This window comes from Trichoplusia ni, chromosome 17 (genome assembly GCF_003590095.1).
Source record: "Trichoplusia ni isolate ovarian cell line Hi5 chromosome 17, tn1, whole genome shotgun sequence".
NCBI classification, from domain to species: Eukaryota; Metazoa; Arthropoda; class Insecta; order Lepidoptera; family Noctuidae; genus Trichoplusia; species Trichoplusia ni.
The window spans coordinates 9152619-9296797 of record NC_039494.1 but is presented as its reverse complement, the minus strand read 5'-3'; the positions used below and the strand labels follow the sequence as shown (position 1 = coordinate 9296797).

Genomic DNA, 144179 nt, shown 5'->3' with positions numbered 1-144179 from the left:
CACATTCGTTTGACACCCATTCAAATGTCACGACGAACTTTGATAATAGAGTAGACTTTCTGGTTTGCACGTTATGAAAGTATGACGGGAAATTATGATGACATTGTGGGAGAAAAATGAGTTTTTATTAAAAAATCATTAATAACCCAGACTCAGGACAAGCGTTTGGTTGATCCCCGGGTACTTGACCTGAGTCTGGGTTGTATTGTGCTTAAATGTAGGGTATGTATGTAACGCGACTTAAGGATTATTTTTTTCGTGGGGTAGTTGTATAAAAATATCGTCAAAATTTACATTTTTTGGAAGAAGAACCATTAAATAATATTAATTGAGCATAAACAACCATATTAGTTAAATTGTGTCGCAACAATTTAGCCCACCTTTGCAGTGCATAGTGTTTCAGTATTGGATGGTTTTATTTTGTCGAATACTGTACTGAAAGCTAGAAGAATATATTTTTGTAAAATCGTAAATGTGTCACTGCTGGTCAAATATATTTTGAAACAAATAATATGTTTGCAAGCACAAAAAGTGTCAGCTTTTAAATCTATTAGTTTTAAACGTGTTTGTTTCTTTTCAATTACATACTCGGAAGTAGGATAAATCTAGTTTGCCAAATTAGACCGACATGATGTACAAGTGAATCTAACTTATTACCATCTCTGTCTAGCTGTTTGCCTTAATAAGATACTTAACGCATTAAGTCGAGACACAATCATTAGAGAGTGTTGCTAATGTGGCTACTGTTTATCTTTACTCTGGCTGGGCTTCAGCTAGGACAAAGATAAGATCAAAGTGAGGTTCTAGGAGCCTTTCTGAAAGCTTGCCAAAAATCCGGTGAGACATTCAAAGCCTGCAGATCTTGGGACTTACCAATCTTGAATGAAATGAACCATTCTGAATTGAAGTAAGAAAAGCAATGGTGGAAAAGAAACGCCGGTCTTCGCACAGCACGAGTCACGGAACCACGCCGCCGCTTCAGCTCATGCTCAAAGACTCCGTCTGGGTACGCAACTGTTAGCACAGTCCCGAATAAAACGCGTGAGGGTTCGGCCATTGTCTGGACTTTAAAAGAGGTGATGACCCCTGAGTTTGTTTCGACGTTTCTTCTCAGGGTAGCCAGCTAGGAAATGTTAACTCCAGCAAGTTTAAAAAATTATATGTAAAAGTGATGACATCTATCCTATTTGCAGAATAAACTATTTCAGATCATTATAGTGCCTGTCCTACTTTATGGGGACGACCCATTGATCAAAATCTGGAAGAATCTTGCTTCATGAAGATTTCTATCTTTACGTCTAAAAACAATTGTAGGTAATTATAACGAAACATATTATGCAGCAATACCACTACCAATAGAAACACCACGTTAATTTCTGTCTTCACAAGAAAAATACGGATGGATAGGCAATTTCTGGCTTAAGTAACCAAATACCTCGGTAAATACTATGTTGACTCGAAAATATGAGGCTCTCGCGTCGGAGCGAATATTAAATTGCCCTACTTATATTTTGTTTGCGCCGTAAATATATATTTAATGTAGCCAAGTAATATGCGCCAGAGAATAAGTTGAAAGGGAAATTAATTGACCGTTAAGTGTTAGTTGGTGTTGCTGCAATCTCAATATTCTAAGGATATACAACGATTATCAGAATAAACGCAAGACTTTTCAAAAGGGTCCTTAGATTAACTCACTATTTCAAACAATTTTTATCATTGGAATAATACTATAATATAAAATCTAAAATTCAACCGTTTTTTGAATGTAGTTCGCAACGATTCTCCCGAGAATTGGATGTGATTTTCAAAGTAGTTAATTTTTTTCCGTATCCAATGGGTAAAAAACGGTACCCTATTACTAAGGCTTCGCTGTCCGTCCGTCGGGCTGTTTGTCACCAGACAGTTGAGATTTTTACAGATGATTGTCTCTTTTGGCGCTCAAATAACTAACAAAAATAAAAATGTCGTTGTAGAAGCGATTGCTATCATACCATCATTATATTCGTGAGGGACATATGTTTGTGAGGGGACTATTTTTTGGAAATTGTAATTTCAATATCCCTACTTGTAGATACAGAATCGTCAGCGTCGTTAGACCGTCTCGCACTTGACCAGTTTTTTTAGGCGTAGAAAAATTTCCATATAATAAAAACTAAAGTAAAAGAATCAAGCTATTTTTCAAAAAAATATATTTTAATATATCGTAAGGTAACCCTATTCTTTATGAAAACATTGCTAAATGTCTGGAATGCTTGCGAACCTGTGTTTGGCGGGACTAAGGAAGGAAATATTTGCCTCAAAGAATGATTAAAATGTAGATGTTAGAAGCCTCGGGAGGTAGCTACCTCTTTTACCTAACAAATAATCTTGTATTCATTCTAAGACGATGCTTGTTGTAAATTGTAAGTGATAGTATTTTTTTTAAGAATAAAATCGTACAAAAATCTTTTGAGCTAAGCTTGTTGAAATTTTGATGGGACCAAATGACAGCTATTCCACATTAGATTGAAAAAGAAATCAAAATCGATTCACCGAGTCCGAAGTTCTGAGGTAACACACTTAAAAACAAAATCCAGACGAATGGAGCACCTCTTCCTTTATGAAATCGGTTGAAAATGACTATGATCGACGATGTGACTCCGTTTTGTGCCCCATACTTTTCTTTTTTACTAAAAAAGGTATACAATATCACCGAGAATCTAATTCTTGGTGTGCCTCTCAAACACATATTTGTATTTGTCGCGTTTTATTTTAAATTGAGATTCTAGTTTTCTACCAATTAAAATCCGAAAACGCTAACCTAAAACCCGCTAACTAACCAAATGCTGCGAATCTGAACTAACGTAAGCACTGGGACGTATGTTAGCTGGTATAATTCATACGAAGAAGGACGGTTTAAGAAATTCGGCATTGTACTGTTACGGGGTGGGATGATGGAGACTTTTTAAAAAAGAACAATTAATTTTGTTTGAACTAGAAGAAAATAGCAATTTATTCCGATTTCGAAAATACACGTTTTTTGGAATATGTGTCCACATCGAAGTTAAAACCCGATCTGTCGTCTCATACCAACGGAAATGCTGACGATACTTTGTATTTGCGTCATTATTTGGAAATGAAGTAAACAATACCTTACCATTTTTCGTCCTTATATCAAAGCAAATACCAAAATCTGCATTCATTGCAAAAAACCAAGTTCATATTGCCTCACAATTTCACCATCACCACGTGCATAAAACGTCTGCACCTAAAAATATATTCAGTTATCGATCTAAAACCAATTTTAGTTTCTAAGTTAACGGTGAATATTCCAGTCTGGTATAGAATATATTATCTAGCATGCAAGGAATATTGATCAGGTTGGAGCTATTTGGGCAGTAAATCTGTGAGTTGGCGAGATTTAGGAATACATTCTGTTTGAATATTAAAGTAGGATCTGACAGATGTAGTTAGTGTGCTTTTTGGGGTTATACGTGCTCAAAAATGAAAGCCTATTTTTGAGGTAGGTACCGCTGTTTGTTCCGCTGTCTGTCGCAAGGCTGTATCTCATGATAGATTTACTGTTGTAAGTTTTAAAAATGATGTATTTCTGTTGCCGTGAAAATAACAAGATAACGTGCTATAACAATTCAATTTTGAGGGTAGGAAACCCACAAATTAATTTGTCACTCGGTTGCTTTTCTTTCGCCTATTTGTTGAATCCTTGGTGTCCCGAGTCTGATTTGCACTTTACTGTTTTTACTTTCTAGTATTATTTTAAAAATATTTTGAAACACTATGAGGTATTTAAATACGTTATACTTTGTTATTTGGTGATGGACGGACAGAAGGACAGATAGTAGAGCTTCAGTCATAGGTTGCTGTTATTGTACGAAGTTGAAGTCTAAAAAGCATTTAAAGAAGTAAAATAACTCTCTTTCAATAAAACGCTACAGTTTATAATACTCTGAATCATAACTTGCTTATGGAAGCAAATAGTTTCAATATTGCAGAGTGAATTACATAGCAATAGTGTTTTCTCGCCGCGCTGTTCCGCCAAGTATCGCAAAGAGCTAGATTTGCATAATACAGTTTTATAGTCCGACTCTTTAGTGCTATGTCAGCGTAAAATATTGTAGGTTATGAAATTTAAAAAGCGTTTATTTTGTTTTCGTTTGCGGCTTTTAGTTGTGAAAGTTTATTTCGGGTTGGTATGAGTTATGTATGTTTTTGATGCTTGAGAATTGGGTATAAACTTTTGCGTCTTGAGCCTAATGTAGACATTTTATTTAGGAAACCTTAACCATCATTATTGATGAAATAAAAAAAGCTTCGAAACCTATAACCTCTTTAAGTACTACTTGCGTAATCATTGTTTGAAACTGCTTGAATTTGGCGCCCAACATGGGGCAGCTTTAAGGTATCAAAACTTGATGAGTTGAATTTTATTTCAGTAAAACATTGTAATAGCCGAACTAGTTTCGAACACAACTAGAGTTTCCTGATCAAGAGCTAATCCGGCGGCGGGGTTTAGGTTTGGACGATTCACACGATAATAAATGACAATCTGTTTAAACCACAGTGAAGCCGATTCACAACAGTTATTATAATCACTATTATTGGTATAATTCAGAACTTTTAATTAGTCACAAAACGTAGAAACTAACCGTTAGATTAGAACCTTAGTGACTGCAAGTTTTGCCTCTTGAGAATACGTCAACGGTCAAACTTGCAACGACTTACCCACCCTGATCCCGTCCTTATTTTTGCTCTAGATTCACTACCGTCGCTTAATATGAGAGTATTATAAGTGGGCAAGCAAGACAGCGATCTTCATAATGTAGTAACAGCTTGTGTACTCTTTATTTAGCTAAGTATTAATAAAAATAATAAATAATTACACCCAGACACAGGTCAAAGGATTGTGCTTATCAAACAAACATTTGCCCTGGGTGGCAATCGAAACCACGACCTCCGGTATAGCAGTAAGGGTCGCTAACCTAGCAGACCTGTCAATTAAGTAACTCAAGTATTATGTTATGTTTTCTTTTTTCAGGTATACCGCGACCATGGGTGTAAATAAAGATCTCGCGATGAGTCCCAAATCCAATATGCAACTCCGTCTATCATAAGTCAGGTATGTTCAATTATATCGTCTTCTTTTCTATGCCTATATTCCTTAAGGTATAAATATCTCGTGATTATGACTGATGAACAAGGAAGTTTATATTTAACGTGATTTTCTTTATTTTTTTAAATTAAGTATTTCTCTAATAAAAAATTAATCGCATAAAGGCACCCAGACTCAGGACAAGAGTTTGTGAATCACACAAATGCTTATTCTACGCGAGAGTTGAAACCGCGAAACATTGCGCGCAGTGACTGTGGTGCTACCCATACGTGTCGGCTACCCGTGCAGTAAAAGCCAATCCTGGGTGTTTGCTTTTCTTGCTTCAACTCTTTTTACGTTCAAGCATAACTCAACCTCATGCATTGTATTTCCATACATATTCTAATCTTACAGTTTCTTGACACTTTACCGATAAAAAGCTTCATACAAATGGGATAGTTCCAAGTCTGCAATAGTCTACATTAGCTGGCTCGTCAGTCGACATATATTTCTAGAGGAAACAACAGACGTATATATCTATCTCTGTCTGTTTCAGCGGGCGAGAGCGCTGAGCGAGCAAGATAGCGCGATGCACCCAACCAGTAGGTGACGCTGTCGTCTACACCCGCGGAACATGTCATGGGACTCCATCGAGTCGCGTGACTTCCTAGGGTAAGTACAATATAATACCAGCCTTACGTCCCACTGCTGGGCACAGGCCTCTTCCCAATTAGGGCATTGATCACCACGCAAGGTCACTGTGGGTTGGTGATTTAAAATTCTAAGACCTCCTATAGCAGGGCCACTAACCACTAGATCAACAGGCCAGTCGATAGCAATATTTAACATTCGATGTTATTCAAATTTCAATAAAAAGGACTTTTCTAATTTATTAGATAATTTGTAACATACATACACTAAAGATTTTTTTACCGGCTCTTCTCCATAAGAAACCGCAAAAGGAGTCATTTATATATAAAACTAATCAAAAACGCCTTCCTGAAACAAATAACCTTTTGAAGACCTCTACTGGATATCCGCCTCGTCTCATGGCAGAGAGATTTAAATTCCTGGTGAGCTTGTTCTTGAATCCATTCGGCCCTTAACTGCCTTAAATATAGTGTTGTATTGTTTTCCAGCGGGGTGCCGGCGCACCAGTTGTCGGCGACACGTCTTCTCAGCTCTCCTGATCCTTCCAGACACCATCTCGATGAGCAGCAAGGTAACTCAAACAGTGTACTGTTTAACAATTTAGCAGTATATTGTAAACAATTGATTGGCTGATGAAAATAGTCATTCTTCTGCTGAAAAGTTATTAGCAAGTCAGGTAATTCCGCATTTGTTAGAGCTAATTTGCTAAAGTTATTATGGCCACATTTTAGAGTGCCTGAATAAGATTTTCATCATCATCATCATCATCCACAGCCTTTATCGTCCCACTGCTGGGCACAGGCCTCCCCTTTTTCGTGCCAATTTCTACCTAAATAAGATTTTACTAAGTTGAAATTAAAACTTTTGGTTTTAGAGTGTGTGACACTTTAACACCTGAGCAGCTAAGTGCAGGAATGCATTACTTAATTAAGACGTCACAAGTAATTAATTTACGGTAGTAAATAATCTGGTAAAATTCTGAGAAAACCAAATTTAATTTAAATTCTATTAAAATGACAGTCCTCATTGATGAGCGACGTGGCATCCTTTGACTTGTAATTTCTATAAATTTGAGCAAATCGATCAACTTTAGCGCTTGTACTTGCGCACCACTTGTGGTCTCCTAAAAGCATGACCTTCGTCACCAACAAATGACACAATGTCCAACATCACCGGGAACACAATTTGTTTGCATCACTCCCGTATAGATATTGTTAGCCATCAGCGCAAGCAACACGGCTGCTGTTTCAATCATCTGTCATAGATCTTAGAGGCAATTGTAGGATTAACGTGTAGAATTAACTCTTGGGTCTTTGCCCTATAGAGGTATACCCGTTCTCGGAGGAGTTCCGAGGCGGGGAGCCCCGGAACGGCGCGCTGCGCTGGGGCTCCCGCTTCGGGCCCGCGCACCGCCCGCCCGCCGCCGGCCTGCTCGACTGCTTCCGCGCCTGCCGCTCCCGGCTCGACCAGTACCTCGCCAGGAGGAAGGCAAGTATCCCGCACCAGGGCCAGCTGATTGCCTCATGGCATACAACGACACCGTCAATGCTGCTGGCGTACTTGAATAATAGTGCGTTAAATTATAGGCCCCAGCTGTTATTTAAACACCTCTGAAGCTAGAAAATCAGACAAACAATCTTACTATGAGGTATCATGTTGTCCAGGTAACTGAATTGAAGAGTTCAGATAGACAGTCGCTCCTTTTAAGACACTGGTACTTAGCCTATCTTGTTAAACTGGAAGACGACCCCAACTTAGTCAGGACTATTCTGATCATAATCCTACAATAAAATTTAAATAAGCACCCTTCAGTGACTTTCACCGCGCACAACTATTAAATCGATTTTAATTAAACATGTCCAAAAATTCTTGTACATAATAGAACTATATTACCAAAACACAAACTTAATTAAAATCGGTCAATTCGTTCGGGAGGTACGATGCCATCAACAAAACAAGCCTTCTTTTTGGGTTGAGGTTTAAAAACAGTGTACTTTGAACAAACGTTCCGTTCAGATCGAGCGCGGCGTCCGCCTATACGGGCAGAATGAACAGCGGCTAGCGGTGAAGGTGTGGCTCTCGGCTCTCCGCGGGGTCCGACACCGAAGCGACAAGTTTGCGTTGCTCGGACATCTCTACCAGGCGTATATGGACTTCGGGAAATACAGGTAAAGAAAAACAATTTTATTATTCCTCCGAACGTATAAAAACAGTTCTCAAGAAACTCACTTCGGTCACTTCATTGACCTCATTTACCGGTATGTGTTATAAAATAAACAAAAACTAATCACAGGGTCTACTGTCATGTCTTAAAGATATATTAGAGTAGATGAGGAAGCGAGACAGCGCTATATACTGTGTAGAGCAGTATCTCTCGTCCACACCCGCAAAAATATTACTTTAAGACGTGGCAGAAGTACCCGAGCCGAGGTCTCATAAAAATTTGTCATAAGCTGGTAAATTCGTATGCAAGCAAAATCGTTTTTCGTTTTCGGTTTCCAAATTTGTATTCCCGGCTGTGAAAAAAAACGACACTATTCTTATTTTACCATGTGACCAAAATCAAATTTAAAAGGAAGGTTAGAAGTTAGAAGATTTTTTACGCTAATATCACAACAATATTATAAATTTATGCGGAAGTATGTAAGTGTGTTTGTCTACGCGTGTGTATGTCTGTCTCCTCTTCCCGCCTAATACTGCTTAAATTTGATACCTTGGATTATCCATCCGAGGTGTCAAATTTCACATAGGCTAGTTTATTCCAACTGCCTTAAAGGAGGTAATAATTTTATAGCTATTACCAATCCAAGCGGGCAAAACCGCAAGCAACATCTAGTATGTTCATATTTTCTTTCTGCTCTTCAGATCTCTAACGACAATATTAATATGGATTTTCTAACTTCCTCATATCCATCCATTATTTAAGAATAACGTTACAATAAATTCGAATAAATGGTGTTTGGCACGGTATCAAAAGAAATACTCGTAATTTGGTTTGGCGCCAAAAATGTTCAGTTTCTTTGGTTTTAATTGATTAGTAGTGATTTTGATGGCGATTTTAAATGATATTGGTATCAGAAAAACAAGTTTTTTGTATTTTATTTATTTAAGTTTCGTTTTTTTTTTTGTATTTATAACGTCGGCGTCGAACATCACAACTCTAGCTCACTGCGGGTTGTCGATTTCAGATGACCACTATTTAAAATCCGGGTTTTCTTAAGGAACCCCGGAAGGAAGGAAGAAAGCTCACATTGTGGAATGCAATAAACGTATTGAGTATTGAACCCGACTACTGAAATTACTGAAATTTTACAATAATACAGCTTAAACATCATACATAATTAATCTATACATCTACCACAAAGGCTACAATTTCTAGAAATTTTATGTAAAATATCCAAAACATCAAATAATTGTACGAAATAATCTACCACCAAGTAATACCACGATGCCTTTTTCGTCATCGACACCCACGAAGGAAGAAATGGGTAGTGTCAGACTCTTACTGACTAAAACTGAACCGCCGTGCTACGTCATCCGCGTTTTTGTATCATTATATCTTCATTCACCATGATCTACCTGTTTAATTAACACCTATAATTTTAATTATTTTCAAAATGAAGACGCACTAACTAGCTCTAATAATAGTATTGATATCAACAGAGAATCCTTAGAATTCGCCAACCGACAGCTGGGCATATCCGAGGAGTTGGACTCCGCGCCAATGAGGGCTGAAGCCTATCTCAACTTGGCGCGAGCACATCAGACCCTGGGCGGATTGGACAGGTCAGTAGATGAGTAAATGGAGTTAGAAATCAGGATTTTAAGCTTCTGGAAACGTAGCAAAGACGGGTAAATATAATGGCAACAAAGTGATTGGTAGCATATCAAAGTTCTCCTTTTAGGCAGTTAATTGTTCCCCCTGGAACACACCGAACTTAAGTGTTTTGGTGGTTTTCGTTGGTTTCATTGTAGATCCTGGCTTACATGTGTGGCGAGCTAGAGCCATTTGCAAAAAAAAATGCGTATCCTAGATAGAGTAACTTCAACATCCTGTATATTCAACGCAGACCTATGGTAGCATATATATTATCACTAGCCTAGGATGTGCACTGCAAGGCCGTCCCCACTTTTCTTCCACTTATTATTTTATTTTTAACTTTCATGTACAATTGTGGTACATAAGCCGCGAGGTATCTTATATCTCACGCAATCCGCGAGTGACCCGTTCGGTAAGAACTCGCGTTCAACCCGCTATCCCGTACCCGGGGAGACAGGTCCAATACGCTGTCCAATGAGTTGAGAACTTTGATCTAAAGTGAGATGGGGTATTAACCTAAAATGTAATGGAGAAATTATTATTATTTGTTAAACTGTTACTATTCCACTGCCAGACATAAGCCTCCCTTATTTTTTCGCTTATTACACTGTCTGTATGCTTGTCTTCCAGAGCCCTGTCGTACGCTCGCCAAGCCCTGTACAACGACTGCGGCGGTGGCTCAACAGCGGGTTGTGTTCACCTGACGGTAGCCGCTGTCAGCTTAGAGCTCGGCGCCTTCTCCAAAGCCATGGACGCCTTCCAGAAAGCTCTAGCCGTGGCACAGGCGCAGAATGATAACACGCTGTTACTGCAGGTGGGAGTAAGGATATGATGAAATAATTTAATGGATTTTAGTATTTAAGTATTTGGGGGATAGTAAAATTAATTAACAGTTCTTCTTAGACACTAAGGCCGCTGTGTATAGTGCTATTGTTGTTCAAAATGATTAAGACGACTCTTTTTGGAAGCAGAAAAATCCCTTCAAAGAAACTACCTTAGAAATGCTCATTTATTTTAATGTGGTTTGCTCTGACAATAAGATCGAGAATCTTAATAGATGTTGGCGCGCAACTTGGGGAGAATATATCCAGCAGTGTACCACTATAGGTTGAATTTATAAATCAATTGATTGAATCACAGTAGCCTACATTCATAGGCATAGCTGAATAAAGACCTCTCATAAAGGGGAAGTTTAAAGAAAAATATGGACTTTTATAGAAAAAAATCTAACTTAATAATTATAGTCTTCCGTCATTCCCATTAGGATAAATCTTTCTAAGGCACTACAATATTATGGTATATGGTCTAGCATTCCTATAAGTACTTACCTTCCCCCGGTGCAGGTATACGTAGGTCTATCAGAGCTGTGGCGGCGGCTGCGCGACGCGGAGCGCGCGGTGGCGTGCGCGGCGCGCGCCTGCGACCTCGGGCGCGGGCCGCGCGCCGCCGACCTCAACACCCGCCACCACAGGACCGCGCTGCTGCAGATGGCCGCGGCCTTACGGGCGCGGGGGGAGTTGGGGGATGCGCATGATTATTGTAATGTGAGTGCTATATTATGTACTTTAAATAGGTTTAAATAGACCCTAGTTAAGTATGACCTGAGTGTCACGAATAAATACTTTTATACTAGCTCTTCGATGTCGATGTCGGTTATATCGCGTTTCCAAGAGAACTCTTCAAAAGTCCGGGATAAAAACTATCCTATGTTCTTTTTGAAGTTCAACTCTATCTCTGTACCAAATTTCATTAAAATCAGTTCAGTGGTTTAGACTTGAAAACGTAACAGACAGACAGAGTTACTTTTGCATTTATAATATTAGTAGGGATTAAATGATGCAACGGTTTATCGCTCGACTATTTTCAGCCAAAATTACCTGTTTTACAAGTTTCTTTAGCTTACTGTACCTATTGGTTACGCGTACGCGCCGTATTATAAAACCAATACAATTCTGGCGACCAGTCGTCCTATAGGAATACTAAAAGGAACTAAACGTCGCAGCTGGTTATATTTCTTGAGGAGTTTTCATACAAGTTGTATGTTCCTAATATGTTTAACCGCTTATAGACGACGATTGACGACCTCCGTGGTCGAGTGGCGTACGCACCGGTTTCAAGGTGTCGCTAGCTCTGAGGTCCCGGTTTCGATCCCCGGTCGAGTCAATGTAAAAATTCACATTTCTACATTGTCTCGGGTCTGGGTGTTTGTGGTACCTTCGTTGTATCTGAATTCCATAACACAAGTGCTTTAGCAACTTACTTTGGGTTCAGAACAATGTATGTGATGTTGTCCGCATTTATTTATTTATTTATAGAAAGATCAAATATTTGAGTATCCTTGTAAGTGTGATAGTGATGTAATGATTGCGTTTAAGAGGCCAATAATTTTACGTCTAACGAATAAGATTATAATATGGCTGAGGCTTTAAAAACGGTCTTTGTTTTTCTAGTGCTAGTGATGCGTACTGGTAACCTTCTATGATTACGGAGATCGGAAAGTGGCGAAGGATAAAACTGTTGTCCACTAAAAGAAAGGCAACAGGTACTTGACAGAGTAAGGCTAGAACTGAGTACGTTTTATCATCTTCCACGTGTTATAGGAGGCGCTTCGACTAGCATCAGTGGCTGGCGACCAGGGTTGTTACGCACGTGCAGTTCGCATCGCCGGCGATGTCTATCGAAGGAAATGTGATATTGGGAAGGCTCTCAGGTAACTTTTATTAAACTTTGTTTCAGCTTAAAGTTCATAGCTAGTAATTTATAAATTATTAGAAAAGAGAAATTGTTTGTTTGAATGCGCCAATCTCAAAAGTACTTTTAATGTAAGATAGCCCAATCATTGAGGAATATAATGGCTATATTATACATCACAATATGAATAATAGAATCAAATTCAGACAGCACTTAAATCTTGAACTATACAGAAAGGAAGTATTAAAAATACTTCATTTCATTATTTAAACTGTCTTGTAATAAATTAAGTTAAACTGCAAAAAAGACTAAAATCATTTTTCCCAGGCATTACGAAGTAGCGATGGGTGCAGGACAAGCGCTAGGGGATCGACTAGCTCAGATGGAAGCTATGGACGGAGCAGCAAGGTGCTTAGAGGCGCTGCGGCTGCAAGGCCGGATCTGCAACTGTAGGCCTTTGGAGTTCAACACCCGGTTGCTGGAAGTGGCTACGTCGGTTGGATCTAAGGTATGGGTAAATGTAGATTTAGTGGTTTATAAACCTGTAGGTATGTTAAAAAATATTTCAATGCTGAATAAAAGTAATGTTGCATGAAATACGTAAAGCTTTTATAATGTCGCGATTATTATTTAGAAAAGAAAATGCTTCCATACTTAAGTATTTCATAACTTGCTTCAAAAATGTGTGATACCGTAAAGGCTAAATTTTTTGGGACCTCTCTGTTGAATTTAATTCACATGCATATTTTTCAATCCATCTCTCTATACTTTAGATTCAAGACAAGCTTTTGATATGTTGGACATCCATCAAAGAGTTAAATTGTATATTGAATCGATTTAATACCTGTTTCAATGTAGTAAAATATTGAGGCACAAACAATATATGCAAAAACGTTTATTCTATACCCATGTAACCCTTATTAAATTAAGTAACGTTCTAGGGGTATCCCAGGGCATAATATTTGGTCCAATTATATTAATTTTTAATTGGGGGTTATGATTTTCTAAAAAGATTGCTATTAAACATTTAATCAACAACATTATATCTACATTGATTTACTTCGAGTTTTCAAAGCTATGCTGGAGGCCATAAATGTGTGTATGATGAGTACGATCACTCATTCTGTATCTGGGTGTAATTTATCGATAATTTGTATGTATTTATAAATATATAAGTATGTTTATCAGTTGTCTAGTACACATACTACACGCCAAGCTTAGTTCGAGACTAGATCGTGTGAGAGTTGTGGAATATTATTTTTATTATTCCGGGTTGCGAACTGTTACGTAGATGTTGGTCCGGCGCGTCCGCCTGCGCCTGGCGGAGATCTACACGGGGCTGGGCGACGCGGCGGCGGCGGAGCGGCAGCGGCGCGCGGCGGCGGCGTGGGCGGCGCCCGCCTGCGCGCGCTGCCGCCAGCCGCTGGCCGACACGCCCGAGCCGCTCGCCTCGCTGCCCTGCGCGCACATCGTACACCACGCGTATGTGCTACCCAATTATAAGCTTAAAATATCAATTTAATTTTTATTGTAACTATCGTGAGACTGATTCATTATTAAATGATGCAACGGTTTACTCAAACGCATTTATTGGGGTTGCCCGACTATTTTCTAACACAACCGGAGTCCTTCATGAGCTGACGCGGCGGGGCTCATGATTAATGACTTGTGTCTGGTTGCGTCATTTAATAAGCAAATGACTTCTTATTATTTTTATAATAACTATCGTGAGACTGATTCATTATTAAATGATGCACTGGTTTACTCACGCGCATTTATTGGGATCGCCCGACTAGTTTCGGACTCAACCGGAGTTGGTTGGAGGACCCAAGGACTTTAGTTGCATCATTTAATAATCAAATGACTTCTTATTATTTTAGTTTTGGTAAGGCAGGGGAATCCTCATGGACACCCACTCCCTCGGGGGAGGAAGTGGGTAGTGTCAGACTCTTACTGACTAAACCTGAACCACCAGGTGACGTCATCCGCGTTTTTATTAGAATTCGTATGGCAATGCGCTGTAATCCTTCATAATAAAAAAATGACTCCTGCTTTTGATCGAGAGGATGAGAGTGACTTAATCAAGAGAGTTCTTAGCTTCGTTTATTGAGAAAATTGGTGGTTGGAAAAGAGGATTCAAGTCTTTGCAATTCTACTAAAGAAGATTTATCATGCGGGCTGTTGTCAGGGGTTTTACATTTTTAATGTATCCTGTATTAACCTAGATCTGTATGTATGTTTGCTGTTGGTACACTGCAGCTGCATGCCGGAGTCATGGTCGCGGCGCTCCACGCGCAGCCAGAGCGGCGCGGCGGAGTGCGCGGAGTGCGCCTCGCCGCGCGCCCCCCGCGCGCCCCCGCCCGCGCCCCCCGCGCCCCCGCCGCCGCGCACGCTGCCCTCACAGGTACTGTACACAGTAGAATAAAGCTGAAAAGGTTTCAAAACTTACTTGTATGAAAATCAAGTATTTTTACTCCCTTGTTACATATCATTAAACATACGAAGTAGGGTAGTACTTTAAAACTTATTTGTGGGTATTTTAACCCCTTTGGTGGCACTCTCTGCTATCCCAATGGCTGAACTGGTTTTCACATATTGAAGTAAAATTCTTCAAAATTTTGAGAGTGACATAAGCTAGCACTTAGATTATGATTATTTTGTCCCTTATAACAAGCAATACATATAGCAAAGTGCCAAGAAAACAGGGGGCTCAAAAAATATTTTCAATTTTCCAGGATTTCCCATTCGGGACACCACCAACGCTGCGGGATTCAGATCTGAACTCCATAATATCAGACCACAGCAGTCAACAGGCAACATCCAGCGTATAAATAATTAATTCAAAAAATGTTACTTATATTATTTACACAGGCAACACCAAACACAGTTTTGACAGGTAAAGTTGTTAGCAAGGCAAAGTACTTAAGCCAATATAAAAAAATATATGTTTAATTTACCTGCCATCTTAATTTAAGATTACACACGAATTCACCATTACTTATATAATTTAAAATTAACGAAATTACTATTAATAATAAATTTGTTTTACATCACTCGCAATGCGAGGTCGAAGTAAAAAATCGTCGTTTTTGGTGCAATAATTAAAATTGATGTCTAAAATTATTGGTAATGTTAATTTAAATATAACAGTCTTATTATGTGGTAACATTGTCGGTCACTCATCTATTAGTCAACCGAGGCGAACGTTGCTTAACATGAAAGATTAATAAATACGGCTTATTAGCCAGCCACCAGTGAAGACACTCAGTGTCAGGGGATTCCCCAATGCCAGTCAGATGAAAATGATTGCCAGTGAAAAAATAAAAATACCACCACATTTTAAGACTAAAAAAAGAGCGTGTGTATTTTGATTGAAAAATAAAGAATGGTGAGAAAGAAAATATAATGAACGAATGTCCATATCCTTATTATAATTCTATAAAAATAATTGTAATATTTGGAAGTATGTACATTGTCCCACGCCTAAGTGTAAGGATACTCATACAATGTTTAATGGCGATTTTGTTTAAATCATTTTTGATGCGACTAGTAAAAATAATTTTGCAGTCTGTGAGAAAAATACGCTTAAAATAGATTTATTATAAATATGAGAATAGCTATCAAAAAGAAATATATTTATGTTTAAATAAACTATAGCGAAAAAGATAGATTCTATATACTAAAGTTTTTTTTTCGGTGTAACTACGAAACCGCTGGTCCGATTTAGATGAAAATTGTTGTGAAGATAGCTCAAAAAGGAGAAAAGTATATTAAGTGTGAAAAACGGGAGCGGTAGGTAGTTTTATTGGGAATGATATGAGTCACATATAAATATAGCAATATTAATTTTATTTATTTTACAATATCTGTCACTTTAACAAATATAAAATGTATTATGTAAATAGTTAATTTTATTGTGTATTTAGGATATCGAATCCTTTGAAAAATACGCTTTATTAAAATCGATTAATTTATTACGAATCGAATAAACGGGTATTGGTGTTGTAGTTGAACTTACAAATGTGAAAACTGAGTCTAGATCGAGGTCGTTAAGTCATAGGGATGTGACATGACATTTTTCTCGATATGTTCTGCAATATATTTTTATCGATTGTAAAATACACAACACTACCACAATCGCAACCTATCGGTGTGAGGAAGAAGTCTGAATCATCACCCTCGCCTTTTCCCAACTATGTTGGGGTCGGCTTCCAGTCTAGCCGGATTCATCTAAATACCAGTGTTTTACAAGAGCGACTGCTTATCTGACCTCCTCAACCCAGTTTATTTTTGCTTACGACGAAAATCGGAACTAAAATTACGCTGAACAAATGTTGACAGATTTTGAAGTAATGACAACTAGTAGCGCCATTTTTATCGAGATAAATAAGTTTGTATGTACGACTTAGTTTTCGCATTTGTAATGTTTCGACTATAGTAAATAATTGTCTGTCAAGCGCTAATGGTGAATTTATTATATAGAAATTATTTACAATTCAAAGAGAATATTAGTGTAGGATAGACAGAGAATTAAAACTATTTAATTATTTTAAAACAAAGTATTTATAGTATGTAAAAAACTTCAGTAAAGCTATTTAGGGCAAATATTGATCGAACATTACAATATTGTAATGTTGGGGCCAATGTTTGTGGCAAAGTATACCTGATAATTAATTGGGTATTTAACTGAAAAAATATAATTAGTCTGTCAGATAGATTTCCAAAAATATATTGGATACGTATTTTGTCTTGTTCAATTTAAATTTTAAAATTATGCCGTAAGTTGAAATCTCTTGTGACGTCACTTACTAGTACACTTTCTACCGACAAGTGACGTTATTAGCCCCCACTATCTTTGTTCCTTTTAACCCTTCAAAAATATGTATCTTACATTTTTAAGAAGTCTACCAAACAGACTAATAAGATTTTTATTCAAATACCCACCCATGGATCAAATATTGGCCAAGCACTTTACATCCAATGTTGGGTGTATTCGCCAGTATTAAGTGCGACTCTTTCAATAGTAAGCAATAAATATACAGATCTTAATAGCTAAGTCCGCAATACTTTTTTATATATTTTATTGTCCTCCAAAGTCATTTTGGAAATTTATCTTTTGAATACTGAAACTGAACCTTATTGCAATGTTTTGAAATGTCACTCTACTCTGTCCATTCTAAAGACCCTTGGCAGTTCTCGAAAAGTGGCAAAATAAATGCGAGTTTCAATCGTGACACTAACGGTACCGTACACGAGGCTACAGAAAAACAACAAAAATTGGTATCTGTGTACATTTTATCTATCCAACTATCATGGTTTATGAGATACAGCCTGGTGACAGACGGAAAGACAAGCACTTGACTCGCAGTAATAGCGTTCCATTTTTACCCTTTGAAATCAATGGAAAATTTCAGTTTAAAATCATAATTATGCATATTGCTGTTTAAAAGCTCATCATTTTGACAGACAAATGACAGGAGGAGCTGTTAGTTTTTTTTTTAATAAATATTTGTATGAGATAAGAAATGTTGCATACAGGCTGACACTATTGTATTGTGATTATACTTTTTATGGGATATATAAGCTTGAATAGCAAGGATATATGTTGCCGTTTATATAATACGTTATAGCGTCTAGTCATAAGTCTTACGGATTAATATTTAATTAATTAAATTATAAAAATCATTAAAATGAACCCCGATGGTTTCGAATTCAAAATGGCTGCCAATTTCCGCGTTCTTTCTGTCATTATTCAAGCAATACTTTTTTTAAAGCATTTTTATAGCTAGTTATTTCTTTCTTTTAATAATTGACAATATAATTTGATTTATCCATTTTTTGTTATACCATACCATCGGGGTTTAAAATCATAAGCATAGATAATAAATCAGCATTTAACAATTAAAACTGGAATTTAACAATTATTCTAAATCCATAATTAACTGCCAACTTTCTAATTGTCAATTAAGCATAACAAGTATTAAAAATCATATAAAAACAGCAGTGGCGAAGGGTGAATTTTCTTAGAAGGGAAGCCGGACCAAAAAAAAACCTTACCTTGCTTGTGATGCGTGAATTCTAGTTATTATGGCTTGTATCTTATATCTTGTACGATGAATTTTCTTTAGCATTCTTATTATGAACTACATGCGTATTAGCAAAAAATGTTTTTATCCTATGATTTCCGAAATCATGCAATGATAAACAACTACGGATATGTTTTTCGGTCTGAACATGTTTTTAGATGAATTTGTAAGATTATTAATATCATTAAATCCCGTGTAGCTCCATAAGCTGTTAGAATCTGAGCATAACAAGCAAGGAAAACAAAACATTTTATTTTATTTACAATTTCCCGTGAGCCAAGGATACTTGTTGTAAAAAGAACTATTAAAATGTTTGAAAAACCCATCGCGTCGTTTATAATAAAATAATCATGTCAGGGCGAGCACGGCCTAAATGAATTACGTGCTTTTTATTTTCAAAACTCAACTTTGAAAAGGATGTTTCCTCAGTCAACAAATAATCTGTCAGGCAGCATTCTACGTTCACTAATGCCGCCATGCTATCGAAGTTACTCTATTATAACATATTACTACTTAAATAACAACTGCTTCTATTAAAACTACAAACTAAAACAACTTACCTAAATACCTGCGTGAAATAGACGACTACCAAACAATATAACTAAACTGCACCACACTGCAATAACACGACACAAAACTATCACTAATTCACTCTAGTTTACACTAATTTACTCAAATAAATAAATTTCAACAATAGTACATGACCAATTCTAAATTATTATACTAATATCGAATGAAATGCAAATGGTCTGGTGAAAAAAATATAAAGTTTGACAGATAAATGACCGCGAACCAAAAGTGAAAAGAAACTATCATTCTATCCCGTTCCGGCGGACAACGAAGTTCGGTATCATTCTATCTCGTTCTGGCGTATCTCTCCGTCCCTATAACTCGAAAAATTGCGGCTTCCCTAGCTCCTAAGATTGGCACGCTTTGTGACGTCAAGGTCACGATCGGTGCAATAGAAACTTTGTACTGGATTCCTGTTTCGCCTTACGAGTTACCTTAGTCCTTACTAACGACGACCAAATGTGCGTGAGCGGGATTTATTGCGCGGTGTATAATGGTAGGCGATTTTTTTTTATAGTTATTTTTAAAAGCAATTTTATTGTTATATCAGTACTATAACTTCGTAAATTATTAATTTGTTTCAATGATAATGAAAAATAATAGACACTAGTATTTTCTATATTTCGAAAGGGAAGCCGGTAGGAATCGAGTTGTATGGAGCCTTCGCCACTGAAAAACAGTATTTTAGATGCACTGGTTTGTCGGGCACACGAAAATTGAGAAGAGTGGAAGAAATATTATTGTAATGTATTTAACTTGCGAATTAACAAGAAAAAGCAATTTTTACAGTTTCAAAATAGTACGGTAAATTACTTCTTCAATATTTGGCTTTTATTTATTTTATTATTTTAACAACTTCCTATTTCTGAAAGCTAAAAGCAAATTATTATTTTGAACAGTGGCGAATAAATCTTGTGAAACTTTTTTTTAAATATAATATGTGCCTAATGCATTTTACTGCTTAGCGAATTCATATTTGCTTTTTTTTATATCTTTATTATATATCTATATAATTTATTAAAGAGCCAAAAAAAATGCCTTCACCGTTCGTCAGTGGGTATAAGTAGGTAAAACGTCTTCATTACTTCTAACTTATTCTTAATTTTTAAAATGGTTTTCTATAACATAAAATTTTAACATTTCTGATATACACCGTGATTTTTTAGTCGTCTTACAAAAGCAGCCCAGTTCATGTATCCAATGACTAGAACACGTTCATGATAAAAAAAATAGGTATTTATGAGATTTGAATAAATTTAAAATGCATTTTTTTTTTCAATATTATGATGCAATTCGTAGTTTTTTAGAAACACAGCTCTGTTGCGAGCGCGGTCCAAGCCTTGTAACAATAGTGAGGGGCGCGGGCGGCGGCGTTTTTATCATTTTTAAGAGTATATTTCAGATTTCTCTTGTTAAATTTTTCTTCGCAGTTATTATCTTAGTTGATTTAAAAAAAAACTCGCATAGGGATATTTTACGTCGTATACATGAACTGGGCAGCTTTTGTAAGACGACTAAAAATAACCGTGTATTAAGTACATAGCCAAGTTCAACAGTATTTTTTCTACTCTTCCCAATCAACCACTGTTGTATAGATAAGCATGCGTATAGAGAAATATAAACTATATCCAAATAGTCCAAATTCTATCATCGTTACTTATTATAAGATTATAATAATGTTAAGTTTCCAATATCTATTGTAAAGTCTAATTCTTTTGTGGAAGTATTTAAACAAAAAAGTGTAAAAAAATGAAGTAAAGAATCCCTTAAACGAATCTGTTATTAATTAAATTTTATAACAAACTTGCCAGTGGTATTGCTGTTCCAAATTATATTTGAACAAAGATAAAAACTTTTTTGCCTGCTCTGAGTTGTTAATTTTTCAAGTTAAATAATTCCCTTACGGTTCAAATCAATTGAACTACTACAGAAATAAGAAAAAACGTACCTTCCACGTTTTTTTCTTATTTCTGTCATAAACGATTCACTTTAATAATACACGGGTTAGAAGAAGCATTTGTGAATCATACACAAAAATATCGATTTAAATACTTCTACAAAAACGTCTCTATTTAATAATATAAAATAAACTGATATAAAACCTCACTTCGTCCTTCACAGCAATTTCTTATTATAGCTAGACAAACTAATTTAGACTAATTTAATTTCTTATACAATACAAGCACAATGTATGTGAGGCATTTTATAAATAAATCGATATAAATCGATCAATCCGTTAAAGTTATCGAAACATGTGAAATGTCCCATCACTACAAAGCATTTAGATAGATAGTAATTAAATTTTAGTTAGGCATATTATAAAAAGTGTCTAAATAAGTCAGTCTAGCTAGCATGTAATTTTCGTAACAGACTTAATACAAGGCTGCCACACTTTTTTTCGGAAATCATCTAATTACTCGCACGAACGCGCCGTCTATGGCTACCCCAAAAAGACTCCTCTTTTTAAAGTCTTTAAACTCCTCTTTTCTTAGATATAGCTGCGCCCGACAGGGTCCATAATGATAAATAAATAAATAAATGCGGACAACATCACATACATTGTTCTGAACCCAAAGTAAGTTGCTAAAGCACTTGTGTTATGGAATTCAGATACAACGAAGGCACCACAAACACCCAGACCCGAGACAATGTAGAAATGTGATATTTTACATTGACCCGACCGGGGATCGAACCCGGGACCCCAGAGCTAGCGACACCTTGAAACCGGTGCTTACGCCACTCGACCACGGTGGTCATCAAGGTAGTAGATAATGGCTATGTATCATTATATTAATAAGACCTTCATGACCTTCATCAAAAAATGTAAAGATAACACTAAAAGTCTGTTACGAAACATTACATAAAATAATTTAGCGTTGGGTATAATACTATGACAAAAAGCAATGGTTTTATTAAATTATTCCAGTGAAAAAATCTCGATCACAGTTCCACCAAGGTTCTGGAACTCAAATGGGAAGAAAAAACCATTGCACACTAAAATAATGACGTCAATTGTCATGTATCCAACTAAAAAAAAAATCTTAGAATTAAACTGAATATAAAATAAAGATTATAATATAGTATTAATATCTATTTATTATATGTACCTGCACAAGATGTCTGTGCTCAAATTCCAACTTATGAAATGTCCATTGAATTATATAATTCACTATTTTATCTAGTTTTCTTTTTAAATACAGCAATGGACTGAAAACAACGTGGAAATTGTGCACAGAATGAAGTACCTACTTGTTATGCCTGCCTCTGAAGAAACTATTTTAATTAAACTATGAAATTATATTTGTTGTATTTAAAATCTTAACTTTTTAAAAAGGTATATAAAATATTTATTAAATCTTATTAAAAAGTTAACGATTTTGTATTTTATACATGTTGCAAGTGGAAATGTATTGTATTTAAAAACTTGAGTTACTGAACTTGGCTGTGGTACTACCATGCTCCTAGAAAACGAAAAAAGTTGTATTTGAAACCGAGTGACACTTTTTTCTTAGAGTGCCTACACAGTAAAATACTTGAAAAGGTTCAATTTCAAGCAAAACATTGTTTTATAAATAATTGCAGTATCTCTAAAAAACATTTACCTAAATCCCTACTAATATTATAAACGAGAAAGTTTGTGTGTATAGATGTTTGTTCCCATTTCACGCAAAAACCACAACGGATTTAGACAAAACTTTGTACACAAATCGGTTATAACCAGGATTAACACATAGTAGGCCCGCGGGCAACAGCTAGTACAACAATACGCTTACAACTGAAACCTTAATTACACAAAACATTTCCACAACAACATGTACTTAATCTAAAAACCTATTACTTTGAAAAAACTAAGTATAAATTAACTGTCTAATGTTCCAAGAACTAACTTTCACACTAAAACTAGCCAAAAGTAGATAGATTGCACTATTTATTAGAATTTACAATTTTATTTATAACATAAGTAGCAATAAGTATGTCTCGTGAAATATTAATATTGTTTAAATATCGCAATAATTATTGTATTCGTTATTTATTGTCTATGTGCGTTTCAAAAAGGTCGTGTTTTATAGGTTATGGTTAAATGTTTTCATATTTGCCGCCATTTTTTCAAAGTAATATTGCCGTTGCGTGAGCGTGACAGCGCAATACACGGCGTAGGGTGGTAGTGTGGCGTCTCTTTTCCACACCCACGTTAAGCATTATTACTTTAATATGTGGTGATAGACGATTGATTGAAATTAGTCCGAGCTAAGAAAATAAATACGTAAAGCAACTTAAATAAATGGATAAATGATTTTTTATTGTTATTTTTTACTTTATTGCATTAAATGTATGATTTTTGACAAAAAAATGAACCCAAATTTGGGCCATAAACTTTTTTGTCAGTAAACACAGGCAATTTTTTACGGCCTTTTTTCTTCTCAATTACGTTATGTTATTCTAATATTCTATTCTATATCTACTAACCTGACACTGTGCCAAATTGTTCCAATTGTGATTTCAAATAATTATTGTTATACTGTAAAATAAATATAAAATGTAGTTGTGAAAATCGGCGTTGTGTTACTCGGTCATAATATAAATAAAGGTTGAGAGTATAAATGATCGTTCGTTATATTTTAAAATTTTAATTGAAATATATTAATTTGAGAAAGTGCTGTTTTATTTAAGCCCATTATTATTTTAACCCAAAAGAAGTGAAAAATATCGAACACCCAAAACAAAATTCGATTCAAGAAAAGGAGCGACGGTTGCAAGAGCTCTGCTAACCAAGGGGTTCGGAAGAAGTAGTTATCATCAAATAAACATTTACCAAATGTTTTAAAACCTGTTGCTTTTTGTATTAAATCAAATACTATTTATTGCAAGGCCTTTTTCAGGCTCTTTCGAAAAGTTGTAAGACTGTAGTCGAGCATAATAATATAATTATGTGAATCGAAAATCTCAAAATAAAATACTCACTACACCGCATCACCCACATACCGCCCACCGGTATAATCACTAATTAGTAATTACCAATTTTCTATTCATTTTTCACTTACAAAGTCGATAGAAGGAAATGCAAATTATGCAAATCATCAACTGGACAGTGGACGCATATTTTTTTAAAATCTGCCGCCACTTTTCACCTCTCTGACAGGCGTTTCGTTCGAAAACTCCAACTGTCATTTGCCTTCACATTCATGATAAATAATTTTAATCAGAATACCACTATTTATGAGTAATTTTATTTGTTATTAGTCTTAACGTACTGTATAGTCAATATTTTATCAAAGATAATTTATTTCAATTTATGAAAGCGTCTGCGAAATAAAAAATCGATATTTTGACAACATACTTTGGCTGTATGCGAGCAAACGTGTGCCAGCCCAAAAAACTACAAAAAGTTGTTTATAAAAAAAACTTACATTTGTATTGATTTTCGCAGTTCTATCCCAGATTTTTCCCGTGAAAATACAGCTGAAATTTTCACAAAACAATTTTTGTCTTTGCATAAACATAAAGGGCTTGTAGAAAAGCGTTAAAAAGAGACATTACAAGACATAAAACCTACATTATACACTGTGTAGCCACCCGTAACGATATTTCTGAATACACTTTACATTCTAGTAGTGTTTTACACAAAATTAAAGTGTTTTAGGTAATAATGAGTGCTATAGCGCAACAAGAGTCTCTCGTTAAGGAGAGTTTATTTCAGTTCATTGTAAAACACGTCCCGAATGCGGATTTAAGTGTGATTGATGATATTGTGCTCTCGTATGTGATTTCGATTCTAGAAGAAGCATCCCAGGACCCCTGTTTCGATGTGGAAGGTAAGAAAATTCTCGAAAAACTACAAAGTATCCATACTTTTAATATCCATATATAAAATGCGTCATTTATTGACTAAAAATCTATTTAAAGTGGTTTATTAGTGCATACCGTATCATCTCTCATTATTGTTCATTTTGCATTGTTTTTCGTCACTCCACTGTGTCTTTCGATTCGTGTTACGTAGTCGCATAACAAAACACGCTCGCCTTGACAGATAATTCATAATTAAAACAAAGGAAATCATATAAAACCTCCTTTCATTGTTAAAATAAAATAGTTCCTAATTTAAATATTTTATCATTGTTTTAGTAACTTTAAAAAGAAAACACTTTACTAAAAATTATTTATAAAAAATAAAAATAATAAAAAATAAACTAATAAATTATTTCTTAGACATTTATGTTTATAAAAAATATCAAATACTGATTATTCAGGTATCTTTAAAACTAAACGGTCAATATCATTCATGAACTTATAAAATATTTATATCTATTCAAATCAATGTAAGATACTTTAGACTCTTGCTGAAAACATTACATTAACTGTTGAAATTCTACTACATATCATAACCAACTGCTTCTATCATCACCTCTTCATAAATCCACTCTCCGTTTCTATTGAATAAATTCAGAAGTTATAATCACAGCAGTAACTTATTACATCTTGTTGGTGGGCCTCATTTATTATTATTCTGGCATGGGATAACTTCATTAAAAGACTTCTATGGGGACACAGGAATACATGCAAAGGACTTGATCGGAGCTTTAATCAAAAATGTGTTGAGGTATCTACCAGGGACCATCCACCCCTGTTATAAAAGAACAGACATGGATGGCTAAAGGAAGCAAACAATTATAATTTCCAGTGAGAAACTATAATAGAGGAGCTTGTGGCTTAGCTATAACTGCATAAGTGATTCGATCACAGGTCAAGCTACGCTTGACGCGGTTTGTCCGTAGATGGGTGACCATCTTTGTCAAGACGAGTTCCTCCGCGTTTCGGAAGACACGTTAAATTGTGGGTCCCGGCTGTTATTCTTACATCTTTGACAGTCGTTACAGGTAGTCAGAAGCTTGAAAAGTCTTACAACCAGTCTAACCAAGGGGTATTGTATTGAGGTGGCCAGATAGGCAGTTGCTCCTTGTAAAACACTGATACTTTGCTGAATCTGGTTAGACTGGAAGCCGACCCCAACATAGTTGGGAAAAGGCTAGGCCGATGATGAGTGAGAAACTAACTTGCACTATTAGTTTAATACTATAATTCTTTAATACTTGTTATACACACAACTGTAATGGCTAACCACAAGAATGGCACCATTTCTTGTTAGTCTTATATAGTCAAACAGTAAGACTCTGAGACTACCCGACTAAGCAGGTACCCGCTTAGTCGGGTAGTCTCAGACTCTAGTCTGAGGATGAGGATGCCTTACAAAAAAAGGCCTTTAATATTTCTTCATTATTCTTTACTTTTTTATAAACTTTTTAGTTAAATCAAAATAGGGTAAAACATACCACTTTATGAACTTCAAATTAATATTTATTGTGTGGACAACACCGGTTTCAAGGTGTCGCCTAGCTCTGAGGTCCCGGGTTCGATCCCCGGGCAATGTAAAAATTCACATTTCTACATTGTCTCGGGTCTGGGTGTTTGTGGTACCTTCGTTGTATCTGAATTCCATGACACGAGTGCTTTAGCAACTTACTTTGGGTTCCAATTAAAATATTTTTTTACAATAAATTAAACTAAACTAATATTTACATTTTTAAAACTATATTGGGTTCAGAACAATGTATGTGACGTTTTCCCCATTTATTTATTTATTATTTATTATATTTTCAGTATACATGCTGTATCAAGGTGATATTGTTATATTATATGTAGACATGTAGGTATTTTATTTGACGCCTGATTTGGTTTTCAAAATAGTCTTGTCCTTTTTACATATATTGTAGACTTGTAGATTGGAGTATTTCGTTTAAATAACAAAATAGCAAATGTTGTGGCCTTGCGATTCTATGTATGGTTTTGTTGGCTCAAAATGCGGGTTCGATCCCAAAGGCGAAGTGTCTCAGCGACTTTTTTTAAGGTTTTTACTTTCTTTATTATGCTTAGGCACAATTAACAACTCGTGAAAGAAAACATGTCAATAACAAACTGGATTCAAAATGGTAGAAACTATATTCGCAATCTCGCCCTCAGCCACAATAACCAATATCCTATTAATATTATAAACGCGAAAGTTTGTGTGAATGGATGTTTGTTCCTCTTTCCCGCAAATACTCCTAAATGAATTTGATGAGAACATGGTACACAGATAAGATAGTTTTTATCCCGATCTTTTGGTGCCGTGGGATCATTTTCAATTTGTAGCAGGTGGGCCTAAGAGGAAAAGCTAGTTAACCATTAAACTATCCGACGGACATCGAAAAAGATAATGTCTTCATTCGCATTACCCTAAGTTCCGCAATATAAAGATCTTAGGGCCTTTAATACCATGCGAGGTAGCCTTAACCCAATAACTAAGGGCTAAAACAGACGTTTAAGAAACTAGATACTAGAACAAGCGACTCTCATTCCCATGGAGAAGAACCGGCAAGGAACTCTAAAATACAACAGTCCTAACACCTCCTAACAACTCTACAATTCCTTATACCAGGAACAATCTACTTCTTAAAGTAAGACGTTTGTAGATGCGAAAAACGGACACAGGTTTATTACAGGGCTGTTTTACTTCCTCATCCACTTACCATTCACTTGTGTCGCGGGCGGTTTCACTAACATTCAAGTCACATGCACAAAGACACCCAGACTCAGGACAAGCATTCGTGGATCACACAGAAGCTTGAAGAACGCGGGACACGTAGATATACTATACTATCGAAATCATTTATTCTGCAAATTGGGTAGACGTAATCACTTTTACACGTATTTTTTGAAGATAAAGTCGATTTTTCTTAACGAGCTACCCTGAGAAAAAACGGTGAAACGAACTCAGTTATCATCACCGCTTTTAAAGCCCAGAAAATGTAGTTTACCATAATGAGCAAATAAATCATCATAATTCCCTTGCCCTTATCTAATTATGTGTCATCTCACAAGAAACACTCTTTGCAGCCATATCGTCTTTCACACAATCCATCCTTCGTCCTATATCCATCCACATCCATACTCAACGCCTTCCCAACAGTTCCCCACATGACATGTCCATACCATGACAGGACATACCGTAACAGGTGTTGGTTGCCACACAGTTTCTCATGTTTCGTAGTTTCGCAATCAATTACATAACTCAACGTATTTCTCTCTCTTTTCTTTATATGTAAAAGTTAATGAGTAAATGAATCAACTATATTTCTCTATTCCAGGGTTTATAGAGATGATGTCAGCATACGTACCAGAATTCGCTCACATGGATGCTGGTGTCGTCTGCTCTTGGGTTCTGGAGCTGGAGGCTGAGCTGTCGCGAAGAGATGACACAGATTCTCTATCAAACCATGGTGAGAAGTACCCTTTTTATATATACACGTCGTCAACACTCAATAATTTAATATTTTTATCAAGGGGGGTTTCCCCAGACGTTCAAATCACATGCACAAAGAACATTTTTTTATAGTAACTATCGTGTGACTGATTCATTATTAAATGATGTAACGGTTAACTCACGCGTATTTATCGGGAGTGCGTATTTATCATGAGCTGACGCGGCGGGATCGCACTCCCGATGGATACGCGTGAGTAAACCTATGCATCATTTAATAATTTTGATTTATAACGAGCATTACTGTGTTGGGAAGACTTCAAGTCCAATGTATATTGTCGTGGCAAACTAAACCACTGGGCTACCTGTGCAATAGAATGGGGATGATGACTCGGCAAAAATTATTAAAAGCAAAAATCTTTTAGGTTCGTTAGGTGGATGATAAAGTTTAGACATATGTATTTTTGCCTTTATCTGAACAAAAGTAATTGACAAAGTTAAACGCTTTAAAATTTAGGAGAGGGTACGTGACGTCACGCTTAAGTTCCAATCACGGTAATTTGATAAATTTATGATTGCGGGACAAAAGAAAAAATACAGACAATTGCATATGATAAAAATATTTGTCATCATCCCTCATCATCGGCCTAGCTTTTTCCCAACTATGTTGGGGTCGGCTTCTGGTCGTCATCCCTATTGGTTAATATTTATATTTATAATACCCACACCATTCTGAATATATTCAGTTAATTTCTAATACCTTTCCATTTCGGCCCCATAAGAATTGTATAAAATGTGTGATTTTTATTTATAGATATTAGCGTTAGTGATGGGTCGTTGAATGTTCAAAACATGTAATCCATGGAGTGGGGAAGTGACCTCGACAATGCTACTAAAAATAGTTAGACCCTTTTAAGGGGTGGGTTGAACAGAAAGGAATTTAAACATAACGTAGGCAAAAACGTATAGAAGCGTCTATAGAAAAACCTTCAAGATTATAGAAATAATTAATTGATTTAAAAAATCAAAATACCCACGTTTTTAAATGTCACTCCATTCAAATGTTAATAAAATCGGCTCAGCCGTTTCTATAGTTGAAAATGGTATTGTCATCGGGTTTGAATTTGATTTTGAATATTTCGGCTTTGCTTGTTCAGCACAGCGAATTTTTTATCCTAGTATTAATATTATTAATGACTATTTGTCGTAAGGCGAAATGTATTGTATAAACCTGTATTTTTCAGATGATTCTGCTGGCAGCGATAAAATTAGTCTAACTCTACAGAACTTAAGTGAAATGTTACCACCTGTTACTAAGAATAACCGGTAAGATATATTTTATAACTAGCTGTTACCCTCGGCTGCGCTTACCCTGGATATTTTTCTTTATCGAAGACGGATAAAGTTAGCCCATGTGATAATCCAAGGTGTCTGCTACCTCAATACCAAATTTCATCGAAATCGGATCATATGGGCGTGCAGATTTTAACATACAAGACACACACTCATTTACATTCGAATTTATTATATTAGTGTGATTATCCTGTTCAAATAACTTAGTGTAAATTTTCCCTATGGTTACCTGGTAGAAAAACAACCCTTAACAACAAGTTACCCTTCTTTATTTCCGGTTGGGAAATCATCAAACGACTCCTTTCGCTTTGGGTTGAGCGGAAGGGAGTGGAAGACTACTGACTAAAACCCACCCATATACCTTCCTTTGCCCTTTTCGGACATTCCCGCTTCCCCGGCAGACATCAGCCCTAATAGGTTCCATATCTTGCTGACATCTCTTAAGATCACTTGTCTGCTGTTTGCATCTTCAGTTCTCACTCAAACTCTGAGTCTTCGGAGAGTGCTGAGGGCGGGCGGCGGTCCTTACTGGAGGGAGATGAGCATGCTGAGCAGTGTCGAGCACTTGCAGAGATGTTCCCAAATTCCTGTGCTATGGAGGTAAGTTAAAAAGAAAGGCAAATTTAGGCAGGTTATATGAGGAGCTCATGGCTAACCTACAACTGTACAAGTTGATCGATCACAGGTCAAGCCATGCTTGATGCGTTGGGTCTGTGGATGGGGTGACCATTTATTTATTGATTTATTTATAGTAACGTGGAAGATTTACAGCTTAAAAGATAAAACTTAATGAATAAACAAACATAGTTGACAAAAAGCCAATTACAGGTTGTGTGTTTCTGAAGGCATGTTTAACTGTGGGTCAAGACTGTCATTTATAAATGTTTGACAGTCGTTACAGTTAGTCAAAAGCTAGGAAGTCTGGCAAGCAGTCGAACTACGAGGAGGTCAGATAGGCAGTTGCTTTTCGTCAAATTCTGGTACTTACCTGCATCCGGTTAGACTGGAAGTAGGCACCGACTGCTTTGTCCCTCTTGGGACAAATTTAATATTTATCCGTTTCTCCACTACACAGCATCGCTTTGCTTAATTAAACACGCAGTCTGGTGCTCGTTTTCTACACTCGGATCTCTTGAATTCCAAGGCTTAAGCTGACTTCTCTAGTTTTATTCTCTATTCCCAAGACGCCTGTCTTATTTCTCCAGATCAAGCACTGCGTGTCGATAGCTCAGGGCGACGTAGAGCGAGCGGCGGCCACCCTGCTGCACCGGCGCGAGCAGGGCCAGGCGCTCTCCGCCGCCGCGCTGCACTCCGCCGCGCGCCAGCCGCTCTGCGACGACCACGAGCTCAAGAACAGGATCATAGCCAGGTCTGTAGCGTCTTCTAGAACATTCTAGATCCACCCTGCTGCACCGGCGCGAGCAGGGCCAGGCGTCTGGCGATGACCATGAGCTGAATAACAGGATCAAATTTCGATAGTAACTATCTTGAGAATGATTTGTTATTAAATGATACAACGGTAACGCGTATTTATCTTGATGGCCCGACTAGTTTCGGACCCAACCGGAGTCCTTAATCATGAGCTAACGAGGTGGGTCGTGAGTCGAACTTGCGACCCCTCAGAATAGAACCCCGATAAGAGGCATAGGAATTAAAAGGACTAGGAGATGATATAAATATATGATGACATGATTATGATCATAAAAATATTTAATAGAAGACTAATATTCATATTTTATATTTCAGATATTCCTACGTTGATAAGAACGCTGACCAGAAGGAACACAAACCGCTCGCTCCCAAGATTGAGCCTAAGAAGATGGTTCGCTATAGGGACAACAAGATTGTATCGCTTAAGGGCGAGCGGTATACTGAGGTATGGATAACAAACTTACTTACACATATTATACTTCGTTATTTATTGTATAGTCCATGAAATGAAATGAAATAATTTTTAACTGAACAATGAAATAACATTTTATGAAACTGTAAATTGTAATTTTTTGCCTGCGTGAATGTCGGTTACCATAAACTATCTTTTTGCGAAATATACTTCGTCAAAATCAGTTAAGTAATTTAGCCATAAAAGAATATAAATTACTAAAAATATATTCAATCTGCATACAATCTAGATATAAGGATTATTTCTAAAATGTAATGACTAACATCCCCTAATGATTATTCTCCCTACCAATATTAATATAAAATAATAATATTTGTCCAAGAGTCCAGATTTAACATGAACTCTTGACAATATACCTTCCATCATTAATATAGTCAATTCAAATCATATTTGCGACCGGCGTCATGTGTGGGTAGTCTGTATATATACAGTGACGTTGTGTACTAACACAGCTTTCATTTGTGTGTCACTGTCACATAAATAAAAACATCATCGGCTTTCATTGGCCTAGCCTTTTCCCAACTACGTTGGGGTCGGCTTCCAGTCTAACCGGATTCAGCTAAGTACCAGTGCTTTACAAGGAGCGACTGCCTATCTGACCCCCTCAACCCAGTTACCTGGGCAACACGATACCCCTTAGTTAGACTGGTTGTCGGACTTTCTAGCTTCTGACTACCTGTAACGACTGTCAAAGATGTAGGAATAACAGCCGGGACCCACAATTTTCAACTTCCGAAACACGGAGGAACTCGCTATGACAAATATAGTCACCCATCTACGGACCAACCGCGTCAGTTAAAACTTCTATTATAAAAAGTTGCTGTCAATACACACATAGCGCCGCGAGCACAAATGAGTTGAACCATACCCAACTAATGTTATCAAATTCAAACAAATTCCAGGTCCCCAAATCTGGGATTGACGAGGAACACTTGAAGAAACCCAAAAAACAGCATTGCCCTTAACCATTAAAACCACGTCAGTACAGTGGACAAGCGGAGCCCGCGCGCGACCCCCTATGTCCCCATCCAGACCCCTTTAACCCCCATTATACCCCTAGAAATCCCACTACCTTTGCGCTTAGAAAAGCCAGTAACTGTAGTCCCTATGACCCCATTCCCAGTAGCCCCGTCCCCTGTGACCCCACTAAGTATAAGCTCGTTGTAAGTGACCCCCGTAGTCCTCTCCCCAGTGACAGTAGCCCCGCACGCCCGCGACCCCGAGCGGACCCCAGCGTAACTAACTTAGTGTCATGCGTAACCATTTTAAATTTGACTGCACTTACAAAGTGTTATATAATCTTTAGTGTGTATATTATAATATCATATTCGATATATAGTGCCGGAAACGGAAGTGTGAATTTCAAATTTCGAACGTTGAATTGTGGTGTTGCTATCACGGAGTTGTGTCGGATGTTAGGGTTGCCGAGTTTTGAAGATTTAGGCGGTTTAAGTAAGTTAGTCGATTGTGATTATAATTCGCGATCTTGTGAAACTATGAGCGGGCGTGCGTTAATACGTAGATTTAGTAATAAGAAAGTGCGTGTTCAAGAACTTTACGTTATTCCGCTTAATTCCAGTACTGATTTTGTAAGATTTAATTTTAATACGTCACAATTAGTATATAATTTTATTGTAAATTTAATTTCAAATGTATTTATTTGTAATTTTAAGCTTTTTAGGCACAGTATTATTTCTGTGGTTACGAGAGAGGTGTGTGTTCAAGATAGGAAACTTAAGGTAAGCGTGAAAAGGTCGGACGCCGTGTATTTGACTCGCGGAGCGCTAAAATGTCGCCCGAGTTACAATGACGTTTGTCAGATGGAGGTTAGAAAGCGCCATTCTAGCGGCCCGACCAGCCATTTTGAATTTCCAATAGTTTTAAGAATAATGATCTGTTTACCTGTGATTTCGTACGTTTATTATAATTTTATTATCATTAAAAATGTGATTCCTAAGATAGGTTTAAAGTTTTTACATACATCTGTGATTGTGATGCCATTTAATTTAATATTTTACCCCTTAAGCGGTTTTTATATTAGTTTAGGTTCCAAAAATAGTTATTTGAAACGAACGTTTAATAAAAAACGTTCGCAGCTTTTGTGATGATTATTTTATTTAGTTTTATTGATGATGTGGTAATGATTCATGTATGTATGTATGTGTCCCTTGATCCCAAAACCCAGTCCCAAATTAGTCAACTAATCATCTATACTTAGTAATAAATCGGTGTTAATTGTCTGTATCTCATATTTAATAACTATTTAAGGTTAAAAACTGCATCACTATATAGATGCCAGGTTAACTATTAGTAATAAGTTTTTAGGCACTGCCGAATAATTGGCGTGCTTGATCAGACTGACTAAAAACAATTTAGTCAGCCAATAAACACAATCTGACTTAGATAGACAACAAATAATACGACTTAAAACATTGTGGTCTTATTAGTCTATGGCAATTAATTAAAGACTGCAATCGAAATTTAGATTTAGTCAACTGTATCACTTTATACTTTTTTAGTCAAACAATAAAGTTGTATACCCGTATACATAAATGTAAATCATTTTTGTATCACAGTCTGTCTGTCTGTCGTTTCTGTATAAAATAACGACAGACTTAAAGACATCTAAAAGTTAAGTTTCGATTAAAAATACGGTGGCTAGTCACTTTTAGCCACCCGACAAAGTTTTAGTCGACTGAAGACAATTAACAATAGTCAGGAATGAATGAATCATTATCAATTATCAAGTTATTTAATAAATTATATTATTTAAATAGTTTCTGAAACGACTGATTTATTTACAATTTTTCTCATTGAATGAGATGATTTTTTATTTTATTATTTTGTATGCAGCGTAGCTGTGTACTTGTCTCTCTATTTATTCTTATTCGCAAGCCTTTTGTGGGGTTAATTTTAATATTTTCGTTAATTAATATCGAGTGGAAATCTTTTAAAATTAAATTGTTGCATAAATTGCACAAAAAGTACCATAAAATTTCTTATTATTACCCAACTTGCCGTCAATTTGCAAGTGTTGAATATCCATTTTCTTACTTGCCTTTCTTAAAAAGCCGAAAAATAATTAACGAACGAAAATATTAAATTATTCCAACAAGGACCAGCTTATTGATTTGGGCTTTTTAATTAAATAATACAATCTGGACTATTTATAATACTTTGGAATTAATAAAAATTACAAGTAAATAACTTTTACCTTGATATAAGCGCACAAAAACGTTCCTACTTTTAAAAGATCAAACCTAATTAGGTAATCGATGTTTTTATAGTAAATCTGCACACATAATAAGAAGAAAATAAATTTGCATAATGAAAATATTTACTAGACCGAGGAATCCCACTGCTGAGCAAAAGAAAACTCATCTTTCGTATCTCTATAGAGCCGTGAGTTAAACATTTCTTTATAAAAGAATCCAAATTACTAATATTTCAATCAAATTGAATTTTAGTTTGTCATACAAAAAATAAAATAATAAAGTTATTATTTCAAGGTATTGTGATAGAAAAGATTGTATTAAAAAAATGATATTTCGCCAAAATTTGGTGCTAAATCGTATGCCAAAACGCTATGGATACACTTAACAAATTCTCGAATTTAAAATGTTAAGATATCTAACTCTTAGCTTTGCTAATTTATTTATTTCTTCTTACTCGATATTTATTTAGAATTACTAAATGAGGGTATATACAAATTATGCCATATCTTGCCAATAGTATTTTTATTAAAGTATGATGAAGTAAATTTCTAAATAATTCTGGTCTGATATCCCACTGCTGGGAAACCACTTCAAGAGACTTTCCATAACTATAAAAAGGCCCCTTTAACTAAATTTCTGAACAGTTAAAAAAATACTGAAATACCCTCATTTTGTATTCTAAATAAATATTCATTGACTATTGTTGAATCTCATTTAAATCGAATTTAATTACTATTTATTAAAAACAAATTCATTAACGAATTCAATTCTTATGTATAGCCAAATATCATTCATAGATTGTATCAAGGGATTTATTTATAAGGATCCCTGAAAATCAAGGTACAAAACAGATTTAAAAAGATGTTAAGATTATAAAAATATTTAAATACATCTCTCTCTCTTTCTGATGTTCAAAACATGAAAAGGTAAGATAATTGAATTTATATTAGTTCATCCGATTGTAAATAAATACTTGACACAACTCTGCATCCTAGCCTTTTCCCAACTATGTTGTGGTCGGCTTCCAGTCTAACCGGATGCAGCGAAGTACCAGTGTTTTATAAGGAGCGACTGCCTATCTGACCTCCTCAACCCAGTTACCTGGGCAACACGATACCCCTTAGTAAGACTGGTTGTCAGATTTTCTAGCTCCTGACTACCTGTAACGACTGCTCAAGATGTGAAAAATGATAGCCGAAAGCTCGTTATGACTTTGAAGGTACAACCATAACAAGCACGTGTCAAGTGTTTTTCATAAAGTGTTATAAAAATAGTCATAATTCATTGGAAGGAAAGAAAATGCACTTAAATGTTTTTTTATAATGTAGAGGACACTATAAATTAAAAACATATTTTAAAAGTATAAAAAGAAATATCTGTATAACATATCTAATCAAAATTAAGGCTTTTAAAAGACGCTGTTTATAAAAAACAGTCAACGAAAGTCACTGAAAAAAAAACGTTATATTTATCCATTTATAATATAATAAATATAAAATCTAATTTAATTAATATCAGACAGTATATCGTGTTAAATGTATACTATTAAAAATCAGACGACAATTTGAGAAAAATGCTTGCGATAATGAAAAATGTATCCCTATAAAAATATAAGTTATTGTATACTTACACTTTGTAAACCTTTATATTACGAACAGGTCAACAATAACTCAAACAAACTTGTATAATAATTCCCTTTCAAGGGTGGATATCTTTTTTATATAGTTTCGTATATATATACATTTTCAATAGCCTGTTTTTGTCCCCACTGCTGGGCAAAGTCCCCCTTTCTCTTCGAAACCTCTCTGTCTGTTGCGATTTCTGACCCTTTGTGCCCCGCGTATTTGACAAGATCATCACACCACCTTCGTCGCGGACGACCTCGGTGACAATATCCTTATATACCATGTATTTATTCAATTATATTCATAAAGTTTAGTGACTTTCGTTCAATGTTTAAAACTTATTTTTGATGTGAAAGAAACTGTTTTATATAAATATATCTATGAATGATACAAAGCTAACTGCGAGACGCCGATAACAACTGTATTGACGTTTTCTTTTTATCTAAAATTGTATTTGAAATAAACCAAATAATTAGTAGATTAAAAAAATCTGAAAACCCGTTTTTAAATGACACTCCATTCAAATTTTATCAAAATCAGTCCAGCCGTTTTTATAGTTGTAAATAGCATTGTCATCAGGTTTGAAGCTATCCTGAAAATTTCAGCCTGCTAGCTTATCGGGAATTGCCTCAAAATTGAGTTCGGAACGACAAACAAACAAGAAAAGTTAGTGCATAGAAACGTGGGAAAAACAAACTTATCTCACAATTATTATTTCAGGAGGTTAGGACTCCTACCTCCTCAGATCTCTTGCAGTTGTGAAAGAGTCAACGCTATACCGTATTTCATGCTGTCTCGCTTTGACAGCTGGAAGATTTGAAACTTATAGTCTGGTTAGACGTTCGCCGTAAATGAAACAGATAAATAGTGGATGGACCATAACTGCTTAATATCTGACTAGTCTAGCTTTATACCATGGACCTTGTAACCAATAGATAAACGGACAAATTTTTAAGACGTTTATTTTAAATACAATTTTGATACGATAAAGAACAGAATGGCGGCAATCACAGGTGCAATAAAAACTATAAGTCTCTCCACGCATTTATTTTCTATGATTTATTTTTTGTATTTAAATACTTACTGTATTATAAAATAATAATTGTGTATAGTTGTAATGAATTTTGTAAACAGTACCGGCTTTTTGGAAACTCAGTATTTTGAAAGCAGCTGAACAAATTTAATGTTTTTATTTATTAAATCATTTTTTTTTTTACTTTACTGCGTGTATAGTTTTCTATATATCGAAAATAGATATAATAGGCAGTATTTTAAGAAGTGTTTACCACTTTTTTATGCATTTTAGTTGTCAAATATTTTTATTTTTAAATTTGACGTGTATTGAATCTCATTAGATATAACAAACGATCCAATTTTGTAAGGATCAACAATGTTTTGTTTATGAAAATATCTTACTTATACTATATTTTAATCAAATGCATTACAATCGACTAGTTGCCGTCCCCCTTACCATGGGACGGGACTTTTATATTAACCAGCATCGATGGTTCGAATGGTTGTGGTGGGCCCCACGGTGAGCGCCATTATTTATAAGACTTCAAGCCTATGACTGTCCCACTGAATGCCTCATACAGAAAGCGAGCATTGATAAAGTTTTGACCTGCCCCACGGTGGGCGCCATTAACAAAGACTAATAAACGCCAGACTACAAGTATCCCCACAGCTAGAGAACAAGTATAGGTCACTAAGCTTGTGATTTTACCCATGTTTTCCCCACTGCAGGCGGTTAGTACATGATAACAAGCAATGTTTACTACTACGTAACATTAATTTTAGATTTCTTAGCAATAAATACTAGGTATTTTCTATACCAACAGTAATTTACACAATGTAATAAAACTAGGTTTATTTGCATGAGGCGAGTCGCAATGCATTGCGAAAGCTGTGGTATCACAAGTAATTTATAATATGTATCCTGCAATGTTCGCATCATCTTAATAAGTTTTAATAATGAATAATATAATATATATAATATATCGGAATTTTATAATCTGTGAACGAAAGCTATCAAAACTAAGATTGTTAAGTTGTGAATGACTTCACAACTAATAATATTTAACCATTGTCGTCAGCGGCTAAGCCCGCTGCAAATTGAGAATGATCCCGCGGGAAAATACAATCAGGATAAAAACTATCCTATATGTTAATCCTCGTTACAAACTATCTGTGTACCAAGTTTCGTCTGAATCCGTTCAGTGGTTTTGCATGAAAGACGAACAAACATCCATACAATGTTTCACATTTATTATATAATTATAATAGGATTATTTAATAATTATTCTCGAAGCCGGTACTGCTGCATGCGTGACCACGCACGTTGTCATATCTAAGTCCTGTGTGAACAATTGTACTGAAGTATATCATTGATATCCCTAATATAGTTGTTTTATTTACCTATAACTTACTGTTGCCAGTTCCGCTAGAAATCGAAGATGATCTGATGGGGATATAAAATCACCTGTGTTAATCCAGGTTCTGTCTGAAGTCTGCATACCTCTCCGCCTTCCCCAGGGTGGAGAATGTCCACGAGGATGTTCCCGGGTAAAAAGGGGCTATATAATATGAATAGGATAAGCGGGAGGTAATATAAAAAACGGGTAAGTAACAAGTTTGATAGAGCAATGGCTAGCCTTGTTAATTTTTTTATTAGGGTTTGTTAATAATTAGGGTTTATTATCCTGTTATTCTAACATCATACAGTCCGTAAATGCTTCACAATTGTATTGAAAAATAAAAACCAATATACGGTTCGACCAGATAATTTATTTTCTATACATAATATAATTTACTATATTTATTGATTTCCTTTCTACATTGAATACTTATAATTAGTTAACACCGAGTTACTTTTGATACAATCTTCCACGTTACCTGCAAATCGGAGAGTTTTTGTTAGTCACATTATTAAAACAACTAGCAACACCAGCAGTGGGACAGAGACGGCAAAACTCGGCATATAGCAGTCTCTTTCAACTACAGTTAGGTAGACAAGGTACACAAAATGTACTTAAAAGACAACGGTTTACTCACGCGTATTTATCGGGATCGTCCGACTAGTTTCGGACCCAACCGGAGTCCTTAATCATGAGCGAAACTCGTCGGGCAATCCCGATAAATACGCGTGAGTAAATTGCGCCTTTTAAGTGATGATGATGATGATGAATTATTCTCAAGAAAGTTATGCAAGTATACACAGAATGAAAAGCGAGATAATGAGTACTTACTAAGCTTGCTGTGAGGAATGATGATATTTGTTTCAAATGGACATGAAAAGGCTTTCGATTGTAAAATGGACGGTTCTAATGTCTGTCTGTATCTATGTTTCTACTCGAGTCAAAGAAAACCATTAAATGGAGGTGAAATAATACTAATATTATTTTAACAACAAAAACATACTATTGACTTCATATAAAAACTATTATACCATACTTGATGAACCAAATAACAGCTATTTCACGGCAAATAAAAAAAGATGAACGGACTTCAAAAAATAGGAAGTTCATAAATCATCGTTATCTTCGGATTGGATGAACTGATTCATTCATTTTTCATTTAACGCTGTCACTTATCAATTTTGAATCAGTTGTTTATTATTTAAAATAGCTGAAGTTTTGGATGTCAAAATAATACAACATTGTACTGCTATACCACCCGGTATTATCCGTATAAAAGTATCCAACAAGTCCTTTACCCATTCAGAGATCAGCTATCTCTATGCTAAATATTATTAAGACTATCAAATAGGAATGATGACTGGGTATAAAAAGAAAAAATCTAGTCCCTCAGATAATTGAAAAGTATGAGACAAGTATTTTTTCCTTTTTCAGATAAACTAGAATTGACAAAGAGTAACTGCTTTAAAGTTTAGGAGAGGGGGCTTGTGACGTAACGATAAAGTAAAATTTATACTCAATCGTGACGTCACGCGTAAGTTTCATTCACTGTAATTTGGTCAATTTATGTTTGCGGTACAAATTAAAAATACGTATCCATTATTATACAAAAAACTACAAGACGGACACTGCAAAAAAAATGTCATCATCCCTATTATTGAGTCATTGGGCTGTATTTATCATTATATAGCCAAGAACACGCCCATATAACGTGGTATTATGTAACTAAATGTTCTTTCTAACGGATTCTACAGTACCAGAGATGAAAACAACGCTACAATCTCAAAAACGTTACCTCTTGAAATGAAATTGATTATGTTTCGACACCTTTGCAGGTATCATGGTCACGGGCAGACTGCTGCAGTTTGCCCGTGACCAAATTAAACCGCGATAAAATTTTAAGTAGTTTCATTTTAATGTCTAACATTCGCGTAAACCTAAGAAACCGCAACGTTACCTCTTTATAATATTAATATAGGTTTGTTTGGACGACTGACCTTTACTTTGGACAAGGTTTTGGACAAATCTTATCTTGATTTCTTGAACTGATACGGGCTAGGACATGAAAATTAAAAATTGCTTTGTGTATGATTTTTAAAGCTGGCAATACTAAAATCTACTGGGGGTCAAGCAATTACGAATACTTTAGCTTCTTTTGCACAAAGCATATTGGACCATTTGAGAATAAAGGTAATATTAAAGCATGTCCCACGGCTGGGCAAAGCCTCTCCCTATATAGAGAGAAGACTGATCACCAGAACTTACGAATTTCAGTTTTCAATATTGAAATTCAGTATATTTTCAATGAATTCAAGAAATGCTTTGTGCAAGAGAAATATACCTAAAACAAATTGAGTGCTAAATGATCTCAATACCTTATTTCTCACATAAAAATACTCATTAATAATATACTTAATTCATTAATAATTACTCATTAAAAGTGTCGTTTTTTAGAATATTGCGTAACAATTTAAACTTTACATTCGATAATTTCGAATAAATAAAATAAGCACTCAACTTGCTAAATAAATCCGAAAACTGAAACATCACTCAGTCTGAGACGTGGTTTAATCGTTCTATCTCTGTTTTTTAAGTTATAAAGTAGAGATGGATATATTTAAATGTAATGGGTGTCTTTAAATTAAGTATAAATACTACTATTTTATCCCCGCGTAGGACAAACATTTGTGCGATCCACGAATGCTTGTCCTGAGTCTGGGTGTTCAAAACCAGACTCAGACCAGCGGGTGTGAAACCCGCGACACAAGGTTAAGATTAATTATGCGGGAATCGTTTTTTGTTCAAAAAAATAAATAAAGCAGATTTTTCTGTCACTATAGCAAATATATGGATGTATATAGAGTCAGTAGCGATTTTAATTTAATTATGGACTAATAATTAAAGCCTTAAACATCTCAAACTTAAGTTCCGTTTCACTTTTCATGCTAACCGGTGTAAAAATAGCAATAACAACACTAAAAATAAAATTACCAATTTATTAACAATATCATCTACAATAAAAAATAAATAAGTAACTAAAAACATGATGATAATACTTTCGGTCATAAACAAACGGTTGAAATAAATATACAATAAAATTGTCTATTAGAAAAAGTTGCGTGAAACTGCCGCTATGCGACGATGGCGCTAGTGAGATGAAAGTTTATTGGCACTTACATTTTAGCTGTGATCTCTAAAAAAGGCCGCTTATGCTAATATTTATAAATACGTAATTTTCAATTACCTATTACAAAAATACTGACGTATAATATTTTAAATACGCTTATTAATACTCATAAGAGATAACTCTTGTAAATGATTTCTAATATAAAAGCTCATTTGCTTAAATTACAAACTTATCTCACTAACGCATTGTCTAGCGACAATAATACTTTGGCGGGCAACTAAATTATATTTGGTTGGTAGAAAATAATTTAGTGGAGTAATAAAGAGCAGAGTGTCAAATTTAAAGAAAGAAAAAACTAGATTGTTTGTATCACAATTACTCTTTTAGAGTTTAAGTAGGTTTAATTGACTGATGATCGTCTTTCACATGACAACACAAGTTTCCGATACCCTCAGACTAGTCTCCTACGCGATACAGGCGCGGATCCATGGAACCCAAATCTAATTATTACGTCACCGTTTCACATTTGACAACATCGTCGGATAGTAAAACGATATTCATTCCCATTCCTAAGGCTAAACGCCTAATGTTCAGAACAAAGGAAACAAGTCAAATTCATGTCGTTTATAAGGCATGATTGTTTTGAAGCAAGGTCGAAATTCGACCATTGTAAATAGCACAATCGGCCCTGTACTTGGCTGATAATCGGGTGGCTGTGACCACAACCTTCTTTGAGGACTGGATCCGCGCCTGATGCAACCTTAATGAGGGTATATGGTGGTGACTGCACTCATAGGGTAAAGAAAACATACGTTTTTTTTTATTGAAAGAAGTTGAAATTTCAATAAAATTGTGTAGAATTGACTACTATGTTTTAAACATATCATACCGGCGTCATTAAAATAACGGTTTCGTATGATAGAGGTTTGCAAATCCAGATATTGTGTTTTTAGGATTTGACGTCAATTTATTTACAACATTATAAAAATATATAGGTACCAATGTTGTATAAAAGTAATCTTTTAATAAAATAAAGCTTGAATACTGCTTTCTAGTTGTCAGATCAATTTCCCAACAAATCATCTGACGTCACGACTGAGATTAATCGATGAATAAGTCTTAGAACCAACCAGAAATCTTATCAAAAGATTTGAACGGTATATAAATTAAGTACTTTTTATATTGATCTGTGTTTCACAAACCAGGAATAAATGAAAAGTGCGTTACAATAAAATAATCGAAACACGAGCTTATGAACTGTGACACTAGATTTCTGAAATGCTAATCAATCGATTGTCAACTTATCTAGATTATTTTAGACGTATTTATTTCAATAGTTTTGTTGAAAAAGGATACGATTTTAATATATTTGTGATCAGCATTCAAAAACTAGTTTTTGATAAGGTCAAAACTAATATAAGCGTGTGAAACAACAATAATAAATGAATTCTACACAATAATACTACATTGTAGCTACTTATTGGACCAACAAGATAAAAGCATTAGCATTTTTATTTCAACGGTGAGAAGGTTGACTTTCCAATGCACGTACTTTATAATTGTTTAGTCCAAAAAAAACTACAATAAACTGAAAGGCTGGAATCTGACATGTTTTTGTCAAATTGTGAAATAGGGAGTAGGAAACCAACAGTCGGGCCATCCCGGTAAATAAGCGTGAGTAAACCATTGCATCATTTAATAATGAATCATTCTCACGATGTTTACTTTAAAAACAGATTTGACAACACAAACCCACTGAGCGCGATGTGTTAGTTCGATCCCCGCGTAAGACAAGCATTTGTGTGATCCACGAATGCATGTTGAGTCTGGGTGTCTTTGTGCATGTGACATTTTTTTACAAGGATTAAATTCCTTAATGCTGGAGTCGTTCTATTATTTAATGTATACACATATTTATTTGATAACGGTTTACGCACGCGTAACTATTTATCGGGATTACCCGAGAGTTCCTATTGTGAGCTGAGAAAATGACGAAAGACACCCTCTTTGTGCATATGATTTGTATGTTTGTGAACTCGCCGCGAAACAAGGATTGCATCCCTTACTTCAGGAGTTATTTTAAAAAGAAAATAAAAAATTGAACAGGTACCCGTCAAACCCCAGCCTTCAACCCCACTCTGCTCTAGAATACAGATAGAATCTAATGTCCAATATTACCAATGATGGCGTTGACGACGTCCGTGGAGGAGGCGGTCCCGCCGATGTCGGGCGTCATGACGCGGTCCACGTTGATGGTCTTGTCGACGGCGGCGCGGATGAGGTCCGCGTGGAAGTGGTGGCCGAGGTGCTCCAGCATGTCCACCGACGCGTTGATCATGGCGATCGGGTTCGCTATGTTCTTACCGGCGATCGCGGTACCTGGGAATTTGGGTAGTAATGTCAATTTTGTAGAAGAAGAAAAGAAAACCTGGGCAATCTCTACTAATATAATAAATGCGAAAGTAACTCTGGCTGTCTGTTATGCTTTCACGTCTAAACCACTGAACTGATTTTAATGAAATTTGGTAGAGAGTTAGAGTTGACCTTGGGAAAGAACATAGGATAGTTTTATTCCCGGACTTTTGAAGAGTTCTCTTGGAAACGCGATATAACCGACCTTGACGCGGACGAAGCTGCGGGCGAAAAGCTAGTTAAGAATAAAATAAAAAGATTACATATAATTTTTATCAGCTCATCTGAAGCTGGAGCCATACTAAAGAGAAATGCATTAATTATCGCGATTATGAACGTTAACCCTAGGTGTAGCGAAAACTTAACGCGGAAAAATTACCGTTCAGAGTGAGGCGAGATCTCAAGCGGCGGTACATCAAAAAATTAAGGCAATTATTATTGCGCTAATGGGCATTGACGTTAGCCACCACCACGCTAAACCCACTGTGTGTCGCTTATTCGATCGATTGTGTCATCTACGAATGCTTGTCCTGAGTCTCGGTGTCTTTTTGCGTTCGTCAAACCCACGCGACACAAGGGTTATAAGGCGGGAGTCGTAGAAAAATAAATAAGACAAATAATGATAAACAAAAGGCATAAAAATGTCATACGGAAAACGTTATTTTTGTTCCGAAATAAATATGGTTGGGGGGCGATTGCAGTATCATAGGGATACTATTAACACCATACAACAAAATCGCTTTTTGTTCAGAAGTCATAAACACATTCCCAAAGAACTGCTTCTTGCGTTTTTCTTCTTTTCGCACCCAGCCATCTACCCTATTGCCAAACCACACAAATTTACCCCTCTTAATTGTACCCCTCTTTTTGGGGTCGGAAGTTAAAACATGTAGAATGAAAACATACCGGTGTTCCTGGTACCAGGCTCGAAGACTGCGTAATGGTCTCCGTAGTTCCTGCCGGAGAGGAGACCAGCTCCTCCCAGGATGCCGCACACCACGTTGGACACGATGGAACCGTACAGGTTCGTCATCAGCATCACGTCGAACTGGTGAGGTCTGGGGAGGAGATAGGAAGGTGGTACTAGTTTGGTATCTATTTTTTAATACGACTGCAAGGATAGCCTAGTGGTTGTCGGCGCCGCGACAAAACTACGGAGAGCGACGTAGATAGGATAGACGTCATCACTTTTACAAGTCGTTTTTTTAAGCTAGCTGGACATTACCTAGCTGGCTACCCTGAGAAGAAATGTCGAAACAAACTCAGGGTTCCTCTTTTAAAGTCGAGACAATTTAGTTTTCCACAATGAGTTAAATAAATGCAGTGTCTTTTCTGGACTGGCCTTTGGAAGAAAGAGCCAGATCGATCTGAGCAGGTATGCATCGAAAGTTCTATCCCCGCGACAACCGATGGTAATGACATTTGGTACACAGATAGTCTAGAGCTTGAGAAACGACATAAGCAACTTTTTAATTGAAAAAAGGGTTGTAACGGTGGGTAATCAGGGTAATGTGGAACAAAGTTTAGTTTAGTTTTTTAGGAATAGACTAAGGCTTTGAAATAACTTAAATATTGTTTATTTAAATTAGTGATATATGCGTACCACAAGATTAACTCAGTCTGTCTGTCTACAAACTAAAGTCCACGCGGGCGGAGTCGCGGGCGACAGCTAGTAATTAAATATACTCACTTAGCAACAAGCTGCATACAACAGTTGTCAATGATCATATCATTGTGTTCGATCTCGGGGTATTCCTTAGCGAGGCGACGAGAGGTCTCCAAGAACAGACCGTCAGACAACTTCATAATGTTGGCTTTGTGGACTGTTGTCACCTGTGGATGATAACGGACTTTATTTGTGGGTGATAAGGTTGCAATTTGTTTGGTGAGTTGTTGTTGTATATGTAAGATATAAACGACAAGCGATAATTAACATTATTACAAGGAGGATATCTGTGTGGGTGAGTCTTTTTTATTACTTTTACAATGAGGTTAAAATTTGTTTAGTTAATGATTTTGTTTTTCCGATTGAAAAGTTCACCAATATCGAATCTCATAACTAAGCGTTGTAGATAAAATAATTTTTTAAACACCGATAAAGAGACCCTTCGACAGTAACTTTTTTTGTCCCTAAAAAAAATAAAGCAAATCATCTGGTTTGGCATTGACTGGGCATTCGGGCTTATATAAGCTCTAAACTCTTACACATACATAGACTATAAATTACAATTCAAATACAACTCTATCGAGGTCCACTGCCATAATAGAGACAGGCCTCCCAAGTCAATATGATTCCACATTTTTCAGGCTAGGGATTTAGTTCACACTGCATTTGCCAAGTATGTAGATTATTAATTAACAATAATATCTGACCTTCTTCCTGTTGTTCTTCCTGGCGAACTCGAAGGCGAAGCGCGCGACCCTCTCGGAGTTGCTGGCGGTCACCACCTTCATGGACTCGATGACACCGCGGACAGACTCGTGCTCCAACATGGCGTACTCGCCTTCCGTGTTCTGTCTGAGAAAGTGCATGGAAGTAGCTTTAAGGGCCTGTTTTACCACCGTCACGTTATCCCGTTAAATTATTTAACAGATTTTTTCATATGAGGAATCAAATTTTTCAATTTATCTGCCAGATAACGGCTAATCGGTGATCACTAAAAAATGATTGTGAAACGGGCGCTAAGATTTTATTTTTAAATAAGCCTGCATTAACGAATTTAATCCTTGTATCGCGGGGGGTTTCACAAATATTCAATTCACATGCACAAAGGCACCCAGTCTCTGGACAAGCATTCGTGGAACACACAAATGCTCATTGCTTATGACATGACGTGCACAGTGGTTTTTGGTGTGGTAACCTCAACCACTCGGCTGTCCGTGCAGTCAAAATTGAAAGAATCAAATTCTATCTACCTAACGTAACTTAAACACATTCTAAAAGCTACAAAATCTATTATTTACCTGATAATCTGAATATTGATATCCTTATGCCTGGTTTGGACTCCGGGATAGGACTTGCAGTTGAGGACGTACGCGTACATGTCGAGCTCGTTGCGGAGCGCCACGTTGCGTGACGTCACGTAGGCCGCCTCGCTCTTTGTTTCAATGTTGCCCTGGAATTTAAATATTGTTGTATTATTGAGATACAAGTTAAGGATCCTTATGTATAGGGTGTCGTGTTTTTAGAACAGGCTAGCTGTCTCAGCGAACTACATACCGCCTAACAGACGATGATCACAATGCAGACAAAACACAATTTCTTTTTTTGCATATTTTCCATATTTTAACACCGTTTAATCCTTCCCTGGACTTCCAAGAATATTTAAAGACTAAAATAAGAAAATTCGGTTAAACCGTTCTCGATTTTTAGAGAGACTAACGAAGAGCAATTCATTTTTATATATGAGAAGAAGAAGATTTATGCTGGTAAATTACAGATATATTAGGTTGGATTAGCCTGGATCAAGTTATGTCTTGAAATTGTCTGTCATAAGCAATTCCTCCGAGTTTCGGAAGTGTCTGTTTCTATTCATACATCTTTGAGGGTCGTTACGGGTAGTCCGAACCTAGAAAGTCTTACTAAAGGGTATCGTGTTGCCCAGGTAACTGGATTCAAGAGGCCAGATAGGCCTTCGCTCCTTGTTAAACACTGGTGCTTCACTGTATCCAATTCAATTGGAAGCCGACCCAAACATACTTGGAAAACAGATAGGATAAATCATAGATACTGACGAATAGCTTTAGTTTTGGTTACAGCTGAAGGCGTATAAAACTGCTACAACACACGAGTTTCTAATATCTGACTACTTACCCACGACGCAACTGCCGTCATACTTCGAAGAGGTCTTTAATAGGCACGTATTATGGGTATAGTATCACGTATATTCATAGTATCACTTTGAACACCGGCGTCGTGAAAACCTAGACGTCAAACACCGTCTCAGAGTCCCAAGCCCTCCTACAATTACACCTACAACGCGCAAGGACATCTCTACTGCGCTACTTGTGACCGCGTGTTCAAGGCCAAGTTTGGTTTCGCAAGTATACGTGCACATGATCGACACCAAGCTGCCAGTATATGCCAGGGTGTCGCCGTCGACAGAAACGTCTACGAGGACATCATCATCATAGTATCACGATACGTAGGTATGTATGTACTAAGTCATCTGTAATTGGAGACTAATGTTGCCTTGTGTACAAAGGGACTCAGACACAGATAATGCTATCTCCTAGACCTCTATCGGAGAGGTTAGGTCAAATCAATTAACAGACATATAAACATGAAGAAAGTGATATGAAAATTTATACTAAAGCTATAAATTTTAAAGAAACTCTGTCTGTCATATAAACGTAAATAGCTTGCACCCTTGAAAATTACATTAAAAGGTACACATGCAGGATAGTGGACGAAATGTCAAGGACAAAAACAACATGAGAATTAATGGCAATAACGAAACTGGTTTAATTTTCAAAATCAATTAGAGCAATAACAAAAAAGAAACTGTCTTTCCATTTTTTTCTGGAAAAAGACTATATACTTTAGCTGTAACCACTGTAAGGTTTTATTTAAATATTAAGACCTTTATAGATTTATCATCATCATCATCTCAGCCTATAGGTGTCCACTGCTGGTAATAGACCTCTCCATGTTCTCCAGTGTGAACGGTTCATTGCCACTTTTATAGATTGTGAAATTAAAAAAAAACTATTGAATGCTCAGCATCCATACAAAAGCTATTGTTTACGAGAGCAATCATCATAATAATTAATGTCAATCAGATTAATTGGTCACATGATAATTAAGATAAATCCGGTTTGTTTAAAGATGAGATTAATTGAGAAATGTATAATTATCATTATGTAAAGAAATAACACCAACTTATTTCTTGCTACAATAAACCTAAGCAAAGAAACAAATTTTATAAAATAGAATTGTTTTTTTTCTTTTCCTTATGAAACTTTTCCTGTCTTATACTTGATATAATATATGAGTTAGAGAGACGTATTGACTATCTTCTTTTTTTGCACATTAGTACTCCAACTTGTCTATACTCTATACTAATATATAAAGCTGAAGAGTTTGTTTGTTTGAACGCGCTAATCTCAGGAACAACTGGTCCAAATTTAAATGTTGAATAGACCATTCATCGAGGAAGGCTTTAAGCTATAAACCATCACGCTGCGACTAATAGGAGCGAAGATACAATGGAAAATGTGAAAAAAACAGGGCAGGTATAAATCATAACTTATATCTTCTACCCACGGGGACGAAGTCAAGGGCAACAGCTAGTATTCTTATATAAGTAAAAAAAAGTGTCTCCAAATCAGGCAAAACATGAGCAATTTAGCATAGGTGGCACATTTCCACAAAATTTTACTTTAATTTTCAACCTTTTTCCATACATATTTAGCTATAATATTACCTTAAGACAAACACCATTCCTCTTGATGGTTGTGATAGCGTAATGCACATCCTCGTCGTTATCAACTGTGGGGTCAATGTCTACAATCTCAAAGTCTACAGGGGCTCCGATGTATCTGAAAATATATAAATTAAGTTAAAACCAACTGGATAATGATAAGGAAACACGGCTTTCTAAAATGAATAGATATTGTTTTTGTAGTTGTTGAAATACACCGTGATTTTTTAGTTGTCTTACAAAAGCAGCCCAGTTCATGTATACAATGATTAGAACACGTTCATGATAAAAAGAAATAGGTATTTATGAGATTTGAATAAATTTAAAATGCAATTTTTATTCAATATTATGATGCAATTCGTAGTTTTAGAAACACAGCTCTGTTGCGGTCCGAGCCTTGTAACAATGATGAGGGGCGCGGGCGGCGGCATTTTTATCATTTTTAAGAGTTTGTTTTTTTTTTCTTCATATCTATTATCTTAGTTGATGAAAAAAACCAATAAACGCGCCTAGGGGTATTTTACGTCGGATACATGATCTGGGCTGCTTTTGTAAGACGACAAAAAAATCACCGTGTATAGTAGGATACTATGTGTAATTAAATTGCTGTGTACTAAGTTGCATCTAAATCCAACTGGTAGTTTAGCATGAAGGAGAAACAAACATACAAACTGTCACATTTACAATATTAGTAGGATATACATTAGAGAATTAGAGGAAATAAATTACATATGGAAGTATTATTCATTGACAGGGGGATCATTCAGGCTTAATAGATTAGATTAATAATAACAACAATATTTATTGTTTACAGTTTCAATAAATATTATTGTGATAAAGATGCTTATTATAATAAGGAGCAATTAATAACCATCAAACAAAAAATGTTCTGAAGGAAATCATTTTCGATCAGTGTGAAAAACTCGGCTTACAGATAAGTAAATAATAAATTATATTATATAGCACTGCCAATATAGCTAGCAACATGATGTAGTATTGTTTAAGCAAAGATATACAATACTAGCACTCAGTTGTTAATTAAACTATTTATAGAAACAATTTAAAACTGCTCAGCTAAAATTTTATTTACATGACAATGGGATGAAAATTCAAGGTTTTACCATAAAAATATAAACTTTATTAATTAAATACATGTTAAAAAGGCAAACAGTAATTAGATATAGCTAGGAATATGTTTTAAAGACATGGTTAAGTAACAATAGATAATTAATTGCGTTTTATTTGGAGAAGTAGTCAGCTGATCAGCTTATGTTCAGTGCCAGCAAAATAGGGTTATATCTTACTTGAAAATGTCTCGGACGTAGCCCATCAGCTCGGGGCCAATGCCTCCACCTGGGAGCATGGTGACTGCATGACGACCACCGTAGTGAGCCTTAGGAATCAAGTGCTGCTTCCTCACAACCGGGGTCTTATGTTGCATATCAAAATCCGACAACGAGGCTGGCGCGGCCGCCGAACTCGCGTTCGCGATACCGCGAATCTCAGGCAGAACCTTTAACTTTGATAATAGTCTTACAGCCATCGTGTATTTTGCGCAAAATTTTTGCCCCAACTGTTAAATAATCACAGGAAAAGGAAGGCGGAAAATGGCAGATCGTTGTGCACTTTTCTGCCGTCAGGTGGCGCTGTTATGTCAAAACGTGCGTATAGATGGCAGCATTGGTTCTTGTTTGACAGTTTAGATAACGATTTCTGTTTGTAAACATCGAGAGATTTCAGTGAATATCTCTGAAACTTCATGTTTTTACTGCAAAATAATGATATTACAATATAAGTTAAAATAAATCTGTTTAAATGCACTGTTTTAACTTATTACTAATGCATGTTTTTAATAAAAATACATTATTCGACTTCACGGTATGAAGTTGTGTATGGCAACATTGAACGGCGATGACTTTTTTTCTATGTGACGTGAGTTTATGCTTTTCCTTTCTCGGCGGAGTTCTTGAGTACGAGCGGGTGGAGAGCGGGCGTCCATTTTGCTTCGCCATATTGAATTTGGTCGGACATCTTTGGACGCCATGTTTAGTCGGACATATTTTATAAACATTTTCGCGTAAATTTCAAATATTTTTGAGCCTAAATATCGAACTTTTTTTCACTGAAAACTGTGGCACTAGTTGTGGTAAATATTGCGTTGGAAAATTCCGTGCCAACGCATCTGTCCATATTTGTCTTCTGGGGGCCGTCGGTGCTTTTGTTACTGGATAAATACAGGTAAATTATTTCTATCGAAAACATAGTACTTTTTGACGTATCGTAACAAGTGTTTTGTATTTTCTATGAATTTACGTGTTAGGTTGTCCTATCGAGGGCGGTAGAATGAAGGTCATTTTATAAGGTATCGATGTGTGTAGCGTTTGGCGTGGTCATTTTATAATTATCTAAAAAATCGTCTGGGTCGCGGGCCCGGCCGGTCGAGTTGCGCCGCCAGTAGACTCGCACCTGCCCCGAGAGATAGTTGTTTGACTCCAGTGCAGCATAATGCGGCACAATAAAATGTATAAAAAATGTTTTTCTCTGTGGGAGGCAACAAATTCTCATTAAAACTTGTACTGTGACGGATGACGTATATATTAACTCTATTTACTCTAAAATCACAAATGTTTACGTGTTTCACGATATGTTCTAAAAATAAACTGTGAAAAACATATTTAACGCACTCAATTTATGTTAGTGGACTGCAGAAATGTTTTATTTACATCTATAATCCAATGTTTTCGTAATCTCCAAGAAGTAAAGAGATTGTTGTTTTTCATTGTCATTATTTTGTCATCTTATCGTATAGGCAAAGGTATGTGTGCGTTCAGCCTCATGAATTGATTAAAAATGTCAATACTCTTATTTAATTACATAAGTATGTATTATAAATATTTCACTTGGGCTATCTTTGTTATCTATACATATTTCATAGGTAGTTAGACTCGAAATTCATTAAACAATCAAACAACAAGGTTTGTCTGATTAAATTATGTAAACAATTTATAAGTGAGTTTAAAACAGGTTTATTAATTAGCACCACTTAACTTTGTTAAGGTTTATTAGAAGTCAAAAGACTTTCTTGTATCAAATATGTTATGTCTAATTAAAAATGTCATTTAATATGATGTTATACATATTCTAATTAGATTATAAGTAATATAATATTCAGTGTTAAAAATTATATTTTAATATTTATTTAATTATATTTTAACTAAGAATTTAATATGAGACTTAATGCTCAAATGGAAGTTACAGTTTTTTTCATATTCAGGTTGTAAAGTACCAACAGAAATACATTAAGGAATGTTCTTAGGTTATGATTCTACCCATAGTAAGTGTCTGAAGTACCAATATCATAGCTACCTGCATTGCTACTAAATAGAGTGAAAATATTCAAACCTGTGACTCTTGGCGGAATGTGCCAGTCGCTTCAGTAACTACCTACTCACTCAAAGAGTTTTAATGTTAGAGTTTTTTTTCTACTTACATAAAATTAAAAAAAAGTAAGGTACTACTAATAGGAATGTTTTTTTTTGTTAGTTATGTTAAATTTTTTGATCAAGTGACTTTAGTTCTGCGTTCAGTTCCTAAATCTCTCCTTCAGAAGAACTGGCAAGATATTTTATAGGTTACTCTTCCAAATAGGTAATAGTTGTTACAATATTGTACTATGCATTAAATAATAAATGATAGAAGTCAGTAAATGGCTAGTTTAATCAGTTTATTCAATAGGTTCTCACAAAGACAAACATATACATATATTGTTATGGAGGACCTAAAAGAATGAAGCCTGATATAAAATTGTATTTCGTTTTTATGGTATTAGTGTTATCAATTCTGATACAATTGAGCAGTATTGGTATTAACATATGTTAAAAAATTACTTTAGAGACCAGAAAACAACAAAAACTAGTCTTGATCTGTCTTTTATTATATTTTAGACTTCAAAACTAGATATTTATTGAAACAGGAAATTGTTTGATAAGGCTGCTTGGAGGATAAGTGATAATGAAAAGAAGAGGAAGGAAATGGAAATCGTTATTTTCATAATTTATTATTTTAATGGACTTTTACACAGGTCTTGCATACTTTATAGGTATTTTATCATAACAAAGTTGTATATTCTTGAGAAGAGTTTTTATTAAGTATTCTTTGCCCAGCTGTGGGACTTGACAAATATAATATTGAAAAGTTTGTTATGTTTACATTTTTATATGGAAAACTCAAAGATTTTCAGCAATTTGGATCAATTAGCCAACTAAACTCATTTAGAACAATAATCTAATGAGTTTTCAACTGTAATATACAATAATACAAAACTCAGTCTTCCTCATTGTAATTACACTAATTCTTGTTTCCAAGTTACGAAGTAGTTAATATGCAAAATGTTTTAATTGCTTTTATCATTAGTCCGCATAGTTTAACGAGAAATCTCACTGAATCTATCTATACCGTATGAATGTTCAATTAGTTATGCCTCACATCTGGTTTGAGGACAGCTGATGATTTAGACAGTTGTCAAATCGACTGATCACAAGACTAACAAAATAAAGTAAAATTACTGCAAAATTTGCCCGATAGTAACTTGTATTATAGCACTAGAGATTTGACAATATATTTGTGTTGATACTTTTTGTGTTGATCAATAAGGGTAAGGACTGGATTTGAATGTTACATTTTTGCTGTTAAACCTATTTGTGTATAATATTCTACACTCCCATTTGTTTAGGCACAAAATAGATAAACACCCTTGGTGTTTTGTTATGAAACAACAATAAAGATTATCAAACCAAGGCATACCACTAAAATATATCAGTCATATTCAGGGTTAGGGGGGGGGGTGATGGGGCGATGGCTTAGGGCGACAAATTCTGGGGGGCGCCAAGGTCTGAAGTTGGAGTCTCTTGCCTGTCCTGGTGCAAACCCTCAGAACTGTGCTCTACGCTCTGTGCATATTTTTTATTGAGGTTTTTGCTCCCTTCAAGTGGGCGCCCCAATATTTTCGCCCTGGGTGTCAGTGGCCCTTGCGCCGGCACTGGTCATATATTTATACTCTAGACTACAATACAGGCTTACCCTTGTTATTTAACTAGTAAGTAATATAAAACTTCAGCTTTTTTATTTATTTAAAAACTAATTTTTTAAGAGGACTGATTTGATTTGTTTTTTAATTGAATAGTGCAATACTTAATGTTAGTCCGAGTCTATAAGTTCCACTGATGTACCTTACTCTATTGTTTATTGCAAAAGGAATAAAATAAATATTGTTATAGGGATGATGAAGACAATAGCTCATCCAAATTATCCAATGATAATTGAATTGATAGCAATAATTGTGCACGTTTTGCTATCGCATTGTTTTTGCTAGATACCAAATAACTATATATAAAGCTAGCTGACCCAGCAAATGTGGATTCCCCATACAAATAAAAATTAGACTATCAAAAATAGATGTACTATTCTTAGCCTCAATAATATATGGACACAAAATTTCATGAGAATCGGTCGAGCCTTTTCGGAGGACACAATTTCGTACACCGTGACACCAGAATTTGATATTTTAGATGATCTTAGAGTGGAGGAGAACACGAGGTTTTTAATATTGTGAAATGGTAAAGGTTGTCTCCACCCTCCATCAGATGACACATTTAAAAAACATTGCAATCTTTCTGACTCAGTTGGGTAAAAATATTTTATCTTTACACTCCGTTCCACTCCGCTTTCAGTAGCGGTATAACGTACCTTGCAAAAGCAATTCAACAGCGTTAATTGTAAAATTATAACTGTCAATTTGTTATCGTTATCACCGTAATAAAAGGTGTTAATATTCTGCCTTAAATAGCTAACATATTATCCTATTTTAAAATGTAATTAAATGGGCGTGTTTTCATTATTGTTTATATGCAAGTTCAATGATCGGATTATTATTCACAAGGTCACTAGTTTGAACCCAGACTGGACAATAATAATTCTTTACAATTTCATGTAACAATAAATTAAATATTCTAAAGATAGCTCGTATTAAATAATCACGAAGAATAACTTTGGACCTTATCTGAGAAAATAAAGAAAGCCTTTTATAAAATATTCAAAGTCTAGATTTTTCTTTTACGTAACGAAATACAAGTCTGAATTTTGTGACCTTGACCCTTACTATTGGTTGGGGGTCACACAGGTCAAATAGAAGTAGCGGCTCTATCTAAACTGGTCTCATTTTTTACATGATGGCTAAATACATTAAAAAGAAAACCTTTCAAGGATTTGTTTCACAGAACGGACTTTAAAGCATTTGTCACAACACGAAATTACGCGTTTTCTCAAACATTGATTAATTTTCAGAAAAATGTGTTAGTTTTCTATAGGGACTTATGAAGCACGCTGGATTATAATTTTTCTTTCAGACAGCGGTCAGTCTCCTGCTCGTTCCCTTTCGTTAGTTTTCCATATCATCATCATCGGCCTAGCCTTTCCCCAACTATGTTGGGGTCGGCTACCAGTTATTTGCCATATATTGCCTCAATAATATTACTTTCAGACGGCGTTCAGTCTCCTGCTCTACCCTTCTGTTAATTTACCATATGTTTGTGTTTCAGTTGACACGGCACCATCATGATGAACCAGGAGATTATGTGTGAGGTGGAGATAGGCACACACGGCTCCATGGTAGACATAGAAGGAGACGATCAGGTCGGAGTCAAGGTGAATATCATGCACTAGAACTTAGTGCTACTAGGTCTAGTCTACTAGGTTTTAGTACGCGGATGGTGTACTTTACGTCTATAATATTTTTGTATTTAGAAATACATAAGTTTCTTATTTCACAAGTTTCTCCGTGTTTCGGAAGGCACGTTAAATTGTGGGCCCCGGCTGTTATTCATACATCTTTGACAGTCGTTAACGGTAATCAGAAGCTTGAAGGTGATAGCCAGTCTAACTAAGGGGTATCGTATTGCCCACGTAACTGGGTTGAGGACATCAGATAGGTAATCACTCCTTATAAAACAGTGATACTTAGCTGCATCCGGTTAGACTGGAAGCCGACCCCAACATAGTTGGGAAAAGGCTAGGGCGATGATGATTTAGAAAAACATAGGTATCTAAGTATGTTTATCAGTTGTCTAGTACTCATAATACAAGCTCTGCTTAGTTTGAGACTAAATGGCGTTGTGTGAAAGTTGTGGAATATTATGATTAAAAAAGTACTATTACTAGCACGTAGCTATCATCTCACCCCCGGCTTCTAGTCCAACCAGATGCAGCTAAGTACCAGTGTTTTGTAAGGAGCGACTGCCTATCTAACCTTCTCAACTTAATTACCTACTCAACACGATGTTTCTGTAGCCACTTTAAAAATAAGAGATTTGTAGTGCTAATTGGTAGTCATACTAATTCTCACCCGGTATTTTTTGCCAACCCTTATTCACCCTATATTCTTTGTTTCCAGTATGAAGAGATAGAAGCAGGTCAATACGAGGAGTACATCACAGATGATCAATATGAGGAGGTTGAGGAACAGGTCATTGGTATGCAGCATCTAGAAGAAGGTATGTCCTTACTATCCATTTGGTTAAATACTTGAAAAAAGGTCTGGTATACCCTGGTGTGACCTTTTTTTCTAAAAACTCGGTTTATAAGGACTAAAAGTCATCATCCTATTATTAAGTCTTGCTTATAGGATTAAAAAATAAATACAGCTAATAATAGAAGATCAAAAAGCTTCATGAAAAATCCAGATTAGCGGCGATCTTCTCACCAATCTTACAATTTAAATAACATTGTCGCGATGACTGACCATTGTTTTTTGTAAAGGGTAGGCGATTCTAGTTGAAGTCCAAAGCTCCTGATTTTATTTCCATAGACTTACCTTCCTACCTTCACGGCCGTTAAAGAATCAGTCATCGTCTCTATTACCTATAATATGTACTATCACTTTCATATCATCATTTGTTTTTCATCTAGAAGCAAATATTCTAACCAAACCTATAGTTAGATGTCAAACCTCAGCAACGATCACGCTGTTAATAGTAATTCCACATATTATGTTGATGCTGCAAATCGAATATACTAGTTTTCAACCCACCCCAAAAAATCTGGATAAGACAACGTGAAATAGCTGTCATTTGTTCCCTTGTTAATAATTCAATTGAGTTTGGCACAGAAGTTTTTTTTGAAATTGTATGTTTTTGTTGTTAAGACAATAATTATTATAACTAAGCTATTTCGTCACAGTTCTCTCAATCATCTGATTATACGTTTGGTTAGGACACAGCCTAAACCCATTGATGTATAAGAACCCACACTTAAAAGGGACCGTCAGTTATGTCTGCTATTCAAAACCAAATCCGGTAGTTAGAAACACATTTTTTGCACATTCAACCTAAAGTACTTGTCTTAAAGTTGTTTTTACTATGCGAGAAAAGATTAAACAATAATAACACGTATTAAAATGTAGAGTAGATTTTTAATTATAGAGTCGATTCCCGCACTATGGTATTAAATCCTTATGTCGCGGATTGCACTCAGACCCCCAGACTCAGAAAAGCATCCGTGGATCACAGAAATGCTTGTGCTGCGCGGGGATTTAAACTACGACACGTCCTCGAGCACTGGGCTTCCTTAGGATCTATATGTCTACTTTGCTAGCTCTGATTTTCGGAAGAAACGTTAAATTGTGGTGGTCCCTGCTATCATTACCACATCTGAGAACATCGTTACGGATAGTCCAAAGCCAAAAAGTCATACCGACGTATAGCCCGAGTAACTCATTATTAATCTTCAAATACCGATATTAAACTTGTCTATCCATTGAGAGAGCATCAAGGGTTTTCCTACATCAACGCCTAAACCTCATATCCATTCAATGAATTTACAAGCCAATGTCGGCAACCGCTGACAGACTATAAAATTGCAGTGGGCAGTGAAGAAGTCATCCTACCGGGGATATCAGGAGAGGAAGTGCTAAACGCGAGCTCAGACCCACACTATGACCCCCTGTACAATGTACCAGCGACCACCAGCAGTAGGTAAGGAATCTCTAATATATAAAACTAGCTGTCGCCCGCGACTTCGTCCGCGTGGTTAGAAGATATAAGTAAGGAATTTTTGAACAGAAGCCCTCGAAGATGAATAATTGTTCCTGTATTTTCCACATTTTCCAGTGTATCTTCGCTCTTATTAGTCGCAGCGTGATGGTATATAGCCTAAAGCCTTCCTCGATGAATGGTCTATACAACACTATAATAATTTTCCAATTTGAACCAGTAGTTCCTGAGATTAGCGCGTTCAAACAAACTCTTCAGCTTTATATATTAGTATACATAGATTCTCGTGTCAAGTGTACGTAATTGAAATCCTCCGAAATGACTCGACCGATTCTCATGACATTTTGTGTGCATAGTAGGATAAGGGCAGGGGAATGTTGATTGGGTAGGTCTGAGAATCAGAAACTTCTATCTAAAGTATTTGCTACGTTAACTAATTCAAAACATATTATATTTCAGAAGGGGTCGCGGTCGACCCCGCGCGGTACCTAACAACAGCAACAATATACAACACTTAATGCCTATTGGTGAGTTGTTTTATTATTATTTTACTAATTTCAAAGTCGAAAAGTTAAACTTACAAACCTGAAGTGATCAATGTCACATTGGATTTTCTAGCGTTGGACAAAGACTTGTATAAGTAATGATATTTTCTAAAAGGAATAAATAGTTTAATCTAATTTTGTCTTTAATATTACGAGCATATAATTTTTTTCGTGAAATTGTCCACGTAAAAGATTAATATGTTTAAGAAAGTTATAGTTATATAAGTTAATATGTTAAAGTATGTCAAAAACCTTGTAGTTTGCCTTTATCCACCATGGACTCAGCGGGCTAGATATAAACATTATACAAAAGAAGGTAGCAATCTCTAGTTATCTAAACAAAAATTGATACTATCAAAATATTTGTGCTACTTATTCAACACTACACCTTTAAAACTTAGATACATCTTTGGGGAGAGTATTATCCGTCTTGAGTGTAGTATTGATGTATCCTGTCCCGCAGGCGAGGTCCCCGCGCACATGCTGGAGGCGGGGCGCGGCGCGGCGCGGCGCTGGGAGCAGAAGCAGGTGCAGATCAAGACCATGGAGGGGGAGTTCTCCGTCACCATGTGGGCCACCGGGGACGATGACGGTCAGCCTGCATACACTCACCTAGTCTAGGGACAGCTGCAGTGGGATTTCAATATGTACAATGCAACACCTGCTGCTGTACTTACTTGCCTTTGATGAAGAAATTTGATTTACAAAATTGACTCTTAACAATAAAAGCAAAGAGTTTAAACATGTATTTTTCGGCAAAACTTTGAAAGCTTATACCCACACCGAGACTGCCTGTGAGGATAGTCGAATGCAATCCCCCAGGTCCAATTCTTGTCTAAGACTTCAGCGAAAACATAAAAATGTGGTTTCAACAAGAAATTTTATTCTCTAACAATACAAGCAAACAGTTCAAAACTAATTTTTACGCATTGAAAAGAAGGAAAGTGCCATTTTCAATTGCAGTTACAACAAGTCATATACACTAAGAGTATTCTTGTTTTAAGCAATTCTTTATCAAATCAATCTTTGATCTTACCTGTCTATACACATTGCTCTCTGATCCCAATCGCAAAGCTCATAGTAACCGATCAACTGATATCTAACATTACTTTTTTCAGACGACGGTTCGAACCCCGAACCAGATCCAGACTACACGGAATACATGACGGGCAAGAAGAACATATTAGGAAATGAAACAATGCCAGGTATAAACACTTCTCTCTATAAAAACTTCTAACTTTACAACATTTCATCAAAATCGGTTCAACAGTTATGAAACTATGGTCTTACCTGTGGTAGAGTGACGGGTAATGAAAATCAACTAAATCATAACCTTTCAGTGCCAAAAGGAATAACAATCCCTTGATTGAATTTTAATGTTATTCAATAGTGGTTTCTTAGGTTTACGCGAATGTTAGACATTGAAATGAAACGACTTTTACGGATTTTATCGCGGTTTAATTTTTGGTTGACGTGACCATGATACCTGCAAAGGTGTCGAAACGTCGGGAACTAAAACCAAAAATTAAACCGCGATAAAATCCGTAAAAGTCGTTTCATTTCAATGTTATTCAATAGTATATATTTACACTTGTCCTGTTTCTACCAATGTGAGTTACCCAGCATTGTTAATAGCAGTATTTTTACAATATTATGACGATTAATTAAATTAAAACTGATCAAAAACACTAAATATGATAGTAATATGTACAAAAATTTGTTTCCAGGTTTAGACTTATCAGATCCCAAGCAATTAGCGGAGTTCGCGCGTCCCGGACACAAAATAAGACTAAAGAAACCCATGCCCGAGTCCTCAGACAGAACGATAGGTAATGTTATTCATTGAATGTAAAAAAACTCCAAGAAAAACACTCATAGTCTCAGAAACGACGCCTGAATAGTCTATATTTAAGACATGTAGCCCCCACGCGGGTGTCGCGGGTTCGATCCCCGCGTAGGCGCTTGTGCGATCCACGAATGCTTGTTCTGAGTTTGGTGTCTTTGTGTGACTTGAATGTTTATTAAACCCCCCGCGACACAAGGATAGAATTCCTTAATGTGGGAGTCGTTTTTTAAAAAACATTATAAACTTTAAGGCAACGCATATGTTTTTAAACACTGACTGGGATGATGTATTTTATCGACTGTTCTTTTTTGCGAATCCACTATTATTAATAAGATAGAGGTGTCACGTGTTAATGTAAAAACATTGGTAAATGTTACGGTTTACAATCAATAGATAAATGTTTAAAAAAAACTGATTTTATCCGGCTTTTACAGTAACATATATATTGCACCAGCAGCGACAGGCTAGCCGAATAAATCCCCTTAGACAATTAATTAACACTCATATTGTTTGTCTCCAGCATGTCCGCACAAAGGCTGCACGAAGATGTTCCGCGACAACTCGGCGATGCGGAAACATCTGCACACGCACGGGCCCCGCGTACACGTCTGTGCGGAGTGCGGTAGGGGTCAACACTTAATAGCTAGCTTTAGACCGCGACTTCGTCTGTGGTAACCTCTACTGCAAGTATTGCGAGGCAATAGTCAGTAAGGTCCAGTCATTCTCGAGGTTTAGAGAGAATAACGGACTGTTTTAAATATTATTTTTCATGTTAAGTAAATATTATATTGCTGAGCATTTTGGCGTCGAGTATAAGTAACAAATTACACGTTTTTATAGATGGACTGGCAGGAACTTAATATTGTTCAAGATTTGTATTATAATAATAACTCTATAAGGTCCGCAGATAAGGTTTTAATGCATTAATCTACAAAAAAATACTGTAGTTTGTTAGTTTAAACACGCGAATTTCAATAATTAAAGGTTCAATTAAAAAAAATATATTACAATGTTGTATACCCCATATTTTTGCAGAATACTAGAATACAGCTTAAACTATCCCTAATCCTAGAGATTAGAATATTAGAATATTCTTTACTAGCTGTTGCACGCGACTTCGTCCCCGTGGGTAGAAGTATAAGTTATGATTTGTACCTGCCCTGTTTTTTTCACATTTTCCATTGCATCTTCGCTCCTATTAGTCACAGTGTGATGGTTTAAAGCCTAAAGCCTTCCTCGATGAATGGTCTATTCAACACAAAAATAATTTTTCAATTTGGCCCAGTAGTTCTTGAGATTAGCGCGTTCAAACAAACAAACAATCAAACAAACTCTTCAGCTTTATATATTAGTATAGAGTATAGATTGTACACCATGGAATTACAGCAGTGATTCTTAATACATACAATGTTAGGGTACAATGGCGGTCTCATCGCTAAAAGCCTTCCTACCTATTTCATAACCACGAGAATTAAGACGCGCACGACATCTAGTAATACATTATGTTTTTCGTTGCAGGTAAAGCCTTCGTAGAGAGTTCAAAGTTAAAACGTCACCAGCTCGTCCACACCGGGGAGAAACCCTTCCAGTGTACCTTCGAGGGCTGCGGGAAGAGGTTCTCCTTAGATTTTAACTTAAGGTTGGTTACAAATGTTCAATACCATTATAATATAAAGCAATAAATTTAGAAGGAATCTTTGAAAGCGTCTGTTAAAAAAAATATAGATTAGCTAAGGTAGTACACATGTAAAAGCATTGAGTGTATAAATATGTGTTTTCTGCCGAGTCGTATATAGTATATAGTCGTATATATAATATTCATCATCATTAGTGGCCTCTAACATCTATGACAGATGACTGAAACACAGCCGTGTTAGTTTTTTTTATTTTGGCACTTGCGCTGATGGCTAACAAGGCCTATACAGCGACGACGCCGCTCACAATAATCAACAGGCTAGTAGACTGGCATTTTACCGTCTTGCACAGCCACCCTATTGTTTTCCATAACATAATGTGTCCGCTCATCGCTCTAGGACCCACGTCCGCATCCACACTGGCGACCGTCCCTACGTGTGTCCCTTCGACGGCTGCAACAAGAAGTTCGCGCAGAGCACCAACCTCAAGTCACACATACTAACACACGCCAAAGCCAAGTGAGTACATACATAACACACGGATAGCCCAGTGGCTGAGGTCACCACGCCAAACCCACTGCGCGTCGTGCCGCGGGTTCGATCCTCGCGTAGAACAAGCATTTGTATGAGCCACGAAATTCGAGTGTGGGTATTTGTGCACGTAATTTGTATGTTTGTAAAACCCCCGCGACACAAGTATAATTGTTAAAAATCCTACCTTCAGGGTCTTTTAAATACTTGCACAGTCAGAAATTAAATTTTCACAAGTATTTTCGTATCTAATAATATGTGTACACAATTTCCAGGTCAAGAAATTCATTATCTCGCAACGGTGGCAATTCCTACGAGTCTGCGAGAACCACACCACAGTACGTCCAACTGGAAATGTCCCCGGACGACTCGAATCCCCAACTAATCTTCTACACGCATGAGTGAACTCTTGCTCCAAGCAAGAAGTGACCTCTTGCAACATGCAAGGACGGAATACCTCCACAAGTGAAGTGAAGTGACAATGTGACAGTGCTAGTGATGCAAGAATCGAATAATTATCATAATATTATGAAGTAAGACGCTACAAAGTGAGACAAGAAAAGACTTAAATAGTGATGCAAGAAAGCAAGACTGTGGAACAGACTTGCGAGTGATCAAGTTTTTTATTTTCTATATTTTTGCTTGCTTTGGAGTGAACCAAAGGAATTTTATGTTAAACAAAATATTATTTTAGTTTGGCAACATTCACTTGGTGTTGCATACTAACAAAATTGTATTTGGCACTTTTTTTTAGTTCTTGCACTGTTTGTTGTATAAAATAGTTTGTCAATTAACGGTCACAGTTTAAGAATAATTAAATACTTTACATTTGGTACATAAACATATCTGAATCATACAATAACATGGATGTACAGTTATGCTTAATCTATATGATCTTTCAATTAGACTATTAGTATGAGGCGCAGTGTTTTACTGACAAAGTTCAAGTAGGCGAACGTAAACAAAGTTTGAAAGAACTCATCGTCACAGAGAGCACAAAATATACATGATTGTGACGTCATATAAAATCAATTTATTGTCATTCAACGTAAAGAAATGTGTCCAATACTTATCTGAATCTTCCTGTCAGACTGTCCAACATTTAGCCCACTTACACTTACAAATAAGTAAATTGTCTTGGTAAAAATGCTGCTGTGAGGAATCCGGTTGGATCCGAAACTTGTCTCTCGATCCCGATAAAGACGTATGAGTAAACTGGTATGTCATACTGCCTTTAGCTCACGTTACCAGTCGCGTTAATGTCGGTTTAACGAGATATCATCCCTACCGGTACAATCCTCATACCAAATTTTATCACAGTCAGTTGAGCGGTTTAACATGATAGCGAAACATACAAACAATCACTTCCATATTTTAAATAGAAATAATGATGTTAGTAAAATTTTTAAACTGTGACCACAATATCTAAGCAAAAGGATGCATTGGAAAGAGTTTTACAAATCTTATATTATTTTCTTATTTACTATAAGTTGGCGTGAAAAACAATCGCGAATATAACCTATTTTGTAGACAACCTGTGTCCAATATCTCTTTATCAAAAGCTAGTTTTAGACGTATTTTTCTTCAAGCTTATAAATCTTCTTAAACAGACCTGAATTTGATATCCTGTTTTATATTCAGGGTGGTTTTTATACTTCAATGTGTGAGAATTCACATCTTTCTTCAAGTAAAAATGCTTAAAATTTTGAATATCTGATAATGTTTACTTATTAATTTGATTTTCTGATTATGTTACTATAATAAGTTAACAAGAAATACTGAATATATCATGTGACTGCATGTTGGTGGTAAAGCTATCATTAAAAGTGCCTTTATTTGAAAAAAAATGTTTGCCTTTGATTTGCATAATTCAGTTTTACCATTTATATGTCGTCTGCTAATACTTCCAGCGTATTTTAATTAATATCCTTAGAAATCTTTCTAATTTCAATCCTGTACTGAGTTAAATCTTATTTAATTGTTTCAAAAATAACACCAATTAGGAAACTACGATTTTATTATAATTATAAATATTAGTTAACAGAGAGTTAAGATAAAGGTTGTTTAACAAATAGGCTAACGAATTTGTAAATTTTGTACCATATAAATGCCAAAAAATAATATTGTAATATAATTTTTAGTTTTAGAGGAACGGAATTCATATGGTTAAACTCTGGAAGGCTGATCAACTTATACTGTTGTCAAATTAAAAACACAGCTGTGATGTGTTGGTAAAACTATCACGCAATCACGAAAAGAGGTTTGACAGGTGATAAAACTTTTCTGTTGAGTCGTTTTTCAGGATTCAAGAGAAAGTGTTCAGAGAATCTTCCATTATAGTTATTATATTCAGCACAATGTCAATTGCATAGAAATATCTTTTATAATTAAGTGTGTTTCATATGTTTACCTTTCAAACAACTTCCTCAATTGTACAATTGCAAAATAAGGCAAAAATATCATTGAAAATTGCACAATTATTGCAATCTAATTTGTTTTACTCAATTGTTAAATAATTCGCAATAATTGTGCATTTCTCACTTGTGTATATTTCTTTATACCAATACCAGTGCATATAAATAATATTAAATAGAGAATTAGTTTTAAAATATTTTTTAAACATATGAATTCCATTCCGAAGCATGCATGCAAAAATATAAGACTTATCCTACAATAGTGCTACTAATTACTAATACATTTTTATTTAGTTACTCTGTTTTATCCTCAATTTGACAAAGACTGATCAATTGATGATGTCAAATCAGCTGATCACAACACCATATTTGGTTGTCCATAATACTTGCAGACAATCACAGTGCTAGACATGACATTTAAATGTTTATAGTAACTCTCATGAGGAGCATTCAATATTAAATGATGTAACGGTTTACTCACGCGTATTTATCGGGATCGCCCGACTAGTTTCGGAACCAACCGGAGTTTCTAATCATGAGATACCTAATAATTCAAAGCTTTCACACAAAGCCATCTAATCGACAACTGATAAACTTACTTATATATTTCTAAATACATACATATTATAGATAAATTACACCCAGACACAGAACAAATGATAGTGCTCATCTCACAAACATTTCCCCCGGGTAAGAATCAATCACGACCTCCGGTAATACTCTCGAGTAAACGGTTACATCATTTAATGATCTGATTAATTGACAATTCTTTTCTCTTGATCAGTGTTTGTGATGCCAGGGGAACTACTGTCGCGTCTTATAAGTATGATTATAACGGGTGTGTCACACTTACACAAGTTCAATAATATTACTAGAAGCTGTGATGATAGTTTCCCGCACCGTGAGTGTCTTAGTACTAAAGATATCCTATTAACTGATAACTGCCAAATGAATTAACAATATGTTTTAATTATTTGTAGAAACCATTTTTTCACGATATATTTTTGCGTGCATGCAATTTCTTTATTTTTAGTTCTTTTTTATAAGTTAGGGAAAAGAATCGACGCTTCCTCTTACTATGACATGTATTAGCAATTTGATAACATTATGTAATGTCTATATTTGAGTCTAAATTGTTTTCCATAAGCTTGTACATTCGATCTGTTTTCGTGGTAACTCTATGTCTTCTAATTTTTTAAATAAAGGCGAAGCGTTAGTAACAGGCTTCCGTTTTAACACTTAGGGTAGAAAACTAAAAAAAAATATCAGTCGCTATATAACATCTATAACAGAGATAGCATATGACTCAAATGTGATATAACATTATAAAAAACCTACTTTGCCGCTACAGCCTTTATTTCAAAACTATTAGGTCTTTTTTCATGATTTATTGTTACCACTTTAACATCGAATGTATCAAGCAAAAAATCCTTTTTAACTACACATAAAAATGAACTTTTAATTCAAAGAAAAATCTTTTCAATTTCTCGCAGAATAAATTCGTCTGTAACTACGTAATGTAACAAATTGCTACTATATGTTCGTCGTTAATGTATATTAAGGTTTTTTAAAACGACTGATGCAATTGTATATAATAATATTTTCTTCTTTCATGTATTGGTGTATTTGACCTCGAAATTAGGGAAAATAGGCAAAATTGTTGGCTTATATGAGCTGCGAGTAATTAAGTAGCTGGTATAAGTCGATTTGGGTTTAAATTTAGTTTCAAATTTGAATTTAGTGACTATTAGACTGAAATGTTATGTGTCTGTAAGCTTGTAAAAGGAAACCGTAGGTCCTGTGGAAGCGAGATGCCACTATGTGTACTCTATCATGCCATCTTGCTTCCTCAATAACAGTCCTGATTTAAGAACTCATTGTTTAAGCACTGATCATTTATCTATCTCTGTCTCAAGACGTATTTTTATAAATTAACAAAATTGATGTGATAAATCTGAAATAAACATTGCATGTATTAACAATATAGTGTGAAAGATTGCATTATTCTCTGAGTATTTCAGTAAATTGCTTTTTCTAGACAATTAACGAATCGACAATTAATGGATTAGTTATCGTGACAAAATTTAGTCAGAATTTGGAAATAGTCAATGTAGTAGTCGGTCCAATTAACATCATTAGAGAAAAGAGGTCTTTAATAATGCAATATCCGTCCCATAATATTATGTGAAGTTTATTTCAGATTTACTGCAGGCGGTAGTTCAGTTTCCAGTGTTGCTAGTTTTTAATTTGTAAACTAAATGTTGTCAGGTCAAAATACAGCATTACATTGAACATGGTTCTCTATTGTGAGAGACAAACGAAATAAATTGTAAATATTTATATAAAGTTTGTGTTTTATTTTTATTAACAAGTCCTGCTAATATATCAAGCAGTCTGGTGATAAAAGAAATTAGGACGGCCTCACCCTCTGATGGGCGAGCTTCGATTGTGCTTCTTGCCAGTATTACGGTATATCAAGAATGCGGTATAGTTGTCGGCTTCGTCCCCCTAGATGACGGTAAAAGCTGCATATGCAATATCATCGTTTATTGTTTACTTGAACCTAACGAGATGGGTTCAGCTATTTGAACGTTAGAAGGAAACAAAAAGGTGCAGCGCAGACACAAACTATCCGAGTCGCACTTTTTAGTCTGTGAAAGTAAAACCTTTGTTTATAACAAAGGTTTTATTTTATGAAGTAAGTAACACGCGCGTCATACAGACTTTTGAGGGCCCCAGGCTCGCGATCGCACAAAAAGTACCTAAGTATGAAGTTTTTGCTGCACCATAATACCTTAATACACTGACTGAGACCTTTCGGAATTACAATATGATTGCGACTGTTGAAAACCAAAAAAAAACCCGGTCTCGATCAAGGCTCTCAACAAAAAAAAAAATTAGATTATTTGACATTTAAGTAAACATAAACATTAAATCTTACATGGAGACCTCCTTTTAAGTAAGTGCTAGGAGGCCTCGCTCTTCCTCATAATACAAACATTGTGTATCAAAATTAACAGTAGACAGAAACAACAGAATTGATAAACTAACCTAAGTTCAAGTGTTGAAGCTAACCCTGCTGGTTAATTAAACGAGTGGTGGATCCTGTCTACTGCTTCCTGCCTGCGTGGGAGAAAGGGAGGCTGGACAAAGTGGCGCCGTGACACGTTACGTTACGAAGTCCTAAATACAGGTGATGGCTGTCATAGGATTCAAGTAATTGACCATTTCTTCAGACTAGGTATTTTCTTAGGCATTTTGTACAATGGAGTGATGGTATAATGAGTGTGGAGTGTGTGGACTAGGGCACTATTTAGTAGTTTTTTTGTCGAGTACGCAACAATGTGCTTATATAGCATCTTGTAAAAACAAAACAAGTGTTTACAAAGTCCAAATAGGAGCCGCTATCTTTCGTTGGCTTGAGGCAGTTAATATAAAACAAAATTGAATTGAAATATTGCGTCGATATCGAAAAAACTAAACGTTATCACTTCTCGCTTGAAAATATGACAGTGACATTTCAATTTCGCCGTCAAGTCAAGTGACGTGTAAGCTGTATTCGTCGGCACCCTTTAATTTCCTTCTGAGGAACCCTAAAAAGCTCAGGATGAGCTTCAAACGAGATAAAAAGGAGGAGGAGGATAGCGGAGGCAATCCCTACCAGAACTTAGACAAGACAATAGTGTTACAGGAAGCGAGATACTTCAACCAATCGCCCGTCAATCCGCGAAAATGTTCGCTAATTTTAACAAAAGTTCTGTATTTACTGAATCAGGGGGAAAAATTTACAACCCAGGAGGCTACGGAAGCATTTTTCGCGACTACAAAGCTGTTTCAATCGAAGGATGTTATGTTACGTCGTATGGTGTACCTATGTATCAAAGAATTGAGTAATTTGGCTCAAGATGTGATCATCGTAACATCTTCGCTTACTAAAGACATGACTGGGAAGGAGGATCTGTACCGGGCGGCTGCTATTAGGGCCCTGTGCAGTATTACAGACAGTACTATGCTTCAGGCCATAGAAAGATACATGAAACAAGCCATTGTTGATAAGAATCCCGCGGTGAGCTCCGCTGCGTTGGTGTCGGCTTTGCATCTGTCGTCGACGGCGCCTGATCTCGTCAGGCGATGGGCCAATGAGGCTCAGGTTTGTTCTGAATGTTTCTTTCGGCCCTGTTTCAATACATTTGCAGTAAATCTTGATTTGCTGGTCTTATCTGTTTCCTGCCATATCCTAAACTATTTGCACTCTCAATAAAATATAATATATAGCCTGGTGGCTGCCATATTGCATTTGCAGAGCTATAGTGTTTATTCTCCATGGCTAAAGTACTTAGGAAGATGATATGAAAAATTTACTTTGATTTTGTTGAGGTTGACATATTTTAAAAAGTGTGTGTTGATGATCTCTCCAGGTAATAAGCAATTGTAAAAATGTAGTATGGAGTAAAAATATTACGATTGTTCCTAATTTATTTTTAAGTAGGAACTTTGGAGTGATATATAGTGAAAATCATTACAACCTGGTAGTGCTAAAATAGAAATAGTCTTCCCAAGGTTTTAGTAATTTGTATGTATGTATGTATGTCAATTATTATCTATTGTAAAAAGTGATCACAATCAAGTAAAATACTTTTAAAGTTAACAAACACCATTTATGATAGTATATTATCTAATTTCCACTAAATGATAACAACAAATACATTGGGTAACATGAAAGTTAGAATCCATGTATTTCTACAATCTATAAATTGTATTTTTTTATTAGACTTTTCGTAATTAGGTTTTTTGTTTAATAATTAGACCTCTTTAAGAAAAACTAATAGAATTGATGGCATTGAAATATTATAATGAGCTGAAGGAAAGGGTTTACTATTAACTCACAATAGCTTATCAGCGGATTGTGTATGAATGGGACTAAACATTTTATTATTAATTAACTCTACCTAAAGATATTTTAGATTCATAATCCCGGCGGAGAATTAATCTCAGGTCTCAGCTCTCATCATCAAATTTCATCAAAGTCCGGCCATTTGAGTTTGAAGTGGTAACAAATGTAAACACACACACATAGAAATGCACTCACATACTTTCTCATTCATAATATTAGTGTGAAACTCTAAGCACTTGATAATCATTCATTATTATTTATTTCCAGGAAGCCATCACATCGGACAACGCGATGGTATCGTACCACGCGTTGGGCGTCGTCGCCGGCTCACGAAAGAACGACAAGTTATCCACCGTGAAACTAGTCACACGACTCGCTAGGGCGCCACTGAAGTCACCCTACGCCCTCTGTTTACTAATCCGTTTGGCTGCGCAACTAGTCGAAGATGATGATTCGGATGCAGCACAGCCCTATATAGAATTTATAGAGTGCTGTCTACGCCATAAATCAGAAATGGTGATATACGAAGCAGCTCATGCCATCGTCAATCTGAGGAAGACAGCTAGAGACCTAGCGCCCGCTGTGTCAGTTCTACAACTGTTCTGTGGATCCTCCAAGGCATCTTTACGACTAGCTGGAGCCAGGACCCTCGCTAGATTAACAACTAAACACCCCACTGCAGTCGCGGCTTGTGCTGTTGATTTGGAAAATTTGATTTCGGACCCAAATCGCTCTGTTGCCACTCTAGCCGTTACCACTTTGCTGGCAACTGGAGCTGAAAGCTCAGTCGATAGGCTAATGAAGCAAATATCAAGTTTCGTATCCGAGATTTCGGATGAATTTAAAATTGTCGTCGTAAGAGCTATAAGGAGGCTTTGCACTAAGTTTCCTAGGAAACATCAGTCGCTCGCGGCTTTTCTTGCTGGCATGTTGCGAGATGAAGGTGGATTGGAGTACAAGGCAGCTATAGCTGATGCAATCATCGCTCTGGTTGAAGAAAACCCTGAAGCGAAGGAAACAGGGCTGGCTCATCTATGCGAGTTCATTGAGGATTGTGAACACACGGCTTTGGCTGTCCGAATCCTACATTTACTAGGTCGTGAAGGACCAAAATCCCGTCAACCATCAAGATACATAAGATTTATTTACAATAGAGTGATTCTAGAATCTGGTCCTGTCCGTGCAGCGGCTGTGTCTGCAGTCGCTCAATTCGGAGCGCAAAGACCTGAACTACTACCAAACATTAGAGTCCTACTCTCCCGCTGCACACTAGACGAAGAAGATGAAGTAAGAGACCGAGCTATATACTACAGCGCCATTCTAGATTCTGGTGACGAACAACTCATCAACGATTACATCATAAATGTACCAAAACCAAACCCAGTCCTTCTCGAGAAAGCTTTACGAGATCACTTGGCGACGCGACCGGATGAACCTTTTAATATCTTAACCGTCCCAGCGGAGGAAGAAGTAAAGGAAAGCAAGGAGGCAATCGTCGAAATTGAAGTTCGGAAACCAGTACAAATGTCGATTGAGGAAATTTACGCTGAACAATTGGCAAAAATCCCAGGTATAGAGCGACTTGGACCAGTCTTCAAGACGAACCTGCCTATAGACTTGACCGAAGCCGAAACAGAATACAGGGTGCGTCTGTTAAAGCATGTTTACGCACGCCACGTGATTCTACAATTCGAATGCGTTAACACTCTTAACGATCAGTTACTTGAACAAGTACATGTTAGACTCGAAATGCCTCCAGAGTACGAAGTTAAGTCCATAGTTCCTTGCCAAAAACTCATTTACGACAAACCAGACAGCGTTTTCGTTATAGTTGAGTACCCATGCGCGTTTTTAGACAGTCTGGGTACCTTTGGAGCGACCTTAGAGTTCGTAGTCCGGGATTGCGACCCGAACACCGGGATTCCGGATCCCGGCGAGGGTTACGCAGACTCTTATCCTTTGGAAGAGTTCGAAATGGGCTGCGCGGACCAGATAAGAGCTAGGGCAGGGTCCGATGACTGGGAACAGACTTGGGAAAGAGCAGCGAATGCTCCCGAAGCTAGTGATACTTTTGTTCTCTCTCAGAATGATATAAATGATGCCGCGAAGGCAGTTTGCGAGCATCTTGGCCTGCCCAAAGCAGCTATAGTTGGCGAAGCTGTTAAAGAGATTAGGGGTGGAGGGATATTTAGGGGCGGAGCACCCGTTCTTGTCAGGGCTCGCCTGGCCGCTTCAGGAGGCGGTGTCACTATGAAACTTGCAGCTAGATCTCCAAGGGAAGATGTAGCACAACTTCTTCTTGCAGCTGTCGGTTAATTAAGTAGTGTTATGTATTTATTCCAATTTGTATTTGTAGTTTAACGAGTATGTAATCTTACGCTGTGCTTTTAAGGCTGCGGTCACAACAAACTTTTTCATAGAGATTTTAAAAGTATGGCCTGACATGACCTATTGGCGGCCTACCATAGAGAATCAACAGAAGCTAATAGACAGTATGTAAAGGTGACCTGTTGTCCTTTGACCTTTTCACGTAATCTTATAATCAAAGTCAAGTATTACAGCCCTTTTTATAACAAGCAATAATCGAGTATTTGTAATCTATTTGTAGTCATTAGAAATCAAGTACTTTTGAAATACTTAATATATTTTCATGTAAAATAAGTTTATATTTTGTAAATTTTGTATTATTTTACGATTTAATTATGTTTATTTGTATTTATATAGCATTTATTTTGGTAGAACAAGGTTTTCAATTTGATTTACTTGAGTTTTTATGTGATCAGTACAAAAATAAGTTATGTGTTGCCAACAACTAATCTTTCTTTTTTTAATTTAATAGGATTGTTGATTGATTTAATTTCTGTTTTGTCGATTCGTCAACGCTTTTAAACGTGTGTATTTTTTTCGTGACGATAATTGTGTTTAAAAGCTAAAAGCGATACTCCAGTTTTAAATCGTATTTTACCTTAAATCGAATTAGTACCCAATGTTTTCTCATCCATTGCGCTTATCATCAAAATAAAACAACAAAACAGTCTAAATCGCTTTTTTTAATACTCAGTCAACATCCCTATTAAATATCAACCTTCGTGAGAATAACTTATACTTAAATGATGCAACGGTTTACTGACGCGTATTTACGGCGTCAGCTCGTGATTAAGGACTCCGGTTGGGTCTGAAACTAGTCGGGCGATCCCGATAAATACGCGTGAGTAAACCGTTACATCGTAAGTCCCCCATTTGTATCTGTAGTTCATTTTAATATCTTACTATGCCACAGTAGGGCAATATTACATCTCGTACGTAAAATATAGTAATTCTGAACTGCATTTTTATCTGTAGAAACTGATGTATTCTATAATAGTATTTCAATAAACCCTTGTATGACTTCAGCTTCTGTTTTATTCTAAAAAAAATGTCTCAGCTAGGCTTAAACATTTCCCTCGAAATTGATGATCACTCGAATTCACTTACGGGTTTTTTAACGGGTAATTTATGATTTCAGATGAAAAGAAATAAAAGCGTTCTGAAATTTATTATAATTGGCGTAAATTCAAAATTCAACTCAGTTTTGAAAAAGCCAACCAGATGGAGCTAAGTACCAGTATTTTACGAGAAGTGACTGCCTATCTGACATCCTCAACCCAGTTACCTGGGCAACACGATAAACCTTGTCAGACTTACACTTTTTAGTTTCTAACTACCCGTAACGACTTTCGAGGTTATGATATTTCTATTATATCAAGTATACCTAATCTCTAGGGTCCGGTTTCCAGCTCCACTCACGCACTTTTGTTGAATATCATTTTCGAAAAGTGATTGCCTATTTGATCTTCACAACATATTTCATTGCAGAAGACAGTATCCCATACTAAGAATGGTTGTCTAACTGTCAATATACAGATTCTAGGTAAAAATAAAAGATCTCAGTAATAATTCTCTCTTTAATATAATCAACCGTAATAAAATAGTATTTTAACAAAAACACAAACTAGAAAAACAAAAGGAATCATAAACTATAGTAGGATAATCAAAAATGGTCTGCGCAAATCGTCTGTCAAACGAATATAAACTCTATGTTAAACGAAAAACAGTTTAAATTCGTATACATGCTCTGGTCTCGTATAAACATTGGCGGTATACAGCGACACGGTGACGTCACAAGTCCGAGAGAGAGACAACATTACACCCTAGTATTAGACAAAAAAAATCCTCCGTCAAACAGATTTCCCACATTACATGTATTTGAATTAATTCTAATATTACATTATCTATACTAATATATAAAGCTGAAGAGTTTGTCTGTTTGAACGCGCTAATCTCAGAAACTACTGGTTCATATTGAAAAAATATTTTTGTGTTGAATAGACAAACTTATCGTGGAAGGTTTTAGGCTATATACCATCACGCCGCGACTAATAGAAGCAAAGAAAAATAACATAACTTATATCTTCCAACCACGCGGATGAAGTCGCGGGGAACAGCTAGTGTATTATAAATATTAGACAACAGATAAAACTACTTATATTTTTCTAAATACATACAAAAGCTACACCCAGAACAAATGACTGCGCTCACCACACAAATATTTGACTTGAGTGGGAATCGAACCAGACCTCTAGTATACCAGTCAGGGCCATTACGCACTCGACCAACAGGCCAGTCGAAGCTGTGTGAAAATAAAGGGCAATGGATGGAAAATAAAGGAAATGTTATTTACATAGTACACAGGTTGTGTAATCATCATATTCTAGCCTTTTCCTAACTATGTTGTGGTCGGCTTCCAGTTACTGGCTACCGGATTCAGCTAAGTACCAGTGTTTTACAAGGAGCGACTGCCTATCTGACCTCCTCAACCCAGTTACCTGGGTAACACGATACCCCTTGGTTAGACTGGTTGTCAGACTTTCAAACTTCTTACTACTTGTAACGACTGTCAATGATGCATGAATAACAGCCGGGACCCACAATTTAACGTGCCTTCCGAAACACGGAGGTTGTGTAATGACGATCAAAATCGCCAACGTTTATACGAGACCAGTTAATGCTATATTTATATACATATTTTCAAGCAAAACGATTTGAGCAAACTCTCAAAATCTTATGATAATAGGGTGCTTGACATAAAAACTGTGTTTAGTCCGTCAGGCTGATTTACAAAAAATATTGGATACGTATTTTTTCTTTTATCTCGTAAACAAAAAAATAAGGGGATACAGCGATTTAAAATCTCGTGTGACGTCACTTACCAGTACGCTTTTTACTAGCAAGTGATGTTTTTATCCTCCACTACCAAGCTTAAGTGCTTTTTATCTTTCTTACTTTTAAACGATGTGATTAAATGAAAAAAACACTCTTTTAATATCACTGGAAAGTCTGTCTGACGGACTAAACAGAATCACATTATAAGATTTTAGTCAAAAACCCTATTATTGACATATAATTATTATTAAACTCCAACGATAACATGAAACTAAATTATTATTCAGTCAATTTCTTACATAATTAGATAGGAACTTTTCAGACGAACTTAATTAAATTCTATTACAATTTAAATGATAAGCAAATTATACATAGTTTTTATGTTATATAAGTAGGTATATAAATTCGCGCGTCGCGGTGTTTATGGGTAAACTAAACATATTGGGTAGATCTATCTTTTATGCTATGTTAAGGGTAGTCCACCCGTCAATATTTTTATTCGAATGTAAACAATTTCTTCAGATTTTGCTTAGAAAATTTAATTATTTATACGATAAAACAACGTTTGCGGGGATAATTTGTAGTTTTATATAAATCAATAATACTCAATAACAATAACCAAAACTTTATGCAGTCAACCAAATGTTTATAAGGATATTCGTCATTGATGAACAAATCAGCACTTTATTACAACGGATTAAGGTTTATTTTCTTATTCTTTAATTTATTCGAATATATTGAAATAATTGGAAGTGGTCACTTCGGTCGCAGGTAAAGCTGTGAAATTACCATTTGTTATGGAAACTATAGATTTTAAACCAAATTCTAATATGTGAGCTTGTTCCAAGAATTTGATCGCAATTTGCCTGAAAGAAAAGAAATGATATCTAAAAAACTATGTACAATAAATAATTGAATTTATATACCAGGCCAGATTGAAAAAAATATAATAATATATATAAAATATCCGGGGACAACTCACACACGGCTATCTGATCCCAAGCTAAGCAGAGCTTGTGTTATGGTAACCAGACAACTGATAAACTTACTTATATATTTCTAAATACATACATATTATAGATAAATTACACCCAGACACTAGAACAAATGATCATGCTTATCACACAAACATTTCTTCTGGGTGGGAATCGAACCCACGACCTCCGGTATAGCAGTCAGGGTCACTCACCACTAGACCAACAGGCCAGTCTAACATTGAAATAACATGCAAGTAGACAGTCTGAAAACAAGCTATATTCCAAAACTTTCATACAACGCCATCTAGTTTCAAAGTAAGCAAAACTTGCATTATGATTGTAAACAACACACATGTGGCTATATTAAAAGAAGTTATTGCTTCAAAAATAATAATTAAATTACCTGTAGTGCGTCATTCTCTTGTCCATGCTAGCTTCTAAACCAGCCTTCAGTAATAAGCTCTTTAAAACCGTTTCCTCTGCTGATTCCCTTTTGATAATGCTGTAAATAATAGTATATATATATTTTTACTGGTTTCTTAGGTTTACGCGAATGTTAGACATTGAAATGTAACTACTTTTACGGAGTTTATCGCGGTTTAATTTTAGATTTTTGTTCCCGACGTTTCGACGCCTTTGCAGGTGTCATGGTCACGGGCAGACCGCGATAAAATCCGTAAAAGTAGTTTCATTTCATATATTTATTTATACAATCAATGCCTAAATCTAATGAGTTATGACAGAAAAACATCGAATGACTTTGTCTGATAGACTTCCAAAAATATCGTATACGCATCGTATCAGTATTCTTTTTACCAACAAGTGACGTTACTAGCCCCTATTAAAGAAGTTTCATCACATTCAACATCTTTAATACATTTATCAGAGATTTTTTAAATAAAAACAAATCATTATTTCAATGTTTTGAAAAATCTAGCTGACGAAGTAATTATGTTCATCATCGGCCTAGCCTTTTCCCAAATATGTTGTGGTCGGCTTCCAGTCTAACCGGATTCAGCTAAGTACCAGTGTATTACAAGGAGCGACTGCCTATCAGACCTCCTCAACCCAGTTACTTGGGCAACACGATACCCCTTGGTTAGACTGGTTGTCAGAGACTTTTCAAGCTTCTGACTACCTGTAACGACTGTCAAAGATGTAGGAATAACAGCTGGGACCCACAATTTAACGTGCCATCCGAAACACGGAGGAACTCGTTATGACAAAGGTGGTCACCCATCTACGTACCAACCGCGTCAAGCATAGCTTACCCTGTGATCGATTCACTTATGCGGTTATAGCTTAACCACGAGCTCCTCCTAGCTGACGAAGTAATTAGGTTATTTTACTCTAAATTCTCTATTCAAGGAACAAAAATTGATAGTTTCTTACCTTTCTAAATGCTGCATTATGGGCGTTAAATATTCTAAGGACTTGCTCGCTTGATACCGCAATTGTTTTTTTTTCATTTCACATAAATCTTCTTTACTTATTAACAGACGACATTGGCCACTGAAAAACAGTAAATAATTTATTTCTGGAGACTACTGTGTACCTATATATGTTTAAAATAGCTTTTGTCAGATCCCACAACTTGGCAAAGGGTTTTTCTTTTCTTCCAGAGATAGCTACATAACCTTCCGTCGCAGTATTATAGTTGCAACATAAAAGACTAGATACTGCACGGATAGCCGAGTGGTTGAGGTCACCACGCCAAACCCACTGTGCACAACGTGTCACAGTTTCGATCCTCGCGTACGACAAGCATTTGTGAGACACGAACACTTGTCCTGAGTCTGGGTGTCTTTGTGTATGTGACTTGAAACCCCCGCGTCACAAGGATTGGCAAGGAGTTGGTCTGTTTATTAGACTAAAACTATTGACTAGTAAACATAAAGACTAGTACTAGTGAGATGTAGTAAAATAGATAGATATAAGTATATATAATATTACTAGCTTTCCCGGCGGACTTCGTACCGCCTTAGAGTCGATGATAATATTGCTGATTGTTTTTAAGTAATCATTTTAAGTTGTATATAGGTTGTAAATAAGAAACACATGATTTACTAATATTGCCGATTGAATTAGTTTTTTATGCTAATCGCGGCCCTTCAGCAAGATCGCAACCACCTTCATATACATCTACTGCAACTTAGAGCCAAACTCATGGGTGCTGCCAATAGATATCTAGTTTATTTTTGATTTTGACTACCATTCCCCGATTTAATGGTACCACCTTCATGTATTACTGCTACCTGCTCTACTGGTAATCCCCTCATGACTGCTACCTACTCTAAGGTCCCACCCTACTCTCACGCGTACAGTACCTGCTACCCAGCTATAACCCTCACTGCTCTACTGGTAATCCCTTCATGACTGCTACCTACTCTAAGGTCATGAAATACTACTATCTGATCTCCTGGTATCACCCTAATCAACTACGGCTACGTGCTCTCCTGGTACCGCCCTCGTGCTCCCCAGCTACAACCCTCATGAAATACTACTATCTGATCTCCTGGTATCACCCTATGGACAACAAAAGTTTTACATGTAATAAACAAATCAGCATTTATTGAAATGAAAGTATTCATTACACATATCGAGTTTTCATTGTTTTTAAGATGTATTCTGTTTTCGGGACGGAAACAAATCCAACAAATCAAAAACCATGGCAATCGGTCCAGCCGTTCTCGAGTTATAAGTGTTGTAACAAACACGACTTTCTTATATATATATAGATAGAAGTAGTTTTAATATTGATTTCTTACAAATATCAAATTGTCATCCATACGTCATTACATAGCTGTCATTTGCGTTTTGTTATACCACGTTTTATAGTGACTGACGTTTCATGTCAAGTCACACGGGAACGCTGTCGAACGGGATAAAAAGTATCCTATGTCCGTCTCCTGGCTCTAAGCTACCTCCCTACCAATTTTCAGCCAAATCTGTTCTGCCGTTCTTGAGTTATAAGTGGTGTAACTAACACGACTTTCTTTTATATATATAGATATAAATATATATTATAGATGTGTTTTTAACAAAAGTTTAAAGTGTTAAATAATTCGCATAATGTTGTGTTGTAATGAGCGTGTCTCGCCAACAAGCGACATAGCTTGGCGAGTAATCTTGTAAAGTTATATATGAATAAATGATTAAAAAAAAAACCATATTATACTCACATTAATTTATGCGTAATTCTGAAAGTACTGCAAAGTTCACTGAAGAATAATTTCACAGCTGATAGAGCGAAAGTGCTATCGTTTTCAAAACCAGAATCGTTTGTATTATCATCGCGAAGTGAATTACCATTTTTGGTGTAGCTTTCGTTTAATATAGCGATTTTTTTACTACTTTCGTAGGGTTTAGGGGTATTTTCATTAAATTTCGGAATAATATTGTACATTTTTGACGTATTTTCATTGAATTTCGAGTTAATATTGTACGGTTTTGGGATATCGTTATTTTTCGAATTATTTTTGTATTTATTTTGATCTGTATTTTCATCTGGACTAGTGCTGTCATCCGATATTACTACAATATCATTGTTGATAGTTTGTTTATCGATTAAATAATTATCGATATCAGATATTGTCGCATCACTATTATTGTTAACAACTTCTTCGTTATTTATTCGATTATCAGTATGTTTAGAATATTCAATTTCTGAATAATCTAGGGCGTCTAAATCTAGGCTTTCTCTTATCTTTTTTGAATCTATAATATTATTTGTTCCTATCATATTTGGTATTTCTTTTTTATTATTATATTCTTTGAATTTTGATATATCTTGATAATTGATATATTCAGTTATATTAATATTTTTATTAACATTTGTGTCTATGACTGTTTTGTGTTGATTTTCCAATGTTTTGTCAATGTTTTGATTTTTAATATTAATTTGATTAACGAGTTTGATTGTTTTCGATGTATTATTTACATCTTCTTGTGTGTTAAGTGATATGTTCTTGCTGCTGTCTATTTTCAGCTTATTCAGATGTTTTCCACTCGTTCTTAGTACATTGTAGTCCTGAAAAAGATTTATTAATTGTGATATGATCCATACTAATATTATAAATTTTAAAATGTTTGTGTCTGTCTCTACTACGAAACTACTGAACCGATTGTAGTGAAATTTTTAGTACACAGATAGTCTAGCTCCTGGACTATCTGAGTCCAGCTTCTAGAGCATGAGATGAGGGTTTTAAGGGGTAAGGGAGGTCATAGTTTATATGAAACTAAAATCTGGCTTAAATATTGTCTATTTAAAACTATGAAATATGGGTATTTTAATTATATTGGGGAAATTTTAGTCAAGCGGAAACGGTAACCACCGCACTCCTTAAATTGAAGTCCACGCGGACCGATTCGCGGGACTCGCTAGTATTTAATAATATATAAAAGAGTGATAAGTTAAGTAATATATTTCTACTTACATTTTTAATCGTTGATTTCTCAATAACGTCATCATTTTTGTCCGCGTATTCTGCCCATTGTGGATAATGCTTCCTTAAATAGTCTATGACGTGTGACGGGTCCTTCACAACTAAAAATAATATTATTTGCCACAATTTATTGAAAGCATTTACGTCACAATACTAAAATTTGAAGCAAAAATGAGTCTCTACGTTTTCTATAAATCTATACTAATATATGTATAAACCTGAAGAGTTTGTTTGTTTGTTTGTTTGTTTGAAGGCGCTAATCTCAGGAACTACTGGTCCAAATTGAAAAAATATTTTTGTGTTGAGTAGACAATTAATCGAGGAAGGCTTTAGGCTATAAACCATCACGCTGCGACTAATAGCGAAGATACAATGGAAAATGTGAAAGAAAAACAGGACGGGTATAAATCATAACTTACATCTTCTTCTACCCACGGGAACGAAGTCGCGGGCAACAGCTAGTTATCTATATGATATTTATGAAATAAATCACGCGTATTTATCGGGGTAGCCCGACTAGTTTCGGACCCAACTGGAATCCTTAATCATGAGCTGACGCGGCGGGCGAGCGAGACGAGCGCGTCATTTATATTACACGGTTTTTTTTTCATATTCCTATATTTATTTGCATTCCATAATGTTACAAGAGATGTTTAAAGCTCTAATATATATAAGTGACGGATAGATTTATACTTTTAATGAATAATCTCAAAATGGAAGAGGTATTATGTTTCTTTGGGACTTTGGACTAGATAAACTGATTGTGTTGATTCTTTCACTTTACATGAAATTGTTGTCAATTGGTTCCATAAAAAATATGATCAAGCTTCGGTAGTTTTTATCTGAAGTTGTACATTTTTGTTCTTAAAAAGATATTGTAGTTTTCCCCACGTATTTATACATACACATTTCTTCGTTTGCCGTTCCGGTTGGATTTTTCAGCTAACAGATTGAAATTTTCAGGGTAGCTTCAAACCCGATGACAATGCAATTTACAACTATAAAAACAGCTAGACCGATTTTGTTAAAATTTTAACGGAGTGACATTTAAAAACGTGGGTTCCTAGGTTTTTAAAATCTGTTAATTATGAATACTTACAGTTGGCCCTTACGTCTTCTCTGTCATCATACTCAGAGCGGCTGACCGGCGCCTTCGTGTAGCAGTCGAGATCAACCTCAAGTGTATCGTTCTCTATGTTATTTAAGAGAGAGCTCATGTTTGTGGCCGCGTCTTTCAACTCCTTGGAGAGAGGCTGAATGCTCTGAAATTATATTTAGATTATATCATCATCATTACCCTAGTCTTTCCCCTACTGTGTTGGCGGCTTCCAGTCTAACCGGATGCAGCTAAGTACCAGTGTTTTACAAGGAGCGACTGCCTATCTGACCCCCTCAACCCAGTTACCTGGGCAACACGATACCCTTAGTTAGACTTAGTTAGAATGGTTGTCATTTAACACACACGTCTTTTGTTTGTTTGTTGTTCCAGCTGGATTTTTGTAACTCAATTTTGAGGCACTTCCCAATAAGCTAGCAGACAAAGCAGGTCCGATTCTGATAATATTTGAATGGAGTGGATTAGTTGATTTTTAAATCTATTAATTGCACGGAACCCTCAGTGCCGAGAGTTCGACTCGCGTTGATCGGTTGTTTATCGATATAACATATTTTGACAAATTTGATTATTACATATAAACTAACCTTCAACTCCTGAATTAATAAAACTCCATATCCCAAAATCGTCATGAAGTCATCGGGAGCTAGGATTAGCTTTCCTGCAATACAAATAAAACAAAAACCATGACATTAAATCTAGAAATCTAAATCCCTACTAATATTATAAATGCGAAAGTAACTCTATCTGTCTGTCTGTTAGGCTTTCACGTCTAAACCACAGAACTGATTTTAATGAAATTTGGTACAGAGATAAAGTTGACCTAGAGAAAGAACATAGGATAGTTTTTATCCCGGACTTTTGAAGAGTTCTCTTGTAAACGCGATATAACCGACCTCAACGCGGGCGAAGCCGCGGGCGAAAAGCTGGTGCCTCGCCGAAATCGGTCAGGTCATATGAAGATTAAAATTCAGTTTGTGGATAGTTTTAAATAGGAAATAGGCATTTTTTTTCTCCAAAAAGTTAGTTGAAACTTACCAATCTTCGTACTGCATTTATCCAAAAGCTCGGTCAGTTTCCTCACAATTATTTTGATTTTGATATTATTTATGTAAACAATCTTGATACTATTAAATGTTTCCTGCAGAGAGAGGGGCGCCACTGTTCTTGATACGGAACCACTGCTTATCTACAAAATAAATATAAATAAAGGTATAAATAAACTTATAAAAGCTAGATTTTATAGTTACTTGTGCTGCAGATTTCAGAATATTAGATTAATAACGGTTTATTGTTGCGTTTTAAATGGAATCGCCCAACTAGTTTCTGACTAAACCGAACTCGCGTCATTTCACGATTAAGGTACGAAACTAGTCAGGCGATTTTAATAAATACGCGTGAGCATTTAATAAATCATTAACTAAAGAGTTTGTCTACTTGGTTTCAGTAATTCCACGACGCTGTTTGAATTTAAATAACATTTCAATGATATGCAAAACTGTCTTCAGCTAAATAAAATATGTATAAGAAGAAAATATATTTTAATGACAAAAAACTTATGAAAACAATTTGACAAAACAACAGCTTACACTATAAAAAAAAACGGATTGATAAAGAACTACCTCTTTTAAAAAGTCGGTTAAACATATATATCTATATCTTACCTGTATTAACGCATGCAACACATCTTCTATAATCTGTGTGTATGTACAAAGCCACTCGTCCATTCTCGTACTTAATTTTTCATTCATAATTTGTGTTTTAACTGTGAATCTTTCAAAATCGTCCTCCAACTTCAGATTTTCAAAATTGAAAACCTCCTTTTTTTCATTTGGACACGAAACGTCGGCTAGAGCAGACGTCACTTGAAATTTATTTTGCGTTGGAATTTTCGTTATATTTTTTGATATAAACGTATTATTTACTATAGGTTTAGATTTAAGATCAGTCTGTGTAATATTTCGAACTATTTGCCTTAATTCCATTGTTGGATTATTATTTTCATTGATTTTAACCGGTTTAAGTTTAGCCACGTTAATTGGACTATCACAATCAAATAAACTATAAGTTAAATTGTCTTTAGGTACATTTTTAACTTCACAATTTAAACTGTTTTCTTTAACTAAGTTATTTTCGTTGAATGTAGCATGATTTGGGTTTAGCAGCTTTTTTGGTGTGAATGGCGAACTTGGATTGAAATTGTGCTTAAAATCGTTTAGTTTTTTATTTTTGATGTTTAGTAAGTCGGCTTTCGCTTGAAGATAGGGATCGTTGGTGACAAGAATCTGAAAATAGAATAATGTATTTAATCCAAGGTCTAGAGAGAGCTGGAAGGAGAATAATAAGAATAGATAGAAAAAAAAATGTCTTTGTTCTGGAACGAGACAAAAAAAAATGAGACAAGAATAAAATTACTCTCTTGATGTTAAGACAAGTCAACAATTTATTGAGGAGAATTTTACGAATTTATATTAAAAACAAGTCAGTGTTTTTTTCTCTAGAGGGCTCAATTTTTTATATGGGGTGTATAAATCGCAAAGGATAAAGAATGGCTTGGAAGAGAATCAGGTAGGACTTTGCCCAGCAGTGGGATCTAAGATAGACTATATAAAAAACATATTTAAAGATAAATTAGTTTTATTATACTTACGACATGATGATTGAAAGTGGTGGCTTGGAAGCAGCATTTTAATACACTCTCAGTTGTAACCATTGTAGTTTCATCATCGGGGCAAGGTTGAACTTTAGATAAAAGAAAAATAATATTTTAAATGCTATACACGAATAATTGTGATGGATATAACATGCACAAACAAATACACACACACATGCACAATTATAGCTTTACTAGCGGTCGCCCGCGGCTTCGGCCGCGTGGAATATCGCTGGAAAGCATAATGATGCGGACAACATCACATACATTGTTCTGAACCCAAAGTAAGTTGCTAAAGCACTTGTGTTATAGAATTCAGATACAACGAAGGTACCACAAACAACCAGACCCGAGACAATGTAGAAATATGAATTTTTACATTGACCCGGCCGGGGATCGAACCCGGGACCTCAGAGCTAGCGACACCTTAAAACCGGTGCGTGCGCCACTCGACCACGGAGGTCGTCGTGTTTTTAAATCGTGTTTTTTTTTTCTTGTTCAACAAAACAAACCTTATGTTACTTTTAAGCCCTCAAATAACATATTGTGTGCAAAGTTTCATAATGATCGGTTAAGTATTTTTCGCGTGAAAGCGTAACAAACAAACTTATATTCAAACTACAAGTAGTAGTGGATTAACACACTGGAGTAAGACTCGACACTTTTGACATTACATATGTATAGATTTACTTACAATTTTTATTAAGATTTATGAAGTGATTTTGAAGATACCCAGACTAAGGACAAGCATTCGTGGATCACACAAAAGCTTGTCCTACGAGGTTTGAACCTCAGTTACACTTACGTATATAGTGTGGTGGCAACGCGGCCAGTCGTCTAGTAATTTGTCTCGCATTTTTAACCCGCTGTTGTCCCTGACAGTCGCCGACACACAGCGCCTCAATGTCCCGCCGCACAGCGTAAGGGATTAATAATTTGCATTTCGCGTCTGAAAATATGATATAAGGGTTTTAAATTCATTGGTTTCAAATTTTAATCTAATATATAAAATGCTCGTGTCACTGTGTATGAAATTGAACTCTTCTGAAATAGCTTGACCGATTCTCACGAAATTTTGTGTGAATATTGGGTATATCCGAGAACAGGACAACATTTATTTTTATTATTTTTTTTTCGTATATTTTTCCTTTACTATGGTAAAACAACGTTTGCTTAGACAGCTAGACTTATATATAAATGGGACAAAGACGTCAAAATGTTATTAAAATTATTTTCAATAATTTAACCGACATGTCGGCCCTGAAAATCATACTTAAACTTTTTACCTTATAATCTTTGGTAGATGAAAAACAGAAAAGTATAATTTATGTCTCAAACTAAGCAAATCTTGTATTATGAGTATTAGAAAACTGATTATCATACTTAAATATTCCTAAATACATAATTTATATAGACAATCGACACATTACGACTGACCATGCTTATCACACAAACAATATGAGCTTGTTTGTCACAATCACGCCTAAACAGCTAAACCGATTTTGACGAAATTTTGCATATGGATAGCTTAAAATCCAACGACGGCGATAATAGACAAACACGCAGGCGTAGCTGCAGCAAAAAGCTAGTAGACTATAAAAACCACTTACCAGAGAGCACAATTTTGTCTATAGCCTCGTAATATAGGAGTAAGACATCCGTATCCGTGACTAAGAACCAAGTATCGCTTTTTACGTGATCCGTTAAATACTTTGTCTTGTTTTCAGGAGCGAATAGAGACACATTCTTCTGTATTTCAGGTCTTTCTAATAACTTTATGTTGTTACCTTGGTTAGTAGTTGTCTGAAAATAATAATAGTTTTATTTATTTAAAAAACGCAGTAAGGCATTTAATCCTAGTATCGCGGGGAGTTTTACGTATTCAAGTCACATGCACAAAGACACCCAGACTCAGGACAAGCATTCGTGAGTCACACAACCGCTTGTCTTACGCGGGGATCGAACCGGAGACACGTCGCACCCAGTGGGTTTGGCATGGTGACCTCAACCACTCGGCTATCCGAGCTGTTAAACAATAATAATATTGTTCTATTATACTTAATATATCAAACGCGAAAGTTTTTATGTATGGATGTTTGTTAATCTTTCACGCAAAAATCACTGAACGGATTTGGACGAAACTTTGTACACAGATAGTTTACAACCAGGATTAACATATAGGATAGTTTTATACTGATTTTATGTTCCCGTGGGATCATTTTCAAAGTATAGCGAGCGGACTTGCGGGAATCAGCCAGTCAGTGGTGTAGAATCAGGAGGGCGGCAAAATTCAGAAAAGGCGGCAAATTATCATGTACAATGCTTTTTTTCAGATGCCTAGTTTGAGGCGCCAACGTGTGAATCCCGCCCGGGCGACGGTGACCACAGCTACGCCACTGCAGCCAGTTTTAATATAATTGCGAAAGTCTATCTATGTCTTACGAATTTTTCATTAATTACAAATAAGGTAATAGGTAGATTAGGGGGTAAAAAAAGGTACCGTTTTTACTGATGCATTGCTGTCTGTTCGTCTATCGCCAGGCTGTATCTCATGAGCGGTTATAGGTTGATAATTATGTTGAAGCTATAAAAAAAAATCGAGGTTAAGCAAAGCTGGTTACGGTCATAAATATATAGGGTGACTTTTGACATTTGAAAATTCGTAAAGGAAATTCAGTGTCGCGATTCCTGTTTTTCATTATTGATTATTATACCTTAAATAATGGAAGCTTTAGTTTAATGTTTTTAAAATGAAATAACTATATTTAATTTTATACTTACATTTGTATTAGAAACAATAGTATGATTAATATGATTATCATCAACTTTCTCAATGTTGCTCATATTAAATGTAACCCTCTTTCTAGGTGTTGGCTTCTTTAGTTCAAATACTTTTTCTGAAATAGTAAAGATTCTGCTTATATCCTTTAACATATATTATAAGTACTTGCAAATTCAGCTATGTAGGTAATGCTGGCAAATAGTTAAATTACTTGAAATTGCTCATTGATAGAAAGTTGACTCAAATGAATATTTGTGAATCAAAACAAATTTTTTGATTAATTTTTAAGAAAAATATTTTTTGCACTTTCTTTTAATATACTGGTGGGATTCCCCATTCCCACTGTTGGGCAACATTCCGATCCACTAACTCTTCCAGAAGGGATGAATATTACCCTGCAACTTTGCCCTTTGCTGTTTTCTTAACAACACTTATGAATAATAACAAAAATATATAATAACTAACTTTCTGCAGACCCATTGATGCCAGCATCAATAGTCTTCCTTCGTTTAGCAATTAAAAGGAACCGTAAGTCCGTACTTTCAAGATTCTCAAGCATTTTTTCTTCTTCTAAGCCTGGTTCCTTATTTCTAGCAGTTTCAACTTTATCATCAGGGGTTAAAGTTGAAATTTGATTGTTTTTCTCTGGGGTAAAAGGCAGTATTAGTTTGCCACTGCTGTCTTCGTCAGATGGTTGGAAATCTTCGTAAAAAAATATTTTTTTAGGTGTAGAAGTTCTGAAATTATGTTGTTGTACTTGATTTTCTCCCTCGAAACTCAAAAATAGGTTCTCATGAGATTTGCTACGTTTATTTTGATTTATTTCTGGCCGGTCTAAAATCTCTGAGTCCGTCAGTGATGATGACTGTGACGTTTGCGTAACTTTGTCAATCAAAGGCTTTTTGGTTTCTTGGCCAAACACTGGCAATTGTATTGGTGCCCAAACTATATTTGGTCTTAATTCTTGGTCAGGAGCATATTTGGAAAAGGAAGGTTGGCCAAATATTGGTACTGGTTGAACATAAGGACTTCTTGGTTCATAATATGGTCTGAATGATTGTGTATTGGTGGTTGATGGGCCAGCTTCAGGTGGCTCATGGGAGCTGTGACGATAGACAGGTACGTTTTGTAAATTACTTTCTTTTACACCTGTATTCTAAAAAGAAGAAAATTATGGCAGTTTACAGCACAGAAGAGTTTTTAAGCCAATTATTGGAAGGTATTTTAAATTGATTCATACAAGAATCTCATAGAAATAAATATCTTATTTGAAACTATAATAAAGTTTTACTTTTCTGTATACATAGGGTTAATTAATGTGGATAAGTATATTTTTGTTGGTGGAACCTGAAATTTTCAACTATTCAAATGGAAAAAATATTCATGGAGTAAATCAAATTATATTTTTATTTATAGTGATCAAGATTTTTTAATGTATATATGTATATGCTGTCCAGATTTAATTAACAAAGTGCGTTTGGGTGCAATTAATTTTATGTCACCCAAGCAGGATTATGCACGGAACATGCACATGCTTACGACGCTCTTAAAGAAAAAAATAAGTTTAAAACAATGTGTGGCCTGTGCAATGGGTCCAATTTTTGAGTATTTTCGAAGTTACACACAACATGTAAATTCATAGTACCTACGGATATTTTCTTGTAAAACAATGATGCTAACTTATAATAAAGTAAATCGATCTCAAATAGAAAAGTTGTATTGAAAAAACAACTTCAGAATCGGCACTTGCCGACTAACTTTTACTTTTTTATTACCAATACGGAGTTTATAAGACTCGGTTAAAATATTTAAATAAAAAACTTACATCAACATCAAAACTCCACACAGATTCACCGGTAACTACATTGAAATAATAAAATTTGCCAGGATTCTTTTTTGACGGACACAGTAACCAACCGCTTTCAGAGTCGGTTTTCTTATTTACATTCATTTTGAAACTAGATATTAATTATGTCATGCATAATACTAAGAACATTGCAAAATAATTGTCTACTTAAACTACTTCTAGTCATATTAAAGAGAGAAATATGAACTTGAAAAAGTTCTGAGATTTTTGCTTACACCCGCGAATTTTTAAGTTTGGGTCAGCAAAAAGAACAATTACAAAGGGTCGCGTTCCAGATCGTTCCAATTCTTATTCTTAAGCATAAATAATTTTGTTCTGTGTCTTTAACTCATAATATACTATTCTAAAACGATTTTAGGCAATTAAATCGTTGAATAAAAAACAAACAATAATAATAGGGTGACTGCAAAATTAGCAAGTACATCAGTTTGAGGTATGTACTATTTCGGGAGTATTCAGTATTGTCAATTTGTCATGCTAAAAATATTCGCTTACGTTACGAACTGTCAAGTGTTTAATGCGTTTTATTCTACCCTATAAAATACAACATTAAAAACATTATACTTACCAACTCGGAATGCTGAATTGACTCACACTTTAAGCTAAAGCTTCCAAACGGTGTAATCACATATTATGGAATTAAACGCTGAAGGAATGCACCTGTTTTTACTACAATACTTATTTTTATAATAGGAAAAATAAGGATACCTTTACAATCTATCTCTAATCGTTCAAATCAATTTGTCGCAGTTTAGACAATAGTTTTAAAGATTAAAAAAAAACAAGGAATGAGTCAACAAAAAGGTTCACTTTGTTAAGTTATTACTTTTTTATAACATTTATAATAATCCTTACTAATAAATATTCCTATTTCTAATAAGTATTACTAATAAATAATAATCCTTATCCTTATATAAATATTATAAATGTGAAAGTAACTCTGTCTGTATGTCTGTTACGCTTTCACGTCTAAACCACTGAACTTATTTTAATGAAATTTGGTACAGAGATAGAGTTGACCTTGAGAAAGAACATAGAATAGTTTTTGGCCCGGACTTTTGAAGAGTTCTCTTGGAAAAGCGATATAACCGACCTCGACGCGGGCGAAGCCGCGGGCGAAAAGTTAGAAATATATTAAATACAGGAACGTTATTTTGTAAAAATGCAATGCAAAGCACGATTTATGAAGGTAAATTCTAAAATAAATACACTGGGAAAAATTAAAACCAACAGTTGTAATAAAAGTTTTATTATAAAATAATCTTAAAGCTACCAGTGAGCAAATTGATGCAACTATCTCAAGTTAGGAACGATCACAGCTAAAACTAATCCCATTTGCAATATTCTTAACATTTACACCTTTATTTCATAAATTTTCAGAAAAAAATAGACGAAAAACGATTTTTAAAACATCAAAAAACTATTGTAAATTAAAAGTTATTTGGATTAATAAACATTTGCGTTCTACGCTGCTTGGATTTAATCCCACGTCAAATTAGTGTTTTAATTGTTTATCGTCTACTTTTATCTGAATTTTGCATTTACCCTTAGCCATATTATTACAACACATACGTTGTTTAAATATCGATGCCAATCGTGACACTATAATGAAATGAAATTACTTTATGGGCTCCTGAAAACGTTTACAAATTTACGATGCAAACTTTTTACTGGGCCATCATGTTATCAAGCCTGAAATTCAACTCTACTATTAAAAAATTGCCAGTGATTTCAATGTTGTGACGAGAACAGGACTATGGGAACTCAGTTGGGTCTGTTCGATTTGTCTTTACAATTTTTCACTTATAACTTCGTTGTCTATACAATAGTACAACAAAGCAGTGTTCAATAATTCTCATGAGTCAAACATTAATTTAATATTACAATTGTTTTGTGAAGGAGAAAATTAAAAATGTTCAACTAAAATTGGCGCCCATAACGTAATTATAAAAAAGTTGTATTGCCATAATCTTTACGTAAAGATTAACGTATTTGGTAGTATCAGATAATGAAATTCTGTATTTTATAAACATGACGATGCGTAATGTTATAAACATAATGATTTAAATTATATTTAATTATTTATATAATATATTTCATATCATTGAAATAGTAAGTAAATAGGAGAATTCAATTAGATAATTATGTACAGTAAGTAATCAACTTAGTAATGTCTTTTTGCGATTTTTAAATCGATAGAAATCATATTTGATTTAAATTTTTTTGGACATAATGCTACCTTTCAACCGCTACAACAGATGGACACTCAGCCACGTTGTTCCGTCTCGCTATCACACATGTAACGGTTTTACAGAGGTAATAGGCCTCTGGATTTTAAACGAATTATTTTTATATTTTACCGATTTAAAAAACGCAATAGTAATTATGACATTTTTATGTCTGGAAACACTGAGGTAGATAGAAAGAAGAAAATTATGCTTTTCAAACAATTTCGTATACTTTGGCCATGTCATGATAATTATATTATTCAGTCTTTATAACATTGTTACCTTTTCCTTTTAAAAAACATGTATTGAGTCGAATGTTATTTTCTTTGAAAATAAATTGTTAGATACTGAAGCTATTTAGTTTGATTGAAAATAATATCAGACTATCGATTCTCTTAAAAATTACAGCTAATTATTTTATTCATTTTTGTCCAAATGGAATAGAATTAATAAAAAAAAATGTTTGACATATTTAAGTATCGCCATCTTTGATTTTCTTTGCATACGAATTAAAAATGTTTATTTATTTATTATCTCAATTAAATTGTAAATTTAAACCGAATTACAAAATATAAATGCATTATTTAAAAAATATCGACTCAATGACATGCGAAATCTATCGATTGCGTAAAATTAGCTAGATTTAATAAACGATTCTTTTTCGAATGCAAATATTTTGCTATTACGTAAGTTTTTACTTTTAAATATTAAAATCGATTTTAGACTATCCTGTTCTTGGTTATTTATGTATATTTGTTTAACTATTAAATAAAGGCCTAATAATAACATGGCTGATGATATTATTATTGACAATGGCGGTAAAATTACTGTGACGAAGTAAACTGCCCATTTTATTTGTGACGGCAGGCCTTCTTGATGCTGAAACAAAAAAAAATTAAATCAAAAATGAAAATGATATTAACGATCTAATTTTACACTGGTAGACATATCTTACTGCATGGAAAAGTTATCAAAATTATCAATAAAAAAATTATCGAAAATATTGTATGATGGTACCAGCCTATATTCATCCCACTGCTGGGCACAGGCCTCTTCCCGTATAGGAAAGGGTTGAGTTGTTTTGTCTTTGTAAGTAGTTGCTATTAAGACTTTGGGACTTTTAAAATCTTTATTTTAAATTTAGTAATTTCAATCCAATATATTAGTATTGCCTTTTTTACGACTCCCGCATTAAACAATGTAATTCTCGTGTAGCCGGGTTTCACAAACATTCAAATCACATGCACAAAGACACCCGGAGTCAGAACAAGCATTCGTGGATCACACAAATGCTTGTCCTACACGGTGATTGAGTCCGCGACACGCGCACAATGCTTTTGGCGTGGTGACCTCAACCACTCGGCTCTCCGTTGTTCACGTTCCTGTACGATTACCATAGGCCATAGTAGCATAAGTATTTGAAACATTGTAAATGTTGTGCAGATGAGGTAACTTACATATTCACCCCAGAATAAGGGTATGATGGTGTTCGACAGTTTGGCGAATTTCTCGTCGTAGCCCGAGAGATCGTTGATCCTCAGGTTGCTCTGCATCCGAGCCACTGCCTCGAAGGGAGTACCGGTGTACTGGAAAATTAAAATAAAAGCTTGTTAACTCGGAAAAAACATACTCGATATAGTTTGACTTGCATATGATGATTAGAGTGAATAGAATTAGTTAGATGGGATGCTTAGAATTAATGCGGCGATCCCGGTAAATACGACACAAAACACTGTTGTTTTTTACTCCTAACGCAGAAAGGCATTGAATCCTTGTGTCAATAAACAAAGATTAGATAAAAAATCGTGGATCCCATAAATGCTTGCTCTATGCGAGGATCGAAACCGCGACACGTCTTGCCCAGTGGCTATCCATGTCATCAGTCATCACTGTTCAGTCAAATTATTACAATTCCATAATATGACTCTGTAAAGGTATAGAGAGGTTCAGAAATAGAGTAACTATGAAGCGATGATATATAATAAAATTCCAGAATATATTAAAGAAATCTATCAAACTAAGCTGTTTAAAAAGGTACTTAAAAAGTTCCTGATTGAAAAATGTTTTTATAGTGTTAGAGATTTTTTAATGTAGTACATAAGTATAGTAATTAGTTATAGAATAATATTTTTAAAATATGTATGTTCAATTAATACCGTTCTAATTTGTTATTTTATTTAAAAAAAAGTTATGTTTGTTAAATTTTTGTATGCTAAACTGTGGCAAAACATGTCTGGACTTAAGGGTTATGTCTGTCATTCCCAATTTTTTTCCTTCCACATTTACATTTCTATGTTATGTTACACATGTTTATACAAATAAATATATCTTTATCTTTATCTTTATCTTTATGAAGGAATGTTAAATAAAATACGAATACATTTAGCATAAATAGCAAAGGGGACTGTGTCTAAACTCAAAAAACCTTAAACTTTCCAAACCATCGTTGACATCAATAGAAAACGCTTAAATGTATGGAGATGACAGGTCAAGGTCATGTGACCTTTCGTAACGAAATGTCATTTTCGTATATGTTGTGTCAAATGTGGAATGTCACTTGGTTATTTTCAGAACATCGATTTTCTGTCATTAATACTTACTCGCTCGCTGCCTCAACTCATGATAAAGGACTCCGGTTGGGTCCGAAACTAATCGGGCGATCCCGATAAATACGCGTGAGTAAACCGTTGCATCATTTAATTAATACTTACAGGCTCCAATATAACGAATGAGTTGTGTTTAAATCTGTCTGGTGTCAGTCCAGTTACGAAGTGGTCTTTTGGAACGCCCCCCACGTAGAAATGTGGGAAAGACACCACCATCGGGAAATCTGAAAAGTTCAAAAATGAGATATAAAATATTTTTTTTTATGAAAACGTCTTCCGTATCAAAAATGTAATGAAATTGCTTTTCCGGGTGCCAGTCTCAAACAAAAATACTTTTTCCCACATTTTTTTTTACTAATTATCTTGTTTTTTCGTTCCAGTTGGATTTTGCAACTTAATTTTGAGGCACTTCCCGATAAGCTAGCAGGCTGAAATTTTCAGGGTAGCTTCAAAGCCTATTAAAACGTCTCGACCGATTTTATAAAATATAAATGGACATTCAAAAACGTCGGCTTTGAGATTTTTTAAATCTATTAATTTTATTTAACTTAAAATTGTCAATACTCACTAAAGTAACATTTAGAAGCGTCACTCAATCCAGGATGTAGACTAGGGTCGGTGTCATAGCAATCAGTACCGTTGGAGACCCGGTCGAAAACACTCTCGGAGAGGTTATACCGGTATAACGGAACGTGGTGCATTGTCAGCTCACCTGGTAAAACACAATGAGAAGAATATTGTACCTAATTATTTGATGCCTAGTATTGTTAGCCCCTAAACTTTAAAGCAGTTTATCTTCGTCAATTTTAGTTTTTTTCTTTTTTTTTCAGAAAAAGGTAAAAATACATTTCTAATATTTTTCAACTAGCTGTTACCCGCGACTTCGTTCCCGTGGGTAGAAGATATAAGTTATGATTTAGGTATACCTGCCCGGTTTTTTTCACATTTTCCATTGTATCTTAGCTCCTATTAGTCGCAGCGTTTATAGCCTAAAGCCTTCCTCGATTAATGGTCTATTCAACACAAAAAGAATTTTTCAATTTGGACCAGTAGTTCCTGAGATTAGCGCGTTCAAACAAACTCTTCAGCTTTATATATTAGTAATAGATTATCTAATTGGGGGACTAAATAAGTTCTTTTTATAACCAGTTGTCATCGCTATTGTACTCATCCAAAACAGCATAACCGATTCTCATGAAATTTTGTGTATATATTGGTTAGATCTTAGAATGGGAAATCTATTTTTATAGCCACCACTTTTTTTACTCTAAAGAACACTTTATATGGCAAAAAAAGTTTGTTAGGTCAGCTACTTGGTATATCTTCTAATATATAAAATTCCCGTGTCACGTACGCGTGTACGTAGTTCGCCGGGACAGCTAGATCATCAAAAGAGACTTACTATCGAAATACAGTGGCATTAGCTTGCAGACGGTTTTTCTCCAATATAGAAGCACATCCTCCTTCGTCAGCCTCTGAGCATACATCACGCCTTCCGTAGAGCCGAAGATGCGGTCTGGACATTCCTGGAATATGGAAGGAGCTGGTTATAGTGGATATAGCCTGTTAGAGATCTGTTGTCTAAAAGTTCACGAGAACCTGAAAGTTCTGGCATAAGTAAATAAGTTCATAAACGGTTTGGGAATATTCTTTTTTTTGAAATTCGGTCCCCGCATAAGCATTTGTTTCATCCGCAAATGCTTGTTCTGAATCTGCGTGTCTTTGTGCATGTGACTTGAATGTTTGTGAAACCCCCCGCGACACAGAGATTATATTCATGGAGGCAGGAGTCCTTTGACAAAAAAGATACAGTTGATTTTCTGTCGTTCAAATATTTGAAGTGATACCTTCTTATGCGAGGGAAAACCGCTTCGGAACAAATCGCGTTACGTTACGACGTTTATGAGAGTGGTTCGAGGGGAAAAGGTGACGTTCAGGTGAGGTGGTATTCATGACGGTAGAACAAGGAGAGGAGATAGCTGTATTATTGTATAAGTTCTCACGTCTGTTAAGCGTCCGGAGATGCGCATATTTTACACTATACCTACATACATGGTGTTAAAGTCTCATCAAAAAATATGTCTCACACATTCACGTATATCACAATTTTTTGACTGTCCAGTAATATACTTATATAGAGCTATTATCATATTTCTTAATCTGCATTCGTCAAAAAAATACTTTAATTTTTAATTGCTATGGTCCCTTGTCAATACCTACCTCAGGGTCAAATCCAGGCAGCTGTGGCTCTCCATGAAACCTGTCAATCTGGAAGAACTCCTTGTGACCCCACTGGGAGCCGACCTTTACAGTCATCTCGTCGGTGAAGTCTGAATATATCTGGAAGGTTGGAGAAAAGAACGAAATTTATTAAAAACACCCAAAACCACAAAAGACGATGTAGTAGGCAAAGGCGTAATTGTATGAAGGATTGCAACGCATTGCTATACACCGACACAAAAACGCGGATGACGGAGCACGGCGGTTCAGATTTAGTCAGTAAGAGTCTGACACTGGGCATTCCCTCCCCCGAGGAGGCTGGTGTCTACGAGGATGCCCCAACCTTACCAAAAAAAAAATCTGGCGATGTATTAACCTCTTAAATTAAAGACTGAGGTAAACTAGCCTTAAAATGAGAAAAATGGAAAGAGGAGAAGCCGTTTACCAGCAATGGGACAACATGAGCTTATAATAATAACAACTCATTTTATTAATTTTGCCTAAATAAGTACATAGGCATACCGGAGCCAAACGTTGACGCCAGTTTGTACATAAACCATACGAAACGAAGAACATAGTCAAAGAGCAAAACTCAGTTTATCCCAACTTACCCTATCCAACATGCCAGCATTATTCACCGGTACCAACCCTGGCACCAGACTCTTGGACATGTCCAGCACAGGATCAGTATAATTCCAGAGATATTCGTAAATTGTCTTCTTGACAAACGGCTCCGATTGGTACATGCTGAGGAACGACCGGAGAACTGTCCTCACAAAGTAATTAGCGTCGTGCAGGTAGGAGAGAATACCCTGGAATAGAGGAGAAGTTATGGTGTTTTAGTCAGGGGTTCTGAATCTTCCGGGGTTGAGAATAATCAGTTGAATTTATGTGAGAGGATTAATTGAAAGAGCATTCTATACTCATATGTGTTGTGTTTTAGTTTTTTTTTGTTAGTTATAACTCGCTATTATGCTTCACTAACTGTTGCCTTTCTATGCGTTAATTAACCGTAAAAGCTAAGATCTATGAACTATAAATTTATATCTATTAGTAAAATCGAAAACACGTCCTCTCTAAAAGGTACCGTCCAAGGGGGAAATGATCTAACTGGAACATAAAATCGGGATAAAAACGTGTGTGTTATTCCTGGTTACAAACTATCTGTGTACCAAATTTCGTCTAAATCTGTTGAGTGGTTTTTGTGTGAAAAAGGAACAAACATCCATACTTACAAACTTCCGCGTTTTTAAATAAGCGCAGACAAAGTCGGGAGCATAACTAGTATTAAAACGATTGCACACAAAATTCAAGTGAAGGGAAATTACCTACTATAAAAGGTTACGAATATAATTTCGTAGCTAAATATTTGAGTATGTACTTAATTCGTAGTTTGCTGTCAAAAATGATTTAATTCGCCCGTAATTACCGTTCTAATACATACTTATTCAAAAAATTAGTTCCTTATAGTTAATTATATTAGGTTTCTTAGAAAAAATACTTCCCGATCTACTAGATAGAAACTACCTAATGAGACTAATGTTTTAGAAGCTTAATCGCGTTTTGTAAACGACCAAATTAGGTAGGTATTTCATTTTTCGGCACATTCACTAATCAATGTTTTCATCGAGTTGTCGCGGAGTTTTCTCTGCAGCCAAATAATATAACTCGTCACACGCAATTTTATTCACGGGGGAATAGAAAAAATACGTATCCAATATTTTTTGGAAATTTGTCCGAAACTAAACTATTTTTTTCTTGTCTAATCACCCTTTCAAGTTTTATAAGAAGATCAATAAAGAAAATAACTACATCGGTTCTTCGAAGTTCTGAGGTAACAAAAACAAAATACAGGGGAATTGAGCACCTCCTTCTCTTGAAAGTCGGTTGAAAACCCTTTACTCACCAGCACAGCTACATTAGGCACCACAATAGTCTGGTTCAGGTCGATGTGGTTCTGTTCCGGCAAGTATATAGGGTATCGCTTCGCCGTGTACGTCATCGTACTATTCTCGTTAAACTTCACGTTCTGATGCAGAAGTTTTTCTCTGAAACGATAAAAGTTACAGGTTAAAAATTGGGGCCTTGGAGTGTATCTTAATATACAATGTGGGGCTACATTGGCGACAATATAATAATTTGACACACGGTTAGGGTTAGTAGCCATTAATCATATGAGTCATGATAGGTTTCAATAATTCGCAAATCTATACTTAATATATAAAGCTGAAGAGTTAGTTTGTTTGAACGCGCTAATCTCAAGAACTACTGCTTCAAATTGAAAAATTCTTGTGTTCAATAGACCATTCATCGAGGAAGGTTTTAGGCTATATAACATCATGCTGCAACTAATTAGAGCGAAGATACAATGGGGAAGGTGGAAAAAACTGGAAAAAATATTAATCTTCGAGGGCTTCCGTTCAAAAATTCCTAACTTAAGTATATCTTCTAACCACGCGGACGAAGTCGGGGGCAACAGCTAGTTGGAAGATATTTTGTATATTATATAAATAACGTGTCCTGCTGGGGAGTTTGCGGCGTTTCCTCTCTCACAGCAAGAGCACTTAGGAAGAGGTGAAGAGTGGGCGAAACTGGATACCGTCCAATGTAACCTGACCTTCAAAACGTGCTACCTAGTAGCCTAATTTGAATAAAAGACTTTTAATTTTGATTTTGTCACGTTGTTTGTCCGCGATGGACACCTAAACTACTAAACCGATTTCAATTGAATTTGTACACCGGTGTGCAGATTGGTCTAACTTGAAAGATAGGATTGATATCATCTCAATTTAAGCGGTACGAAATTAGCCAAGACGGCTGGAATACCTTCATATATACGTATAAATTACGTGTCACGTTGTTTGTCCACGATGGACTACTAAACTGCTTTCCCGAATTCAATCAAATTTGCACAACGTGTACAATTTGAACCAACTTGAAAAATAAACTACATCTCAATAGGTAGCAACAGTATTCCACGCACACTAGCGATGCGGCTTGAACAGGACAGGGCTGTGTTTCGGGTAAAATCAATCTTCAAATCAGAGACATAAGGTTCAAAATACAATGAATACAATTAAATAAGTAAGTAGCCAAGTCTATTCTCATTACTTACAGACTAATACAAACATACAAGCGATTAAACTAATGTATTTTTGATAGCGTTTTATAAATACCATCAAAATTAGCTCGCTGGGAATTTCCCAATGATCTGATATCACAAAAACCACTTGCATTTAACTTAAATCTAGTACTTCCTAGGTGTTTTTTTTTGTGAAAACACATTATGGACTTCATTTAACTAAAGGTCGTGTTGTAATAGAAGCTCTAACATACTTATTCTAACATATATAAAGACGTTTAATAAGCAATACAATATCAATGGAAAATTTTATTTATTTAATAAGAAACTAGCTGGTGCCCGCGACGTCGTCCGCGTGTTTAGAAGTTATAAGTTAGGAATTTTTTAACAGAAGCTCTCGAAGTTGAATATTTTTCCCCGTTTTTGCCACATTTTCCATTGTATCTTCGCTCCTATTAGTCGCAGCGTGATGTTTTATAGCCTAAAGCCTTCCTCGATAAATGGCCTATTCAACACAAAAATATTTTTTAAATTGTGACCTTCAAAAAGTGCTACCTGGTAGCCTAATTTGAATAAAAGACTTTTAATTTTGATGTTGTCACGTTGTTTGTCCGCGATGGACTCCTAATCTACTAAACCGATTTCAATTGAATTTGCACACCGGTGTGCAGATTGGTCTAACTTGAAAGATAGGATTGATATCATCTCAATTTAAGCGGTACGAAATTAGCCAAGACGGCTGGAATACCTTCATATATACGTATAAATTACGTGTCACGTTGTTGGTCCACGATGGACTACTAAACTGCTTTCCCGATTTCAATCAAATTTGTACAACGTGTACAATTTGAACCAACTTGAAAAATAAAATACATCTCACTAGGTAGCAACAGGGCCGTGTTTCGGGTAAAATCAATCTTCAAATCCGAGACATAAGGTTCAAAATACAATGAATACAATTAAATAAGTAAGTAGCCAAGTCTATTCTCATTACTTACAGACTAATATAAACATACAAGCGATTAAACTAATGTATTTTTGATAGCGTTTTATAAATACCATCAAAATTAGCTCGCTGGGAATTCCCCAATGATCTGATATCACAAAAACCACTTGCATTTAACTTAAATCTAGTACTTCCTAGGTGTTTTTTTGTGAAAACACATTATGGACTTCATTTAACTAAAGGTCGTGTTGTAATAGAAGCTCTAACATACTTATTCTAACATATATAAAGACGTTTAATAAGCAATACAATATCAATGGAAAATTTTATTTATTTAATAAGAAACTAGCTGGTGCCCGCGACGTCGTCCGCGTGTTTAGAAGTTATAAGTTAGGAATTTTTTAACAGAAGCTCTCGAAGTTGAATATTTTTCCCCGTTTTTGCCACATTTTCCATTGTATCTTCGCTCCTATTAGTCGCAGCGTGATGTTTTATAGCCTAAAGCCTTCCTCGATAAATGGCCTATTCAACACAAAAATATTTTTTAAATTGTGACCACTAGTTCCTGAGATTAGCGCGTTCAAACAAACAAACAAACAAACTCTTCAGCTTTATATATTAGTAAGTATAGAAGTATAGATTAGTAAAAGACAATATTAAAACTTCAGCTAGAATTCGAACGCGCGACTCATGGTTTAATACGACAGAGTCTTTAATAGTTCTTACTGTTTGATGAGCCCAAATAAAATAGTAAATTGTTTCAAAATTTAAATTTGTGATCTATGTGTCGCCCTTTAATTGCTGAAAATGACTTTGTCTGCATAGATAACCGAGTGGTTGATCGTACCAGACACACTGTGCGCGCCATATCGCGGGTTCGAACCCCACGTCAAAAACAAGCATCTGTAAAACCAAAGAATGCTTGTTCCAAGTCCGGGTGTTTTGTGTATGTGACTTGAATGTTTTTGTAATTCGTGGATTAGGTACATAAAGACTGGTTCTACGCGGGAATTGACTCTCAACACTTTACGTACTCGGCTAATCGTGCTGTCAAACATTTGCCGCAGGAGTATCTATACGGTCGAACCTGTGTCTTAAATCATGTCTTTATAAAAATAAATGTTTCTCATCGCACAACTCAAAAATGGATAGACCAATGGCTAATTCATGTTTTTGTATGTACCTTAAGGTCCAAGGAAGGTTTTAGTACTTATTAAAAAAATGATTTTGACGTAATGGAGGAGAGGTCATGTCAATGATCAAGAGTACATTTTATCCCGTCATTCCCACGGAAACGGGAACCACGGCGCTGTGAACTGAAGTCCACGCGGACGGAGTCGCGGGCAACAGGTAGTAAGCTATAAAAATCTATAATATTTACCCGCTATCTTTAGACTATAGAGCATCAGTCTAACCACAACATATAACTATGATTACAGTTGCATCATTGACCTTAAATATTGTCTGATGACGTCACTCGCTACATTTTGATGTAACACTGCACACTTATAATGTCGGAATTACTTGAAGGTTTTAAATGCCCTTGGAGGGAGCTTGTGTTAATTTGGCTCTCTTCCTGTTTCGGGCAATTTTAGAACAACATTCATTAAAGTTTTTGTAGTTAAGATGAGTTTTCCCGATTTGGAAAAGGTTTCTAAGGCAGCTGTATAAAGGATTGCCATGCACCGACACCAAAACGCGGATGACGTAGCACGGCGCTTTAGGTTTAGTTAATAGAAGTCTGACACTCCCTTGCTCAATTTTTCATTCCATCCGCGAATCAGGGCAGGGGTAAATATTATTTTTTAAGAAAGCAATGACAAACGATAAAGTAAAACATCGTGTGAAAACCCAAACTACCTTTTTTTGTTTTGGTAAGGCGGGGGAATCCTCATGGACACCCACTCCCTCGGAAATGGGTAGTGTCAGACTTTTACTGACTAAACCTGAACCGCCGTGCTACGTCATCCGCGTTTTTGTGTCGGTGTATGGCAATGCGTTGCAATCCTTCATACACCGACCGCGGGCTTCCACCGGCCAATAATGTGGGCCGGTAGGTCACTTTCTCGTGTTGTGTGGAGGCCGACGTGTAAAGAGCGTCGGCCTCCTCGCCTCATATTGGGACTTCATCCATAGCAGCGAATGTGGCCCCCCGCCGTGGGTCCTATACTCGGACGACAGACACCCCCGTGCCGTCGCCCAGAACCCTAGTTAGGGCGGGAGAGCGTCCTCATGCGCGGCTCTGCGCCGCCCCACTCGACGAAAACCCAAACTACCCGCCCTCCTTATATGCAAAGGGATTTTGCTCAGGACCAGGTGGTCTACCGATTCGTCTTAAAGTAAGATAACATGCGGATGCAGAAGAAAGATGCCACTCTATAACCTGTATAGCGCTTTCACACTTGGACAACCATATTAACCTTACTTTAAGACTTAATGGTAGACCCTGAGAGACATACACAAGCATCTCTATGTATATCATTATTTGATTGCAATGTATTTATAGATGGAGACAGAAAAGTATTAAACAGTCGACAGATTTTACTCAATGAATGCTCTTTACATTATATTTAAACAAAGGGGTTTGTTGATATATTTACCAAGGATCAATCAATTACAGCTATGAAAGAAGTTTATAAATAAATCATGGATGGCTTTTACGTAAGCAACTTTACAAAGCCCTTTTCTGTGGTTAAATAAAAGTTAATTCAACTTCACCAAGATATGTCGGATTATCACCGACTAAAACACTGAGACCCTCTATAATAGTGTATTTGACAAAAAACCTGTTTAGACAGATATCCAAAAAATAAAGAATCTGTATTTTTTCTTTGATATCGTAAACAAAATATGAAGGGCACAGTGATTTAAAATCTCATGTGACGTCACTTACTAGTACGCTTTAACTTGCAAGTGATGCTACTAGCATCTGCCACTTTTATTTAGTGCTTTTTTATCTTCCTTACTATTTAAAGATGTGATAAAATAAAAAAATACGTATTCTATATGTCTGACATACTAAAATAGACTAAACACGGTATTTGATTAGGCCCGGTTTCACCAACATCGAATTAACACGAGAGTAGCTACCCCAATATAAATTTATTCTAACCATTTACCCCTTGGTTAACTTCAATTTCATTTCACCAAGTTAGTCTGCGGATATCTTAATCTTGTTTAGTTACTCTGTAACCTTGAACGAATGGATGGAATGAAACTAGAACGCTACCAAGTAAAATAGTCCGGTTGTTCCGTGCCTGAGCAATGGCGCTCCCTATTTTCTAAAATTGTTTGGATAATGTTTTGACTTATGCTTTGATCATATTTGATTAGTTTCCTTGTTTATAATTGTCATCAAAATAAAAATAAATAAATAAGACCTGGAAATGGCAAATTATAAGAGAAAGCGATCTGCTAATTGGATGGCATCAGAAAAGACGCAGCTGGTAGATCTAGTTACTGAGCATTTTCATGTCATAGAAAATAAAAGAACCGACGGGGTTTCAATGAAGCAAAAACTTCCGGAATGGACGACAATATCCAATAAATATAATTCGCAGACAACGCTTTCCCACCGTACTGCCGAAAATTTGAAATCCCAGTGGGAAAGTTTAAAAAAAGCTACCAAAAAAGAAGCATCTTTTAAGAGGATGCATTTAATTAAAACCGGTAAGTGTATGTTACAAAATTTTTATGGCAATTGTATCTATAAATCTACAAAAACTTGTTTTTTCTTAGGTGGTGGACCATCAAGGCCGAAGATTGATGATCCTCTTCAAGAGAGGATCCTGGGTCTTATAACGCCAAGTGCTGTAGGTCTACATAATCCGTATGATAAAGATAATGTAAACGTTACAGAAAATATCACGGAATCATTTTCAGCAGAGGCACATAAAAAGGGTTTGTCAGATATCAATTCATACCTAATAAATAAAAGTAACAGCCTTAAGCTTTGAATAGTATGATAATGTCTCACGAAAGTTTAAACTCAATGTATTGTGTCTTTGCACGATGATCTTCTATTATATATTTTTTCAGACGAATTATTACATACAATTCCTGGCCCTGAGGTTCAGACTAAGTCAACACACCACGTTGATACTAATGAAACCATGAATAATGTGGTAAAGTTGCACACTTTTTACATCATAGATTCAAAAATATTAAACAAAAATGTTCCTTAATTTTAGTAAATTACCTGTTTCTTCATATGTGTACTGTATTTCCATGTTTACGGTTGCTTTACATATTAAGGTAAACGCTCCTAATACGGCGGTAGTCAAAATCGCTTCCTATTACGGTGGTATTTATATTTTCGCGTTTTATTCCCGTTTTATTCAGTGTAGGTACACCAAAACCGAAACTATTTATTCTAAATCTTTTACTTTATGACTTAACTGACATTTGCAATTATAGCAGATAGACAACACAACAAAATCAATCAGTCTCTGTGACGTAATCGACGTGAGAGGTGTTTCCATACAAACGCGGAACAACAAAAGTAAATACACAAATATTTATAAACTAAGTTTTTCGTATTAAGATGCCGTTCGAGTTTATTCTTTTGTTATTTATAGCATTTTCTTATTATTACACTCACTATTTAAGTAGCTTATTTTATATTTGTAAGTCATTTTTTACCAAAAAAAATAAAAATAAAACACCGCCGTAATACGATACAAATTTTAAAAATTAATCCTAATACGGTGTTATGACTCCGAAATAGGAAAATTACTGGTCATGTTTAATTGTTTATAACTTTCAATTGATTAGCTTATTCAATTAGTTTCAAGTTTAGTTGAAATAATTATTACTCACATAACTTAAAAACCATATTCTGTGGTATGTGTTCTTAATTGTAAATCTAGTTAAATATGAAAACTATCGAGTACAAAATGTTAGTTTCTTAGAAGAGGCAAAAATGGGAAGGTGTATTTTGATTTATCACAAAACATTTATTTTATATAAATTTTGACTTGAGTTTTACAAATCTGAGCCAAAAAACTGTTAATGTTTGATTAGGCATTTTTACTCTTTTGTTTATCGAAATATTTATGGGTCAGAATTAGGATTATCGAAAACATGAGTAGTTTTCCTATTACGGAGGTAATTATTTCCAGGTAACTCCGTGTAGGGTTCTAAGATCTTCTATTACGGTTCTATTCATTTATCTATAAATTTAATAAATCTGTAGAAGGGTCAATTCTGTACACTGAAAATATTGAAAAAAAAAACAGCAGCGAGTGACCAAACCCAAATATGTGATTAAAATTTATTTTGTCTGTCTGTATGTTCAGGCATCACGAGAAAAATAACTGTTCGATTTCGAAGTGATTTAATCCCTCGAATACTATTGATTCTCAACAATTTCAGATCAGGTCAGATCAAGGTCAGAATTACTATGAAAAAAATACTTACTACAGAACGCGATCTCAACAACAGTAGCTCTATAGAGGAATGTCCTTAATTATTATAGGTCTAGCCGTATTTGGGTCCCATACATATTAGATGTCATTGTCAGAGTTACTCAAAATGGAAATAATTCATTCACCATTAATTTGATTACGCAATTTAATAAAATCAATTTTCAATAAAAAGGAAAATCTTTTACTAACACATAACTATTATTAAATAAATATTATTTGTACGGAACTTTAATGAATATAAGTTCTGACCCTCCGTATTAGGAGCCGTCTACCGCAGTAATAGGATCAGAGCAAAATTTTACCTCCGTATAAGGGAAAATCGACCAGACTATTTAAATATTTCTTTAAAATAAGAAATATCATCAACAGAATCATAGTCTCAACGGCAATACAAAATATAAATTCCACTTTTAACGATAGAATTTTTTTCCACCTTTAGAAATACCTACAAATTCTTATTTTTGTTTCTTACTTTCAAATGTTGCGAAATACCTCCGTAATAGGTGCTTTTACCTTATGTATCTTTTTTAGGATTGGGGCGATTACACTCCAAACTGTCTAAAAACGCCTGTTTCAGAACAATTGAAACCTTCAGGCAAAAAAAGGCCTTATTCAGGAAAACGACTTGAATGGATGTCGAAAAGGCGGCCGCAACTTACGAGAGCCTCTCTTGAAAACTTGCAGGAGTTGAAGGGGAAGGCTATTAATGTCCAAATCGAGCATTCAGCTAATGAGAGAGAAGAAGCTAAAAAATTGTTTGAAATCCAAATGGATATACAACAAGAAATTTTAAAACAAGAAAAAATTAAAACTAGGTTGCTACTTTTAGAGTTGAGACAAAAAAAACGCAAATAAATATTTATTGCTTATAAAATTTGTTTTATTGGTTACAATATACTTTGAAAATAATTATTAATGATAGCATCTCGCACTGAATTGGGCCTGATGTATTGTTGTGGATGTTGTGGTTGCTGAGTTATCTGACCATGGTGTAAAAGTTCATCCCATGGAGCTGGAAGTTGTAGTGCGGGATCATCAATGGGATTGACTTCACCTCGTTGCATCAACATATTATGCAACACGGCAGTGGCTACAATAATAGTCAAAGACTTGTCCAGCTTAGTGCGAAGCCCTAAGGCCAATGCAGGAAACCGTTTCTTCCAGATCCCGTATGACCTTTCAACAGGATTACGAGTCCGTATTTGTGACTCGTTATAGAGTTGTTCCACTGGAGTCCTAGGGTTCTCTAAAGGCGTCATCATGTACGAAGTGGAAGCATACCCACCATCTACTAACAGCAAAGCATTGCCATACTGGCCAGTTTCAAACTTACTTTTTATGCAACTATTATTGAATATAGTGCTGTCGTGAGATGAACCTGGCCACCGGGCTACTATATCAGTGATCTCCAAGTTTGCATTGCAAATAGTTTGCACGTTGATGGAAAAGTAGCCCTTTCTGTTGCGATATAGTTCTGCATGATCTCCACCTGGTGAGGATATACGGACATGAGTACAATCCATTGCACCAATGACTCGCGGAAATCTAGCGATTTGAAAGAATGAATCCTGTTCTTTTCGTATTTCCTCGCGTGTTGTTGGAAATCGGATATACTCTTTGTGCAACGATGCTATTGCTGCACTGACTTGGTGAATAACTCTGTGTGACGTTGGTGTACTGATACCGACAAAGTCACCAATGCTCATTTGGGTATTATTTGTTGCGTAAAATCTTAATGTAGCTAATAATTGATTGACAGGCGATATTGGCTTATTTCTGAAACAAAACGAACAAGTGCTAGAATTAATTTCCACTTTTTACATAGAAGAAGGCACCTTTTTTAAATAAAATTTGCATAAATTACATAAATAACATGCTATTATTAAGAAAACTCACCTATCTGATGTATACTCCAAGCGGTGCTCGATTTTTGCCAGTAAACTTAATGTTGCCTCCTTGGATAAGCGAAATCTTATCACAAAATCGTGTTCGTCGTACTCTTCAAAATAATTAGCCCTTTCCTTAAACCACCGTGGACGAGGACAAAAATAATCATCATCTTCGCTATCGGTTTCATTTATTAATGCATACAAACGGCGCGCCATTTTTTAAATGCGATGAACTGACTTGACAGTGACACTTCTAACCAAAGATTAGCAGCTTATATGACCGAAATTGGCGGTATATGACCTTATTCTAGTATAGAGGTTTTATCATTAGTTTAAATGTTGGTGAAACGTAAAATGGATATACTCGAGAGTAATTAACGATTTATTCTTGTACTAAGACTTATACTATGTTGGTGAAACCGGGCCAGGCCCGGTTTCACCAACATCGAATTAACACGAGAGTAGCTACCCCAATATAAATTTATTCTAACCATTTACCCCTTGGTTAACTTCAATTTCATTTCACCAAGTTAGTCTGCGGATATCTTAATCTTGTTTAGTTACTCTGTAACCTTGAACGAATGGATGGAATGAAACTAGAACGCTACCAAGTAAAATAGTCCGGTTGTTCCGTGCCTGAGCAATGGCGCTCCCTATTTTCTAAAATTGTTTGGATAATGTTTTGACTTATGCTTTGATCATATTTGATTAGTTTCCTTGTTTATAATTGTCATCAAAATAAAAATAAATAAATAAGACCTGGAAATGGCAAATTATAAGAGAAAGCGATCTGCTAATTGGATGGCATCAGAAAAGACGCAGCTGGTAGATCTAGTTACTGAGCATTTTCATGTCATAGAAAATAAAAGAACCGACGGGGTTTCAATGAAGCAAAAACTTCCGGAATGGACGACAATATCCAATAAATATAATTCGCAGACAACGCTTTCCCACCGTACTGCCGAAAATTTGAAATCCCAGTGGGAAAGTTTAAAAAAAGCTACCAAAAAAGAAGCATCTTTTAAGAGGATGCATTTAATTAAAACCGGTAAGTGTATGTTACAAAATTTTTATGGCAATTGTATCTATAAATCTACAAAAACTTGTTTTTTCTTAGGTGGTGGACCATCAAGGCCGAAGATTGATGATCCTCTTCAAGAGAGGATCCTGGGTCTTATAACGCCAAGTGCTGTAGGTCTACATAATCCGTATGATAAAGATAATGTAAACGTTACAGAAAATATCACGGAATCATTTTCAGCAGAGGCACATAAAAAGGGTTTGTCAGATATCAATTCATACCTAATAAATAAAAGTAACAGCCTTAAGCTTTGAATAGTATGATAATGTCTCACGAAAGTTTAAACTCAATGTATTGTGTCTTTGCACGATGATCTTCTATTATATATTTTTTCAGACGAATTATTACATACAATTCCTGGCCCTGAGGTTCAGACTAAGTCAACACACCACGTTGATACTAATGAAACCATGAATAATGTGGTAAAGTTGCACACTTTTTACATCATAGATTCAAAAATATTAAACAAAAATGTTCCTTAATTTTAGTAAATTACCTGTTTCTTCATATGTGTACTGTATTTCCATGTTTACGGTTGCTTTACATATTAAGGTAAACGCTCCTAATACGGCGGTAGTCAAAATCGCTTCCTATTACGGTGGTATTTATATTTTCGCGTTTTATTCCCGTTTTATTCAGTGTAGGTACACCAAAACCGAAACTATTTATTCTAAATCTTTTACTTTATGACTTAACTGACATTTGCAATTATAGCAGATAGACAACACAACAAAATCAATCAGTCTCTGTGACGTAATCGACGTGAGAGGTGTTTCCATACAAACGCGGAACAACAAAAGTAAATACACAAATATTTATAAACTAAGTTTTTCGTATTAAGATGCCGTTCGAGTTTATTCTTTTGTTATTTATAGCATTTTCTTATTATTACACTCACTATTTAAGTAGCTTATTTTATATTTGTAAGTCATTTTTTACCAAAAAAAATAAAAATAAAACACCGCCGTAATACGATACAAATTTTAAAAATTAATCCTAATACGGTGTTATGACTCCGAAATAGGAAAATTACTGGTCATGTTTAATTGTTTATAACTTTCAATTGATTAGCTTATTCAATTAGTTTCAAGTTTAGTTGAAATAATTATTACTCACATAACTTAAAAACCATATTCTGTGGTATGTGTTCTTAATTGTAAATCTAGTTAAATATGAAAACTATCGAGTACAAAATGTTAGTTTCTTAGAAGAGGCAAAAATGGGAAGGTGTATTTTGATTTATCACAAAACATTTATTTTATATAAATTTTGACTTGAGTTTTACAAATCTGAGCCAAAAAACTGTTAATGTTTGATTAGGCATTTTTACTCTTTTGTTTATCGAAATATTTATGGGTCAGAATTAGGATTATCGAAAACATGAGTAGTTTTCCTATTACGGAGGTAATTATTTCCAGGTAACTCCGTGTAGGGTTCTAAGATCTTCTATTACGGTTCTATTCATTTATCTATAAATTTAATAAATCTGTAGAAGGGTCAATTCTGTACACTGAAAATATTGAAAAAAAAAACAGCAGCGAGTGACCAAACCCAAATATGTGATTAAAATTTATTTTGTCTGTCTGTATGTTCAGGCATCACGAGAAAAATAACTGTTCGATTTCGAAGTGATTTAATCCCTCGAATACTATTGATTCTCAACAATTTCAGATCAGGTCAGATCAAGGTCAGAATTACTATGAAAAAAATACTTACTACAGAACGCGATCTCAACAACAGTAGCTCTATAGAGGAATGTCCTTAATTATTATAGGTCTAGCCGTATTTGGGTCCCATACATATTAGATGTCATTGTCAGAGTTACTCAAAATGGAAATAATTCATTCACCATTAATTTGATTACGCAATTTAATAAAATCAATTTTCAATAAAAAGGAAAATCTTTTACTAACACATAACTATTATTAAATAAATATTATTTGTACGGAACTTTAATGAATATAAGTTCTGACCCTCCGTATTAGGAGCCGTCTACCGCAGTAATAGGATCAGAGCAAAATTTTACCTCCGTATAAGGGAAAATCGACCAGACTATTTAAATATTTCTTTAAAATAAGAAATATCATCAACAGAATCATAGTCTCAACGGCAATACAAAATATAAATTCCACTTTTAACGATAGAATTTTTTTCCACCTTTAGAAATACCTACAAATTCTTATTTTTGTTTCTTACTTTCAAATGTTGCGAAATACCTCCGTAATAGGTGCTTTTACCTTATGTATCTTTTTTAGGATTGGGGCGATTACACTCCAAACTGTCTAAAAACGCCTGTTTCAGAACAATTGAAACCTTCAGGCAAAAAAAGGCCTTATTCAGGAAAACGACTTGAATGGATGTCGAAAAGGCGGCCGCAACTTACGAGAGCCTCTCTTGAAAACTTGCAGGAGTTGAAGGGGAAGGCTATTAATGTCCAAATCGAGCATTCAGCTAATGAGAGAGAAGAAGCTAAAAAATTGTTTGAAATCCAAATGGATATACAACAAGAAATTTTAAAACAAGAAAAAATTAAAACTAGGTTGCTACTTTTAGAGTTGAGACAAAAAAAACGCAAATAAATATTTATTGCTTATAAAATTTGTTTTATTGGTTACAATATACTTTGAAAATAATTATTAATGATAGCATCTCGCACTGAATTGGGCCTGATGTATTGTTGTGGATGTTGTGGTTGCTGAGTTATCTGACCATGGTGTAAAAGTTCATCCCATGGAGCTGGAAGTTGTAGTGCGGGATCATCAATGGGATTGACTTCACCTCGTTGCATCAACATATTATGCAACACGGCAGTGGCTACAATAATAGTCAAAGACTTGTCCAGCTTAGTGCGAAGCCCTAAGGCCAATGCAGGAAACCGTTTCTTCCAGATCCCGTATGACCTTTCAACAGGATTACGAGTCCGTATTTGTGACTCGTTATAGAGTTGTTCCACTGGAGTCCTAGGGTTCTCTAAAGGCGTCATCATGTACGAAGTGGAAGCATACCCACCATCTACTAACAGCAAAGCATTGCCATACTGGCCAGTTTCAAACTTACTTTTTATGCAACTATTATTGAATATAGTGCTGTCGTGAGATGAACCTGGCCACCGGGCTACTATATCAGTGATCTCCAAGTTTGCATTGCAAATAGTTTGCACGTTGATGGAAAAGTAGCCCTTTCTGTTGCGATATAGTTCTGCATGATCTCCACCTGGTGAGGATATACGGACATGAGTACAATCCATTGCACCAATGACTCGCGGAAATCTAGCGATTTGAAAGAATGAATCCTGTTCTTTTCGTATTTCCTCGCGTGTTGTTGGAAATCGGATATACTCTTTGTGCAACGATGCTATTGCTGCACTGACTTGGTGAATAACTCTGTGTGACGTTGGTGTACTGATACCGACAAAGTCACCAATGCTCATTTGGGTATTATTTGTTGCGTAAAATCTTAATGTAGCTAATAATTGATTGACAGGCGATATTGGCTTATTTCTGAAACAAAACGAACAAGTGCTAGAATTAATTTCCACTTTTTACATAGAAGAAGGCACCTTTTTTAAATAAAATTTGCATAAATTACATAAATAACATGCTATTATTAAGAAAACTCACCTATCTGATGTATACTCCAAGCGGTGCTCGATTTTTGCCAGTAAACTTAATGTTGCCTCCTTGGATAAGCGAAATCTTATCACAAAATCGTGTTCGTCGTACTCTTCAAAATAATTAGCCCTTTCCTTAAACCACCGTGGACGAGGACAAAAATAATCATCATCTTCGCTATCGGTTTCATTTATTAATGCATACAAACGGCGCGCCATTTTTTAAATGCGATGAACTGACTTGACAGTGACACTTCTAACCAAAGATTAGCAGCTTATATGACCGAAATTGGCGGTATATGACCTTATTCTAGTATAGAGGTTTTATCATTAGTTTAAATGTTGGTGAAACGTAAAATGGATATACTCGAGAGTAATTAACGATTTATTCTTGTACTAAGACTTATACTATGTTGGTGAAACCGGGCCTTAATATAAATCTGTTGACTGATATTATTATATGCAGTCAAATAGTTACCCTATTGCCTAAGCCAGAGTCACGGGATCGTTTACGTATGCTCTGCGTGACTTTGCCTTAGTCCTATTAGATTCCTTCTTGAGGAGAACATGTGAAGAGAAATCCCTTATCCTGCGTTTCCACCAAAGATGTGCGATGGAAATGTTTCGTGTGAGGATGTCCGCTGAGCTGTTTCCACCAGAGATGTGAGATAGAAATGTATCGTGCGAGGATGTCCGCTCAGCCGTTACCACCAGAACTGTGCTGACTGAGGTAAGGTAAATGAAGCAATTCGATTGGATCTTTACAAACCCATCCCTCGCTCCGCATCTTCGCACATCTCTTATGGAAGCGCGGCCTTAGAACAACTACCCCAGGGTCTTAAAATAATATACTTAAAATATGGAAAAGAGACAGCAATAGACGGCGTAGAGTATCATCTCTCTTTCACAATTGCACTAGCATTAGGTAATGCCGTGGTAAGAACCAAGTTCTTACAAAACATCAGAGTAACGACCTTTATAGTCATAGTTATCGCGGTTATATCATAACCATTTGAAGGTCGATCATAAAATTATATTTTCGTCAGTTTACACAAACAATTTATGAGTTGTAAATTGTTATGCTTATTCGGTTTCATGTAAATGTTTTTATTAAGTGCACGCGGATGTGATAAATTATTAACGGGTCTAGGTTTTTTATTCACTATCAAGTACTATCATCATGAACAGCAGCCCATTTTCGTCCAATGCTGGACATAGGCCTCCCAGATTCTCGCATTAAGGAAATTAATCCCTGTGTCGCGGGGGGTTTCACAAACATTCAAGTTACATGCACAAAGACACCCAGACTGAGGACAAGCATTCATAGACTAACAAATGCTTGTCCTACACGGGGATTAAACCTTGCGCATTTTGATGACCTTAACCTTATTTTCAAGGTTCATGAGATGAACCCTGGTTACAGACGGCATAGAGACAGTACAAGCCTTCGTAAGGGTTCCAATTTTAGTTCCAATTTGGATAGGGCACGCTAAAAAAGAGGCTTTCCATAGTAGATGCTTATGGCACTTACAAATAGACCACAGGTCCAATTTCCTCCACGTTCAGCTTATCATCCAAGCCCAGCATGAATCTCTCATGGTTGGTGATGTTGAAGACGTAGGCTCTGAGTTTGACCTCATCGGGTGGATCCGCCCACCACTCGTAGGGCGGCATACCTGTGGAGAAAGAAAAGTTTTTGTTTGAAAGTTTTAGGGGTCCTGGTGAACTTGGTTCTAAGATCTTGACTGTACAGGTAGCCTAGTGATTGAGGTCACCTAGCCAAACCCACTGTGCGCATAGTGTTGCGAGTGCAATCCCCGCGTAGTACAGGCATTTGTGTGATCCACGAATGCTTGTCCTATTTAGAGTTTTGATCTTTGTATCGCGAGGCAAATCACATGCACAAAGACATCCAGACTCAGGACAGCGAATGATGGATCGCACAAATGCTTGTCTTACGCCGAGATCGAATCTGGGACACGTCGCGTTCATTGGAATTGGCATAGTGACCTCAACCACTCGGCTTTTCGTGCAGTCAGTGAGAAACAAAACAAAGTTAAAAACGGAAATAATACAGAATTTAGGTCGAGATTACTCGAGACGTCTTGCAAGTTTAAGGTTACATCAATGGGTCGAGGTCTAAGCAAGGCGGAGGAATCCACAGCCAATGGGAAAATCACGAAGATATAGAATTCTATTGTTTAAAATAGTGTTTGTTTTGTTTTTTTGTGGTAATATAGGTTTTATACGGTATCGAGAATAGAATAAAATATTCTTGATTGCACACCACATAAGTACAAGATTGGATAAAATTAAATAGTTACATGGTGCCACAATGGACGGTTTTATCTTTAAAAGCGATCTTTTACAGACAACCTTTGGATGGACTAGATTCTGAAGGAGAACCGAGTTGCCTTTTTGAAGCCTGTGAACGTAAAGTTGTAAATTCTAGAAGACTGGAAGAAGTTGAAGAATTTGATCCTTGTGTCGCGGGGGTTTTACAAATATTCAGACATAAGAAAGCATTCGTGGATAAATGCTTTTGCTAAGCGGACATGAAATAGTGACTCGTCGGTTACAGTGGATTTGGCGAGGTGACCTCAATCATTAAACTATCCTTGAATCCTGAATATCCTTCGTAAACCCGGCTGACTTAATCCGGGGTTTAGGTAGATAATGGGCCAACATGAGCATATATTGTGGTCAATTGAAACCACCACCAGTAAATAGCACAAGACTATACGATATTCAAAATTTCTAAGAACGTCGAGTAAATAACTAAGCAAAAACCTCATCATCAGTTAAGTTAAGCAACGCTGTTTAAGGCCAGTCCATGGATGGGCGAGTTTGACGGACTTACCAGGTCTCATATTCAGTTTTTCCAATAGCATGAAGTCTAATGGTGTGAATATGAAGCTTCCAACTGATAGCAGGATGAGCAGGACTCCCCAAACGCATTGGACGACAGGACCTGAAAATAAAAGAGTAATTTATAGGCGATTTGAAAGCTCTATGTGTCCTTAGTGTTTCGGAAGGGACTTTAAACTATGGGTCCCGGCTGTTATTCCTACATCTTTGACATTCTTCGCAGGTAGTATTCTGCTTGAAAGTTAGACAAGCAGTATAACCTGCTGGTAGCCCACCCCAACATAGTTGGGAAAAAGCTAGGCCGATGATGACTTGATATTTGAGAAAACGCCCGCGGCATAAGGGTCAAATTCCTTCGAAGACTTAAAAAAAAAAAACTTTTTTTGCCACGCGAATTGTAATTTATCAAAAAAAAAAATGTTTCTTATTATTATTATTTTTGTCGAAATATGAAATTTATGTGAAAGATTATGAATATTCTATCCAATAAGTTTCAATTTTCACCACGTTTACCGTTGACCAAAAACAACATTAGCAATTCATACTGCACTCTTATTCAATCCAAACTAATCATAGACAATTAGATCAAGGACGCCCATTCAGTCGTTGACACAAAACAGCTGATTCGAATCAACCCATTCTATGTTAATGCACACCCATCTCATTACGCGCCTAGACGTCAGAGGTTTTCCTTAAACATTAATCAATAGATTACGAATTTAACCTCATTGACCAACCAAGAATTATGACGTTACAACTATGACGTCACGAAACTATTTGACGTAATATCAGCAAATTTTATTTTTGCAGTTCTGAAAATGTGGTTTTGTTAGAAGTGAGTCTTATTGTGTAGCCTTAAGGTACAATTTTGTTTGTTAAATCTATTACAGAGTGGTATTGGTCTTGGTTTTTTGTATTTTAGGGTTCTCTAAGAAGATTTAAATTAATCTTGTGGTTTTGAATGAATATGTTGTGGCCTTCATCTAGTTGTGTGACCGGATTAGAACGCATTAGGATGCAGGTTCGAATCCCGAGTTTTTCAATTCATACGTTAATATTTTCATAAATGTTTAAGGGACGAAGCACCAAAGCTTAAGAAGTAAAACCAAATTTTAAATTTCAAGCTTTTAATTGATTCCTGCGTCAGTTAAATCGTTTTAGAGTATGAAAGTAACAGGTTTTTTTACTTTTATATAAAACAAATTATCTTATAATATCTTATATCTATAACTTTTGCATTAATTTGCAACAAAATTAAAACATACAGAACCCAATAAATAAAAATTAACACACTTGACTTTTATTTTAATATGCAAAACATGATACAAGTATTTAAACATTCAGAACCCTAGATAGCTCATTGTCACGTGTAACTAGGCTGTATAATATCACGCGTTTGCCTTTGTCAAACAGATTAAAAATAGAATAAGTTTGTCTATTCAAAACCCAAGATGGAATCAGGAAGTTTTGACATCTGTCATCTTATTTGGTTAAATTATGTCGAAATGTTTTTTTTAAGATGCAAAGCGTTACAATTGCAAGACGTTATTCAATTACATTCCTAGTTTTTTCCTAAGATCCTAAGATATTGTAGACTTTATTTCTGTCGGAATAGAGTTTTGTTTCATTCCAATTGAAATCGAATAGGTACTCTGGTAAACGACGCTAGTGCTAACTGGTGCAGTGGCATGGATTGGAACTACGCTTTAACGACATTTAAAGCCGTTTTTAACACCGAATCGCTAATCAATCTTAGTTACGGTAAATAGTACTAATTCAGGACCAAATGAAGAAGCGAATCAAATCAAATCATTTTAAAAATAAATATAATAAATATTATATTATTATATAATATTACATTTATGTAAAAACAGCGCAAAATAGTAAAAGATAAAAAAAAGTAATAATAATAAATCCAATAATGGAAAATAATATAATAAACAAGTAAATAACACTGGGGCTTACACTGTTGATGCATTTACAAGGCATATATTTTGTCCAATAAATATAAATCGAAATAAAAACGGAATCAACCCAGTTTCGACCCTCAAGACTACTGAAAATTCTACAATCGTTAAGGAGAAAAGTCACTAATAAAAGGAGCTGGCTTGGCCTGGCTACGGAAGACTTAGGAACGGGTATTTTGGCGCAAATTCGGGGAGGGCTGTGATTAGCAGTGGTCCTCGATAGAATTAATGGATTGATTGATTGATAACGACAAAAAAAAAGAAAATGCCTTATTGCATGTAGATGGCAAGTCAAAAACACGTGATTTAGCGAAACGAAATGTCCTTTTTAAACATTTGAGCGATATTTAATGACGTTTACGTTTGTAGAAATATATTTGGCTAGACGGTCTGGTGAAAGCCTCTAATCGTCGAGTCGAGGGAAATTTCACAAACATTCAAGTCACATGCACAAAGACACCCAGACTCAGGACAAGCTGTCGTGGATCACACAAATATTAAAAAAAAAACCGACTCCCACACTAAGGAATTAAATCCTTGTGTCGCGCGGGGTTTTATAAACATACAATTCACATGCACAACGACACTCAGACTCAGAACAAGCATCGGTGGATCACACAAACGCTTGTCCTACGCGGGGATCGAACCCGCGACACGTCGCGCACAGTCGGTTTTAGCGTGACTACCCCAACCACTCGGCTATCCGTGCAGTCAGATGCTTGTTCAACGCGGGGATCGAGCCTGTGACACGTCACAGTGGGTTAGGCGTGGTAACCCCCACCGGTAGATGCCTACTCAGAACCAACTTCGTAGTTGCTTAGATGGGCATCAAACCTGGGTCACTCTAAAACTATACTCACTACAACAAACCCCCTTCTTCTTCTCCCCTTCGCATTTCATTTCTTCCATACAGTTCTCTACGCAATTGTTGTCTGTGTTCTTGAACAGGCTGTTCAGGGAGTCTGTGGCGCTGACCGGCGTTGACTCCGTGTCCTCAGAGCTGGAGCCTGAAGATGCACTGTCCTCGGGGAGCATGTTACTGACTGACATTGTTTCTTGATACTGTAACAAAGGAAGGGATGGTTATTTGTTGGTAATAATCATTTTATTTGAGTAAATATATAAAGATTCTCGTAACTACCAAGGAGTTTCGTAATTTTGTCGCGGGTTGTTTTAGAGACATTTAAGTCATAAGCACAAAGATACCTAGAATAGAATAGAATAGAATAAACGTTTATTGTTTCCAGTATTACAGCTAATAGTAGTACACATACAAAAACTATAATACCGGAAGCAAAAGGTTCAAGCGTCAGCATTATGCTTAGGTCCCCCCTAGAGGGTAGCTAAGCGCTGGTTTTCAGCTTTAACCCTTTGGCTCCTATTTACAATGTTGATAACAAAGGGAGTATTTAAAAAAAGGATAATCACACATTAAAAAAAACAAAAACAGAATATATATATTGTTACATCTTTCGATATAAATAAATATAGCTAGAGAGAAAATGCTTAATCAAGAAAAGAAAATCGCAGAAATATTAACTGTGGTCACGGCGGTCTAAAGAAAAAAATTGACGCAGAATTTTATCTGGGAATGAACTTAGTATAGAGCAAAAGTAAAAAAAAAAAAACAAAAGAACAGAACAGGCAGCTGTTATAGTAATTTAGTAAAATATTTTTGGCAGTCGAAGACTAATACTCTACACTACTCTACAACCTAGACTCAGAAGAGTAATTCGTGGATCACACAAATGCTTGTCCTACGATCAGTATCGAATTCACGATACGTTGCGCTTTGTGGCTTTGGCGTGACCAGAAACTCTCGGCTATCTTAATGTCCACACTTAATAAGCTTCGCTTGGTGAATCTAATATGTGTTTTATAGATAATAATAATCTGATGTACGTACAATTTTTCTTTGAGCCTATGTTATCACAAAAATTACTATTTGCAGAAAATCACCAAAAGCCAATTTGTGGTTTTTGACGCTGAGAATGTATTTCCCAGGTGTTGGATCTATAAGGACTTTTCACCATTCGTTTATAAAAGTGTTTTGAACTATCAAGACTAATTCCTACCAATTTTCATCCAAGTGTTTATTCTCGTTTCCTGCTGACGCTTTCGTCTTTCAAATATATTCCACAACTAGCTATTGCTATCGGCTAAAAACGAACCTACTCGTATTTGTTAATCCAGACTATAAACTATCTGTGTACCAAATGTCGTCCAAATTCGTACCATAGTCTTTGCGTGAAGCACCAATCTTTAACTCAGTTAGAACCCTGGTATTTCTAAACACCAAACTTCAATTTAGTTATAACCCTTTTTTATTTTATTTTTTTCGGGTTGAAACGCTAATTTCTTCAACCCATGTCGAGGGCACGGCGTGGGGATATGTCGGACTTCCACCGACTAAAAACACCCAGGGCCCCTTCTACTGCTTTAGCCAGAGTCACGGGATCGCTCGCGCATACTCTGCGCCACTCTGGCTAGTCTTTTGGACTCCTTCTCAAGGGATGGGTGTAAAAAGCCCACCCCTCACTCCTCATAAGAACGGGTACGCAGGACGACGCGCCCATCTACTTCTTTTAGTTATAACCCTGGGTTCCTATTTGCCATCTTACGCATACGAATCTGATAATTAAACGACTGAGACATGGCGACAGAAATCCGGAAACTTTGAGAACAACAAAAACATTCACAAACAAACAAAGCAGTGATGGTGCATACATATGTATGTTATCAATAAGCCTTTTATACATGGTTCAAGATCGCAAGGGACAAGGCAAGAGCACAACCCTCTAGCCAGGAAACAGCTACAATCGTTGACGTCAATAAATAACTCATAAATGTATGAATTCATCATTATCTAAGGGTTAAAACAATTTACAGATTTAAAAAATCTAAAAACCCAGGATCTTAAATGGCATGTATCAAAATCGGTCCAGCCGTTTTGATAGTTGTAAATTGCATTGTCATCAGGTTTGAAGCTACTCTGAAATTTTTTGCCAGCTAGCTTATCGGGAAGTGCCTCAAAATTGGGTTGCAAAAATCCAACCGGAACGAAAAACAAACAAGAAAGTGAATGTATAAAAAACGTGGGAAAATAACATTTCGTATCGATAAGTCACGTGACTTTGACCTGTCATCTCCATGCATTTTTTTTCTGTTGACGTTAACGTAGTGATGCATGAAGCTTAACAAAAATAAGTGGCAGGTATGAAAAGCGATGTGTGAAAGATTGCAATGCATTGATTTACACCGACGCAAAAACGCGGATAACGTAGCACGGCGGTTCAGGTTTAGTCGGTCAGAGTCTGACACTACCCTTTCCCGCCCCCGAGGCAGCAGGTATCCCTAGTCTGAAAAAAGGGGGAGTTATTAAAAGCGATATATCACCGCCGGCAATGAATAGCAACTCAACAAAAGGAGTTTTTATCTAACCTGTAAAATTAATAACTTACTTGGTGAGGACGTAGTGATGTATGAAGCCAAACTGTGTCGATCGATTTGAATTTCATTTGCCTTGGGGTTTGCTGGCCTGATGCCAGTTCCCACCCTGAGTGGGGTCAATAACCATAGGTAACCCATAAAATGGAAGACGGGAAACTCCATGGAGTTTCTCATTCATGTGAATACGTGCGAATGTCGACTAAACTGCGTAAAATTTCTGTCTTACAGGTAACGGACTATTAGATGTTATTTTTTTTTGTTTTACGCAGAAATTTGTTAAGATTTTCTGCTGGCAATTTACATTCAGTTTAAATAAGAATTTCGCGTGACGTTAGTCCTTGCCACTATTACGTAAGGGAATGCCTGATAATGATCACCACTCCAACTTACTTTGCGAGACAAGTCGCAGCTTCTATCCCCGTATAGGACCTAGGCCCCAATTACGCTATTTACAATGGCCGATTAATGAATGAAAATTGAATAAAATTTCACACCAATCAAATTCTTCTAAGAATATTCGATTTATTTTTTGGAAATTCTTTGTATTGGCTATGTTCCACCCCAAACTGAAATTACATTTATTGTGACAACATTATTTTTTAACATTATTTTTATGTATCTCGTGCTTTACAATGAAAGCGTAAAAAAATAGTAAATATTTGAAAGCTCTAAAATTGACTATGTTCCTCTACTAAATTATGCATAGATTAAACTTAAAAACCTTCCTTGTGAATCACTTTATCTATTAAAAAAAACCGCATCAAAATCCGTCAAGTAGTTTCAAAGACATAAGAAAGGTTATGTATGTGGGTATGTCTCTATGTCAAGGGGAAATAGAGACAGAAAAATCGGTTCTGTTTTATAATATGTAGTGATATGTTATTATCTGTGAAAATATCAATCTAGCTTTCACAGTTCATGAGATGCGCCTGGTAACGGACAGCCAGACAGATGGCCAAATTTTACCCTTTGGGTACGAAACCCGAATTTACAAATGCGAGTAAAACCGCAGGGCTTGGCTAATAAAGTTAAGGTAAAAGCACCTATTACGGAGGTATTTCGCAACATTTGAAAGTAAGAAACAAAAATAAGAATTTGTAGGTATTTCTAAAGGTGGAAAAAAATTCTATCGTTAAAAGTGGAATTTATATTTTGTATTGCCGTTGAGACTATGATTCTGTTGATGATATTTCTTATTTTAAAGAAATATTTAAATAGTCTGGTCGATTTTCCCTAATACGGAGGTAAAATTTTGCTCTGATCCTATTACTGCGGTAGACGGCTCCTAATACGGAGGGTCAGAACTTATATTCATTAAAGTTCCGTACAAATAATATTTATTTAATAATAGTTATGTGTTAGTAAAAGTTTTTCCTTTTTATTGAAAATTGATTTTATTAAATTGCGTAATCAAATTAATGGTGAATGAATTATTTCCATTTTGAGTAACTCTGACAATGACATCTAATGTATGGGACCCAAATACGGCTAGACCTATAATAATTAAGGACATCCCTCTATAGAGCTACTGTTGTTGAGATCGCGTTCTGTAGTAAGTATTTTTTTCATAGTAATTCTGACCTTGATCTGACCTGATCTGAAATTGTTGAGAATCAATAGTATTCGAGGGATTAAATCACTTCGAAATCGAACAGTTATTTTTCTCGTGATGCCTGAACATACAGACAGACAAAATAAATTTTAATCACATATTTGGGTTTGGTCACTCGCTGCTGTTTTTTTTTTCAATATTTTCAGTGTACAGAATTGACCCTTCTACAGATTTATTAAATTTATAGATAAATGAATAGAACCGTAATAGGAGATCTTAGAACCCTACACGGAGTTACCTGGAAATAATTACCTCCGTAATAGGAAAACTACTTATGTTTTCGATAATCCTAATTCTGACCCATAAATATTTCGATAAACAAAAGAGTAAAAATGCCTAATTAAACATTAACAGTTTTTTGGCTCAGATTTGTAAAACTCAAGTCAAAATTTATACAAAATAAATGTTTTGTGATAAATCAAAATACACCTTCCCATTTTTGCCTCTTCTAAGAAACTAACATTTTGTACTCGACAGTTTTCATATTTAACTAGATTTACAATTAAGAACACATACCACAGAATATGGTTTTTAAGTTATGTGATTAATAATTATTTCAACTAAACTTGAAACTAAATGAATAAGTTAATCAATTGAAAGTTATAAACAATTAAACATGACCAGTAAATTTCCTATTTCGGAGTCATAACACCGTATTAGGATTAATTTTTAAAATTTGTATCGTATTACGGCGGTGTTTTATTTTTAATTTTTTTGGTAAAAAATGACTTCCAAATATAAAATAAGCTATTTAAATAGTGAGTGTAATAATAAGAAAATGCTATAAATAACAAAAGAATAAACTCGAACGGCATCTTAATACGAAAAACTTAGTTTCTAAATATTTGTGTATTTACTTTTGTTGTTCCGCGTTTGTATGGAAACACCTCTCACGTCGATTACGTTACAGAGACTGATTGATTTTGTTGTGTTGTCTATCTGCTATAATTGCAAATGTCAGTTAAGTCATAAAGTAAAAGATTTAGAATAAATAGTTTCGGTTTTGGTTTACCTACACTGAATAAAACGGGAATAAAACGCGAAAATAGAAATACCACCGTAATAGGAAGCGATTTTGACTACCGCCGTATTAGGAGCGTTTACCTTATGATGTTATTTGCTACATAGTTGGATCACGCTGAAATCCTTATGAGATCACGAATAGTGTTATTTTAATCCCATTTTTCATCGATTAGTATTTACCCACGTTTTTATACACTTATTTATAGCCGATTTTCCTAAGTCCCCACTAACGGTGAAGGAAAATCATCGTGAGTAAACCTGCATGTCAAATATTGGAGTCTGAAATCTCCCGTAGTGAGCTAGCGTGGTGATCAATGCTCAAACCTTCCCTATACGGAAAGAGGCCTGTGCCCAGCAGTGGAATGTATATAAGCTGGTATTATTATTATTTCCTTTATTTCATTTAAATACATATAAATTACATTTTTAAATATATATAAAAAACAACATACATTTAAAAATATAAAAAATAGTGTCCAACCGGCAACGGGAACAGGGCCCAAGCTGCCGGTGGTCAGGGCTCCAGAGAGAGGAACCTCCTCACGATGCGCGCCGTGTCCAGAAGTACCGCTTTCTGAATCAAACCCTTGGCCCAGACGCCCAACGAGAGCCTCCGAAGATGTTGATCGAGGCTCTTGGCTATTAAGCCATTGGCACTTACGACTATCGGGACAATGATTGCCGAGTCCACCTCCCACAAGTCGACAACCTCGTGAGCTAAATCCAAATATTTCAATTGTTTTTCTTTTTCTGCTTTCACGAAGTTCTCGTCATGGGGGATAGTGATATCAACAATCATTGTCCGACGCTCTGATCGATCGATCACCACTATATCAGGCTTATTGGCAACAATAGTCCTGTCAGTGATGATAGATCGATCCCAGTACAGTGTGATATGACCACTTTCGAGAACTGGGTCGGGCACATACTTATAGTACGGCACCTCAGATTCCACAAGTTTGTATTTCAGAGCAAGCTGCTGATGGATAATCCTGGCCACTTGGTTATGTCTGTGCAAGTATTCACCGTTAGCAAGACGAGAACATCCCGAAACTATATGTCTCAAGGATTCACCGGGACAGTGACATGCCCGACAGATGTCAACTGTACCATCCTTAATTATATATTTTCGGTAGTTATTCGTCATGATAACTTCATCCATAATTGCACATACAAACCCTTCGGTTTCTCCAAAGAGATCTCCGAAGCGTAGCCAGGCCACGGACGCTAAGAAATCTACATCGGCCCCGTGAAGGGTCCGATAATAACGTCCGTGTAGCTCCTTGCTTTGCCATACATCTTTGCAAATTATTATTTTTACCAAAAACCTAATTATAGCTAAAAAATTAATAATAAATGCGGACAACATCACATACATTGTTCTGAACCCGAAGTAAGTTGCTAAAGCACTTGTATTATGGAATTCAGATACAACGAAGGTACTACAAACACGCAGACTCGAGACAATGTAGAAATGTGAAATTTTACATTGACCCGACCGGGGATTAAACCCGGGACCTGAGAGTTAGCGACACCTTGAAACCGGTGCATACGCCACTCGACCACGGTGGTCGTCAAAGCTAGTCAGGGTCGACCTTGACTGTTTGGGTCATTGCTCTATCTAACTGAAGGGCGTCATATATTATATTTGCGAATTTATTATCAATGACTAGTATAATTAGCACTCCATACTTTTCTAGATTTTAGAATAAAAAGTGAGGTGTATGCTTATGAGTGGAAAGTGTGTTTTCCGAATGACGTTTGGTTATATTACCCAACATGTGATAATTTATATTTATTTTATATATATTTCTTTATTACGTAAGTGGTTTCACTGTCGTAATAATAAAAAGAAAACGGTCAAGTGCGAGTTTACTCGCGATTCTGAGGGTTCCGTACAAATATATTAAAGGTAAAAAAAAAACGCCTGTATCGGTTATCGATATTAGTCACCCACCAACAAATATATGCCCGTAAAAATAGTTGCTTAACCTAGATCTTTTATTTCAGTATATGTTATTATCTGTAAAAATTACAACTGTCTAGCTATCACAGTTCATAAGATACGCCTGGTAACGGACAGCCAGATAGATGGCCTCAATAAAAATGCTCCAAATTTCACCCTTTGGGTACGAAATCGTGATTTTTTAGTCGTCTTACAAAAGCAGCCCAGTTCATGTATCCAATGACTAGAACACGTTCATGATAAAAAAATAGGTATTTATGAGATTTTAATAAATTTAAACTGCAATTTTTATTCAACATTATGATGCAATTCGTAGTTTTAGAAACACAGCTCTGTTGCGAGCGCGGTCCGAGCCTTGTAACAATGGTGAGGGGCGCGGGCGGCGGCGTTTTTATATTTTTTAACAGGATGTTTCAGATTTCTCATGGATCATCTTTCTTCGTAAATATTATCTTAGTTGATGATAAAAAAAAAAATCGCGCCTAGGAGTATTTTATGTCGGATACATGAACCTGGCTACTTTTGTAAGACGACTAAAAATCACGGTGTATGACGACTAAAAATGCGGGTAAAACCGCAGTGCTTGGCTAGTGAAGTTATGATGTTATTCGCTACATAGTAAGATCATTATGACTCAAATATCATAAATCTTAATGCACATGTCATCTGACTAATTTCTTAATTACACGCAGTCGATGCAGGGTCATTTTATACTCTGTTTCAAATCAATATGTCTATATCAAGGTTGATCTATATTATAAAGTTGCAGATAGTCAGAAGCTGAAAAAGTCTGACATCCAGTCTAACCAAGGTGTATCGTGTTGCTCAGGTAACTGGGTTAAGGAGGTCAGATAGGCAGTCGCTCCTTGTAAAACACTGGTACTTAGCTGAAACCGGTTGGACTGGTAGCCGACCCCAACATAGTTGGGAAAAGGCTAGACCGATGATGAAGTAAGTAGTAGGTAATTAATTGTAATATTTTTGTAAAGCTTTTTTTAATTTTTTGGTCCATCTTCGATTCTCACGGTTTTATTATACAATCACTTTTCTTGTTTGTATGTTTGTCGTTTTGGTTGGATTTTTGCATCTCATTTTAAAGCAATTCCCGATAAGCTAGCAGACTGAAAATTTCAGGGTAGCTTCAAACCTGATGGCAATGCAATTTACAACTATAAAAACGGCTGCACCGATTTTGATATAATTTTAATGGAGTGTCATTGAAAACGTGTATTTTCAGTTTTTAAATCTAAGTTTTTGTTTTTTATTTAGATGATATAGTTCAGAACCAACAGAAATACATCAGGTGTGAAAATTTCAACTGCTCTATGACTGGTCATGAGACACAGCCTGATGTCAGGCGGACAGATTACAGAAAACTTTGCCTCAGGACCTAATAGTGTTCCATTTCTCCCATTATTAAATATGGAACCTTTACAAACAATAATTACACCATTTTCGCTCTCATTTACCATCACTTAATGATTTTTTCCTTTCAAGCGTCACAATCTTAACCTAAAAATAGTTGTCACTGCAAGCGGAGTCACGGCCAGGAGTTAATCTATTAATTAATGTGAACCCATCAAAAACGTGTAGTAACGCATTACATAGGACGGTGAATGGCACCTTCTATACAATACTGTACAGATTAGTTGCAGAAGGTTGCAGAAAGTTAACTTTACTCTGACTATGGCTAGGTTGGGGGTAATAAATAAATAATAGATTAAGTTGAAATAAAAACGTTCAGTTTCAGACCCATGAGAGTTCATTTTTATTTAGTAACAACTGATGAAAGGATAAACAATAATAATATATGTACTTAAAAAATGGTAATACCGTAGAGGAGCTCGTGGCTAAGCTATAACCACATAAGTGATTCGATCACAGGTTAAGCTATGCTTGACGCGGTTGGTCCGTAGATGGGTGACCATCTTTGTCATAACGAGTTCCTCCGTGTTTCGGAAGGCACGTTAAATTGTGGGTCCCGGCTGTTATTCCTACATCTTTGACAGTCGTTACAGGTAGTCAGAAGCTTGAAAAAGTCTGACAGCCAGTCTAACCAAGGGGTATCGTGTTGCCCAGGTAACTGGGTTAAAGAGGTCAGATAGGCAGTCGCTCCTTGTAAAACACTGGTACTTAGCTGAAACCGGTTGGACTGGTAGCCGACCCCAACATAGTTGGGAAAAGGCTCGGCGAATGAATGACCTTATTCTGCCCCTTACCAAAATAATCCATCTAATTTTTTAAGATACCACAAAATGTTTGCCAGCTAGTCCCTAATTAAATTAAATAGGTTTTTTATTGCTGTAACACGAAGCAATGGATTTTAGCTTTAAAATATTTATTGATTAGTTCGAAAATCCTTATCTCGCTGTCTTAATCTCTTTCACTAAAGGGGTGGTGGAATCTGCTACGCCTATTTCTCTCTTTTTTCTCTCAACAACAACTCTCTCTTCATCTTTCTCGTACTATCTTCTACACCAATACATCTATCTCTTTTTCTCTACAAAAAATGGTTCAGTAAAATTCAATTGTACTTCTGTAACTTTCCTGCCTATTAACAAAGGCTGCCGTAAACCAAGGCCGCGTTATGTTTCGATAGTCTTACAAAACAGTCATAATGCGTTTTGACTAAGTAAACATAATCTAATATGTTGCCAAAGTATCCTAAATTATAGACTTAATATCGGAGTACTTGGGGGCCAACCGCTACGTCTTAAAGTGAAGGTGTAAGTAGCGGGTGCTGAAGAGAGATGAGGCTATATGTTGAGTATAGCGCTGTCGCGCTTTAGCAAGCATAATAATGTTAATTTACTTTAATAATGTTTTTTAACTGTTGGTAGACCCTCTGATTATATTCGTTGGTATAGACACAGCTGAGCAAAAAGATCAGCTCGTGGCTAAGCTACAACTGCACAAGTCGATCGATCACAGGTTAAGCGACTCTTGATACGATCGGTCTTTGGATGTGTGACCATCTATGTCATAACGAGTTCCTCCGTGTTTTGGAAGGCACGGTAAATAGTTTCTTCCGGCTGTTATTGACATATCTTTGACAGTAGTTTATTAGAAGCTTAAAAGTCTAATAACCAGTTCTTATTAAAGGGTATCGTGTTATCCAGGGAACTGGGTTGAGGAGGTCAGATAGGCAGTCGCTCTGTAAAACACTGGTACTTAGCTGAATCCGGCTAGAATGGAAGCCGACCCAACATATTTGGAAAAAGGTTAGGATGACGACGACTGAACCTCGAGCTACAGAAAACAAAAATACGCTGTCTTTCGTCTGCCACCAGGCTGTATCTCTAAAACCGTTTTAGTTTCGAGAACCCCTTTTTCTTTAGCCTATTGCACGGGGCCCTCAATTTCGATTCCGACTCCCACTTGACCGGATCTTTTACCTTATTTTTGATAACTTTGCTAAGCCCGCTGTTAGTCTGTAGGTATTATAGTGTATCAATAATTAAACGCTGACCTTTCTTAATATATTCATTGAACACGTTTCAACTTTTTAGTTATTCTTGAACCGTTTTCGTAATGTTTACGAGGTTGTCGGGTTCCCTGCGAGTTAAATTGTTGTTACTTTAGTACGCTAGCACTAAAGTTGCAGTCGGCAATGTCAAGTTGTTTATAACATACTAGCTGTTACCCGCAACTTCGTCCGCGTGGTTCGAAAATAAAATATTTTCTCGTAATAAATCGTAGCCTATGTGTTAATCCAGGGTGTCAGCTAACTCCATAACAAATTTCATTAAAATCGGTCCAGCCGCACTCACAAACTTTCGCCTTTATAATATTAGTGGGAAGTGGGATTTTACTTTTTTCATTCACGGGTTAACTTCATGTGAAGAGACCCGGTCCTTTTTAAAGGCGTGCTCGGGGACACAGATCCAACATGCAGAGGCCCTGTTGAGAACTTTAATATAAAATGTGATGGGGTATCTAATACAATATATAGTTGACCCAAGGTAGCTACAAAACTATTGCAAATTAAATGGTTGAAAATGGAATGGTTTCCTCCACAAGCTATGGAAAAGTAGAACATCTGCCTTTCAACACATAAAAATGGAATTAAATTGGCAGGTGGTGACTCGCCCGCTCAGCCCCCCCCCCCCCCATGAGTAGCAACATCAGTCAGATTTCTTATAATTACAGAATGCGAAAAGTGTCAAATAAAGTCAAATTTAATCCAATTTCTATTCTTTCATCGGCCATAACAAATAGCGGAATCGGAGCCCCGATAACATACACTTAACCTATTTCACTCCCATGTTAGAAGTAAGCACGTGCCTTCTACGTAAATTTTATACAACGGAGTTAATATGAAGAGTGTTTTTCTATTCAAATGACAATATTATGGAGTTGGAATGTGCATTCATGTCAGTCGACTCAAGTTAAATATTTAACTTGAATTAATATAAACATAACTGACGAAGGTTACATAAGTTTACCGGCCTTTTTCATGAATCATTCATTGTGTTGCCATTCTATAATTTCCGGGAAGATTGGCAACACTATTCTTTGTTTTTCTTAGAGTAGCGAATTTATTGAAGATAGTTTATATACTGTATGTAAGTTTAACGACGTAGCTACTTAATACAGTAGATTGTTTGGTGGACTAGAGGTTCTATGTATAGATTTGTATACACGATATTCAGGTTCGATGCCAACGCAGACAAAGTACCAATGTGAAATTTTCAACATGCTCATTTTCCTTGTGACATTTTGATAAATGGAATTTTAAAATCAAATTAAAATCCATGTTTCCTAGTTAGGTTAGTAAGTAGGACTTTCACAAAATCACAAAAGAAAACAAATCTCTAAATGATTTATGGAGAAAATAAGATTATTAAATTGTTATATTATTATCCTAGGACATCAATAAGTCTACTACTCTTAAATAAAAAATGACCGTTGAAAGTGGTCAATAATCAAGTCAAGTAAAGCTAAGCGTGGTAAAAAGGTGCAACAAACTTCATAGTTACAAGCTGTCATTTAATTTCCTTTCACTACACTCTTTCTTAGATACCAATATAAACATATTGTCAACATGAGATTATACACGAAATTGATGGATTTATCTCGTTTCCATCTTGCATACCAATCGTTATCCCAGACATATTGCGTTATAGCTGCGATTATCCACAGTTCAAACCGTTACTAAACGAAATTGACTTTATTTCACATTCTGTATGTCCGTCGCTTGTTACTTCGTGAAAGAGTAGTATTTTTTTTGTAGGAGTTCCATACCTAAGTAAAAAAAACTAAAAAAAACCGTTTTCAAATGTCACTTCACTACAAATTTTATCAAAACCGGTCCAGCCGTTATTATAGTAGTAAATTGCATTGTCATCGGGTTCGAAGCTACCCTGAAAATTTCAGCCTGCTAGCTTATCGGGAAGTGCCTCAAAATTGTGTTGCAAAATTCAACAGGAACAACAAACAAGAAAAGTGAGTTTAAGAAAATGTTGGAAAAACTAAGCCTACGGTGATTCTTCTGTCAGCCTGTCTGTCCATCCATCACCAAGGTCATGAACTTGACAGTTGAATTTTTTAACACAGCTATTAAAAACTAGCTGTTGCTCGCGACTTCGCCCGCGTGGTTAGAAGATATAAGTTAGGCATTTTTGAACAGAAGCCCTCGAAGTTGAATATTTTTCCCCGTTTTTGCCACATTTTCCATTGTATCTTCGCTCCTATTAGTCGCAGCGCGATGGTTTAGCCTAAAGCCTTCCTCGATAAATGGTCTATTCAACACAAAAATATTTTTTCAATTTGGACCAGTAGTTCCTGAGATTAGCGCGTTCAAACAAACAAACAAACTCTTCAGCTTTATATATTAGTAGTCGTGGGTTCGATCTCCACCCAGAACAATGTTTCTGGGTCTATGTGTAATTTATTGAAATTAAGTAAGTATTTAGAAATATATAAGTATGTTTATCAATTGTCTAGTACTTACAATACAAGCTCTGCTTAGTTTAAGACTAGATGGCATTGTGTGAAAGTTGTGGAATATTATACTTAAAGAAAAAACACCTTGTCAGGGGTCTACGGGCGGGTTACACTCTGACACCAGGTTGTACATCAGCCATACAATAATTAAATTGAATATCTGTCGGTACGTACCAAAATAATTTAACCATTGCATCTTGTAAACACATTTTGATTGCCTAAATTGATCGTTGCATAGGAAATGTAGGCCAATTCCTTATTTGGGTCATAGCAATGTATATTGATTCTCAATGTACCTAAATTGGGGCAAATTAAAATAAATAGATTCCCATGGCTGCCTGGATAGTATTTAACAATGTCGCGACTGTCATGATCTACAGGTTGTAAGTGAAATGCATGGTCAAAATGGTCGTTTTTTGGGGTTCCGTAAGCAAAGTGTAAAAACGGAAGCCGGTAGGAATGGATTTTTTGAGGCTCCGCTGGTTATGCGTCAATCACAACGATGTATTTCGTAAACTGTATCAGCTAGACAGTTTAAATTCATAGAGATACTGGTTTTCTATTGCCCCTATTACAACTAATACTAAAAATATAAATCAAGGTTAAGCTACGCCTGGTACGGTCATGAATTTGATGGGTGTTGATTTTTTTATGCAGATTTGTTTTTTTTTAACCGGTTTGTACGGAATCATCAGTGTTGTGAGCCCGATTCGCACTTGACCGGTTTTTACGACCTGTTTACTTTTTTTGGTTGAGTTTTTTATATTATTAAATATTTAACTTCGTATAAAATAATAATATGACTTTCATAATTGCCTAGCAAATGTGTGTGGAGGTCGAATAGAAATAACCATTTATTAATTATAAACAATTTTAAAAGAAATGTTAAAACAATGTCAAGAGTCAAGGTTAAGAGTTGTTAGCTTTGGAATATATTAAACTAGTTTTATACAGCGGCTCCGCTTGCTGGGAAAGCTGATAACCTTTGTCGTTCAAGCTATCCTCGAACGATATTTCATCAAAATCGGTCAAATGTTTTAGGAATTTACGCAAGATAAAACAGACACAGATATCTGGTGTTTGTATGTGTGCATGTTTGTTACCTCTTCACGACCAAATGGCTGGACTGATGTCGATGAAATTGGGCTTAAAATAGCTGATACCTATGATTAACACAGCCTACTTTCATCACTGTTTATGTAGCAATAACTGATATCCTAGTAGGTGAAGCCGCGAGCAAAAGCTAGCAAGATCTTAAAATAAGTTTGTGAAGTCAAATTTCATAATTTCGATCGTTTAACGAAATTATTGACCTTGGTTTGGTTGCATTAATTAATGTTATATTAAACTAGTTCTCGCCTTCAAATATACGGTGGAACTATGGAAAGCAAAATTACTTTTACATAAAAAAACCGGTTCTGTATAAATAGAATTAAGATGAACAAATCGGTTGGGAGAGAAATAATTAAAAAAGTCGACTGCCGCTGTAAGGAATTTAATCCTTGCGAAACCCCCCGCGAGGGGGTTTCACAAACATACATTTCATATGCACAAAAACACGCAGATTGGTAGATACTTTCCTCTTAAATTTCTTTGTGACCCTTTATCAAATAAACCATTGATTAACCTTGAACTTTCTTTGTAGTTCGGCATCAGGAATAAATCAGCTGTGACAAACAGACCTACAGACGGAGGGACAGCGCTGCCTCAGTTATAGTTTCCTTTTCAAAGTTCGTACTCAGTGTACGGAACTCTTTACAGACTGCTGGGTATTTTCAACTATTGCCGCGCTTACCACTCCTCTGAGGACGAAGCGAGTGCTCCTTGTGATTAATTTCGTTGCGGGATCCAAAACAGTAAATCATTTCACTGGACACACTGTGCTTAAGTTCTGGTGGCTTTCGTTGGTTATCATTGTTGATCCTGGTTAACAGGATCTTTGGCTCACTGTTTCTTACTACTGGGCAAAGGCCTCCCGCACATACTTCCACGATTCTCTGTTCTGGACAACACGGAACCAGCCCGCGCGGTAAGCGTTAAGATCAAAAAAGCCAGGCTAAAATGGGATTAGGCTGGTCAAGTCAGCCGCATGGACCGCTGGACATGGCCCGCTGAATGAGTGACCGCTGAGCAAAAGTCACCACAAAATGGATGGCCGGCGTCGCCGTGGACGGCTTAGGAAGTGGTGAAATTATTATAGCTTGGGAAAATGATTATTCACACCGAATCGTGATCGCTTATAGTTTTAAGTATAGGTTTTAGAACCAAACCGTGAGTTCAGAAGGTCAAAGTTCATAAGGTCCTCAATATCATCCAATTTGGATTTTAAATGTCAACTCATAATCTACATCAAGGTAACTCAAATGATTTTACTTTCCAAGTTAATATAATGATCTTAGGTCAGTTATATTTTCATGTGGCTGTATGTGATATACTTAGATGTCATATTTTTTACATTTGAGGGAGAAAGAATAAAGAAACAAAAGACTATAACAAACATTTTTAGGGTTTCGAACCCAAAGAGTAAAATCAGCTGCCTGTCCGACTGTACGTCCGTGACCAGGCTAGTAAGTTGAAAGTCTAACCAAGGGGTATCGTGTTGCCCAGGTAACTGGGTTGAAGAGGTCAGATAGGCAGTCGCTCCTTGTAATACACTGGTACTTAGGTCAATCCGGTTAGACTTTGAGCCGACCCCAACATGGTTGGGAAAAGGCTATGGTGCTATGGCTATGATTTCTTTCCTTGCCTAAACGTTGTCAGAATATTTCGGAGTTTAACATCTGTAATCGCAAACGAGATAAGACCACCTACCACCATCTTTTAAAGTAACCTAATCCCAGTAGTAGCAGATTTAAAAAAAAGATACTGCCATACCCCTTAAAGTGCGCTATCACACTTCCTCAAAAACTCACTAAAAGAGTGATACCGGTATACGGTATACCCTCAAAAAACCTTTTATTTTTGAACGAAAACCTCAAACCGCTACTGTGGTTATAAAACATAGACGAATCGCTAATTATTCCGTCATTAAAACCGGTTTATTACTTCACAACTTCACTTTATGTAAATACACGATATTGCCCCAGATTCCGTTGAAAGTGACCTTGAAATTAAATTTAATTATAATAATAAAAGTTTGTATCTTCTTGAATCGGAAATTGATATACAAAAAATATAATCCAAAAAATCCAGTACTTGTTGTTTTACGCGTAACGCGGGGATCGAACTGCAATTCCTCGCGTATATTAGTAATTAGCTGTTGCCCGCGACTTCGTCCCCGTGGGTAGAAGATATAAGTTATGATTTAGGTATACCTGCCCGGTTTTTTTTCACACTTTCCATTATATCTTAGCTCCTATTAGTCGCAGCGTGATGGTTTATAGCCTAAAGCCTTCCTCGATGAATGGTCTATTCAACACAAAAAGAATTTTTCAATTTGGATAAGAAGTTCCTGAGATTAGCGCGTTCAAACAAACAAACAAACAAACTCTTCAGCTTTATATATTGGTATAGAGTATAGATATAGATTCAGTAATTTAGTAGTAAACCAGTTTAATCCGACATACAGATTTTATTTTTTTATATTGTTTTTCTTTTTATTTCGCAAACCAAAAGTGAAGGTTATACCTGCTACGATACAGTGAAATAAAATTTCGTGTGACGTCACTTACTAGTACGCTTTTTATATTTAAATATCTTAAGTGCTTTTAATTTACAAACTTTTTGATGAAGTGATAAAATGAAAAATACATAATAATATTCATTTTGTCCCATCTGACGAACTACTAAGATTTTTTTAGTCAAATACTCTATATTACACCAAAAACGCTCGGCCATGCCTTTAATTCCAATTGTTTATGCTAGAAGATAAATATAACCATATAGTTTCAATGCAATAGGTATTATAAAGTTCATCACTCTTTACAATCTCATGATCTACGGTAAGCGGTTGACCTCGGCAGTTGTGGTTGCCGGCAAACCCAGTAACCTCTCTGACCTGTATTAGGGTTGACCACAGATTACTAATCGTAAATTGTATCGACTTTTTTAAGAATATGAAATGGCGTTACCGAAATCAAAGTGACCGGTAATCATTTTTAAATTACATTTCGTTCCTAGGCCTGAAAAGAGAAATGGTTTTTTTATGAGACGTATCGTTTATGAGGCTTTAAATTGTTTGTTTTTCTACCTGCTGGTTAAAATGTCTTCCCCATCAGAATTCAGAATTTTATATACTATGCCATTTCAGTTTTTGATGTAGTTGCTATTAAAAGAATCCGATTTTTTTTCCCGTAAAACATTAGCAAGTAATTAATGTTACTTTATTTTATATCGGTCATTTTTGGGACAATTTTATTAGTTTTTACTTGTTTCTAAATATATTATATACTAACTGTTGAACGCGGGCGTACCAGCGTGCCCGAAATAAGAAATGAATCCCACAGGAACATAAAAACTATGCTACGTGTTAATCTAGGTTATAAACTAACCGTGTATTTTTTTTTAAATCAATCTTTTACGTTTGTAATATTGGTAGGATTCTACAGTTATTTAACGTAATTTCGTGGTTTGACTGCGAGTGACATCTAACGAATCTTATTTGTTTAGGACAACCCTACCATTATGCAACGACCATCACTAAATGCCTTTTTCATCAAAATTATATATTTCATTACCGTTAACATGTTATTTGCGATATCTATATTTGATATTACCTAATGGTAAAGTAAATTGGTTTCAGAAAAACTACGTGACAACCGGCGGTCATGGTATGGGCATGTTATGTGGAGGAATGAGAATCATGTGGTGAGGAAGGCATTGAGCATGGATGTGGATGGATATAGGGGAAGAGGACGACCTAGGAAACGATGGATGGACGTCAGATAGAAAGGTATGGAAGGAGAAGACATGTTGCGCCGACCTCAAATTATAATTGGGATAAGGGAATGAATGATGATTAGTAGATTACCATCAAATAATGTTTTGATAATTCTAAATGTGGGTTTGTGTTACAAGTTCATACAATAAGTATGAACTTGTAACACAAACCCGCCTTTTGAACATCTTCCATGAGAATGATTCTTTATTAAATGATGTAACGGTATACTCACACGTATTTATTGGGATTGCCCGACTAGTTTCGGACCTAACCGGAGTCCTTATTCATGAGCTGACGCCGCGCCAGGCGAGAGAATCGGACAAACCCTGATAAATTCGCCTTAGTGAACCTTTGCATCATTCATTAATTTTATAAATCGAGAAATAGCTAATTTGTTGGAGGTTTTGCATAGTCATTGCTGTCAAAATTATTGCAATGATAGCCTTGCATGAAAAGATCGTAGGTTATAATATTACACAACTTTCATGCAACGCCATCTAGTATCAAACTAAGCAAAGCTTGTATTGTGAGTACTGGACAACTGATAAACATACTTACTTATTTCTAAATACATACTAATATACTATTAAAGATAAATTACAACCAGACACAGGACAAATGATCGTGCTCATCACACAAACATTTGTCCTGGGTGGGAATCGAACCACGACCTCCGGTATAGCAGTCAGGGTCACTAACCACTAGACCAACAGGCCCATCAAAATATCACAATTTTGAACACGATTTTAGAGCATTTGGGTTTTTGCTAACATTGTGAAAATGCTTTACATCTAGATTCAAATGTGCGTAAAATATATACACGTCACAGAATTTACGAGTTGTGATTTTCATTGAAGTTGACGTATCAAAATAAATTCTTGTGTTTATTGCAAACTGCATGTTTTCGAATCGTTGCAACTTCCTATAGTAGTACGCCGTCGTGGTAGCCATGTGGTTCTATGCATGGGTTTATAGATATGAGTTTTAGGTTAGATTCCATTGCAGAAGTCTGCGAACGTCCCAGGAGACGTCTGCGCTTCTGGAGGGATTTGTGATGGCTGGACTGACAGCCTCCCAAAGCCACCTGAAGCACCGTAGGCCGACTTGGAGCTGACGTGTGGAAAACTGAGGCCAGTAACCAGTAACTAACGCAGGTCAATTATCAATAGAAAGAATAGAATGGAATAGAATATTCGTCATTGCATACCACATAAGTATAGGATTAATTAAAGATAAATAGTTACATGGTGCCCGATTGTGGCACCGTGGTCTTATCTCTAAAAGCGATTTTATAAATATCACTTGTTGTGTTCGAATATATGTCTTAATTATTCTAAAGCATCACTGATAAACGTCAAAAGTTGTAACCAACTATGTTGAGGTCGGCTTCCAATGTAACTTGATGCAGGTCAGTACCAGAAAATGAAATTTTGGGTGTCTTTGTGAATATGCCTTTTAAAAAGGACCCCATAACTTCAGTATTTATTTAAATAAAGATATACTCACGATATTTAATAAGATAGCGGGTTAAAATATCAAAAAATCTGGATCAAATTCATAAATACGAGAGTCGTATTAAAAGAGAATTGAATGTTCGTGCTATGACAAAAAAATAATCCCACCAAAAACATTTAATGTAAAAAAATGCCAAGTCTCTCGATGCAGTCTTTCCATCGTAAAAAGTTTTGAGATCTCATAGAAGCCAAGTCCTATTCAAAATATTTTGTAGTTATAAATCAACATTTAGTAATTGTATCAATAGTTTTCTTTATATTATAATTATAGTGACTTGGCAATGAGCACAAGAAGAAACAAATAAAACGGCATATTTGTAGGAGTTGAAAGTTACACACACCGCATGCGTAAACATTAATATCACAAAATTAATTTTCTTTTGGTTTATCCGTGTCGTCCCAACCGAATTTCGGCAACGGCAGTCAGTCTTAGTGTACTCTCGATTCATTTACTTTCATAAAGCGATGGCCCGTAAGGTATTCTTAATTATTGTATTGGAGCATGTAGTCGGTAGTGACCATCATGATTCACACATAACAAATAATCTGATCACTGGTCTCGTCAGTAACATTTGCACATAATTCCAGGCATCAAGCAGCTTTTAATTTGTGCTCATTGCCAAGTCACTATAATTATAATATAAAGAAAACTATTGATACAATTACTAAATGTTGATTTATAACTACAAAATATTTTGAATAGGACTTGGCTTCTATGAGATCTCAAAACTTTTTACGATGGAAAGACTGCATCGAGAGACTTGGCATTTTTTTACATTTAATGTTTTTGGTGGGATCTCATTTATTTTTTGTAAGTGTATTTCTTTCTTTTTTTTAGGTGTCATAATTTCTAGGACTTCAGCTACTGCTTTGCTTAGAACCCATTCTCTATCTCTATCTCTTTTGTTTCTTCTCTGAGACTTCGTTACTTCTAATGTAAACAAGCTTAAACTTATATATATATGCATATATATATCTACTAACTTACAAACTATAGCTAAACTAAACTAAATAACACGTAAAGTTCTCCGAATATCAATTATCACTACAATATTTTTTAGTTTCGAAATGGTTTTTCATAGACAGGTGGCGCTATCAAATGAAAATTATCGAATTATTCTGAAGTACTACTTAGACTGCGCTTTGTAACGAAACCATAGCGCGATTCAGACACGTACAACGCCATCTATCGAGCGCGCATACAATATTTATCGCAATACAATGGAGTTTTAGCTTTATTAATTTAATGAATTATGAATTTTATGTATTAATTTGTATTAATGATAGTCTGTGTATTACATTTATATTATTCTTTTCTATTCTATGTATGTATTCATCCAATTGAATAGGTACTTAAACAACGAACAAAGTTAACAATGCAGTCAAAATCCATACATAATGTTCTTGCCAAACCGCAAATATAAAATTGTTTTCTATGGCATATTATTTTTTAATGTTTTTATAATTTTTCCTTTATATGTGGCTAAGGACCTATCTTGGTGCAAAATTTGAAGTTTCTAAGTCTGCTAGAAGTACCTTAGATTTTTGATGATCTGTCAGTGAGTCAGTGAGTGACAAAATGGTGTAACTTTGATCGACCGTAACTCCTAAACCATTAATTCAATTGGCATGTAATTTCGAACTTAAGCTTGTTCTAATGCCTACTATTATTCCCCGAAAAGGTAAACTCCTAGCTTTGTCCACGTCGAAGATACAGGGGGGGCGAAACAGCCGCGAATCGCTTCGAGAAAAGATGGTACGGCCGTGCCCGTTTTGCTCGAGACTTGGCAGGGGCACTGCCGTGCCCTCAGATACACGAACAGTCGTCATTAACCAACTATCCCGCCATTAAATTCAGGTTACATCACAATGTTTTCCTTCACCGTTGCTTACTCAATAGATTTAAGTATCTTAATAGTTTATAAGCCTTAATTAATTATGCGATACATGCGTTATACGGTGACCTTGCGACGCTCAAATGGGTTGTGGGCTCTACGATCATATGGTCGGTCTATTTGACTATATTATGGTTGTAGATAAACATATAATATAGCTGTTGGCTGTGATATAAACATAGCTTAAATAGTTAGCTGTTGCCCGCGGGCCCGCCCGCTGAAAATCGAAAATGATCCCATGGGAACGTAAAATCGGGATAAAAACTATAGGTACCTACTAGTTCTATTCCTTGTTATAAACTATCTCTGGACCAACTTTCGTCTGAATCTGTTCAGTTGTTTTTGCGTGAAAGGGGAACAAACATCCATACATCCAAACATCCAAAAATCCATACGCGAACTTTTGTATAGATAATGTATTAGATATAAGGAAGGATTTTTTTTATCAATCGACTGGCCTCAAACCCCGCAATAAAAATAATTTTGCCGCAGTTTAGTTGTGTATGTTAAAATTAATATCGCCTGAGATATTCAATTAAATTATATGTGATGTAAAGGACAACTTTGTTCCTGACCTATACCTTGGACAACAAGGGACCCTGAGGTGCTTTAGAGCTTCATAAAAAAGTATAAAAATAGTACAAAAGATAAAAACAAGACACACTCTATATTTTCAAAATTTCAATTAATAATATTATTTTGATAGGTCAGTTAAATTGGTTTAATATTTGTATGAACCAAAGGTCGCGCTTAATTCATAAACGACCGTTTTTAAACCGACTTCAAAAAGCGAAGGTTGTCAATTGGTCTGTTTTACAAAATTCATCACTTTAGCCAAGCTAGTAGAGGGAAAAATTTGAATACTTTGTTGTAACCTTTACTAATATTATAAACTAGCTGCTGCTCGTGACCTCGCCCGCGTGCTTATGAAGATGTATGTTAGGATTTTTTAATCGGATTATCAGTTTAAGTACGAAACTTCTCATAGTTTCTATAACATATCTCATTACTGCTCTGCTCCTTTTAGTCGTAGCGTTATAATATATTATATAGGTACTATAGCTATCCTCAATAAATGTGCTATCTAGCACTATAAGAATTTTTCAAATCGAGCCTGTAGTTCCTGAGATAAGCGCCATCAACCGGACTCTTCAGCTCATAAGTATGGATGGCGAAACCTCAGGAACTACTGAACCAATTTTAGAAATTCTTGTACACATCTTGTACGCCATAATTTTCACGAATGTCATATTGATACATGTTAACCAGAAAAATATCGCTTTACGAAGTAGGCAGGGGTTAAAGAATATAGAATATAGTTATTACAAGGTAATCCGATACAATGCAGGGCTGGCAACTACTAGTGGTAACAATTGGAATACTTAAAAGTAACTATTGATAACTTTACTTAGATCAATTAATACAATGAACTGTGTTATCTAAAACACGCGCTGAGCCATGAGTTTGTAACATGCTGTGGAAACGTGAGACCTAATATAAGGACTCTTTTTGTATATAAATGATACGTAGATTAATAATATGTAGATATTTCTAGAATTAAAAACATGACTGGGGATAGAAAATTGAAAAAGGGAATTTTGAGGTTAAGTTCGGATTTTTTTTTTGTAAATTGATGTACTGTGTTCATGACTATAGCTGTTATGCCAGGATTTGAATTTCGAAGAATTTGATCGCTCCATGTTGAAGTTATGGAAGAATAAACAAACTCGCACATAATAATATAATGATCCCCGGAAATAACCTACTTTTTTTGTATAAAATCTTGACACTAAATTATAATAACTGGCTGATAATTTAAAGCCTATTTGATTTTCCGTTGAACAAAATTGTTATTTGATTTCGGTTTTTTTTTCTTTTTGTTCTGCCATGCTCTAATCAAATTTAGGTAAGTGAAATACTTTAAAATTATGTTCTTATGTTTTTACGGTCATAATAATATTATTATATTAGTCGCATATCGTTTCTGAAAGCAGTTTTTAATCGTTACTGCAAGGCTAAATCCTTATTATTTAAATATTATATTCAAAATATAATTAAACTACATGCATCTAACCTTAAAATCTTATTAGTGAACGTACCTAGTTATTAAATTATTAATAGCCTGCCAATTAATATCAAAATCTGCTTGTATAAGCGGTCAAGCGCGTAATATTCGAATGAGTCAAATTCTATAATTTAAAAAAGAAGTTTAATTTCAAGACTTATCTAATAACTAGAAACTAAATGAAATAGTTTCCTGATGTTCATAATATTAACAAATTTAACAAACAATAACTACAGCACAGTTACGGTAGCCAACATGAAGATTAAAAAAATATTTAATAATATGTCACTGTCAAAAAATGGCGCCTATTTTTTTTCCAAGTAACGGGTTTCTATATAGTTTTATACGTTATTAATATAATGCCTTTCTACGTAAATATGATGCAGATCCATTGCGTGTAATCGGAGAACACCAATAAACCAACAATTAAGATACTTAACAAGTAAATATTTATGTCCTCTTACTAATTACTTACAAGATTATTTGTTGAAAATGTTTACTACGTTCAGATATGGATTGATGTAATTATTGATTTTTATGAGTTCAAAAGTCTTCCGTTGACGTTGATATTTTAGGTTAAATATAATTTTTAGATTAAAATTAGATTTTTGCCTTTAAGAATATGTTCTTTAATTTTCTAAGCTATGTCAAGATCGGCTTCGTAATATTATCGATAACGGAATTAATATAACGTATTTAGAACAAGCGATTGGCGGCAAAATGTATACAAACATTGTTATTTTAAAACGTACTTTTTTAGTTGCATATCGCAATGCCTTCATAAAAAATACTTTAAAAAAAAACATTTTGGATTCATCCGAAATAGAATTATTATTAAGTAAACAAGTGCCTATTTATTTTTAATTTGCTACGAATGTCGAAATATTTATTTATTGACTGATATCACTCTTTTTGAGGTAACAAATAAGTATGTGTTCGCTAAATAAGATGCCGAATATTTTTAGTAAATAAATACAGTCTAAAAAATAACATTGCATTGCAACTTGTAGGTATACCAATAATTAAAAAAATACGTAATTAACTGCAGTTATATCATTTTCATGAAAAGATTAGATCTATTTTTAATACACACAAGGTGCACCATTGCTAAGTATGTGGTTACTATAATAATTTTATTATAACTATTTTTATAGTTTTGGCAATCTGTTCTTATTTACATATAATTTCTGCCAATGTTGTGTACTTGCACTATGTATGTTGTCAAACTATTTTCGGCTTTATTTTGACACCTCGTCTACCATAAATATTATTAACACGAGAATGTAAATTTGTTTTTTTTTTGTTTTGTAACATTTCATCAAAACTAATTGAAATAATGTTCTACGCAATGCTTTAAGTGCCTAATAAAAACTCTTAAACAGTAAAAATTGAAATTAATTAATTCTCTTACATTGTAATTTTAATTAATGAACGTTGTTCAGTTTATCTTAACACGTGTATGCAGAAATAGATGTAGAGTAATTTCTAATATTATATTATGATTATAAATTCCATCTGTCATAATATTTGTAGGGCAAATGCCTTAAGATATAAATAAAATTGACTGCAACTCTCTTCAATGGATGGTTAACACGAAAAATATTATTTTAAAATACCTGCATGATTATTAAAAAAAAATCTGATTAAAGGTTCAGAAAAAATATTGTGTTAAAATCAAACACACATTCTATTTCATTTCTAGGACGACGGCAAATTATTTAATGTTTCATATTAAAATAATTCAAAAATAAGTCTGATAAATAAAAATATTGTTGACCTGATAAAAGTAACCTAAATAAACAAATAATTGAAATAAAAAAAATGCCTATTTAAAAAGATAAAACAAAAAGAAACTAACCTTTTAAAAAAAACAACTCACAAAAAAATAAACACTCACAATAAAAGTCCATGCACAGATAAAAAACAAAAAACAATTCTAAATTCGAAGCACATTTAAATTCGGTATTTCGTTTTAATATTTTTTTTTAAATTCGCGCGCGGTCGACCCGCGCGGCCGACTATTGCGAAATGCGTGTAACCTTACCGCGTTAAGTTGTAAGCATTCATCTGTCAATCGACCTCTTCTCGTAATTTTAATCTACGATTCACAATATTGCGGTGATAAAGGATGTAATATTGTGGCGGGTGTAACTTTGAAAGTTGTGTTCGTAAAGGTTGAATAGTAGCTGGCTGAATAATGTTTCCCATGATCGTCGAAAAAAAATAGCTGCCACTGAAATTATTTTTCGGTATTATTGTGGGCGTATTGGTAATTCAAATATTT

The 144179-nt window shown here is 35.6% G+C and overlaps 12 protein-coding genes across 19 annotated transcripts in view; 6 read left to right on the top strand and 6 right to left on the bottom strand.

Annotated features, from left to right (window-relative positions):
- LOC113502521 (43 kDa receptor-associated protein of the synapse homolog) overlaps positions 1 to 14106 on the top strand; it is an 18287-nt gene extending 4181 nt beyond the window's left edge. Inside the window, exons 2-12 of the mRNA XM_026884125.1 lie at positions 5036 to 5116; positions 5646 to 5761; positions 6229 to 6311; positions 7065 to 7228; positions 7757 to 7908; positions 9404 to 9526; positions 10191 to 10374; positions 10904 to 11104; positions 12161 to 12270; positions 12579 to 12759; positions 13543 to 14106. Coding sequence (XP_026739926.1) covers positions 5724 to 5761; positions 6229 to 6311; positions 7065 to 7228; positions 7757 to 7908; positions 9404 to 9526; positions 10191 to 10374; positions 10904 to 11104; positions 12161 to 12270; positions 12579 to 12759; positions 13543 to 13773 — 1467 coding nt within the window. The 5' untranslated portion in view covers positions 5036 to 5116; positions 5646 to 5723 and the 3' untranslated portion in view covers positions 13774 to 14106. The remainder of the gene's footprint in view (positions 1 to 5035; positions 5117 to 5645; positions 5762 to 6228; positions 6312 to 7064; positions 7229 to 7756; positions 7909 to 9403; positions 9527 to 10190; positions 10375 to 10903; positions 11105 to 12160; positions 12271 to 12578; positions 12760 to 13542) is intronic.
- Positions 14107 to 24358: 10252 nt separating this feature from the next.
- LOC113502508 (CUE domain-containing protein 2) lies at positions 24359 to 35657 on the top strand. The gene is made up of 7 exons (XM_026884105.1): positions 24359 to 24720; positions 28090 to 28221; positions 29447 to 29528; positions 30029 to 30155; positions 30761 to 30924; positions 31302 to 31431; positions 32361 to 35657. Exons 1-7 carry the CDS (start codon positions 24555 to 24557, stop codon positions 32421 to 32423), a joined length of 864 nt encoding a protein of 287 aa, XP_026739906.1. The 5' UTR covers positions 24359 to 24554; the 3' UTR covers positions 32424 to 35657.
- Positions 35658 to 39062: 3405 nt separating this feature from the next.
- Positions 39063 to 51318, bottom strand: LOC113502727 (isocitrate dehydrogenase [NAD] subunit gamma, mitochondrial-like). The gene is made up of 8 exons (XM_026884384.1): positions 50979 to 51318; positions 49678 to 49792; positions 47216 to 47367; positions 46625 to 46769; positions 45942 to 46084; positions 45158 to 45309; positions 44018 to 44218; positions 39063 to 39190 (listed from the first exon to the last, which is right to left on the bottom strand). Exons 1-8 carry the CDS (start codon positions 51215 to 51217, stop codon positions 39129 to 39131), a joined length of 1209 nt encoding a protein of 402 aa, XP_026740185.1. The 5' UTR covers positions 51218 to 51318; the 3' UTR covers positions 39063 to 39128.
- A 295-nt stretch (positions 51319 to 51613) lies between these two features.
- On the top strand, positions 51614 to 68034 carry LOC113502728 (transcriptional repressor protein YY1-like). 3 transcript variants are annotated; one of them, XM_026884388.1, is made up of 12 exons: positions 51614 to 51912; positions 56271 to 56376; positions 57122 to 57221; positions 58574 to 58700; positions 59217 to 59245; positions 59727 to 59855; positions 60382 to 60468; positions 60991 to 61092; positions 61630 to 61731; positions 62628 to 62748; positions 63143 to 63262; positions 63550 to 68034. In XM_026884388.1, the coding sequence occupies exons 2-12, from the start codon at positions 56287 to 56289 to the stop codon at positions 63677 to 63679; spliced, it is 1137 nt and encodes a 378-aa protein (XP_026740189.1). In that variant the 5' UTR covers positions 51614 to 51912; positions 56271 to 56286; the 3' UTR covers positions 63680 to 68034. The 3 variants fall into 3 exon arrangements, with proteins under 3 accessions (XP_026740189.1, XP_026740188.1, XP_026740187.1); XM_026884387.1 differs by having other exon boundaries at positions 51615 to 51912; positions 58589 to 58700; positions 59178 to 59245; XM_026884386.1 differs by having other exon boundaries at positions 51615 to 51912; positions 59178 to 59245.
- A 1113-nt stretch (positions 68035 to 69147) lies between these two features.
- Positions 69148 to 73974, top strand: LOC113502389 (coatomer subunit gamma-like). The gene is made up of 2 exons (XM_026883942.1): positions 69148 to 69838; positions 70850 to 73974. The coding sequence occupies exons 1-2, from the start codon at positions 69296 to 69298 to the stop codon at positions 72896 to 72898; spliced, it is 2592 nt and encodes an 863-aa protein (XP_026739743.1). The 5' UTR covers positions 69148 to 69295; the 3' UTR covers positions 72899 to 73974.
- Positions 73975 to 75878: 1904 nt separating this feature from the next.
- On the bottom strand, positions 75879 to 81357 carry LOC113502433 (ABC transporter G family member 7-like). The gene is made up of 5 exons (XM_026884001.1): positions 81198 to 81357; positions 79944 to 80791; positions 78154 to 78273; positions 77165 to 77263; positions 75879 to 76650 (listed from the first exon to the last, which is right to left on the bottom strand). The coding sequence occupies exons 2-5, from the start codon at positions 80501 to 80503 to the stop codon at positions 76509 to 76511; spliced, it is 921 nt and encodes a 306-aa protein (XP_026739802.1). The 5' UTR covers positions 80504 to 80791; positions 81198 to 81357; the 3' UTR covers positions 75879 to 76508.
- Positions 81358 to 82263: 906 nt separating this feature from the next.
- Positions 82264 to 89002, bottom strand: LOC113502596. 2 transcript variants are annotated; one of them, XM_026884222.1, is made up of 10 exons: positions 88221 to 89002; positions 87755 to 87870; positions 87474 to 87557; positions 86584 to 86776; positions 85779 to 85922; positions 84971 to 85062; positions 83985 to 84605; positions 83359 to 83509; positions 82908 to 82981; positions 82264 to 82468 (listed from the first exon to the last, which is right to left on the bottom strand). In XM_026884222.1, exons 1-10 carry the CDS (start codon positions 88312 to 88314, stop codon positions 82292 to 82294), a joined length of 1746 nt encoding a protein of 581 aa, XP_026740023.1. In that variant the 5' UTR covers positions 88315 to 89002; the 3' UTR covers positions 82264 to 82291. The 2 variants fall into 2 exon arrangements, with proteins under 2 accessions (XP_026740023.1, XP_026740024.1); XM_026884223.1 differs by lacking the exon at positions 87474 to 87557 and having other exon boundaries at positions 82269 to 82468; positions 88221 to 89001.
- Positions 89003 to 92177: 3175 nt separating this feature from the next.
- Positions 92178 to 143937, bottom strand: LOC113502309 (scavenger receptor class B member 1-like). The gene is made up of 12 exons (XM_026883826.1): positions 143793 to 143937; positions 118406 to 118607; positions 115571 to 115681; positions 114242 to 114386; positions 98583 to 98724; positions 97288 to 97488; positions 96677 to 96796; positions 95859 to 95982; positions 95025 to 95168; positions 94562 to 94680; positions 93308 to 93436; positions 92178 to 92729 (listed from the first exon to the last, which is right to left on the bottom strand). Exons 2-12 carry the CDS (start codon positions 118593 to 118595, stop codon positions 92484 to 92486), a joined length of 1671 nt encoding a protein of 556 aa, XP_026739627.1. The 5' UTR covers positions 118596 to 118607; positions 143793 to 143937; the 3' UTR covers positions 92178 to 92483.
- On the top strand, positions 104233 to 106999 carry LOC113502312. Of its 3 annotated transcripts, XM_026883830.1 has the most exons (4): positions 104233 to 104373; positions 104443 to 104604; positions 104743 to 104828; positions 106662 to 106999. In XM_026883830.1, exons 1-4 carry the CDS (start codon positions 104355 to 104357, stop codon positions 106983 to 106985), a joined length of 591 nt encoding a protein of 196 aa, XP_026739631.1. In that variant the 5' UTR covers positions 104233 to 104354; the 3' UTR covers positions 106986 to 106999. The 3 variants fall into 3 exon arrangements, 2 of the variants coding, with proteins under 2 accessions (XP_026739631.1, XP_026739630.1); XM_026883829.1 differs by having other exon boundaries at positions 104233 to 104604; XR_003401348.1 differs by lacking the exon at positions 104743 to 104828 and having other exon boundaries at positions 104233 to 104604.
- LOC113502311 (putative nuclease HARBI1) lies at positions 106654 to 108438 on the bottom strand. The gene is made up of 2 exons (XM_026883828.1): positions 108027 to 108438; positions 106654 to 107906 (listed from the first exon to the last, which is right to left on the bottom strand). Exons 1-2 carry the CDS (start codon positions 108233 to 108235, stop codon positions 107018 to 107020), a joined length of 1098 nt encoding a protein of 365 aa, XP_026739629.1. The 5' UTR covers positions 108236 to 108438; the 3' UTR covers positions 106654 to 107017.
- On the top strand, positions 108927 to 111693 carry LOC113502314. 3 transcript variants are annotated; one of them, XM_026883832.1, is made up of 4 exons: positions 108927 to 109067; positions 109137 to 109298; positions 109437 to 109522; positions 111356 to 111693. In XM_026883832.1, exons 1-4 carry the CDS (start codon positions 109049 to 109051, stop codon positions 111677 to 111679), a joined length of 591 nt encoding a protein of 196 aa, XP_026739633.1. In that variant the 5' UTR covers positions 108927 to 109048; the 3' UTR covers positions 111680 to 111693. The 3 variants fall into 3 exon arrangements, 2 of the variants coding, with proteins under 2 accessions (XP_026739633.1, XP_026739632.1); XM_026883831.1 differs by having other exon boundaries at positions 108927 to 109298; XR_003401349.1 differs by lacking the exon at positions 109437 to 109522 and having other exon boundaries at positions 108927 to 109298.
- LOC113502310 (putative nuclease HARBI1) lies at positions 111348 to 113143 on the bottom strand. Its single transcript, XM_026883827.1, has 2 exons — positions 112721 to 113143; positions 111348 to 112600 (listed from the first exon to the last, which is right to left on the bottom strand). Exons 1-2 carry the CDS (start codon positions 112927 to 112929, stop codon positions 111712 to 111714), a joined length of 1098 nt encoding a protein of 365 aa, XP_026739628.1. The 5' UTR covers positions 112930 to 113143; the 3' UTR covers positions 111348 to 111711.
- Positions 143938 to 144179: the final 242 nt, after the last annotated feature.

Coding starts and splice junctions, on each gene's coding strand:
- LOC113502508 (XM_026884105.1), top strand. CDS start 24,555: ATGAGTGCTATAGCGCAACAAGAGTCTCTCGTTAAGGAGAGTTTATTT. Junction 24,721..28,089: donor CCCCTGTTTCGATGTGGAAG/GTAAGAAAATTC, acceptor TCTCTATTCCAG/GGTTTATAGAGATGATGTCA. Junction 28,222..29,446: donor AGATTCTCTATCAAACCATG/GTGAGAAGTACC, acceptor TGTATTTTTCAG/ATGATTCTGCTGGCAGCGAT.
- LOC113502727 (XM_026884384.1), bottom strand. CDS start 51,217: ATGGCTGTAAGACTATTATCAAAGTTAAAGGTTCTGCCTGAGATTCGC. Junction 49,793..50,978: donor TACGTCCGAGACATTTTCAA/GTAAGATATAAC, acceptor ATATATTTTCAG/ATACATCGGAGCCCCTGTAG. Junction 47,368..49,677: donor GGAATGGTGTTTGTCTTAAG/GTAATATTATAG, acceptor TTTAAATTCCAG/GGCAACATTGAAACAAAGAG.
- LOC113502728 (XM_026884386.1), top strand. CDS start 56,287: ATGATGAACCAGGAGATTATGTGTGAGGTGGAGATAGGCACACACGGC. Junction 57,222..58,573: donor TATGCAGCATCTAGAAGAAG/GTATGTCCTTAC, acceptor AACCGCTGACAG/ACTATAAAATTGCAGTGGGC. Junction 61,732..62,627: donor ACACGTCTGTGCGGAGTGCG/GTAGGGGTCAAC, acceptor TTTTCGTTGCAG/GTAAAGCCTTCGTAGAGAGT.
- LOC113502389 (XM_026883942.1), top strand. CDS start 69,296: ATGAGCTTCAAACGAGATAAAAAGGAGGAGGAGGATAGCGGAGGCAAT. Junction 69,839..70,849: donor GATGGGCCAATGAGGCTCAG/GTTTGTTCTGAA, acceptor ATTTATTTCCAG/GAAGCCATCACATCGGACAA.
- LOC113502433 (XM_026884001.1), bottom strand. CDS start 80,503: ATGATAGGAACAAATAATATTATAGATTCAAAAAAGATAAGAGAAAGC. Junction 78,274..79,943: donor AGAATTACGCATAAATTAAT/GTGAGTATAATA, acceptor ACTGTTTTTCAG/TGGCCAATGTCGTCTGTTAA. Junction 77,264..78,153: donor ATAATGCAGCATTTAGAAAG/GTAAGAAACTAT, acceptor TATTATTTACAG/CATTATCAAAAGGGAATCAG.
- LOC113502596 (XM_026884222.1), bottom strand. CDS start 88,314: ATGCTTGAGAATCTTGAAAGTACGGACTTACGGTTCCTTTTAATTGCT. Junction 83,510..83,984: donor TGTTGCATGCGTTAATACAG/GTAAGATATAGA, acceptor TTTATTTTGTAG/ATAAGCAGTGGTTCCGTATC. Junction 82,469..82,907: donor TATTAATTCAGGAGTTGAAG/GTTAGTTTATAT, acceptor ATATAATTTCAG/AGCATTCAGCCTCTCTCCAA.
- LOC113502312 (XM_026883829.1), top strand. CDS start 104,355: ATGCATTTAATTAAAACCGGTAAGTGTATGTTACAAAATTTTTATGGC. Junction 104,605..104,742: donor AGCAGAGGCACATAAAAAGG/GTTTGTCAGATA, acceptor ATATTTTTTCAG/ACGAATTATTACATACAATT. Junction 104,829..106,661: donor ATGAAACCATGAATAATGTG/GTAAAGTTGCAC, acceptor TATCTTTTTTAG/GATTGGGGCGATTACACTCC.
- LOC113502311 (XM_026883828.1), bottom strand. CDS start 108,235: ATGGCGCGCCGTTTGTATGCATTAATAAATGAAACCGATAGCGAAGAT. Junction 107,907..108,026: donor TTGGAGTATACATCAGATAG/GTGAGTTTTCTT, acceptor GTTTTGTTTCAG/AAATAAGCCAATATCGCCTG.
- LOC113502314 (XM_026883831.1), top strand. CDS start 109,049: ATGCATTTAATTAAAACCGGTAAGTGTATGTTACAAAATTTTTATGGC. Junction 109,299..109,436: donor AGCAGAGGCACATAAAAAGG/GTTTGTCAGATA, acceptor ATATTTTTTCAG/ACGAATTATTACATACAATT. Junction 109,523..111,355: donor ATGAAACCATGAATAATGTG/GTAAAGTTGCAC, acceptor TATCTTTTTTAG/GATTGGGGCGATTACACTCC.
- LOC113502310 (XM_026883827.1), bottom strand. CDS start 112,929: ATGGCGCGCCGTTTGTATGCATTAATAAATGAAACCGATAGCGAAGAT. Junction 112,601..112,720: donor TTGGAGTATACATCAGATAG/GTGAGTTTTCTT, acceptor GTTTTGTTTCAG/AAATAAGCCAATATCGCCTG.
- LOC113502309 (XM_026883826.1), bottom strand. CDS start 118,595: ATGTCAGTCAGTAACATGCTCCCCGAGGACAGTGCATCTTCAGGCTCC. Junction 98,725..114,241: donor ATTGGACCTGTGGTCTATTT/GTAAGTGCCATA, acceptor TTATCGTTTCAG/AGAAAAACTTCTGCATCAGA. Junction 93,437..94,561: donor CATTCGTTATATTGGAGCCT/GTAAGTATTAAT, acceptor TTAATTTTCCAG/TACACCGGTACTCCCTTCGA.